The 144,179-nt window shown below is 38.4% G+C and overlaps 1 protein-coding gene and 3 pseudogenes across 2 annotated transcripts; 1 reads left to right on the top strand and 3 right to left on the bottom strand.

Moving 5' to 3' along the window:
• The first annotated feature begins 24,397 nt into the window (after positions 1 to 24,397).
• On the top strand, positions 24,398 to 25,468 carry LOC122118343 (annotated as a pseudogene).
• A 9,164-nt stretch (positions 25,469 to 34,632) lies between these two features.
• On the bottom strand, positions 34,633 to 69,419 carry LOC122118342 (annotated as a pseudogene).
• Positions 69,420 to 88,211: 18,792 nt separating this feature from the next.
• LOC122118357 (guanylate-binding protein 4-like) lies at positions 88,212 to 106,922 on the bottom strand. Of its 2 annotated transcripts, XM_042692319.1 has the most exons (12): positions 106,786 to 106,872; positions 104,585 to 104,638; positions 101,215 to 101,410; positions 100,253 to 100,380; positions 98,444 to 98,553; positions 98,047 to 98,243; positions 94,074 to 94,319; positions 92,609 to 92,889; positions 91,289 to 91,501; positions 89,278 to 89,380; positions 88,786 to 88,979; positions 88,212 to 88,485 (listed from the first exon to the last, which is right to left on the bottom strand). In XM_042692319.1, the coding sequence occupies exons 3-12, from the start codon at positions 101,402 to 101,404 to the stop codon at positions 88,264 to 88,266; spliced, it is 1,884 nt and encodes a 627-aa protein (XP_042548253.1). In that variant the 5' UTR covers positions 101,405 to 101,410; positions 104,585 to 104,638; positions 106,786 to 106,872; the 3' UTR covers positions 88,212 to 88,263. The 2 variants fall into 2 exon arrangements, with proteins under 2 accessions (XP_042548253.1, XP_042548252.1); XM_042692318.1 differs by lacking the exon at positions 104,585 to 104,638 and having other exon boundaries at positions 106,786 to 106,922.
• A 14,178-nt stretch (positions 106,923 to 121,100) lies between these two features.
• On the bottom strand, positions 121,101 to 134,089 carry LOC122118361 (annotated as a pseudogene).
• Positions 134,090 to 144,179: the final 10,090 nt, after the last annotated feature.

Raw genomic sequence — 144,179 nt, 5'->3', positions numbered from 1 at the left:
GTTAACAGTGTTAGAGGCTTGCCTGGCATATACAAAGATCAGAGTTTGAAGTCAGCATAGGGGGAAATAATTACTGTACTTTCTACTAAAGTTTTCACATTCAAATCACAAGAGAGTAAATAAAATATCAGAAAGAACGTAGAGAATTTAGGGACACATGTTTTGAAAACTAATGTGTATGAAGATTTAGTTGATTGCAGTGGCTTGAGTTTTTGTAAATCTGAAGTGATCTGAGAATGTTCTGTTTCTTTTCTTGGTGGTGGGGGGGTTAATACTAGAGAATACATACAGGTTCTCTACTTAAATGGCTAGAATTCTACCATCAGAGTTATCACTGTCCCCCAGCCTTGATAAAAGATTTTTTCAATACTTGAAAAAAAGCAGGTGACAGTGGCCCATACCTGTAATTCTAGGTACTAAAGAGGCAGAGATTGGTGGGTTATGGTTTGAAACTAGCCTGAGTAGGAAAATCCTTGAGACTTTTATCTCTAATTAAAAAACAAAAGCCAAAAATATTGGAATCAAGTAGAGCTCTAGGCTTGAGGAACAAATCCTCAAGGACAGTACCCAGGCCTAAGTTCATGCCCTGGAATTGGCACGCACACACACACACACACACACACACACACACACACACACACACACACACACACTCACACACGAAAATAAAACTTACAAATTCCACTATTATTTTATCTATCATACAGGTAAATATTCTGTTTTAAATCTGGACTATAGTTTTAGACTCTGATAAGATAATATTTTACTGTTTAAATAATCATTAAACTAGACGAGTTCCTACTGCCTTGTAGGAGGTGCTCAGTTCAAACTTGATTTTCATCTCTGAAGATATCGAGGCTGATAACTAGGTTTTACCAAGCCACTAACGGTAGAGAAAATATGAAAATTTAAAGTTTGATCAAGCTGGCACTGATGGCTCACACTTGGAATTCTAGCTACTCAAGAGCCTTAAATCTGGAAGATTAGGGTTCCAGCCAAGGCAAAAGTCTGAGACTTTAACTCCAATTAACCAGCAAAATGGTGACTAAAGGTTTGGCTCAGTGATAAAGCACCAGCTATGAGGATAAGAGTTGAGCAAACACAAGGATCTGTGCTCAAGCAAATTACTTGGAGTAGGCTTCACTTGTCCACATTACACACTGACTTGGGACAATGTATTACTTGCAGAAAGTTCACTTGGGAGGAATGACTGTCGAGAGCCCATCCCAGTGGAGGAAAAGTTACCTTCAACTCTAGCCACAATGGTCAGTGCCTTCCTCATCTCTGTCCTCCATGAGAGCCTGTCTCACAAGGCAACTGCTGTCAGACATTGAGGTACTTTACTGGGTCAGGGAAAGCTATAGGTGATCTGCTGAGCTAATCCTTTATTCCTTTACTTTACACCCCATTTTCACTGATCTACATGTTCAGCTCAAACCCATAAGTGAATTATAGCCTCAGTCTCAATCAGTTAGGCATCTTCTATGTTAAGAACTTGAGTGACTGTGAACAATCTCAAGGATGGTCAGGGCTGTAAGAGGGAAATCTGAATTTGCTTTAAAGCACATACAAGTAATAACTTAGTGGAATGAGAGGTGATGTGTAAGGCCTACCTGGGGTATCAAAGCTGTTCATGGAGAGACTACAGCATGTGGGACAAGGTGTTCTCAGTTTCCTATAGAGAGTTTCCTTCAGATTGGTATAATTGAGCCATGTCGGAACAACATTTTGACAAATATGATTTTTCTGGGTTTCTTAAAGGAACGCAAGCTTTATCCAGCAAAGTAGAATCCACCTCTCAAGATGAAGTTGGGGAATTACTACTCAATACCCACTGGGCCTTGCTTCACTTAGGAGGTAGAAATTTTTCTATCACAGAGGTTACTTGGCATAAGCACTGTTATTTTAAGGATAGCCTCCATCATACAAGAAGTTATTTTAATTTAGCCTCATTGTATTGTAAGAATTGTTTTCCTAAGGGTTGGAGGTGTGGTGCAGTTCTTACTCAGCTGACTAAGAATGGTTTTTCTGAGTTTTTCCTTGTTACAGGTATTCTGGGTTTAGTTAATTTATCAGGTAAAATTTTAAACACTTTCAAACTAGCTAATTACACAGATTGTGAAACTAAGTTCTGATCAATCAGAACACAGGGAAGTGACACCTTAGGAATAAAATGCAGATGGCTTTCTGGCTCAGGGTACTTGCTTACTTGGCTTCCTGTCTAAGTGAATTTTGTTTTCCTGAGTTTAAGGTGGTGTCCTTGTTCCTAAGTGTGTGACACTCCAATCTCTCAACATATTTCCAACAATTTTGGGACCCAACTGGGAATTTTTGGCATTGACTAAGAGGACCAAAGAAAGCTTCTGTTTAGGAGGAGACATGTTCTACTGCCCAACCTCAGCAGCCTCAAAGTCTGGCTGACATTGGACATGCAATTCAAGTTTAATCAGGAATGTGAGGAAGGGGACAGAACAGGGACCTCAATAACTCATAACCCCATGTATTAGAAGGCAGGAATAATGAGAGTACAAGAGCTGAGCTTTTCGGCGGTCAAGTGTATGTATGACTGAGCATATGTCCAAGGAAAGAAGTTAGACAAGACACTGTCTCATGATCTAATTCTCCAATTAGGGAAAACATAATCTTAGAGGTTGAGGCAACAGTCTCATACCAGATGAGAAATCTCATAGGTATGAAAGGGGCACACAAGACACTTCCAATTAGGAAAGTTGAATATGGACATGCTCAAAATGAGTAGAGGGGTAGGCAAAGAAGAAGGGGGAAGGAGAATACCTTCATAATCGTCCATGGATATCTTCTAAGCAAACAAGAATAATGGTGGCTTGGGAGGGATGGAAGAGATAGTGAAAGGAGCGATATGGATTTGGATGCTATAAAGAAGATAAATTGATTGGACCAGGTCCTGAATGATACCCACTTTCTTTCTGCCAGACTAGTTCAGTCCATGAAGGTCAATAAATCAATTGGGACATGAAGGAAAACAACTTGATTGGGTTAGGCTTGGACAGAATATGAAAGGCCCCAAAGTGCAGCAACTCAATTGGGCCAGGCTATTTTAGACTCTGAAGATCAACAATTTTATTGGGCCAGAACTTTCTAGGACCTCAAGAGCAATAACTTGGTTGTACTAGCCAGGGAAGGTCAGATAGTGAAAGACAACCCTACTGGGCCAGTTTAGGCCAGGTAAGGCCCTGAAGGATGACAACTTAATTGGGCAAGGACAGGCTCTGAAGGAAAAAACTAGATTGAAGGATGACAACTATAGGGCCTGGCCAAGTTCTGAAGGCTGACAATTAGATTGTAGAAAGTAAAATAAGGAATATGAAAGAAGTAAACATAATAATAAGGTAGGGAATGTGGATATTTCTCAATGCCTCACTAAGAAAAAGAAATTTATATGGAACCACAAAAGGTTCTAAATAGACAAGGCAAATCTGGGTAATAGCAATGCTGAAGTTATTATATTTTCTGTCCTCACATATTCCTACAGAATTATAATAACAAAACAGGTTCATGCTTAATCCCAAAAGAATAGACTAGAATATCCATAATTACACCGATACACTCACATCCATCTGATATTTAAAAAAGAAACAAAAAGTATATGTTGGAAAAAAGACAGTTCCCCCCAAATTGGTGTTGAGAAACCTGGATATCCATATGTAGAAAACAGAGATAGTGATTCAAAATGGATCAAAGACCTCAACGTAAGACCTGAGACCTTATAACTAGTATAGAAAAGAATAAGAGAAACATTAAGGTTTCTTGGCACTCAGGAACTTTGGATTTTCAGGAGCACAAATTGGAAAGGAAATAGACAAAAAGGATGGCTGCAAACTAAAAAGACTCTGCAAGGCAAAAGACTACAAAGACAGCCTGCAATGTGGTATAAGATCTTTACCAGCTTTTGGATATTAGACAAGGACTTAATATCCAGACTATGCAAGGATTTTAAGAAATTAATCCCAAATCAATAACCTAATTAATAAATGGCCAAGGAGCTAAATAGATGCTTCTTGGAAATAAGAATGGCCAAAAAAAACACTTGTGGAAATGCTTAGCATCCCTAATCAAAATGAAAACGTAAATCAAAACAGCATTGAGATTCCATCTCACCCTAAATAGATTGGCCAGAAGCAAGAATACAAACAATGCTGATGGGAAGGTTGGGAAAAGAAACACTATTATACAATTCATAGGAATGTAATGGAGTGCAACTGCTTTAGAAGGAAGCTTGGAGATTCCTTATGCACTAAACATAGAAGTACACACTATGTTTCATCAATACCACTCTTGGGTATCCATCCAGATTATTACCCAGAATACAACGGGTCAGGATATACTTGTTAGGTAAATTAAATTGGTAGCTGACTAAAGAGAGTAGCACGTGGTATTCAAGCAAGGGAAAGGTTTATTTGCAGGGTGCCTCTTGTCAAATTGGAAGCCTATGCAGCAGGAATAAAAAAGGGCGGAACCACAGCCAGGACAGACTTATCAAGGCCAGGGGTGGAAAAAGGTGTGGCCCCACCAGATACAGATGTGACCTGAGCAGGGGGAAATGGCTGCCTCCAAGTGTGTCAGTTACCTAGGTGACACAGGTACTGGGTGGAGACTTAACCAAGAAAAGCATTGAGTCTGCTCTGCCTTTCCGGGGGGAGGGGGGCCTTACATTCTAACCTTTTAATAATCATGAAATAGGGTACTGATTCTCTCTGGCTACTTCCTGCTGACAAGGGGCATCGACATTAGGGGTAAAAGGCTGAGCTATGGTCTCCTCTGGGAGAAGGCAGCAGGTAGAATCTGCCCCTTGGTGGGCATGAGTCCTTAGATGAAGTCTAGAGGAAGCAAGTGTCTTGCATGAATTCTGGAGAAGTCTCATGAGACATTGACGGACTGAAAAAAAAAACACTAGAGAGTAAATAAATGGCAAGAAGAAGGATTTGGGGCTGAAAACTGTCTCCTGCATTACAGGCTGTCCTGGAGTTGGTGGAAATGTCCGTAGTTACTTCTCACATCTGGCGATTAGGTAAGGAGAACATCAGGTAACAAAGGCAAGAATGTAAATTCCTGTCCAGTTAAAAGGTAGACTGCTAGGAACATTAGAGGGGCAAGGCTTCACACTTCTATTGACCTACCTGTTCCAGATAATTTTGAAAGGGCAGGCACAAATTACTGATGTGACATCATGTCCTCTTACTCCTCTTCATGGTCCCTTGCTCCCCAGAAAGGCTGAGTCTAGGTGCTCATTGCTGAAATGGCTTGTCCAAGTTGCTATTCACAGAGGTTTGAACTCAAGGTCTGGGCACTGTCCCTGAGTACTTCTGCTCAATGCCAGCGCTCTACCACTTTGAGATATAATACCTCTTCCAATGTTTGGCTGGATAGAGATAAGAGTCTTAGCCATGCTTCAGCCTGGCTCTTTGTAGGTTAGTTGGAAGTTGGAATCTTAATGATTTTTCAGCCTGTGTTGGCTTTGAACTGCAATCTTTGCCACAAAAACCAAATTTCCAATTAAAACAACAAGGAGATTAAGTAGAATAAGTAGAGTTTACATAGTCCTTATCAAGAATTGACCAACAAATATTCTGCCTTGACAAAACTCGTTAGATGCGATGAGAATTTTAGCAAAGATTTCTTTCAGGTAACCCTAACAGTGCTTAAGTTAACCAAAGTTACAGAAAGTGCCTTAGCTTTTGCAAATCCAAAGCAATCTTTTACCAGGAATCAGCTGCATGTGATGGAGGCAAGAAAGACTCCAGTCTACTTTTACCATGGTGGAGGTAGTCAAGATGGTCTAGGCAGGAGTGAGGCCTGTCTTCCAGGTTGGAAGAGATGGACTGGATCTGGACTGCATGTAGACTGGCTGGCACTGAACTCCAAACCTAAACTGAACAGACCTCAGAAACCTCAGACATTTTAAGACAAAAAACTTGATTACAATGACAGATAGCAAGTTTACACAGACAGACATACACACATACACATACACACTGAGTACATTAAGTATTACAGCATCCAAAATGAATGACAGTAATATTATGACATTATTTTGCCCAATATCTAGAACCATGTGGTCGGTAGCAGAATACACAACACCAAACAAAAAAGGCAAAACTCAAAACCTAAAATGTTTGAAAACAATGTTTAGACATTTGCTAACAAAGCACATCAGAAGATTGGGTCTCAGTTACCAGGGCCAGTGAAGAGGCAGCAAAAAATGGGTGGAGGAGTAGTAAGCGTGTTGGAAGGTTAAGTTTCAGATGTGACCAAACAATTAACCCACCATGTGGCCATGATGGCAAACTCAAGATGGCAAATTTCTGAAAAAGTGCAAAGAAAACCTGAACAAATGGAAACTCTGCCAATTTTCAAACCTAGAGTGGCTAGCCTTTGAGAGGGAACCTTGAGTGGGTACCCAGGTACCCAGCCAGCTTCACCCTCTTCAGGGCACAAGTCAAAATATTTTAGAAAAGAAAAAGGGAGAGCTAGGGAAAGTTGGACATGATTGACAGAGAGAGAGCTAAGAGAGCCTGAACGTCAACAGACTTCTGAGCATTTACCATTGCAGTGGCAAAACTGTTGAAATCTGAGAATGGCATGAAAGTTAGATGTTCTGGCTTTCCAGGGAGCAGAGGAGGCAGTTCAAAGGGATTTCACAGCTCAGGCATGACTCACAGCACCCCATTAAATGTGTAGGAGAGTCATTCTGGTGAGTTAAGGAGAGCCGACCAGGCAGAAGCAACATGCTGATTTCCCCCAAAGCTCTCTAGAGGGAAATAGCCAAGCCTACAAAACCAAGCGTCCTCGGCTCCAGAGGTGACCAGCCTTTCGGCTAAAGACATAGGAGCTCTCTGGCTTGGCACCAGTCTGGACAGAGCCTGAGCCACAGAACTGCAGAGAGTAGTTTAACTCACCAGAATAGAGAAGTGGTGTGGATGTGAAAGTGAAGGCCAGCAATGGTATTGTTGAAAAGTCTCACGTGGGTCTCAAGGCAATTCCATTCGCAGAAAAGGGTTGGTTAGGAAATTCTAACATTTCCAATTCAAAAACCCCATTCGAGCCATGGCACCATATGTAAGGTATATTAAATAGGTAAGTTTCATTAGGTAGCCTATGAAGAGAACACCACGTGCTATTCAGGCAGGAGAAGAAGTTTATTTGCCGAACTACAGCCCCCACCATGTATGGTGGAGAGTCATGGCTAAAAAAGGAAAAAAGAGGACCACCCACCCCTGGGCTAAGACTTACCTGGACCAGGAACAGGAAGAGGTGTGGCCAGATGGGGGAAAGATATGCCACACTGGATCTGGATGTGACCTCGGGTGGCCCAGGATGTAACCTAAGAGGAAGAGAAGATAAGGACTTCCAGGTCTGCCAGTTACCTAAGTAACAGATACTGGGCAGAAACTTAGCCAAGAGATAGGGAGGTGTCCCTGTGCAGAACTTACTAAGGCCACTTGCACTTCAATGTTCCCTGTTGCATTAATCAAGTTGCAATATTCAATAGTTGCACTATTGCCTAGTTATTGGAAATGTCCAGATGTCCTACAATGGCTGAGTTTATCAGGAAAATGTGGTTTATACATACAAGGAAAATGTATTCATCTATGTGTTTCTCTCATACGTAAAAGTTAGATTTAAAATCTGGATATGTTTGGCAACATATACAGTGCTATATGCATATATACAAACAAATTGATGAAACGATAATATACTCAGGATAACAATCTAATGGTGTAACTCTTCTAAACAATTAACAAAATGAATACCAGGAAGCTGAAATATGTTTTGTTTGGAAAGGATGGAAAGTAAAGAGAGGGCTCATGAATGAAAGGTGACCAAATACAACCTTATATTCAATGTACTTTATATAAAAGATGAACTACAAAAGTTGAGTATTTTCTTGGGATTTGAGAGACAAGGAGAATAACAGAAGGGGTGACAGTGATCATGATATACTCAGAACCACACTTGTGGAACTGAAACCCTTTGTACTTCAAATAAGAATTAAAATATACAAAAATATTTCAATATAAAGTCTATAAATAACATATATTAATTGTGCAAATATAATTCTATGTAAGTAAACTGAAATATAGGAATACAAACGTTGAAGCCAGGAGACAGTGGTTCACCCTGTAATCCTAGATACTCAGGAGGCTGAGATCTCAGGATTGTGATTCAAAGCCAGCCCGGGCAGAAAAGTCAGTGAGACTCTTATCTCCAATTACCACTGTGAGTGGCACTGTGGTTCAAGAGTTAGAGTGCTAGCCTTCAGCTGTAGAGCCCAGGGACAGTGCCCAAGCCCAGACTTTAAGCCCCACAACTAGCCAAATAATAGAAAAATAACATAAAATAAATAAATAATATTAATATAAACATTTAAAAATGTAAGTCTAAAAACATAAACATAAACATGAAAAGGAAAGGAAATTGTAAATCTTATAACCACTTAAAATCCTAATTACTAACTTATGTTTGTCTCCAGCTGGAGCTGTAATAAATTTCCATAAATTCAGTGGCTCAAAACAACAGAGCACTGTTACTTTACTATGTAAATCAAGTTTATGAAGGAGAATCTAGAAGTCTGTGAGGTGAAATCAAGTTACTGAAGGGCTTTCTTTTATCATTTATGTTCCCTGGAAAATCAGTATTCTTTATATTACATTTAAAATTTAGTCATTTCAATGCCAGGCTCTGGTGGCTCACTCCTGTAATCCTAACTACTCAGGAGGCCGAGAGCTGGCAATCATGGTTCACAGGCAACCCTCAGCAGAAACCTCCCATGACACCCTTATCTGTAATTACCCACCAGAAAAACAGAAGTGGTATTGAAGCTCAAAGTGGTAGAACACTAGATTTGAGCAAAAGAGCTCAGACCAGCACTCAAGCCCTGATTTCAAGCCCTATGACTAACAACAACAAATATGAGTTCATTTTACAATAGTTAATATCACAGTAGGTAGAAAACATAGTGTAGTTGTGATGGTCTGAAAATACTGTCCAACCTCAGTATTTGCATGGGATAGGAAGAGAAGGGGAGAAAAATAGAAATGGTGACAGTGATCATGATGTAGTGATAATCTGACTTGTGGAATTGAAACCCCTTTGTACTTAAAATTAAAATTAACATATAGAAAATATGTAAATTTAAAATACATAAATGTAAATAACATACATTAATCATGAAAATGTAGTTATCTGTAAATACCACCTTTTCCACATTTATGTCCTGAGAGAAAATTAAGGATGAGTAGGAGCCAAGGAACCTAGCAGAAAATAATTTGGTGAATAAGTAATGAATGTAGTACATACTTCTTTTCATTTCTATATCTTAGAAGCCAGGTAAAGGATCTCATTTTTGGCAGCGAACATAGACAAAGAGGAAATGTAGATAACGGTACTAATTAGTGATATGTTACAGGCTAATAGTACCAAGATGTAGAAAATATGGAAGAAAATTATGTTAGATCTCATCGATTTAAAATTATTTAAATTTCCACACTTGAAAATATTTGCATCAATTAATTGTACAAGAGGTTTCATTTTAATATATACCTATATATGTCCATATCACCATACATTCAATGTAGCTTGGATCATGCACTATCTCCATCACTGTCATCCTCTCCCCTCTTCCCATGTGAATCTCACTAAACTTTCACGTTCATACATGTACACAAGTATTTTGACCATATTCACTTTCAACCTCTCCATTTGCTCTCCTTTCGCCCGATGGCAGAGAAAATCTGTTTTACATTGCTGTCATTCTTTTAAAATGTATAATAATTGTTGAAAGGGATTTCAAAATTTTAAGATGAATAATATCTATATAAAAGAGGCATTCATTTCCATGGTTCTTAAAATGTAATGTTTCCATCATGCAATATGAAAAGTTCAAAGAGATAAAACTTTTCAAGGAATAGGAAAACACACAGACATTAACATGGATATAATTTTTATTCTGTAAGACATGAAACATCTTTTGAGAAACTTAAAATAATTAATTCTTATCACCTAAGTCTGTAGTTTCTTAGAAAAGGAAGAGAGCTTATAACAGTGACAATGGAAATCCTAATATAATGTTCCTACAATTCTTAAAAAATGTCTTGCTGAAGTTATATATTAAATAAATGGAACACAAATAAACATTTCACCCATTAAGTAGATGAGTGATGATGGTAGATAATTATGAGGTGCTTCTGAAATTTTATTTCTGTGTCTTGGATTGCTTTGAATTTTTCAGACTCTTCCTAAGGAATGATAAATTGACTTAGCAAAATTAAGATCAAGTTTCTTTCTGTCTAATCATTGATATGCCCTTACTTATATTAATCAAGACTAGTAACAGCACTCCAATATTTCTTCAATTCTTGAACATATATTCCAGTAATTTGTCAAATGATAACTAAATGCTACTGTCACTGAGCCTTGCAAGTTGTCAAAATTGCATATCCAATTTTCATATTCCACATTCTCTAGCTCCAGATACATCATATTCCAATCATATTCCAATTCTTGAAATGTTACTATCTCTAGAGTTCCATTTTTACCCTCCATTTCAATATATTAAACAATTTCCTTGGGAAATATTAGTCAAATATGAACTATAATTCTTTTTTTTGGTTGGTCGTGGGTCTTGAATTCTGGGCCTAAATGCTGTCCCTCAGCTCTTCAGCTCAAGGCTAGCACTCTACCACTTGAGTCTCACAGACTTTCCTTCCTGGGCTGGCTTTGAACCGTTATCCTCAGATCTCAACCTTCTAAGTAGCTAGGATTACCGGTGTGAGCCACCGGTGCCCGGCTAAACTTCAATTCTTAATGTATAGGATATCACTAGATTCATTTTGGAGAAGACTGTGATACAATATAGAGCATTTCAAATGACCAGGAGAGTCCAGTGTGGTATTTGTGCTTGAGGTAAAGAATGTAATGTGGGTCACCTCTCTCTGACATAGAGAGTAGAAGATTCAGAAAATAAAACACCATAGGTTTCCCACACTGCTTTTCAGGAAAGACTTGAAATCTCAAAAGTATATTGGAGTTAGTCCTGAGTAACTAGTACATGCAGGTATATTGAAAAGGCAGGGAGAAAGGTAGGACAACCTGTCTACCGGAAGTGTTTGCATAGGTATTTTACACCATATTTGTAGGAGAGGCTACATTATAGATACTACTCACTAGCAAGGGTGTCTTGACAACTTGCAAGGCTATGGGATACTGGCCTTTAGTTATCTCTTTGGATTTTTTTTGTTGGTTGCTGGGCATGAACTCTGGGCCTTGGTGCTGGCTCTGAGTTCTTCAGCTCAATATTAGTGCTCTATTACTTGAACCACAGCATCACTTCCGGTTTTCTGGTGGTTGATTGGAGATAAGAGTCTCATGGTCCTTCCTTCCCAGGCTGTCTTTGAACTGCCAACCTCAGAGCTCAGCCTCCTGAGCAGATTACAGGCTTGAGCCACTGGCGCCCAGCTCTCTATGGATCATTATAGAAACAACTACTTGGTGAGTGCTGACAAACTGAAGGAATGGATTAAAGAAACCTTTTAATCCCAAGGCCATAAAACCAGAAATGATCAGGGAAAACCAAGAGCAAAGGTACAGAAATGTCCTATTGATGTGCAATAGTGGCTTTGTTCAAGGCACAGGTTTGTTCAGAGCAATTACAAACTCACAGAGAAGACTAATTTCTGTGGGCCAGAAATGCATCCATTTTCCTTAAATATTCATTTTTCTTACTCTGAGGCAAACTTGATTCTAAACATGAACATCAATACCTTTAATTCTGAGAACAAATGTATAAAAAGGTATCACCACTGTTTACATGCTAATCAAGCAGAAAATGAGGCAGGGAACAGATAACATGCCTTACCTGTAGGTTTGGCCAAAAGTGGTATTGATTCACAATCTGCAGTATGATTCTGAATTGTTGCCCTGAGCCACCATGGTAGGCTGCCTCCTGCCTATTGCCACTGGATCAGGCTCTTGTCCTTCCGGACAAGGTCACTGAGTAAAATTCTGAGATTTCTGTTTCTTTTTCTTTTTTTCTTATTCTTTTTGTTTCTGAATTTAGGTCTTAGTTATTTTCCCTCTCTTCCTTTCCCTTCCTACATTCCTCTAATATTGTATCTCAACCTTAGCTCCTTTAATTGTAGTATTATTTCTTTTTGCATGCATAACTACTTTGTTTTTCACTTTTTAATTGTTTATTTTTCTATTTGTTTCTGAATTTAAGTCTTAGTTATCATTCCTCTCTTCCTTTCCCTCCCTACATTCCTCTAATACTACATTTTCCTCATAATTCTCCCTATATGTCTTAATTTCTGATCCCCTGGCTTCTTTGATTTTCTACATCCTTTGATCCCTAGTTGTTTGTTGTTGAGCTAGATTCTATCTGTACTCATTGTGACTGTGTCAAAAAAAAATCTGTGCAACTACAGGGCTACGGGGTGATGCTTGCCTAGCATGGAATTGTTTTTGTGTTCATACCCAAACGGGCCAACAAGTCATAGGAACACAAGAAAATGATAGTTCAAGGAATCTCAATTCTCACTCATTCTATAAAAGACAGCAGAGCAGTTAATGAATAATCCAGAGGAGAGTTGTCAAAATGCTCTACAAACACTACTAGTAAGTATGCTGAATGAGGGTCTAGGAAGGTGGCTCAAGAGGTAGAGTGCTTGCCCTGCATGCATGTAGCCCTGGGTTCAATTCCTCAAACCACATAAGCAGAAAAAGCTGGGAGTGGTGCTGTGGCTCAAGTGGTAGAGCGCTAGCCTTGAGCTGAAGAGCTGAGGGATAGTGCCCAGGCCCAGATTTCAGGCCCCAGAACCAACAAAATTTAAACAAACAAACAAAAACATGCCTAATGAAAAGACTGAAAGCCTCCATGGGCTCCGTGTGAGTGTTATAAGACAATACATGAGCATGATGAGACTCACCAAAGTGTAACAGAGAATTGCGGGAGTGCGACCAGGTTAACCAAAGATTAATAGAGGAATTCATGGATTCCACAAAAAGAAAGATGGAGGAATTCATTGAATCCAAAAATAGAAAGCTGAATATAATCCAAGAGAAAGAAAGTGAGTCTAATGAAATTATAACCACTTAACTAAGAGATCTGAGGGTGAACATTGAAAACCAAATCAAGAAAGTAAAGAAGTCCATACAAGATCTAAGAAAATTTGAAACAAAGAAATTGGAGCCATCAATTTGAAAAACAGAAGGAAAGAAAATTTAAAAAAAAGAAAGTTGAAAGTCTTCACAGTAGGTTAAACCATGCAGAAGATTGAAACTCTGGGATTGAAGGTAGCCTAGAAACTACACAGAAAGAACAGACAAGTATACAAATCAAATCCAAGAAATATAATAGATCCATTCCACAGACAGGACATGCCATCAAAGGCCTAATTTAAGGTTAATGGGCATAGAGGAGGCCCTAGAGATACAAAATAAATGTCTAGGAAATTTATTTTAAAGGAATCGTATCAGAGAATTATCCAAACATACAAAAAGATAGGACCATTCAGATACAAGAAGTTTTTAGAACCAAAATAGACCGGACCAAAACAGCACTTCCCACTGTCCCATTGTAATCTGCACAGGATCAATAGAAAACAAGGGAAGGATCCTTAAAGCTGTCAGGGAGAAAAAAAATCAATAACAACAATCAATCAAGAATAGTATACCCAGCTAAATGCTCCTTCATAATGGAGGGACAAAGAAAAACCTTCCAGAGCAAGGAAAAAGTGAAACAATATATCTCCACCAAACAAGCATTACAAAAGAAACTTAAAGATATCCTACACATAGAAAACCAACAAGAGTGTGAGAAAGGCAGAGAAAAGGCCTCAAATAGAGGATCAGATGATCATAGTAGACACAGACGCTCAGAAAGTGGATAGCATGGCGGGAACTACCAAATATCTCTCAATCCTACCTCTCAATATTAATGGGCTTAACTTTCCAATTAAGCAGCATAGATTGTCAAAAAGCAAGATCCTTCATAGCTATCAATATCAATAGAAAGCCCACGGATTGGGAGACGATCTTCACTAGCCATACAACAGACAAGGGTCTCATATCTAAAGTATAGTTGGAACTCAAAAAATAAAATCCACGAACAACAAATCATCAAAGAAACAACTGCCCAATAAATAAGTGGGCTAAAGACTTAAAGAGAAACTTCTCTGAAGAGGAAAGAAGGATGGCCAATAGACACATGAAGAAATGCTCAACTTCCCTAGCCATAAAAGAAATACAAATCAAAACAACATTGAGATACCACCTCACTCCAGTTAGAATGGCTAAAATCAAGAACTCGAATAACAACAGATGCTGGAGGGGATGTGGACAGAAGAGAACCTTACTGCATTGTTAGTGGGAATGTAAACTTGTTCAACCACTTTGGAAAGCAGTGTAGATTTTCCTCAAAAGACTCCACATAGAGCTCCCCTATTACCCAGCAATCCCACTTTTGGGCATTTATCCAAATGTTTACGAACAAGACCACCCTAAAGCTACCAGCACGACTATGTTTATTGCAGCATTATTTACTATAGCTAAGATATGGAACCAACCCAGATGCCCCTCAGTAGATGAATGGATCATGAATATGTGGTATATTTACACCATGGAATTCTATGCCTCCATCAGAAAGAATGACATTGCCCCATTTGTTAGGAAATGGAAAGACTTGGAAAAGATTATATTAAGTGAAATAAGCCAGGCCCAAAGAAAAATAGGTCCCATGGTTTCTCTTGTTTGCAATATCTAAGACATGTTTGAGTCAAGCAGTAAAGGTCAGATACATTGATATTAGGGAAATGAACCCTAAAATATATACTCAAATGTAATTTTTCATTCATGCGATTGTTTCTAACACACTTATAAGATTTTTTTTTGTTGCTTTGTATGTCCCTCTCCCACAGTATAACCCCTGCTTTCACTGTATTTGATGTGAGTATAATTTCTGGAAGGGAAGGGGAAAAACAAATCGTTTAAATAGGGATATAGGTGGACCCATTGCAACAATGAGATGTACAAGTCATTATGTCAAAAAGGAACTTTACAACTTTGGGGTGGGGTGGGGTGGGGGGCGGGCGAGGTGTGGGTGGGAGTGCGGGGAGAAGCTACAATGCTTGATAAGAAATGTACTCATTATCTTGCCCATGTAATTGTAACCCCTCTGTACAGTATTTTCACAATAAAAAAAAGCAAGATCCTTCTATCTGCTGCCTTCAAAAACAAACATTCTGAAAGTGAAAGGCTAAAACAAAATCTACCAAGCAAATAGCCCCGATAAACAGGTGGTAGTTACAATCCTAATATCACATGAAATAGGCTTAAAAATAAATTAATATATAACATTTCTAAAAATCTACTCACCAAATACAGGAGCACCCAAATTTATCCAAGAAACACTACTTTCCTTAAAATGACACATAGATCCAAAGACATGAATTGTTGGGGGCTTTACACACCACTCTCCCCACTGGATAGATCAACTCTGCAAAAATTCAACAGAGAAACCTGAGATATAAACAACTGCATACACCAACTAGACGTAACAGACAACTACAGGATGTATCACCCAGCAGCATGAGAACACACATTCTTCTCAGCAGCACATGGAACAATCTCCAAAATAGACCACATTTTGGGACACAAAGCAAATCTGTCCAAATTCAGAAACATTGAAATTATGCCCTGCATTCTCTCAGCCCTCTCTCAAATATCAAGGATGTCCAATCTCTCCACTTCTCTTCAATTTAGATTAGAATGCCTAGCTTCAGCAATAAGAAAATATGTAAACATAAAGGGGATCTAAATAGGGAAAGATGAAGTAAAACTCTCCTTCTTTGCAGATGACATGATCTTGTATTTAAAAACCCCATGGATGGCAGGGGCCGGTGGCTCCCGCCTGTAATCCTAGCTATGCAGGAGGGTGAGATCGGAGGATGGCAGTTCAAAGCCAGCCCGGGCAGGAAATTCCAGGGGATTCTTATCTCCAATAAACCATTAGAAAACCGGAAATGGCTCTGTGGCTCAAGCAGTAGAGTGCTCGCCTTGAGCTGAAGGCACAGGGAGAGTGCCCAAGCCCAGAGTTCAATCCCCATGACCAATCAAAAAAAAAAAAAAAAAACCCAAAACCATGGAATACACTCCCAAGTTACTTGAGCAGATCGGAAACTTAGGTAAAGTAGCAGGGTATAAAATTAACCCTCAAAAATCAATGGCTTTTCTATATGCCAACAATGTGAATAGTGCGGCAGAAAAAGGAAATTAAAGCAGAACTAAGGAGGTAGAAAACATCCCATCCTCCTGGATTGGGAGGATTAAGATGGTGAAAATGGCAATAGTGGAGTTCCGGGAAGATGGCGGAGGAGAAGCTGGAATCTGAACAAGCTCTTGCATAGAAAATAGTTTCAGAGTTCCAGTGAACAGTCCCAAGCCAGAGAATCACACCAAGTGTGCCATCACAGGACAGAGAGTTAGTCAAGAGAGGGGAAGCCAAGCAGACACATCTGAGCGCCTGCCAGCAGCTGCTGCTGCGGCGGCAGGGTCGCAGCGGCGACCGCAGCCGCGGCCATACCTGAGCGCTCACACAGAGAGTCCGGGACAAAGGAGCCAGACGCAGCGGGCGAGCGGATTCTACTCAACACCAGCAAGAACCGACAAGGAGCAGACAACTTCATCCTGCACTTTGCAGACCAGAGACGACCCAGGATCCAAGACTCGGCGTGAGTAGAAGCCCCACTTCCTCACTCCTTCCCAGGGAGCAGAGGAGGGAAGGCCACCCCTCCCCCCACCCAGCACCGGTGATCTCCATCTTGGATACCGACAAAGCTCGGAGGAGCGGCTAGCTCCAGGTCAGGCCTTGGAATAAAACAAGTCATTTAGCAGGTCACAAGAACTTAACGGCGAAGTGACCTCACAGACTCAGTTCCATCCAGGGAAAAGTCACCCAGCTCAGGCGCCAGCCATTAGAGTGGCTCTCCTCACCGGGTAACCAGAGCCAGAGGCTGCCCCTCCCTCTAGCAGCCACCACAATCAATTGAAAAACAGAAACCCTGAGAATGGCTCCAGGCTGGGTGCTGTGAGTTTTTTTCACAAAATAGCCCCAGGGAAAAGCTACTGTTTGTTGAAAGGCCTCAACTCTACCCAGAACCTAGCCTCATCACTGCATCCCCCTCTTTTGTGATTCTCAAAGCAGATCACCCTCCCAGTAAACTAACCTGGGAGGGGGAATCTCAAAATCTTGGGTAAAGCAGAGCATTTTTCTGCCTGTTCCAACAAACTGACTTAAGAAACCAATCAAGCCACAGGACCTCAAGCTGACCAGAGACTCCAACCACACTCTGGTTACAGACAAAAGGGAGATACAGGACTCTTCCCACCCCTCCCCCCAAAAAATCAAAGACCTTTTTTTTTCTTCTTCTTCTTCTTTTCTTTTTTTCTTTTTTTTTTTGTTTTTTTTTTTCGTTTTTTGTTACCTTATATATATATAAAAAAATTTTTTTGCTTTTCTAAAACTTTTATTAATCTTTAATTTTTGCCTCTTCTGAAAAAATAATTGTTTTCCATTAACTTTTTTTTTTCTTTTCTCCTCTTATAATTTTTATTTTAGGAATACGCAAATGTGTGTTTTCCTTTCTTTTCTTGTCTTCTTTCTCTTTTTTTCATTCTTAATTATCTTTTTGTTTTTTGTCTAGCTCTACTGAACTTCTGATCTTTTCTTCTCACTTTCCTATCCTTTCCATCTTTTCCTCTTTGTTCTTCGTTATGTGACTTAACTCTTGTCCTGCACATCCTCAGATAAACCCGTAGTTAACCAGTAGACCCTACCCCCCATTGTGTACACACTTAATCCACAAACTTATTACTCAATTCAAAACCTCTGAGACTTAAATTCATTAATAGCAGTACTACCTCTTTATACCTATATAATATTTTAAGCATTTTTTTAAAGTTTTTCACATCTCCTCTATGTCCCTCCCTTTCTCTCAACATATTCATATTAGTCTATAAATAGATGGTCTTTTAATCTCTAAAATAACATTAATTTTTACGTTTCTATTTTTCTGGTCTCTTTTCATTCCCCTTTCCCTTTCTTCTTTTTCTCTCTCTCTCTACTTGCATCCTACACAACCTATTTCCTGCATTGTGATTAGGACATAGTTAACTCTCCCTGTGCCTCCCCACACCAATCTATTCCTATTTTTTACCCACATCTCTCCCTAACCCTAATAATTTCTGGTTTTCCAAATTCTTCTCTGCGGTTCGAAGCCCTTTAACATATAGTTGTTTGATGTCGAATAGATGTATCTGTTGAACTAGATTGTATCTGTAGACTATTGACTGTACAAATGCAAACTTTGGTTGATGGTTGCCTTAAGATAGTGTTCTAGCACAAAACTGGTGCTATCTTCATCTCAAATGGGCAGAGTAAGCCAGAAAAACACAAGAAAAATGGCAAATTCGGGTATCTCAATTCCCAATCTTGATAATCAGGGGTTAGAACAGATAATGAATAACCCAGAGGAGAGTTCCCAAACAGCTCTACAAACACTGCTGGCAAACATGATAAATGAAAAGTTTGACAATGTTCAAAGGACTCTGTATGAGCGTGACAAGGAGAGAGAGGAGGCATCCCAAAAGTTTATACAGGAATATCATAAGCGTGAGGAAGCTACTCAAAAACTGATACAGGATTTGCGTGAACAACTTGAGAATACTCAAAGAGAAAGGGAGGAATGGCGTGAGCAGGCTGAGAACACTCAAAGAGATCTGCAGGAATCCCACGAACGGGAGGAAGCTAATCAAAGAGTAATACAGGAAATGAGAGACCAGGTAGAGAACACACAAAGATCACTAAAGGCATTCATGGAATCCATTAACAAAGAGCTGAAGGAAGTCAGGGAGACCACAAAGGGAATGCTGAATGGAACCCAACAGAAGGAATGGGAGCCCAAAGAAACCATAACCAATCAACTAAGTGATTTGAGGACAAACACTGACCATCAAATTAAGGAAGTAAAGAAATTCATACAAGACCTAAAACAGAGCTTCAACAAAGAACTTGAAGCCATCAAAGCTGACCAACTAGAAGGAAAAGAGATAAAAAACAAAGTAGAGAGTCTTGACAGCAGGTTAGACCATGCAGAAGATCGAAGACAGCCTAGATATTATAGAGAAAGAACATACAACCATCCAAGACAAGTCCAAGAAATATGATAGATCTATCCAACACCTGGAAGACACCATCAGAAGGCCTAATCTAAGGATAATGGGTGTAGAGGAGCACCTAGAAACAGAAGTTAATGGTCTAGGAAATTTGTTTAACAGGATCCTAGCAGAGAACTTCCCAAACATGCCAAAAGATAGGCCTGTCCAGATACAAGAAGCCTTTAGAACCCCAAATAGACCAGACCAGAATAGGACATCCCAACGACACATTATAATCCACACAGGATCAACTCAGAACAAGGAAAAGATCCTTAAAGCTGTCAGAAAGAAAAGGGTAATCACTTATAAAGGGAAACCAATTAGAATCACCTCAGATTTCTCAGCAGAGACAATCAAAGCAAGAAGAGCCTGGAATGATGTATGCCATGCCCTAAAAACAAACAACTATCAACCAAGAATACTGTACCCAGCTAAACTCTCCTTCATAACTGAAGGCCAAATAAAAACCTTCCATAGCAAAGAAAAATTGAAACAATACATCTCCACCAAACCAGCCCTACAAAAGATTCTTAAAGATGTCCTACACATAGAAAACCAACAAGACCGCAATAAAGGCCAAGAAACTGCACCCAAACTGAGAATCCAAGAACCATAGGAAGAACCCAGGTTTCGCAGCCCCCAAGAAGGTAGATAACATGGCAGGAACTCCCAAATACCTCTCAGTCCTATCTCTTAATGTTAACGGACTGGACTCTCCAATTAAGCGACATAGACTGTCTAGTTGGATTAAAAAACAAGACACTTCTATCTGCTGCCTGCAGGAGTCACATCTTGCCCGTAAAAACAAACACATTTTCAATGTTAAAGGCTGGAACAAAATCTACCAAGCAAAAGGACCGCATAAACAGGCGGGAGTTGCAATCCTAATATCAGATAAAATAGACTTCAAATTAAAATTCGTGAAAAGAGATAAAGAAGGTCACTACATACTAATTAAAGGATCTCTCCATCAGGAGGACATTACAATTCTAAATATCTATTCACCAAACAATGGAGCATCCAAATTTATCAAAGAAACACTACTTTCCCTCAAATCCCATATAGATCCAAAGACATTAATTGTTGGGGATTTTAACACACCACTCTCCCCACTAGATAGATCAACTCGGCAAAAACTCAACAGAGAAACCACAGATCTAAACAGCTGCATAGATCAACTAGACTTAACAGACATTTACCGAACATTTCACCCAGCAGCATCAGAATATACGTTTTTCTCAGCAGCACATGGAACGTTTTCTAAAATAGACCACATTTTAGGCCACAAAGCAAACTTGTCTAAATTCAGAAACATTGAAGTTATACCTTGCATCCTCTCTGACCACAAGGGAATAAAATTAGAACTCAACACCAAAAGCCACCAAAGAAAGTCCGGTATCACATGGAGGCTGAACAACACACTGCTGAATCATGAGTGGGTCATGGAAGAGATTAGAAAGGAAATTCAAATGTTCATGCTATTCAACAAAAATGAACACACAAAATACCAGCTCCTCTGGGACACAGCAAAGGCAGTACTCAGAGGCAAGTTTATAGCTCTGAGCTCCTACATCAACAAATTGGAGAGATCTGAAACTAGCAATTTAATGACGCATCTAAACATCCTTGAAAAAGAGCAGCAAGATAAACCCCAATCCAGTAGACAGAAAGAAATAATCAAAATTAAATCAGAATTAAATGAATTAGAATCCAAAAAAACTATAGAAAGAATCAACAAAACAAAGAGTTGGTTCTTCGAAAAACTTAACAAAATTGACAGACCCTTAGCAAATCTTATCAGAAAAAGAAGAGAACACACACAAATTAATAAACTCAGAGATGAGAATGGAAACATCACCACGGAACCAACCAAGATTCAGAACATTATAAGGGAATACTTCTCAAAACTGTATGCTAATAAGTTTGAGTACTTGACAGAAATGGACCTCTTCCTAGCAAATATTGATATGCCAAAACTAAACCAAGATGAGTTAAACTATCTTAACAGGCCCATATCAAGCATTGAAATAGAAACAGCAATAAGAGACCTCCCAGCTAAGAAAAGTCCAGGACCAGATGGTTTTACAGCGGAATTTTACAAGGCCTTCAAAGCAGAGCTCACACCAATTCTCCTCCAACTCTTCAATGAAATTGAAAGAGAAAGCTCACTACCGAACACATTCTATGAAGCCATCATAACCCTCATCCCAAAACCAGGCAGGGACTCATCAAAGAAAGAGAACTATAGACCCATTTCTTTGATGAACATTGATGCAAAACTTCTCAACAAAATTTTGGCCAACCGACTTCAACAATTCATCCAAAAAATCATACACCACGATCAAACAGGATTCATTTCAGGGATGCAAAGCTGGTTCAATATACGCAAATCAATTAATATTATTCATCACATCAACAGGAGCAAGAATAAGAACCACATGGTTATCTCAATAGACGCAGAAAAAGCATTCGACAAGATCCAACACCCCTTTATGATGAAGGTTTTGGAAAAATTAGGAATCCATGGAACATTCCTCAATACAATAAAGGCTGTATATGACAAACCTACAGCCAGCATTATACTCAATGGTGAAAAACTAAAGCCATTTCCTCTTAACTCAGGAACAAGACAAGGATGCCCACTCTCTCCACTTCTCTTCAATCTAGTATTAGAATGCCTAGCTACAGCAATAAGACAAGATGCAGACATAAAGGGGATCCAAATAGGGAAAGAAGAAATAAAACTCTCCCTCTTTGCAGATGACATGATTTTGTATTTAAAGAATCCCATAGACTCCACTCCCAAATTACTCAAGCTGATTCAAAACTTTGGCAAAGTAGCAGGTTATAAAATTAACCCCCAAAAATCCATGGCTTTTCTGTACGCCAACAATGAGAAAAGTGTGGCTGAATTTAGGAAACAACTCCATTTGTAATAGCCCCACAAAAAATAAAATACCTAGGAATTAACTTAAATAAAGAAGTGAAGGACCTCTATGATGAAAACTTTAAAATCTTGAAAAAGGAAATCAACACAGAACTTAAAAAATGGCAAAACCTCCCATGCCCCTGGATTGGAAAGATTAACATTGTGAAAATGGCAATACTTCCCAAGGCTATCTACAAATTCAACGCAATACCTACCAAAATTCCACCCTCATTCTTCAAGGAAATAGAAGAGGCAATCCAAAAATTCATATGGAACAATAAAAGACCCCGAATAGCAAAAATGCTCCTCAACGGAAAGAACACTGCTGGAGGAATATCAGTACCAAATTTCAAACTCTACTATAAAGCCATAGTAATCAAAACAGTTTGGTATTGGCATAAGAACAGACCTCAGGACCAATGGAATAGAATTGAAAACCCAGAAATGAACCTACAGACCTATAGCCATCTAATCTTCGATAAGGGAGCTATAACAATAGAATGGAAAAAAGACAGCCTCTTCAGTAAATGGTGCTGGCAAAACTGGTTAACTACATGTAGAAAACTAAAGCTAGGTCCTTATACATCACCCTGCACCAGAATCAACTCCAAATGGATCAAAGACCTTGAACTCAAAGCAGACACTCTGAAAACATTACAGGATGGAATAGGAGAAACCCTGGGTCTCCTCAGCTCAGGCCGAAATTTTCTGAATAGAGACCCGGAAACACAACAAATCAAAGAAAGGTTGGACAAATGGGATTGTATAAGGTTGCAGAGCTTCTGCAGGGCAAATGACATAGCTAGCAAGATCAATAGAAAGCCCACGGATTGGGAGAAGATCTTTACTAGCCATACAACGGACAAGGGTCTCATATCTAAAATATACTTGGAACTCAAAAAATTAAACCCCCCAACAACAAATCCTCAAAGAAACAACTGCCCAATAAGTAAGTGGGCGAAAGACTTAAAGAGAAGCTTCTCTGAAGAAGAAAGAAGGATGGCCAATAGACACATGAAGAAATGTTCAACATCCCTAGCCATAAAAGAAATGCAAATCAAAACAACAATGAGATATCACCTCACTCCAGTTAGAACAGCAAAAATCAAGAACTCTAACAACAACAGATGCTGGAGGGGATGTGGACAGAAAGGAACCTTACTTCATTGTTGGTGGGAATGTAAACTTGTTCAACCACTTTGGAAAGCAGTATGGAGGTTCCTCAAAAGACTCCACATAGAGCTCCCCAATGACCCAGCAATCCCACTTTTGGGCATTTACCCAAATGATCACAAACAAGGCCACCCTAAAGCTACCAGCACAACTATGTTTATTGCAGCATTATTTACCATAGCTAAGATATTGAACCAACCCAGATGCCCCTCAGTAGATGAATGGATCAAGAAGATGTGGTATATACACACAATGGAATTCTATGCCTCCATCAGAAAGAATGACATTGCCCCATTTGTTAGGAAATGGAAAGGCTTGGAAAAAATTATATTAAGTGAAGTAAGCCAGGCCCAAAGAAACATAGGTCCCATGGTTTCCCTTATTTGCAATATCTAGTATAGGTATGAGTCAAGCGGAAAAAGTCAGAGAATGTGATGTTAGGAAAACGAACCCTCAAATATGTATTTTAATGTTTTTGTTTCTTTCATGCATGTGTTTCCAACGCATTTACAATATTATTTCTTTGTTGCTTTGTATGTCCCTCCCCCACAGTGTAACCCCCGCTTTCACTATATTTGATGTCAGTATAACATATGGAGGAGACGGGGACAAACAAGTCGTTTAAGGATTCAGGTGGACCTGTTGCAACAATGAGAAGTACAAAATGTCATGTCAAAACCAGCTTTACAATGTCGGTGGGGGGGGGGCAGGGGGGGTATGATTGGGTGAGGGGGAGGGGGGAGGCTGGGAAGGGAGGTGAAAGGTAAACAAAGGAGGAGGCTGCAATGCTTGGTAAGAAATGTATGCATTTTCCTGCCCATGTAATTGTAACCCCTCTGTACAGTATGTTCTCAAATAAAATAAAATAAAATTAAAAAAAAAAAAAGAAAATGGCAATAGTGCCGAAGGCTATCTACAAATTTAATGCGATACCTATCAATATCCCAACCTCATTCTTCAATGACAGAGAAATAGCAATCCAAAAATTATTATTATTCAACATGGTTTGATAGGGTGTCACTCCTAAACGTCTGCCTTGAAGTGGCAATGTCTCAGGAACCCACCCCATCTCTGTCTGGAGATATGTCTACTGGTTCTATAGCAGAAAGCTAGTGTCACACACAGGTGAAAGCAGAAAACTTTTCCTACATGTGGACCATTAATAACTCATTTTTACAGAGAAGAAATGGGTGAAGTGTTAAGCATTTCAACATTTTTATCTGGACAAAGGGCCAAAATGAAATGTCAGCTGCCTCAAAAGTGAAGTTGGAGAAAAATTCAGTTTTCTCCTTCTGGATGGCAAGAGGGAAGAAATGAAAGCAATGGAAAGGTGAAGAGCATGTTAGTTTGTGCCAAGACAGGACTGGGGATTTAAAAAATTCACTAGAAGGAATTTCTTTCTTGATGAAGCTGGTGATCTTGTACCAGATGGCAAGCTGATAATATTTTGTGAGATGAGTGTGGTTGAAGATTTATCAAACATATCAGGACATACTAATAGAAGATTTAGCTAATCTCCAGGAAAACACAAAAATTACAGATGGCAGGCTTCATTCGTTTGGTTTTTGTCTGATGATGAGAATTTAAGTCTCATAAACCTGTGTTGAATCTGGATCACTGGTATTTAATACAATATTAAAACATGAAGAGGAAGACAGCAAAAAGAATCAAGGGGAAACAAGTGATTTGAAACTCTGAGGTTTTAAAAGAAATGATGAGATTCGTTTACATGGGAACAAAAACAACCCTTGATAAAAATGGTTGTCAACATGTTGGCAGGCACAGATCACTATGCACTGGAATGGCTGACGGTCACCATGAAGAAGACTTGTGTAACAACCTCTCAGTAGACAATGTTGCTCATACCCTTACCTTTGCAGATTTGCCATTTAGAACAGTTGAAAGCACAAGCCATAGACTTGATTCATACGTGCAGTGTATCTTGACACGATAGGTAAAAATGGGAAAAACTGCAACGCAGCTGACATAACAGAAATATCTGGGTAGAAGGCCATGATTCAGTTTCACACTTACCTAGTGGCAGAAGCCTTTCAAGCACAGGCATCTGCACAATGCTCACTGTTTGTCCTTTCATGCAAACTGCTAAAGCAGTCCTGACTCTCCCATGGACAGTAGAAATCGATACTGACTTTACTCTTCCCTATGCAGAAGAATTCTGATATAGACCACAAGCAGGAGTAGTTACTGTTTTCTTGTTCACAGAGCAGAAGGTAAACTGCCAAATTGCTTGCCCTTCAGATGGATAGTTTATGGCTTATACTTCAGCTTTATGTTAGATTCATTCATTTTAAGGCCTTAAATTTACCTTCAATGTCTTCTCTTGTACTAGAATATATTTTTCTTATTGTGCTTTGCATTTTGACCAAGGCTATGCAGGATTGCACTAGCTCCATAAAGTTTAAAGCTGTGTTCTCCTTCAAAATATTTGAAGATTATCAGAAATGTACACATTCTTATTTCTTCTTTGCAGAAGTCTCTCCTGAAGTCTTTAGCCCTTATTAATTGGGTTATTGATTCTTTGAGGATTTGTTTTTGGGAGGTTTAATATTTTGAGCTCCAAGTATAGTTTTGATATGAGGACCTTGTCTGATGCATAGATCTTCTCCCACTCTGTGGGCTTTCTATTTATCTTGCTAGCTGTGTCCTTTGCCATGCAGAAACTGCAGTTTGAAGCAGTCCCATTTTTCCAGTCTTTCTTTGATCTGTGGTGAGTATGGATCTTTACATAGGAAGTTTCCACCTGTGCTAAGTGGCCCTAGTGTTGTCCCTATCCCTTCCTGTAATATATTCAGGTTATTTGGTCTTACACTGAGGTCTCTGATCCATTTGGAGTTGATTCTAGTGCAAGGTGGAATATAAGTATCTAGTTTCCATTTTCTATACATGTATAGCTAATTCTGCCAGCACAATTGTTGTAGAGGTGTCTTTCTTCCATTCTGTGTTTTTTGCTCCCGTATTGAAGAATAGGTTGATATAGGACTGTGGGTTCATTACTTTGATTTCAGTTCTATTCCATTGGTCCTCAGGTCTGTTTTTGTGTGAATACCAAGTTGTTTTTATTACTAGAGCTGTGTAATAGAGTTTGACAATTGGTATTCATACTCTTCCAGTACTTTTCTTCCTGCTAAGGATTGTTTCTGCTGTTAGGGTTCATCTATTATTCAATATGAATTTTTGATTGCTTCTTCTATATCACTGAACAATGATGTTGGAATAATGATGAGTATTGTATTGAATTTGTAGATAGCCTTTGGAAGTATTGCCATTTTCACCATATTAATCCTTGCAATTTCGGAACATAGCAGGATTTTCCATTTCTTTAAATCTGCTTTAATTTTTTTCAGGTTTTGAAAGTTTTCATCATGGAGGCCCTTTGTAGCTTTCGTTAAGTTAATTCCTAGGTATTTTTATTTGAGGCTATTACAAATGGAATTGCTTTTCTGGTTGCAGCCTAGCTCTTCTCAATATTGGCATACAGAAAACTACTGATTTTTAAGGGTTAATTTTTTTTTTTTTTTGGTCGGTCGTGGGGCTTGAACTCTGGACCTGGGCGCTGTCCCTCAGCTCTTCAGCTCAAGGCGAGTGCTCTACCACTTGAGCTACAGCGCCACTTCCAGGGTTAATTTTTTAAAGCTTTATTATATAAACATTTATTTTTTAAGTCACAAATATCTTTTAATCTTCACAATGATAGTCATCATTATCTTAATCTACATTGCCTATGAACTCTATGACCTGTAATAAAACTTTTTTTTTACAAATAAAAAAACAAAAACAAAAAAAGTTGGTGCATAAAGATTAACATTTGTTTTTGGTTTTTTGGTGCCAGTACTGGGGCTTGACCTCAGGGCCTGGGCAAAGGCTTTTAGCTTGTTTGCTCAAAGTTGGTGCTCTACCACTTGAGCCACACCACCGGTTCTAGCATCTTGCTAGTTAATTAGACACAAGAATGTCTTGGATTTGTCTGCCCAGGAGGGCTGTGAACCATGATCCCAGATCTCAGTCTTCAAAATAGCTAGGATTACAGATGTGAGCCCAAATTACCCTAGCTAATGCTAATATTTTACAGATGATCCACTAACAACTAGTTGTTACAGTAAAAAAAAAATGCAGCTGGGTGCTGGTGGCTCACTCCTGTAATCCTAACTATTCAGGAGGCTGAGATCTGAGGATCATGGTTTGAAGCCAGCCTGGGCAGGAAATTTTAAGGGTTAATTTTATACCCTGCTAGTTTGCAAAAGTGTTGGATCAGCTCAAGTAACTTGGGAGAGGAATCTAAGGGTTTTTTAATATACAAAATCATGTCATCTTCAAAGACAGATAGGCTTACTTCTTCTTTCCCTATTTGGATCCCCTTTATGGTGGTGTTTGGCCTTACTGCTCTTGCTAGGAATTCCAGTACTATACCAAAGAAAAGTAGAGAACATTGACTCCTTCCTGATTTTGGAGGAAATGGCCATTAGACATATGAAGAAATGTTCAACTTCTCTGGCCATAAAAGAAATGCAAATCAAAACAACATTGAGCTCTACCTCATCCCATATAAAATGGCCATTATGAGGAAAACTAACAATAACAGATGAAGGTGGGGATATAGAAAAAAGGAAACACTACTACACTGTTAGTGAGATTGTAAACTTGTTTAATCGCTGTGGAAAGCATTGTGGAGTTTCCTCAAAAGACTAAACAAACAGCTTGCTTATGACCCAGCAATCCACACCTGATCATTTATCCAAATGACCCCCAAACCAAAGCCAGCAGCACAACCATATTCATTGAAGCACTGTTTATCATAGCTAAGATACATAATCAACCCAGATGACCCTCAGTGGACAAATGGATCAAGAAAATGTGGCATGTATACAAAATGAAATTGTCCTTGCCCCATTTGTAAGAAAATAAAAACACTTGCAAAAATTATATTAAGCAAAGTAAGCCACACACAAAGATACATAGACTGCATGAATTCCCTCATCTCTAATTAGAATGTGCCTATAAAACTTCAAGTAAACCCAATGGATAGTAAAAGACAAAAATTACAATTGTACATGATGAAACAGCACTTTAAACAGTCACACAGTGACAACAAAGGAGGATATTCTCAGGAGAAGTTCACAAGGGCCCAATAGCTATGTGCATATGATCATATAAAATAATACTTATCAAAGTGAACTCCAAGAAATGGAAACAGAGGTTTTCTATTACATTGTTTGTGGCTTGTTTTTTCCCCTTTGGTTGATTCCCTTTTGTCACTGTTCTTGATTTCTGTACCCTTTGTTTTGTATATAAGTATATCTGATTTAGGGAGAAGAAGGGGAAGCACAGAAATGGTGGGACAAAGGGTGAACCAATTCAGCAGTGATATTCAGTAGACACTGTTGGAAATGCACTATACAACTTGGGAAGACAGGTTTGGAAGGAGAGAAATTGGGAGAAAACGAGGAAGGAGGTGACACTGTTCAAAAAGAAATGACTTATGTAACTCTAACCCCCCTGAACATTACCTTTACAATAAAATTTTTAAAAATTGTGCATAAATATAAAGTCTTAGCAGAAGTCCTCTGCTAGGTAAAATATTAAATATATTCCTGAAAAAGGAGGTGATTGGGGAAGTGGAATTATTTAGTGTTCCTAGATTACAAAGAGAGCACCCATGAGAGTATTTTACAAAGTTTTAAAATACACACAATGTGCTCTACTTTATTTAAGTATTCATGGGATGATATAAATTTGAGGTTCATTTGAAAAAAATATTAAGTACTTACCATATGCAAAACTTCCTCTTAACTAAGAATGAAACAATTCAGTGTCTTCTTTTTGTACTATGTATGCTTTACATTTAAAAGGGAATTCTCATACTTAAATGTTTTTCTGTTATTAAAGTTTATCATTGTGTACTGTAGTCCAGTTACTTTTGTGTTTGTTCAGCTTTAATAATGAAAATATGATTGAATTGATTCACATTATGGAAATAAAGTGGATATAAAGTTCTGCTAAATTACTTAAATTTTAGTTCAAAGGGAAGATGACCTTCAAGATTCCAATGTATAAAAAAATAGTGAACTCTTCTACTATATATTTAATCAGTTTGTGTTAATGATGAGATACGTGCTACTTGTGTCTGATTGATGAAAACATCTTTTACAATTCAGCATTGTTGACTTTAAACTGAAATTGTTTCTAAAATCAGAAAAAAACAGAGGGAGTTGATGGAGGTAGTCTTTGAAAGGCCAAAAAAGATAACGGATATGGATAAGCAATGACTTTTTACTTTAATATTATGTGCAATAATAATCACGCGGCCACCTTCTTATAGTATTTACCAAGATATGCCTGATAAAACTATTTGATTGTTTTAACCATTTAGTACATATCTCAAACTTTCAAATATGTCAAGGTCTTCTAAGAACCAATTTTTGGTTATACATCGACTGCATTGAAACAGCCAACAAGTTATTACTGAAAGATAAAAGTTCTAACATGCTTTTACTGTGCTTACAACTGTCATCACCTCAATTTTGTATGTTTCTGATCTCCAATTGCTATTATGTTAATAAACATTGCCTTGCTTACACATTCTCAATTCTATTACCTACACAGTCATCATTTCATGAAAACTCTGCAAGCCTGTAGCATTTTCACTACAAATTGACTCTTACATTTTAGTTTAGAGAAGTACCCTTAACTGAAAGATTACTTATGGTTGAAATGGGATATTCATATGATTGTAGCACTTCCTTTGCCATTTAAACATAGCAATTATTTCAGCTGTGAGACAGAGATGGCCTCTCAGTGTTGGATATCTGTGACACATGAGAGAAGTTTGGAGCATACATAGTGTCTGTCCTCAAAGGGTATGGGGCAGCTCATTCAGTTGCATGTGCAAAGATGAGGGTTTTTTTTGTTTTGTTTTGTTTTTTTGTTTTGGGTCCGGTCGTTGGGCTTGATTTCTGGGCCTGGGGGCTGTCCCTCAGCTCTTCAGCTCAAGGCTAGCGCTCTACCACTTGAGCCACAGCGCCATTTCCGGCTTTTTTCTTTTTTCTTATGTGGTGCTGAGGTATCGAACCCAGGGCCTCAGGCATGCAAGGCAAGTGCTCTACCACTGAGCCACCTTCCCAGCCCCAAAGATGAGGTGTTTTAAGAACTCGAAGAAGAACTAAGACAATAAGTATAGATAAAACTATGCCCTATTACATGATAACCTAAACTTTTATTCAGTCAGTTTTCTTTTTATTAGCCTCAGTTAGTTGTGTTTTAGTAGGTCTATTTATGTATACGATATGTCTTAGTCAAAGTTATGCATTCTGTTATTCTCTCTCCTCAGAATTCTTCCTTTGCAAACGAATCTTAGGAAGATTCACTGTTCCATTTTCACACCTGAACATTAAGCATTTGATCACATTCACTATTCTTCCCTCTGTGTGTTTACCTACTCACTCCCTTGCCATCTCAGATCGAACAAATTTCAACTTCCTAATATTCCTTTTGTGAAAGAGCATGTTAGTTGTTCAAAGGAGGTTCACAACGCTGTGAGAGATATGTATAATGATTGAAAGGTATGTACGTGTATATATAATCAGAATCTGTATCTCTATCATCATTATGTGTTTATATATATGTTTATCTTTTAAGTCTAGTATCCAGATATGAAAGAAAACAAGTTTACTTTTGTCTTTCTTGACCTGGCCGCCTTTGCTTAATATGACACTTTTCCAATCTATTCATTTCCTTACAAATGTTGTAATTTTATTCTTCATTATGGCTGAATTGTGTATCACATTTTCTTAATTTATTCACAAGATAGCATCAGCCTTTCTCTACATTCATATGCCATCCAATCACACTTCCTCTACACAGTCATAGCTGGCACAGGAATCTAAGGTCCCCACTGTGTGGAGGCTTAAGAATCCTTTGGTATAGTACTATATGATCTTCAAACACACATGATATGGCATCTTCTTTCCCTATTTTGATCCCTTTTTATCTCTTTCTCCTGTCTTATTCTTATGGCTTAGAATTCTTATGATATTAATTAATGTGGAGAGATAGACACTTTTGTTTCACTCTTGATTTTTTAAGAAATAGGTTAAGTACAAGACCCATCACCAACAAAAACAAAAACAACAAAGTGAGAAATAGGTTAAATTTGTCCCTATTTACTGTAATATTGGCTATAGATTTGTCATATAAAACTTTTATTATGGTAAAGAATGCTCCTATTACTAGTTTCTTCTGAATTTAAATCATTGAAATTCTTTCAAAGGCCGTTTTTGCATCAGTTAATGATTGTGTGATTCTTGTCATTAATGAAGTTTATGTGCTGTATTATGTTTATTGATTTATATATGGTGAACCATCTTGCATAGCTGAATTGAAACAAAGTTGAGCATGGTGTATGATCTTTTGGATGTATTGTTAATTTTTTTCAGCAAGTACTTTTTTGGTCTATGGTTGTCTTTTTTTTTTTTTTTCGAGGTACCACTGCTCATTCTCCTGAGCAGACTTTATTTTTTTATGTATAGATTTTATTTTTATTGTAAAGGTATTGTACAGAGAGGTTACAGTTACATGAAAAGGGTAATGAGCACATTTCATAGCTAGCTTTGTTATCTCCTCCTTTCTTTTCCCCCTACCATCACTTCCCTCCTTGCCTACCCAACTCCTACCACTCCTCCCCATGCCGACATTGTAACGTTAGTGTCCTATACATCTCATCGTCGCAATGGGTCAGCCTGCATCCCCATTTAAGCAATCTGCAATATCCCTTCTCCTCCTCAAATAACAAAAATGCATATACAAGGTGCAGAACACCGGCATCAAAATCCAGTGATAACAGGGGTTATACCATGGGGGAAGAACATACAATAGAAACAAAAGACTCACATAGTGCATTGTAAGTACAATAAGAACACTAGCAAGCAAGAAAGAAAAACCTCTCGTGTCCCTGTCCTGGGGTACATTTTGCTTAACATAATCTCATGTGGTCCAATGTACATAACCTTTGAATTTCTCTGTTGTTGTAGACTTGTACTAATCACTGCAAACAAGGGAAACCATGGGACCTATGTTGCTTTTGGCTTCCCTCTACATGCCCTCTTGTATACCTATTAAACTCAAATTCGATTTTCTGAATGTATCCTGTATTTCCTTCAGTGATCTGTCATGTTTCTTAGTATTGTCATGAATAATTGTGTGTTCTTTCTCTATGCTATACTGTCTTCACCCCCGATATTCTTTCTTCAGCCTTCTCCATTCTACTTTGAAGGTTTTTTTACTTTGGTGTTTATCACCATTCCTTCTTGCCCGTCTATCTTAATGGTGGCCAGCTCCTTATTAAGGTTTTTTTTTAAGTCTTGAATAGATTGCTTTTCCTCCTGGAGTTAGCCCTCAGACTTTTCATTTCACTACTTAATCTGGATTCCTATCTTTTCATTAGCTTCTTTCTCACTCTGCTGGAGTTCTTTAATCTTTTTATTTGTGGAGGCAATGAAGTCATCTATTAGCTTATGGTTGGCCTCATCGCATTTTCTGATAACCCTATGCAGGGTGTCCAATTTTTCATTGAGCAGGTTTACCAGCTATGCTTTTAATCTATTTTGAGCATTATCCTCTAGGTCATTCTAAGAGTGCTCTGTAACTTGTTTATGTGGAGATGGTGTTGGGATTTGTCGATTGGCCATGTTGCTTGTGTTTTGGTGGTTAGTTCTACCCATTTGGAGAGAAGAATCACACTGGTGCAAGAGTAGTACAGTGTTTTTTTTGGGGGGCGCCAGAGCCAACCCGGTGTCATGTAGATATATAGATCTTAGGGTTTCAAAATTATGTGTAGGTATTTTCCTATTCAGCTCTCTTTTTTTTTCTTGGAGAGGGATATTGTGGCTTTGGGGTCGAGATTATGTATAGTTGCTACTTTTGAGACAACCTGGGTTTGGCTGATAAGTAGTCTTCTCCTTAGAGTTAACAAGATGGGTCCCTTGTACTCAAAATAGTCAAATGGAACCAATTTTGTGGTCAACTATAGAACCAACTGTACGTTGGGTCAGATATAAACCATTAGGGATCAATGGGCTGGAGCAGATGGAGAAATGAAGAGTTAGGATTGGAGAGATATGAATTTAAATTCAGAAGAGAACTTGGGTAAAATGATAGTAGAGGAGTAAGAACAGATTACGGGATCGGTTTATGTAGTAGGAGAATATAGACCATGTTACTGAGTATAAGTGAATTCGAAATGAATTCAAAGAAAGGTTATGTAGGGAGTAGATTAGAGATCCAGATGAAGGTAAGAAAAAGAAGTTGTATATAAATGTATTTGGGAGACTTGCTGAGATGAGAGAAAGATTATTTAGATATTATTGGAGAATAGCTGAATCTAAGTTAACTCCTGTAACTATTGTTTACACACATAGAAGGAGACCTTACTTTGGGTATAGAACTAGGCAGGGTAGCTCTGATGGTGTATAGTATAATGTGGAGAGAAAGGAGAAGTGGAGAGTGAGAAGAAAAGAAAGAAGGGGGAAAATCTTACAAATTAAGAGATTGGAAAGTAGAAGAAAAAAACAAATAATAATGACAAATAGAAGCTTTAAGTGGAATAGCAAATCCTAAATCACAATACACCTTAACACATAGAAATAAAAACAAATAAACAGGGCTGGGAAGGTGGCTCAGTGGTAGAGTGTTTGCCTCACATGGATGAGGCCCTGAGTTTGATTCCTCAGCACCACATAAGCAGTAAAAAGCTAGAAATGCTGCTGTGGCTCAAGTGGTAGGGCACAACCTTGAGATGAAGAGCTGAGGGACCATGTCCAGGCCAAGTATTCAGCCCCCCATGACAGACAAAAAAACCCATCAAAACTAAACACAAACAAGAATAAAAAATTAAAGATTGTATTTTTTGGTTCTTTGAGGGAGTTTCAGTCTCCCCGTAGTCCTCAGAGCAGATTTCTGATGGAACCTTGTATGCCTTGCTGTAGTCCACCTCCCTTGTGGCTTGGTTGGGAGCAGATGGGGGAGGCTTCCCTGCTATATACAGTCCCACTCTCAAGCCTGGTGGGAGAGAGTTTTGGGGTTTCAGGTTTGTAGGCTGCTATCATAGACCTGGAGCTGTATTCTCAGGCTTTCCCTGGTAGCCACAGGAACATTAGGAACAGAAGTTATGTTCTGTTCTGGTATGATCCCTGCCTTTTGGAAGGGGGCTTGGGTCAGAGGGCTTTGGAATCCCACAGGGAATTGCCTTCCAGGGAGTGGACCCAGTTGTGTTACTCACAAGGTCTGTTGCTGCTGGTGTGCTTGACCCAGAGCCTGTGCTTTGGTGGGTTGGATGGAGTTCGCAGGTTCTCATTCAGAGGATCTGGGTGTTGGCAGGTGCAGGTGGGTGGGGGGTTCTGCTGATGCTGAAGGGTTTCCTCTGTGGCGGCATGGGGAGTCCTGGCACTGGGAAGAGCAGGCGGAGGTTCATGCAGCTCACTGGTGTGGACTGCGGGGGTAGGGGAGGCGGAGGCATGCTGGTCTGCAGCAGTGGCAGCTGGAGGTGGCAGGTGGCAGACAGCCTTGGTTGTGGCTGCCTGGGGTTGCTAGGCGCATTTGCAGAGATGACTGTAGCAGTTTTGAGGTACCTCAGCTGTGAGTGCCTGGGGTCTCTCTACGGTTGTCTTTTATGTCAAGGTCCTTTCTGGCTTTTCAGTGAGTACTTGCCTCAAAAAGTTATCTAGAATAACTAGTGTATTTGTTCTGAATAGTATCTAGTCATTAAAAATAAATGGTAATCAAGACCAAATACATGAGATGAGGAGATAGCAGGAGAGATAGCAAGACATGTGTAGTATCATTTTTATAGTTCCAAGAAAGGATTAGTGATACCATAGTTCAAGTGTTACACATGCAGTTCAAGGTTTGAAGTAGGAGAACATAAAAAGGAACATACTCTGGAAAAGATACAATTTAAATATGAAAACTGGGCTATTTATAGAAGTCGATAGACTGTGTGAAAAATCCTAGAATCCAAAAATAACATATATAACTGACACAAGTTTAGTTCATCAAAGTCCCCAGCAAAACAGCTGAGAGGGATCCAAAATCTCTGAGTTGGACCTGAAGAGAATGTTTTCTTCCAATTCACTAACTTTATACAAATGAGGTTGGAATTTCAAAACCATTTGCAGTCATCATCCCAGGCTTTATAGAGAATACGTATGGAAAGAAAGATGAGGATGCAGAAGTGTGCTTCTTCGGTTGTTGTGATAGCCACATTCTTCCTGTCGAACTGACTGGTGCCATTTTCCACAGCATTAATAGTCCATCCTGTAGGGGGATTATTTCTAGCCTGCAAATGTTTGCTACATTTTGTTTTCTGTTCTATTCCTTATTTCTTTTTGACTAAGTAGTAAGGTCAAATCAAAACCAAATCTGATATTCCTGACTGATCTATAGTGGGCACTGGCATCTCAGAAATTTGTTTTGCACAAATTTGCAATGAAGCTTCAATTCCTTTTTACATATTTGCTCCATTATTTCAAGGTGGATGTTGTTTTTAGAACTGATTTTTAAAGTTAATAACCTTATTTTATTATCTAGTGACATAGCTGTCTAGATTTCTTTTTTGAAGGCGCTCCATAGTGTGGTTATTTGTACACACACACATATAAAGAGAGAGAGAGATTTTTATATTTGTTTTGGACAAACAAAATTTGAAATTCATTGCATGAATGATTCTACAATACCTACACTCCTAGATTTTTTTTTACTCCTATGAAAATATTCAGAGGCTGGTGCCACTATGCTATTTATGGGTTGGACTCTAGAACATGGTTGGAGATTTTGCTCTCTAATTGATCCATCTTTTCATTTTCTAGAATTTCCTTGGTTGCTTTGTTCATACTTTTTCTTTTATTATGTTTAAGTAGTTGTACAAAGAAGCAGTTTCTGAACAAAATATATCTTGATAAATGTCACCCTCCTTTTTCTTATTCTTTTCTCATCCTCCTTTTTTTTATCCCCCCTTCTCTTATTCTCTTTTAATTTTGTGGTTATACATTACATTCTTGACTGCATTCTCCCTCTCTTCTCCTGTTCATTAATCTACCCCACCTCCTATTCATCTCACCTGTTTTGAATACACAATTCTTGGTGTTTTATTTTGCTGAACTTTGGCTTTTGCCTCTTGAGGGAATTTTAATATTGTAATCTGACATATAAATATTAAAATATACTTCCTGAAAATTTGTGTTACATATTTCTTTGAATCACAGTATATCGACATATTGACTTAGGAATCATCCACACTTTGATCCTATCAATCTAAAGTTAATAGTTTAGCAATAATTTAAAGAGTTTTCTGGTTTTTATTCTACAGTACTTTATGGACCTTTTTAGGAACAACTTTTTGCTTAAAAATTTTTATTATCATTCATTAATTTTGATATCTTACACAGATTCGTATTTTCTTTCAGTATGTTTTCTAATCAGCTTATTAATTACACTAATATGACTGATATTAAGTTCAGGTTTTGTACAGCAGGCCCTGATATATTCAAGTTACTTTTTTTTCATTTCCACTGAGAAAATTAATAGCCTATATCTTTTTGTTTTTAATATTTATAAACTGAATTTTTATTGTTCTTAGTAAGGAACTGCCCAAATGTGTCAGAGTTCCATAACTCAGGTTATGAGTACATGGGTTCTTGGGTAATGTTCCCCCTTCCTTCACTTTCCCCATATTTTTTCCCCTGGTCCCTACCCACCATTACATTGTTCACTTTTAATATAATGTATGTTAAATATAATGACGGCATTTTCTCATCATCCCTCCATTCCTGCTTCCCCTGGTTCTTTTAACCTTTTTAAAACATAGCATGACATCAATTTGAAAGTTAAGATTCCGTCAAAAGAATGGCTTTCCTTATTAATTCTTAAAAGAAATCTGAAGTCTATTTCATTGTGTAGGGTACCCCATTCATAAAGGCACCAACTAACTTAGCATGAGGATGTGGCACTGATAAAAGAAGCACCTCACCCAGCCCAACCAATAATTTTCCACCCCATAGCTTCTCTGTCTTGCTTGTTTCAATCTCCTTCTTCAATTGATGTATTTCTGTACAAATATCTTCACATTTATTTTTAAATCCTTCTTTAATCATTTTTCTTGAATCTACAAAATGAAAAAGTAAACCTTGAAAATAAAACTTACTGAATATCAAGAGTTTTCCCTTAACAACCCTAGGAGCTAAGGATGTCCCTGTCTCTCTCTCTCTGTCTCTGTCTCTCTTCCCCACAATTCAGGACCACAGTGTTCTTTGACACATTTATCTAATGTTTCCTCCTGATTCATGGGTAGTAAGAACATATGTGCTCCTAGCTCCCTGCGATTCTCTCAGGAAGGTGGGAGGAGCTGGCAAAGGCAGGCTCACAAGTGTCCTTGTGATATATCCCAAGCCCCATCCAGACTCACCTTCAGCTTGTGTTCCAGCTTCTTTTCCTGATCTCTGATCAGATTCTCTCTTTCCCTTTCCATCTTCTCCTGTAGGTGAGATATATTTTCCTTGTAGCTTTTCTCTTGGGCCTCCATCTTTTGCTGCTGCTCCTTCTGTTCCTGTCTTAGCACCTCCTGCCCCTTCTCAGCTGCTTCCTTTGCAGCCCCCTCAGCTATTCCACATTGGTTTTAGAGAAGAAAAACAATAAGAATCAAGCCTTAACGCTACCCACTGGGATCAGAACCCAAACTGTCTCTGAATTTTTCCAGCGATCAAACCCAGGCACATGTGAGAATGACATGGAAATGTGCTGCCACACTGGCCATGATTAGACCTGACCTCTTGTTTTTCAGATTTAGTATCTTGTACATTCCAGTGTAGAACAGGAAGCTCCTTTCATAAAGATCTTCATGTCCGTCAGTCAAGGTTTTCAGGAACCAACCCCCTCTTCTGAAAGTGTTACCTTCCCCAGTACCTGCTCTGGCCTTCTCTCCATCAGTGAGAGCTTTGTCTGACTGTAGGATCGATTTTTCTATAGCATCCTGGGACTGCAGGAATGTTTGGAGAACCTCATTTGCCTACAAAAACAATAAACAAGTGGAATATGTCAAACAACAAAAGTCTATTCTCTTGTTGCAGAAATTATTTCCCTCTAAATCTTGTAAAATTTCAATTGTCTTCAAGATTTCTGTGTGTCTGTTCCTTCTTGAACCATAACAGCAAAGCCAATCTCTCTTGTAATGCTTAGAAATACTTTTAGCAGTCTCTGCCCTACTCTCCTACTTGGACTAATGGCCTGGCTGTTCTTCCTGATCTTTGTGCTCAAGAATAGCACTCTACCATTTTTAACTACAATGCCAATTCTGGCTTCTGGTGGTTAATTGGAAATAACAGTACCACATATTTTCCTGGTGGCTATGAACTGCAATCCTCAGATCTCAGCCTGCTGAGATTATATACATACATACATATATATGTGTGTATATATGTATGTATGTATGTGTGTATACTTGCTAGCATTATACGCATGAGACACCAGCAACCAGATTCAACCCTTTTTTTTTCTTTTGCAACAGAGAAATCTATTGCTATTCCAGGATATCAATGAGATTTACATGTACCTAAAGTGTATACTCTCTAGTGTATACTCTCTATCTGGGCACTGGTGGCTCATGCCTACAAATCATAACTAGTGAGATATTGATATACAGGAGATCCTCATTTGAAACAAGCCTACACAGAAAAATCCATGAGTCACTTTCTCCAAAATAACCAGCAGAGAGCCTAACAATAAGCGTGGGTCCAATGACAGCACACTACCTGAGCAAGTAGGAATCCCTAGGTTCAAAACCCAGTACCACAAAAATAAACAATATATCCCTACATTCTATTCTTCTACCAAGATACCTGTATCCTTTTATTTAAAATACAAGGAATCCTCTGATAATTCATCTTGACCTTCATTCTGCTCTTAGAGAAATCTTTCCTGAGCTAACTCCAGAGTTCTGTATGGCTATCCTATGAACTGTCTACCAGGTTTCCCGAGTACAGGCTCTAGGAATTTACAACTTATTAGCTTCCTTATGCCTCATATTTCTAAACTACAAAACTTGGATAACATTAGTAGTAATTTATAGGATATTTCTGAAATTTAAATTATAGGTGTTCAAGTAGCCTGAAAGTACAGGTTACTGAGTATTTATGATACAAATTAGGGGGTCAAAATTGATACAGTGGTGCATACTTCTAATCATAGAATTTTTAAGGCTGAAGTGGAAATGATGTGAGTTGGAACCAGCCTTAACTTCATGAAAAACCTTGACTTAAATCAAACAAAAAGAAAAAAACACAAAATGAAACATAAAATATGATTTTGAATATGTATGAGCATTATTAACACTAATATTGTTACCATATTAATCCCACCATTATTTTTTACTTGGTGTTCATGCCAGCATGACATACCTTATCTTGTTAAATTCAATTTACCATTTGTATCTCAGGCAAGACTATCAGTTTCTTGTGAATAAAACAAAGGGTATCTTTAATTTCCCTATCTCATTAACTTAATTAAGAAACGATTGCACAGTTTGATCTAAGAAAAACATCCTACTCTACTTGGAAGTTTCTGGTTTAAGAATAATTAATTGTGGATTCGGGAGGAAAAAGTGCAGATTTTCTTCTCACAAATGATTCTATGTTCTTTATTATTGGCACCCATGCAGGTGCCAATGGCTCACGCCTGTAATCCTAGGTACTCAGGAGGCTGAAATCTGAGGATCACAGTTCAAAGCCTGCCAGGACAGGAAAGTCCAGGAGACTCTTACCTCTATTCGTCAACTAGAAAACTAGAAGTGGCACTGTGTCTCAAGCAGTAGAGCACTTGCCTTGAGCTGAAGAGTGCAGGGACAGAGACCAAACCCAGGGTTCAAACCACACAACTGACAATATATGAATATATAAATAAACAACTAAATACATAAATGAGATTCTCTGACTAACTGCAATTCATCCCCTTATTCCTCACCTTTACCCTTTTCCTGGGAACTAGTTTGTAGTCCTGCTCAACCTTCTTCTTGCCTTCCAAGTAGAGATTATGCCCTACAGATATAGAAAAAGTGCCATTGGAAATGCTTTCCATAAAAGACTAGGAAATTTTCTTCAGCTCCATCTGGCAGTATTTGCGAGATGCATCTTCATTCTGCAGGATGAAATCTTCCTTCTTTCTCTCTATGGTGTTCTGTTAAGATGATAGGAAGACAGTACAATAAAGGCATTAGAAAGAAATTCCATGGTGATCTTCATGGAAAAAGTAAGGTGAAGGCCTCAGAGCACATGGGCACAGGGGAAGGAGCCATTACCACTTCTGAAAACAGTCTGAGTAATATTGGTAAGTCCCTGAACATTCTGAGAGCCAGGCTCATTCTCTGTAAAATGATGGGATTTAATTACAGGCCCCACACAGTTCTTTCAACAGCCCAGTGATGAACAACAATATAGCCATAAAAGAAGCTATAGCAAGTGAATGTGGCTAAAAGGAGAGTAAGCTCAGGATGTGTTTTGCAAGGATGAAAAGGAATGCATTGAAAAACGTTTGCAATATTTCTGAAGTTTCTCATATGTTCATGGTTTGGGAACCATTTCTTAATTCTTGCAGTGTGCACATAAGAGTGTGAAGTGCTTTTATCCTGACAGCAACTTGATTGCAATGATTGAAGTTCTGACCTCATTTGGGTGCTCTGAGCAGAGCACTCGTTGGCTTATCCAACATCCACACACTATACTTATGAGAAACAGGACTGTATTTCATACAGATATATCAACTCTATGTTATAAGTATATGATTGCATATGACATACAGAACCATAAGTCATATGTATACAATGGTATGTTAAATTTATAAATGCACATGTGGTTTTTTAAATGCTGTTCCTGAGGCTGGAACTCAGGGCCTGAGCTATTCCTGAGCTTTTTTATAAAGGCTAGCACCATTTGATACACACCTCCACTTCTGGACTTTGGCTGTTTAATTGAAGACAAGAGTATCATGGGCTTTCCTACCCAGATTGGCTTTGAACCATGATCTCAGATCTCAGTCTTCTGAGTAGGTAGGATTAGTGTATGAGCCATTGGTGCCTGGGTTTCTTACTTGCCAACCATGTTGTAATTTATTGTGCAACAATAAAAGATAAATGTCTGGTACATATAAGCCTGTAGGAATCCTCACACTCAAAATTCCAGGCTCCTAAAAGTACAGATAGCAAATGATCCATAGGATTAAAATGATGAGCATAAGCATTGTCTCAAAAGGGGAAGACTTCAGGGAAGAAAGACCAGGAGCAGACATCGTACCGTTAGATCTTTTTGAAACTCCCACTTGTCATCCTTGAATGATAACTCCATCCAACAGCTCCTGGAGGTCCTCAGTGGGGAGCCTCAATTGCTGAGCCATGTGCTGGCTGTAGAGTTCGGCTGCCTTCTGCACAGCTGCTGAGTTCTCACCCTGGGCCAGGGTAGTCACAGCGTTCTCCAAACATGGCAGTGCTCCACTGTTGATAGCACTGACATAAGTCTCCACCAGAGTCCCCAGTCCTGGATGAGCCCAATAATTTAAGGATAAACGTCAAGCTACACTTCTATTTTATTCTAAAATTAGCTTTCTGAAAAACATTAAGACTTTAAACAACTTTCACACTTTTTTTTGGTGATATCATGGCTCGAACACAGGGCCTCACGCTTACTAAGCAAATGCTTTATGAATAGAACCATACCACTAACACTTTTTGCTTTTTTTCCAGTCCTGTGTCTTGAACTCAGGGCCTGGGTACTGTCCCTGAGCTTCTTTTGCTCAAGGCTAGCACTCTGTCTCTTGAGCCACAGAGCTACTTCTGCCTTTTTCCGTTTATGTTTTACTGAAGAATCAAATCCAGGGCTTCATGCATGCTAGGCAAGCACTCTGCCACTACACCACATTCCGAGCCTCACTTTTGCTTCTGATATTATTTTAAGGATAGCATCCTTTGTATATACCTGTGCTATCATGAATTGTGAGCCTCCTTTTTATGCTTTCTGCATATCTGTGATAACAGGCACAAGTGACCATGCCTACTTACTGATTGAGGTAGCTTCTTGCTAATTTTTTGCCCAAGATAACCTTAATTTATTATCTTCCCAATCACTGACTCCTGAGTAGTGGATATGAAATTCCTTTATCCTATCTGACAAAGTCTACTTCTTCTGGCACCACTGCTTTTTCCTATTCATTTCTTTTCTTTCAGGCTCTTAATTCACACATTATAATTTAAATCACTAATAACTATCAATATGATCAATGAATTCTGTCTAGAGGATTCCATATAAAGTTAAGAAAATAGCAGATTACACAGGCAAAATGAATGAAGTTTACAAATGAAATAAATTGTCTAACTATTGGGACCCAATTCTAAATAGGAATGAAAATCTGCATGTTAATTTAAGAAGAACATCATGGGCTGGGAAGGTGGCACAGTGGTAGAGTGCTTGCCTTGCATGCATGAGGCCCTGGGTTCGATTCCCCAGAACCACATAAGCAAAAAAAAAAGCAGGAAGTGGCACTGTGGCTCAAGTGGTAGAGCGCTAGCCTTGAGCTGAAGAGCTGAGGGACAGCACCCAGGCCCAGAGTTCAGGCCCCATGACTGGACCCAAAAAAAAAAAAAAAGAAGAACATCCTGACAGAACTTAACATTATGTGTGCATGTTGTGCACATCCTGAAGCCACTTCTGTAATTAGAAATTAACTGAATTTCGATTTTAAACTCTTAATGATCCTATAGGACTTGGCATATTATATGGTTCATAACTAGTTTAAATTCACAATATATTTTTCTATCCATACAGAACACTTTCCCAAGTGACTTAATCTAAAACACAGGAATTAATCTTTAGCATCAGTGGGCTCTTATATGATCTGTGGAATAGTTTCTTAAGGTATATTCTATCTCAATAAAGCTCCATGTAGACAGACAATAATTAGAAAAGGTGAAATTATATGAAGCGTGAACTACTATTTTTCTATAACCTTAGCAATTGCAAAAATGTAATCAAAGCATTACTTAAGGGAAATAAGAAGAGAGGTAAATCCAGGAGCAGAGAAGACTCACGTTTCCCAGTGACAATAATTCCCTCTCTCAAGTTCTTGGGTTTTGCATTGGCAAAGATGTAGGAGCAAAAGATTTTGGATTGCACTTGGAAATTGCAATCCAGCTGGCCTTCTGACAAGTCTTCAATACGAATTAAGAGTTCCTTTTCTTTTGTAGGTCGATCAAAGACAAAACATTTGCGTTTTGGAAAGAAATGCGAATGCACTCCCTAGGGAAGTTGGCATTTCGAATTTTCTGATTCTTGCCTATAAAAAATAAAAGGAATACAGTGAAAGCATAAATTATACCATGGGGGAGGGACATACAAAGCAACAAAGAAATCATCTTATAAGTATGTTAGAAACAAACGCAAGACGAAAAAACATTGAATCCTTATCTTGGGGTTCATTTCACCTAACATCAACTTGTCTAATAGTTTCTGCTTGCCTCAGACATATACTAGTTATTAGGGGGGAATGTGGGGGCGGGTGAGAAGAGGGGAAGGTTTGGAAGGTGGTAACAAAGGAGGAGACAACAATGCTTGAAAAGAAATTTACTCATTATTTGCTCATGTAATTGTAACCCCTCTGTTGGTATTTTCAGAACAAAAAAATAAAATAAAATGTAAAACAGAGATAATGGATATAACAAACTGTCAGTCAAAAATGCAGTCATATATGAATAATACAGAGTAGCGAGCCCTAATTGTAACAGTTATAAATGAAAGTTGATTTCTAAGAAAAACTAAGATACTTGTCTATAGAAAACACACAAATTCAATAACACATTTTAAACATTTACAATAAAAAAATAAAAGTGAAAAATTAATCATTGGAAGTCAGCCATCAGACAAGGGGCTGAGTATTTTCATTCCAGAGATTTTACATCACTGTCTCACAATCCTTAAAATGATACTTCATTGCAAACCAACGTTGTGCACAGAGGCAAAACGCAACCAGTAATTGAAGGCTAGGAATCTATCTGTCCACAAAAGGAAAAAATTGATTAGTGTCCCTAGTTCTGGCAAAACTCTCCTGAGTTAAGAATTTAACTCAGTGAAGCAAAATGGTTAGAAGCAGTTTTCTGATTCTAGTGTATCTTTGTCAGAAATGAAATCTAAGACATAAAATAAAATTATATCTGCAAAGGGTAAGATGGTACTGGAAAAATGCTAGAAAGAAGATAGATAATATTCAAGTCAGAACAGAAAACCTGTTAGAAATATACATATATATATATATATGTATACACACTCACAAATATAAGTACATACCACAAATTGCTTAAAGACTACTTTCACTGAAAATTTTAAACAGTAAAATTAACTTAGATGTATTATGGATATTTCTTCATTCTCTAAATTGCTCTATGAGGTTTTACAGAGTCAATGTGAACAATGTGAACTAGAGCATTGGTCAAGAAGCATTTTGTTTTTTCCCATCCCCTCTCCAAATTAGAGAAGTGTACATACATACAAGATGCAGAGCACGGACATCAAATACAGTGAGAACAGCGGTTGTACTGTGGGGCAGAAACATGCAAAAAAAAACAAAAAATCACATGGTACATTATAAATACGTTAGAAACAACAGCAAGAAAATAAAAACCACTTTGTACAAGACACTATGTTGAAAAACACACTTTACAATTTAGACGGGGTGGGGAAGTGGGGAGGTAGAGGAGTGTAGTTGTGGTGGTGGGAGGGAAGTGATGGTAGAGGAAAAACAAAGGAGGAGGCAACAATGCTTGATAAGAAATGTACTCGTTATCTTGCCCATGTAATTGTAACTCCTCTGTACAGTATTCTCACAATAAAAGAATAAAAAATAAATTAAAAAAAAACTTAATAGGAAGTAGAGCTGTGGCTTAAGTGGTAGAGCACTCTGCTTGAGCTGAAGAGCTCAGGAACAGTGTCCAGGCCCAGAGTTCAAGCCCTATGACCAACAAAAAACAAACAAAAAACCAAAACTTAATAAATGGACCTTTCAACATTATAGGATGGATTATAATAGGGATAATTTTTATGGTGTTAATGGGCCTTAAATAATTTGATCCATTTTAATGATTTTATATTCCACTTGAAGACTTTCGAATGATAACACTAGAACAAGCGTAGAAATCTTTGTGAGTTTACTAATTGTTCAGATGAAAAACCAAAACATTTTCTAAAACATATTTGGTGAATAGTTTATTTGTATATGGTTCTGTTGATGAATTATTTCAGTAGAATATGTTATTTTAAATGTTCAGGTGCAGCATATTAGAAAGAATTGTTGGTTTTTATTTTGAAACTTCAAGTTTGATGACATATCTATGAGAACTCATAGAATTCTATAAATCATTGGCTTACATATATTGAAGTATATTTAACTTTTTTAGATATGAGAATTGTTGTCATAAATGATACTAGAGGACTGAAAGTAGAGAAAGACACTACATTTTTAAAAATGTACATTTTAATAGAATAAAAATGTAATTTTTTTAATGGAGTGATATTTTTTAATAAAGGCAATTGATCAGTTGCCTTACAATAATTAGTATCATACTGTAGCATAATCCCATCTCAAATAAGCATGTACATCCAATGCGCATTAAAAGGGCTTAGTATATACTATAGCCCTACTGAATCCTTCCCCTTCCTGGCCTCCCTCTGGTACATGGAATAAGCTTTAAGTCATTCTCTAGATATTCATCCTCTGTGATGGGCTGGTCATCTAACTTCAGCTCCAGAGTGAAATCCCAAACAACCCAAACAAAGTCTGGAAAGTAACTCACAAATTCATCAGAGTCATCCATTTCATCAGACTTCTTAGCGGACTTTGCCCTGATTAGCTCTGTTAGTTCAGTTACATACCTGGGATCTTAGCTAAGGAATGAAAAGCACCATACATCATAAACAAGTTTCAGATCTCACCTACAAACCCATTGATAACATTCCATTTTGTGTAATGTACCCTTCTTCAACCAGGAAAACTGAGTCACTTAAAGAAACAGGGTGAGTTGCCATTTTCCTAAACTCAATACAGCATGACTATTCTTTTCCAGGAAGGACACTGCAGCTGATCCAGGGCTTGCTGGTTGATGGTTCCCATGCTGTTGTAGACAAAGGTGCTGCTGAGTAGAATGGACAAGGCAAAGATCCACGAGTCATTCTTAGGATCACACTAGAAAGCACATGAGAGCAAGGAACAGAGAAGTCTACTTGTTTCATTTTTCATTTATTTTTCATTTAGGACTTCAATTTTAATAGAGAACACAAAGATCAATGTTTATGAAATTATCCTGTTTATACTTGCTTTTCATTAACAGTGACTTTCCTCAGGCCTTGGTTTCTTAGAATGATATTGTCAATGTGCATAAATATTCTCTACAGCAACTGTATGCAGTAGGATGCCACAATATTTAAGAAAACATATGTAGTATATAAATAAATGCAACATATATGCATCTATATGCATATATGCATCCATGATGATCATCTCTGGTAATAATACACTAAAATTTTATTGTGTGAGAGAAAATTGACCATTTTAGTAAATAGGAAAAATGCTTTGCAGCTTCACACATGTGAATGTCTCACTGGAATAATAGCTGTTGTTTCAATATGCTTCATTTATTTAAAAGCTGATAGAATGTGTAAGAAGAGATTAAAAGATCACACATTTTGTAAAACCAATAGTAGACAAATGAGAAATATTATAAAGTGCAAGTCATACATATGTATCACATAGTCCTATCATTTGACTGAAGCAGTGAGCATGTGTAAAGGGCTTTAAGATAAAGCCAGAAACAAGATTAAGGTGAGATGGATCATGAAGTATAGAAAAATACAATTGTGTATTATTCAACTCCCACGAAATTACAGAGGAAGTGAGTAATTCTAGACAAAAGCAATTTGTATTATGGTAATAGATTTAAAGTTCTCTTGGCCTCATAAGTTAGTGCTTAGATGTCCATACCCCTAGGAAATAGTCTCTGACCCATATACCTAAATTGTATGGCCAGTTCTGGACATCTATAGCACCTGTACTGGTTATACAAAATGTGTATTGGCTCCTGAACTGGGTCCTTACCTTCTACTGATGGATCTATAGAATATAGGATAGGGACTTAGAATTGGTATCCTTATAGAATATTTACTACATTACTCTCAGCTGCAGAGAAAATTTCACCATAACATGACAACAAACTGAAAGAACTCTAAATATCCAAAGATGGAACAAAGCAAATCAAGGTATAGGGACCAGAGTCCAGCTCAGTGGTAAGCATATAATTAGAATGTATGCAAGGCTCTTCTTTGGTCATTCCCCAATACCTTCCAGAAAAGCATAAATCAAAGCATAAATAGACTTTCTGATTGATATGATAGGATATGAATGATTGAATAAATGAGCACCAGCAGAGTAGAGGAAAATTCTTCCTTATGGAAGATCTCTGATAGCACATGTACATGCTCCCTGTGTCTGAGGTAGAATTTAATGTCACTACCATCCCACATTAAGATGTCTAGACTAGATTAAGGTTGTAGCACATTAGTAGAACACTGTCTAGTATATACAAAAGCCTGATTTTGACTAATAAAAGAACAAAGAATGGGTAGATCTAGTGACCCACTTCCAAAAATCAAAGTCAGAAAAAGGAGGAGAGTTTTTCTAAAAGAATAATAATTCATCAAAATATTAGGGTTTATCAGAGTAATGAAAATAGACAATTAAGCCTTAATTCATAACTGGCTTTGTACTTGTAGGAATTGAATTAAGCAGTGGAAATTTAATTAAGGTGACAACTGCTAAGTTAAGAAATACAACCAAACGAATTCTCCATGATTTTGATTTACCTTCTCCACCATCACCCAGACCCTCAGTGTCCAGAAGGACCAAGGTGAAATTTGGTTTCCTTGGGTGAGTCACACACCACATCCAGATGCCTTTTGTTTGAGGCATCACTGTACTGCCCAGATGGAAACGTGAAACCAAAGAGAAAAAGATTAATATAGGTGTGTTTTAAGTTCTGAGAATATCATACTGTGAGAGTCTGTCCTTTAAAATAAATTAACTAGAAGAGAAGATATAAAATATACTGAAGGGAAACTTCATAGGCAAAGGATTGACAGAACTAGTGACAGATTTTCTGGAAACCAAGAAGGAGCAAATAAAATGACCTTATTTAAGGAAATCACCCACACTGATCAAGATGCACTGCAATCATGAACTGCTCTGTTGAATGCTAATGTCTTTGTGCAATGACTTGAAGATAATAAAATTTAAAAATAAATAAAAAAAATCACAAAAATCACCCTGCATTTAACAAAATAAGAAATACATATGACAGTATTGGAAACAATTTTTCTACATTATTTATATGGTTTATAGGCCTTATAAAATTAGTAAAAATTATAAAGCATAATTTTTTTAGAAATGAAATTCTTTCTGCTTTCCTTATATCTCATAATCTTCATTTATTTCACTTTTATAAACAAAGCATACTGGGTGACATCTGCATTGATTCTACAGTCTTACCGAAATTATGTCAGTGGAAGGATGGAAATAATCAAAGGAACTGAGTAGGTAAGATTGGATTGCACCAGAATACTCTTCTTGTAGGTCACTAAACAGAATAAGGAAAATTCCTGTTTTTTTAATGGAGTAGGGTGAGATCTTATGAGTATGGATTTAAAATGAAAAGCTTTCATGTCAATCTTAAAAAAGATTGAAAGATTTTCCCTTAGCAGGAATCAGATTCTTCTTGATGGTATAACAAGCATGATTACCATGCATTATCAATGATCCCAGGAAATGGCTCCTGTCCTAAGAAAGCACTCACTTTGGTTGTGTCCTGCCAGGCGGTTCATCAGGTAGGATTTTCCTGTACGATACATTCCTACAATGGCCACCACCACCACAGGCTTTGTAATCGCTTCAAGAACCTTGACTGCTTCGGGGTTCACCATCAACTGCTCTTTCTCATTTTCCACTAGACAAATGGGGCCATCATATTGGATTCTGATGCCATGGTAACCTACACCCCCCCCAAAAAAAAAAGAAGTGGAAGAGAGAGTAAAATATTAATAGAATACAGATCTAGTGGCAACCCCAGGAGCAAATACAATCTCACTTGTAGAATGTTAAGTTCTTTTTACAAAATTTATTTATTTTAGTACATTTTTATCTTTCAGTTGCTCTACAGTGGAGTTTCAATTCAACGTGTCAGTTTGTGAGGACAATGCATCTTGATCAACATCACCCTTCCTTCATTCTTCTGCATGTCTCCCAGCCCCACTCATCCCCTCAATTTTCAACATAACAACTCCTGGCCAGAACAGTTCATTGTCAAAGGTACCATCCTATCAGTAAGTGTCAGGTAGGCTACCACTTTTTCAAGGACATCTCTTAGATGATTCATCATTGCATAATAAATCTGCTCACATTCTGATTGATAAATTTGAAACTCCAATCACAAATAAGGCTATAACATTTAGTCTTTCTAGTAGCCTGTTAATTATCTAGATGAATGCAAGTGTTTTATTACAGTGGGAAGAAAAGAAGAACAGAAATTGGAAGATGAAACGTGTTTGCAGAGTAACCCTGAGGACCTCAAAATTTTACAGTATGCTGGTATAATTACACTATATACCACTATGGCAGCATAAGAATGGAAATACCATGATGGTTACATGAACAAATTACTAGTAGAATAATACAAGGATGAACTAAGATAGAGTATAACATGACCAATGGAATAGAATTGAAAACCCAGAAATGAACATACAGACGTATGCCCATCTAATCTTTGATAAGGAAGCTAGAAAAAAATAGAATGGAAGAACACCAGCCTCTTCAGTAAATGGAGCTGGCAGACTTGGTTAATCACTTGTAGAAAACTAAAGCTAGATCCTATATATCACCCTGTACCAGAATCTACTCCAAATGGATCAAAGACCTCAGAGTCAAACAGACACTCTGAAAACTTTACAGGATGGAATAGAGAAACCATAGGTCTCCTTGACACAGGCCAAAATTTTCTTTAAAGAGACCCAGAAACACAACAAATCAAAGAAACGTTGGACAAATGGGATTTCATTAAATTGTAGAGCCTCTGCATGGCAAAGGATATAGGTAGCAAGATCAATAGAAAGCCCACAGATTGGGAGAAGATCTTCACTAGCCATACAACAGACAAGGGTCTCACTATATAAAATATACCTGGAACTCAAAAACTTAAATCTCCCAAAAACAAATCATCAAAGAAACAACTTTCCTATAAATAACTGGGCTAAAGACTTAAGAAGAAACTACTCTGAAGAGGAAAGAAGGATGGCCAATAGACACATGAATAAATGCTCAACTTCCCTACCCATAAAAAAAATGCAAATCAAAACAACATTGAGATTCCACCTCATCCCAGTTAGAATGGCTTGAATCAAGAATTCTAATAACAACAGATGCTGGAAGAGATGTGGACAGATGGGAACCTTACTGTATATTTGGTGGGAATGTAAACTTGTTCAATCACTTTGGAAAGTAGTATGGAGGTTCCTCAAAAGACTTCACATAGAGCTCCCCTATGACCCAGCAATCCCACTTTTGGTCATTTACCCAAATGATCACAACAAGAACATACTAAATCTTCCAGCACAACTATGTGCATTGCAGCATTATTTACCATAGCTAAGATATGGAACCAACCCAGATGCCCCTCAGTAGATGAATGGATCAAGAAAATGTGGTATATATACACAATGGAATTCTATGCCTCCATCAGAAAGAATGACATTGCCCCATTTGTTAGGTATTGGAAAGACTTGGAAAAACCATATGAAGTGAAGTAAGCCAGGCCCAAAGAAACATAGGTCCCATGGTTTCCCTTATTTGCAATAACTAGTATATGTCTGGGACAAGCAGAAATGGTCAGATAAGTTGATGTTAGGTGAAATGAACCCCAAGATTAGGAATCAATTTTTTTTCTTTCTTGTGATTGTTTCTAACACATAAATAAGATAATTTCTTTGTTTCTTTGTATGTCCCTCCTCCACGATATAACCCCTGTTTTCATGGTATTTGATGATGGTATAATTTGTGGAGGGAAAGGGAAAAAACAAATTGTTTAAATGGAGATACGGGTGGACCCATTGAAACAATGAGATATAGAAGAACTTATGTCAAAACACGAACTTTACAACTTTGGCCAGGGAGGTTGCGGGGGAAGGAGGGAGCCGGTCGGGAGATGGGAAGGAATGGGAAGGGGAAATAAAGGAGGAGGCAAAAATGCTTGATAAGAAATGTACTCATTATCTTACCTATGTAATTGAAAACAATCTGTATAGTATTTTCACAATAAAAAAGAATATTACATGAGTCAAAATAATTCTAATAAAATGATGACCATTCAAATAAAATGATACAAATTGAGTACCAGTATTTCGGACGGTAAAGGATTTTATGCAGCATATCACACTCATTACTCTCTCTTGTCATTTGAAATTCTACAGTTGGTTGTGAAGCTTTTAAATACTGCATAATATTTGTGGGATATGTCAACTCATGCCTATTATATAAAATTCAGTATGTACCAGGGTGAAAAGAGTGAAATTCTAAATGAGTAAGGTACTGGCTTTGTGTAGAATCAGTTCCATGGCTCCCAGCCAAGAGTCAGTTTGAATATGAAGGAGACAAGGATGCTTGGGAATAAGGAAAGAGGCTTCCTGTGAGGAGGAAGAGTAGGCAGGAGAGAAGCAGTGGAAAGATGCTGCAAGCAGGACCCATGGGGGATGAATGGGGAAACAGGAATCCAGAGCCAATGGAGTTACAGAAGACAGTCTTCCAGGGGTCAAACCCCAGGGTTCCCATCATTTACTCACTACCAGACCTGGAAAGAGAACTTGCCTCTGTCCGCCTTCATTATCTTGTCAACAGTATAAATAAAACTAGTGCTGCCTGATTCACTATGGTACAGGTTAAGGAAATCAATATTTTAAAAAAATTTGCAGTGGTATGGCCCTGTTCCCTCCAGAGAACAAATAAGACAGTGAGTTAATAAGTGTCACTATATCCTGAAAATTATAAAATACCAAGGAAACTAGGCTAAAGAAGAGAATTTCTGTCAGAAAAAAGAAACCAAAAACCTGCCTTCCAAATGGCTTCTTCATACAGTTATTCTGTAAAACGTTGTTTCTTCTGTAGCTGTTAGAGATCACAAAAAATTGGGTCAACCATGACCTTTCAACTACTGTGTTAGACACAAGAGAAACTCAAGATTGCTTTTCTTTAGATTTGACTTTTAAGAAAGCACTGGGAAGCTGCGTGCAGGTGCTGGCTAATACCTATAATTCTAGCTACTCAGGAGGCTGAGATCTGAGGATCCTGGTTCAAGCCTGGGCAGGAAATTCTGTGAGACTCTTTCCTCCAATTACCCCCCAGAAATCTGGATGTGGTTCTATGTCTCAGAATGGGAATTAGCCTTAAGTGAAAGAGCTCAGAGACAGGCCCTGAGTTCAATCCCCATGAGAAAAAATAAAAATAAAAATAAAAAGCAGTGGGCAAAGGAAGATAAAATTGTAAATTTTGTTTCCTTCCTGGTCTTCACTTTTTTCATGCCATTCTTCCCTTATTCTTTATTGTTCTTTCTCTCTTTCCTTCTTTCCTTTCTTCCTTACTGCTTTTTTTTTCGTTTTTCTTTCTTTCCTTCTTTCTGCTTTCTTTTTCTTTTGTTCTTTCTTCTCTTCTTCCCTTACATTTTCTCTCCCCTCCTTCCCCTTTTCATTTTCTTTCTCTTTACTCTCCTTCCCTTCCTATCTTTTTTCTACTTCCTTCTCTCTCTTCTCTCCTCTTGTTTTTCTCCCCATGCTCCTCTTTTTCCTCTGTCTTTTTCCTATCTTTTCCTGACTACCTCTCTCTCCCTTGTCCCTTTTTCATTGATCTCTTTCTCTCTATGCCACTTCCCTTTTCTCCCTATCTCTGCCAGTCCTTCCCCTTCTCACCTCCCCTTTTTCTCCCACTCTCATCTCTTTTTTTTAAATTTAATTTTATTTTATTTGTGAACATACTGTACAGAGGGGTTACAATTACATGGGCAGGACAATGCGTACATTTCTTACCAAGCATTGCAGCCTCCTCCATTGGTTTACCCTTCGCATCCCTTCCCAGCCTCCCTCCTCCCCCCAATCCCAATCCTTCTCCTTCCCCCCCTTCCCACCCCCCCCCCACCCGCACCGACGTTGTAAAGCTCGTTTTGGACATGACCACTTGTACTTCTCATTGTTGCAACAGGTCCACCTGTATCCTTAAACAACTGGTTTTTCCCCATCTCCTCCACAAGTTATACTGACATCAAATATAGTGAAAGCAAGGGTTATACTGTGGGGGAGGGACATACAAAGCAACAAAGAGATAATCTTATAAATGCGTTAGAAACACATACATGAAAGAAAAAAACATTAAAATACATATCTAAGGGTTCATTTTCCTGACATCACATTATCTGACGTTTTCCGCTTGACTCATAAATATACTAGATATTGCAAATTAGGGAAACCATGGGACCTATGTTTCTTTGGGCCTGGCTTACTTCACTTAATATAATTTTTTCCAAGTTTTTCCATTTCCTAACAAATGGGGCAATGTCATTCTTTCTGATGGAGGCATAGAATTCCATTGTGTGTATATACCACATTTTTTTGATCCATTCATCTACTGAGGGGCATCTGGGTTGGTTCCAGATCGTAGCTATGATAAATAATGCTCCAATAAACATTGTTGTGCTGGTAGCTTTAGTGTGGTCTTGTTTGTAAACATTTGGGTAAATGCCCAAAAGTGGAATTGCTGGGTCATAGGGGAGTTCTATGTGAAGTCTTTTGAGGAACGTTCATACTGCTTTCCAAAGTGGTTGAACAAGTTTACATTCCCACCAACAATGAAGTAAGGTTCCTTTCTGTCCACATCCCCTCCAGCATCTGTTGTTGTTAGAGTTCTTGATTTTTGCCGTTCTAACTGGAGTGAGGTGATATCTCAATGTTGTTTTGATTTGCATTTCTTTTATGGCTAGGGATGTTGAACATTTCTTCATGTGTTTATTGGCCATCCTTCTTTCTTCTTCAGAGAAGTTTCTCTTTAAGTCTTTAGCCCACTTATTTATTGGGCAGTTGTTTCTTTGAGGATTTGTTGTTGGGGGGTTTAATTTTTTGAGCTCCAAGTATATTTTAGATATGAGACCCTTGTCTGTTGTATGACTAGTAAAGATCTTCTCCCAATCCATGGGCTTTCTATTGATGTTGCTAGCTATGTCCTTTGCCATGCAGAAGCTCTGCAACTTCATGCAATCCCATTTGTCCAACCTTCCTTTGATTTGTTGTGTTTCCGGGTCTCTATTCAAAAAATGTCGGCCTGAGCCAAGGAGACCTAGGGTTTCTCCTATTCCATCCTGTAATATTTTCAGAGTGTCTGCTTTGAGTTCAAGGTCTTTGATCCATTTTGAGTTGATTCTAATGCAGGGTGATATATAAGGATCTATCTTTAGTTTTCTACATGTAGTTAACCAGTTTTGCCAGCACCATTTACTGAAGAGGCTGTCTTTCTTCCATTCTATTGTTTTAGCTCCCTTATCGAAGATTAGATGGCTATAGGTCTGTAGATTCATTTCTGGGTTTTCAATTCTATTCCATTGGTCCTGAGGTCTGTTCTTATGTCAATACCAAGCTGTTTTGATTACGATGGCTTTATAGTAGAGTTTGAAATTTGGTATTGATAATCCTCCAGCAGTGTTCTTTCCCTTGAGGAGCGTTTTTGCTATTCAGGGTCTTCTATTGTTCCATATGAATTTTTGGATTGCCTCTTCTATTTCCGTGAAGAATGAGGTTGGAATTTTGATAGGTATCGCGTTGAATTTGTAGATAGCCTTGGGAAGTATTGCCATTTTCACGATGTTAATCTTTCCAATCCAGGAGCATGGGAGGCTTTGCCATTTTTTTAGTTCTGTGTTGATTTCCTTTTTCAAGATTTTAAAGTTTTCATCATAGAAGTCCTTCACTTCTTTAGTTAAGTTAATTCCTAGGTATTTTATTTTTTGTGGGGCTATTACAAATGGAGTTGCTTTCCTAATTTCAGCCACACTTTTCTCATTGTTGGCATACAGAAAAGCCATTGGTTTTGGTGGGTTAATTTTATACCCTGCTACTTTGCCAAAGTTTTGAATCAGCTTGAGTAATTTGGGAGTGGAGTCTATGGGATTCTTTAAATACAAGATCATGTCATCTGCAAAGAGGGAGAGTTTTATTTCTTCTTTCCCTATTTGGATCCCCTTTATTTCTGCATCTTGTCTTATTGCTGTCGCTAGGCATTCTAATACTAGATTGAAGAGAATTGGAGACAGTGGGCATCCTTGTCTTGTTCCTGAGTTGAGAGGAAATGGCTTTAGTTTTTCACCATTGAGTATAATGCTGGCTGTAGGTAAGTCATATACAGCATTTATTGTATTGAGGAATGTTCCATGGATTCCTAATTTTTCCAAAACCTTCATCATAAAGGGGTGTTGGATCTTCTCGAATGCTTTTTTCTGCGTCTATTGAGATAATCATGTGGTTCTTATTCTTGCTCCTGTTGATGTGAGGAATAATATTAATTGATTTCCGTATATTGAACCAGCTTTGCATCCCTGAAATGAATCCTGTTTGATCGTGGTGTATGGTTTTTTGGATGAATTGTTGAAGTCGATTGGCCAAAATTTTGTTGAGAAGTTTTGCGTCAATATTCATCAAAGAAATGCGTCTATAGTTCTCTTTCTTTGATGGGTCCCTGCCTGGTTTTGGGATGAGGGTTATGATGGCTTCATAGAATGTGTTTGATAGTGAGGTTTCTCTTTCAATTTCATTGAAGAGTTGGAGGAGTATTGCTGTGAGCTCTGCTTTGAAGGCCTTGTAAAATTCCACTGTAAAACCATCTGGTCCTGGACTTTTCTTGGCTGGGAGGTCTCTTATTGCTGTTTCTATTTCAGTGCTTGATATGGGCCTGTTAAGATTGTTTAACTCATCTTGGTTTAGTTTTGGCATGTCAATATTTGCTAGGAAAAGGTCCATTTCTGTCAAGTTCTCAAACTTATTAGCATAAAGTTTTGAGAAGTATTCCCTTATAATGTTCTGAATCTTGGTTGTTTCCATGGTGATGTTTCCATTCTCATCTCTGAGTTTATTAATTTGGGTGTGTTCTCTTCCTTTTCTGATAAGATTTGCTAAGGGTCTGTCAATTTTGTTAAGTTTTTCGAAGAACCAATTCTTTGTTTTGTTGATTCTTTCTATAGTTTTTTTGGATTCTAATTCATTTAATTCTGATTTAATTTTGATTATTTCTGTCTGTCTACTGGATTGGGGTTTATCTTCCTGCTCTTTTTCAAGGAGGTTTAGATGTGTCATTAAATTGTTAGTTTCAGATCTCTCCAATTTGTTGATGTAGGAGCTCAGAGCTATAAACTTTCCTCTGAGTACTGCCTTTGCTGTGTCCCAGAGGAGCTGGTAATTTGTGTGTTCATTTTTGTTGAATAGCATGAACATTTTAATTTCCTTTCTAATCTCTTCCATGACCCCCTCATGATTCAGCAGTGTGTTGTTCAGCCTCCATGTGATGCCGGACTTTCTTTGGTGGCTTTTGGTGTTGAGTTCTAATTTTATTCCCTTGTGGTCAGAGAGGATGCAAGGTATAACTTCAATGTTTCTGAATTTAGACAAGTTTGCTTTGTGGCCTAAAATGTGGTCTATTTTAGAAAACGTTCCATGTGCTGCTGAGAAAAACGTGTATTCTGATGCTGCTGGGTGAAATGTTCAGTAGATGTCTGTTAAGTCTAGTTGATCTATGCAGCTGTTTAGATCTGCGGTTTCTCTGTTGAGTTTTTGCCGATTTGATCTATCTAGTGGGGAGAGTCCTGTGTTAAAATCCCCAACAATTAATGTCTTTGGATCTATATGGGATTTGAGGGAAAGTAGTGTTTCTTTGATAAATTTGGGTGCTCCATTGTTTGGCGAGTAGATATTTAGAATTGTAATATCCTCCTGAAGGAGAGATCCTTTAATTAGTATGTAGCGACCTTCTTTATCTCTTCTCAAGAATTTTAATTTGAAGTCTATTCTATCTGATATTAGGATTGCAACTCCCACCTATTTATGGGGGCCGTTTACTTGGTAGATTTTGTTCCAGCCTTTAACATTGAAAATGTGTTTGTTTTTATGGGCAAAATGTGACTCCTGCAGGCAGCAGATAGAAGGGTCTTGTTTTTTAATCCAACCAGACAGTCTATGTCGCTTAATTGGAGAGTTCAGTCCGTTAACATTAAGAGATAGCACTGAGAGGTATTTGGGAGTTCCTGCCATGTTATCCACCTTCTTGGGGGCTGCAAAAACTGGGTTCTTCCTATGGTTCTTGGATTCTCAGTTTGGGTGCAGTTTCTTGGCCTTTATTGCGGTCTTGTTGGTTTTCTATGTGTAGGACATCTTTAAGAATCTTTTGTAGGGCTGGTTTGGTGGAGATGTATTGTTTCAATTTTTCTTTGCTATGGAAGGTTTTTATTTGGCCTTCAGTTATGAAGGAGAGTTTAGCTGGGTACAGTATTCTTGATTGATAGTTGTTTGTTTTTAGGGCATGGCATACATCATTCCAGGCTCTTCTTGCTTTGATTGTCTCTGCTGAGAAATCTGAGGTGATTCTAATTGGTTTTCCTTTATAGGTGATTACCCTTTTCTCCTTGACAGCTTTATGGATCTTTTCCTTGGTCTGAGTTGATCCTGTGTGGATTATAATGCTTCGGTGGGATGTCTTATTCTGGTCTGGTCTATTTGGGGTTCTAAAAGCTTCTTGTATCTGAATAGGCCTATCTTTTTGTATGTTTGGGAAGTTCTCTGCTAGGATCCTGTTAAACAAATTTCCTAGACCATTAGCTTCTGTTTCTAGGTGCTCCTCTACACCCATTATCCTTAGATTAGGCCTTCTGTTGGTGTCTTCCAGGTGTTGGATAGATCTATCATATTTCTTGGACTTGTCTTGTATGGTTGTGTGTTCTTTCTGTATAATATCTAGGCTGTCTTCAATCCCTGAGATTCGATCTTCTGCATGGTCTAACCTGCTGTCAAGACTCTCTACTTTGTTTTTTATCTCTTTTCCTTCTAATTGGTCAGCTTTGATGGCTTCAAGTTCTTTGTTGAAGCTCTGTTTTAGGTCTTGTATGAATTTCTTTACTTCCTTAATTTGGTGTTCAGTGTTTGTTCTCAAATCACTTAATTGATTGGTTATGGTTTCTTTTTACTCCCATTCCTTCTGTTGGGTTCCATTCAGCATTCCCTTTGTGGTCTCCCTGACTTCCTTCAGCTCTTTGTTAATGGATTCCATGAATGCCTTTAGTGATCTTTGTGTGTTCTATACCTGGTCTCTCAATTCCTGTATTACTCTTTGATTAGTTTCCTCCTGTTCGTGGGATTCCTGCAGTTCTCTTTCCTCCCATTCGTGGGATTCCTGCAGTTCTCTTTGAGTGTTCTAAGCCTGCTCACGTCATTCCTCCCTTTCTCTTTGAGTATTCTCAAGTTGTTCATGCAAATCCTGTATCAGTTTTTGAGTAGCTTCCTCACGCTTCTGATATTCCTGTATAAGTTTTTGGGATGCCTCCTCTCTCTCCCTATCACGCTTATACAGAGTCCTGTGTAAGTTTTCAAACTTCTCATTTATCATGTTTGCCAGCAGTGTTTGTAGAGCTATTTGGGAACTCTCCTCTGGATTATTCATTATCTGTTCTGTCCTCTGATTATCAACATTGGGAATTGAGATATCCGGATTTGCCATTTTTCTTGTGTTTTTCCGGCTTACTCTGCCCATTTGAGATGAAAATAGCACCAGTTTTGTGCTAGAACACTATCTTATGGCAACCATCAATCAAAGTTTGCATTTGGACAGTCAATAGTCTACAGATACAATCTAGTTCAATGGATACATCTATTCAACATCAAACAACTATATATTAATGGGCTTCGAACCTCAGAGAAGAATTTGGAAAACCAGAAATTCTTAGGGTTAGGGAGAGATGTGGGTAAAAAATAGGAATAGATTGGTGTGGGGAGGCACAGGGAGAGTTAACTATGTCCTAATCCCAATGCAGGAAATAGGTTGGGTAGGATGCAAGTAGAGAGAGAGAGAAAAAGAAGAAATGGAAAGGGAAATGAAAAGAGACCAGAAAAAAATAGAAATGTAAAAATTAATATTATTATGGAGATTAAAAGACCATCTATTTAGAGAGGAATGTGAGTATATTAAGAGAAGGGAAGGGACATAGAGGAGAAGTGAAAAATTTAAAAAAATTCTTAAAATATTATCTAGATATAAAGAGGTAGTACTGCTATTAAGGAATTTAAGTCTCAGAGGTTTTGAATTGAGTAATAAATTTGTGGATTAAGTGTGTACACAATGGGGGATAGGGTCTACTAGTTAACTACGGGTTTATCTGAGGATGTGCAGGACAAGAGTTAAGTCACATAAAGAAAATCACAAGAGAAGAAAAGGTGAAAAGGTTAAGAAAGGGAGAAAAAAAGATCAGAAGTTCAGTAGACCTAGACAAAAAACAAAAAGATAGTTAAGAAAGAAAGAAAAAGAGAAAGAAGACAAGAAAAGAAAGGAAAACACACATTCACGTATTCCTAAAATAAAAATTATAAGAGGAATTATATAACCAGCTTCTTGTTGGAGTCTCTGGTCAGCTTGAGGTCCTGTGGCTTGATTGGTTTCTTAAGTCAGTTTGTTGGAACAGGCAGAAAAATGCTCTGCTTCACCCAAGATTTTGAGATCCCCCTCCCAGGTTAGTTTAATGGGAGGGTGATCTGCTTTGAGAATCACAAAAGAGGGGGATGCAGTGATGAGGCTAGGTTCTGGGTAGAGTTGAGGCCTTTCAACAAACAGTAGCTTTTCCCTGGGGCTATTTTGTGAAAAAAACTCACAGAGCCCAGCCTGGAGCCATTCTCAGGGTTTCTGTTTTTCAATTGATTGTGGAGGCTGCTAGAGGGAGGGGCAGCCTCTGACTCCGGTTACCCAGTGAGGAAAGCCACTCCAATGGCTGGTGCCTGAGCTGGGTGACTTTTCCCTGGATGGAGCTTAGTCTGGCAGGTCACTTTGCCGTTAAGTTCTTGTGACCTGCTAAATGACTCGTTTTATTCCAAGGCCTGAGTTGGAGCTGGCAGCTGCTGGGGGGAGGAGGGGTGGCCTTCCCTCCTCTGTTCCCTGAGAAGGAGTGAGGATGTCGGGCTTCTACTCATGCTGAGTCTTGGATCCTGGGTCGTCTCTGGTTAGCAAACTGCAGGATGAAGATGTGCGCTCCTTGTTGGTTCTTGCTGGTGTTGAGTAGAATCCACTAGCCTGCTGCTTCTGGCTCCTTCGTCCCGGACTCTCTGTGTGAGCGCTCAGGTATGGCCCGGCTGTGGTCTTAGCCGTGACCCTGCCGCCGCCGCTGCGGCGGCTGCTGGCAAGCGCTCAGATGTGTCTTCTTGCCTTGGATTTCCCTCTCTTGTCTAAATCTCTGTCTTGTGATGGCACACTTGGTGTGATTCTCTGGCTTAGGACTGTTCACTGGAACTCTAAAAGTGCTCTCTATGCGAGAGCTTGTTCAGATTCCAGCTTCTCCTCCACCATCTTCCCGGAACCCCTCTCATCTCTTTTTCTCTCCTTCTCCCCCATGTCTGATTGCAGTGCAGGACTAAGATGGTGAGCATAACTGCTTTCAAATCCAAATTAAACAGGAGAAGAAGGTCATATACTGGATTAGTGGTTTCCAAAAGCTGTTGCCTGAGTAAGACCAAGATACAATTAAATTAAAACTATCCCAAACTGATTTTCTCTAAATAACACAAGCACACTGGGGTCTTAATATGGACCTCACACATTTAAAAAATTATCTTTAAGAAGTTGCACAAAGGAGTTTCAATTTCACTTGCCAATTAGTGAGTACAATCATCTTGATGGAAGACACCCCTTTCATGCTTCTCCTCATCCCTCCCATCTCCTTAGTTTACATGGTTTCATTTTCACATATAAATATCGAATATTATGACTGCATTTGCCCACCCTCCTCTCTCCGCCCTCCCCGACCCCAACATCTTGACCTCATGTTCACATGTTCAGCTTCAACACAGTAAATTGTTTAAGGGAGTTAAACAGTTCAGAATACATCCCAGGCTGAGATCTTACTGTTCTTTGTAACATTTGACCTTTCTTTGTGTGTAACATTCAAGAAATCTTGAAATAAAGAAATGAGAAAAGAAAGTAGTCCAAGCGGCTCAGCTGCAGGGAATCCAGGAACAACATGAAGATGGGCAAGCCATGCACTGAGGTTTCAAATGAACTAGTGAAGACTGCTTTTGCTCTCAGCTTTTCCAATTCCAGGCAGCTACCCTCGGGGAAACATCTGAGAACTGAGGGTAGTGGTGAAGTTGGGGCAAGAGAGAGCTGGAAGGAGCAACTCTCCAGCAGTGACTCTGCTGGGGTTTGGGGCTAGGATTTGGTCCCTCAGTGCCAGGTGGGAATTAAGGTCCCTTGAGGCAGAGGAGGGTAGGTGTCCCATGCAGAGCTCTCTTCTGCAGCCCCTGCTGGACACTTGAGGGAGAGGAGCTCTTCCTGTATATGCTTTGGTAAGGTTCACCACCCCATGGCTGCCTGGGGACTGAAGGAGCCTTAGGAGCTGAATTACCAGAGGCAGTCTGGATGGTTACACACCATGGGGTTTCGCATGTCGCCCACTCCACTGCTACTTAACCTCTGTCCCCTCCCCGAACACCCTATCCCACACCACCCCAGCTAGTAAAATTGCTATGGACCTAGCTCCCTGTTGCTGATCCTCAAGGAAATAGCATACCAAAGACCATGTTTCTCCACAGAACTCACCTCTGTGTGGGCTCTGTAGTCAGGAGACAAGTTCTCAGCTGCCTTAGCTTTGAGTTCTTCTGTCTGGCTAGTGAGGAAAGCACTGCTTTTAAAACTGAGCATCATATCGCATAAGGCAGCCTGCCAAGTAAGTGTTGTACAAGAGGAACAGTGAAAATGAAACTGCATTCATGTGTTGCTGAGGTAATCAGAGAGCTTTAGCACAGTCCTGAGTTAGTCCGAGATCAATATTGTGAGCAAAGGGAGGAAAGTTCCAGTGTTCTGGATCAGCTTCACAAGCTGAAAACTAAGCAAAGAATAAAAACAAAACAGAATAGTCAAAGGTCACTGGTATTTACTCAGAAATAGCAGAGTATCATAGTAGAAATATGCCTGCTAGTCAAAGAACTGGAGGAACACTGAGATTTGGTTTTAAGCCAACAAACAAAAATTTTTACTTTTACCCAAATAAAATGGCATAAAATTTGCTGTATAAGTTGAGTAACATATAAAGTTTGTTACAGGTTTAGACTCCAGTTGAAATTGAAAGGCAATTATGGTATATACTAGAAAGTGGCATTCATTACTAAGATCATCTACCAAGCTGAATAATGCTCTTTGAGGGATCCACTAATTCCTACCAGATGGGAACATGGTCATGTGCATGAAAACATGTAGAGAATAACCCTAGAAAGAATATTTGTTGAAATTCTCTATGCTAAAAATATTCAAGTGTTAACAGCAAATAAAATGGGGCATTTTGGAAATTCCTTCAGCAGTAAAAATTAGTAACAACATCTTACACTAAGCAACATGATCAACATCACGATCACAATGTAGAGTAGTATGAACTGGACATAGTAGGATATATATTGTACACTGTTTGTATAAGGCAATATAATATCGAATATTAGAAGCCAGAACTGTTGGACATCTAGGCCTGAGGCCAACATCGATAGAACTATAAGCCTAAAAACAAGACTCTAACTCAGGTTCTCACAACAGATGCTCAGATCCTGAAATTACTTGTCGTTGTGTCCAACAGGGGTTTGAACTCAGCTTCACCCTAAATAGAAAACTAGAAAGGATTCGTCCATTTTGCATCTCTTCTCTAGTGCTCTACCCTTCTCAGCCTGCCAGGTGATGTTTTGATAAATGATAATGATTAGATTTATCCCATGAGTTTTAATAAAAAGTGTATTTCAGGGCTTATTTCTCAACACAGATTGAGTCTCCGCTTGCCTCTAATAAAAGCAACTGAAAGTTAAAGCAGAACAGAGTTCCCTGGAAATAGGAGTAATATCCAGAAGTCAGCTGCTTTCCTTCTCACGAAGAATAGCCACTGTGTACATCAAGAAACAAAACACTATTCCAAGGACAGTTGAAATCTTTTGTGAATTTTACTTACACAAGAATGGGATTCTACCTACTCAAGAAGCTTTCCCAAGTCAATTTATTTATTGTCTAAAGGTAAATATGGAGATATTCACTAAGAATGAATTAATTTTTAGTGTGATTTCAGTGATGAAAAATGTTTATAAATCCACAATGATTAAATCATAGATATATACTTTAAATTTTACAATATTGCTAGCTCATTGAAGGAATTAATGATTGTTTTTATTTCACTAATTTTGCATATTGTAACTATTTTCAATGAAGTGGTTTATAGTCATAGAAATCAACCTTCATTTTCCAAGGGCAATGATTAGCTGTGTGGTGATATCTTTTGATGAATATACCCTAAGTATTCAGGAGGCTGAGATCTAAGGATCATCGTTCAAAGCTGGCCCAGGCAGAAAAGTCCCTAGGAGACTCTTATCTCCAATTAACCACTCAAAAACTAGAAGTGGCACTGTGGCTCAATTGGTATACTGCTAACCCTCAGTTCAAACAGGCTCAGGGACAGTGCCCAGCCCTGTGTTCAAGACACACAAATGACAAAAACAAGAGTGATGATTGATTTCAAGAATCAATTTCTTGGTAACTTCTACATATTGAAAAATACTGTGTTTGAATGTGTGTGTGTATATTTTGAGTGTCAAACTGGGTGTCCAGGAAGGCATGTATATCACAAAAGCCATGCCTCCAGCCTGATTTCTTTCTTCTTCTTTTTAACTATTTTGATTATCTTTGCATAGTTGTATAAAGGTGCTGCCCTTCACTGAAGCGGTTGATGAATGCAGGGCATCTTCATCAATGTCACCCCTTTCAAGACTCTCACCCATGCCTTTCACCTCACCCCTTCCCTCACTCATCTTCAGTTTAGGTCATGTGTTGAATTTGTTGCCATGTAATACAAATATATGTGTACAATGTATCTTGATCTGGGTCATCACTTCAACATCTTCATCTCACCCCTTCTCTTACATTTCTCAATTCTATGGAGTCTCTAGCCTCCAGAGCCAGACTGAATAGCATTCCTACTGTTGGGTCCACTTATCGGACCTCTAAAGACCACCAGAGACCTTAATCCTTGCAAAAGCAAAAGAGTCTTTTATTGCAAGCTGGAGCTAGACCTCCCTGCACACAATCCCAGCTGGTTAAGCAGGAAGGCCCTGGCCTCTGTTTTCCCATAGCTTGTATAATACAAAGTGAGCAAGCAAGGGGTCTTTGTTCTGCTTATCTTAGGTTCTTTGCAGCTACTCCTGTTTCCCTGTGGATTGGCTGACTCATACTGTGGTTCTCAGCAAGCTCCAGGCTTTTGGAAGACTCAAGGACTACCTTAAGATTAGAGTCACTCTGTCTGGCTCTTCAATACCTAACTAAGCACCTACCAGGGACACGGGGGCACAGCATATGTCACCATGCCCAGTTAATTGTTGGAGATTGAGTTTAATCAGAAATCTTTGCTCAGGTTGAAGGAGCTAGAATCTTTTCTATTAAAGTAGTTGCTTGACATAAACACTGCTTCTATCTTGCAAGAAAGTACAGTCCAAGATTTGAACCTACTGTCAGAGGATTTTTTTAAATATACATTTATTGTTATTATTAATGTGTTGTACAGAGGGGTTACCATTTCATAGGTCAGGTAATGAGTACATTTTTTTCTTTCTTTTATTCTTTGGACAATGTATTCTTCCTCGTATAAAATGAGAACCACCAAGTTAGGCACAGGTCAATTCATGTCTGTAATACTAGCTACTCAGAAGGCTGAAATCTGAGGATCACAGTTTAAGGCCCACGCAGACAGGAGAGTCTATGAGACTTACCTCCTCTTAACTATAAAAACTGAGAAGCAGGGAACCTTACTTCATTGTTGGTGGGAATGTAAACTTGTTCAACCACTTTGGAAAGTAGTGTGGAGGTTCCTCAAAAGACTCCTCATAGAGCTCCCCTATGACCCAGCAGTCCCACTTTTGGGCATGTACCCAAATGTCTACAATCAAGACCACACTAAAGCTACCAGCACAACTATGTTTATTGCAGCATTATTTACCATAGCTAAGATCTGGAACCAACCCAGATGCCCCTCAGTAGATGAATGGATCAAGAAAATGTGGTATATATACACAATGGAATTCTATGCCTCCATCAGAAAGAATGACATTGCTCCATTTGTTAGGAAATGGAAAGACTTGGAAAAAATTATATTAAGTGAAGTAAGCCAAGCCCAAAGAAACATAGGTCCCATGGTTTCCCTTATTTGCAATATCTAGTATATGTATGAGTCAAGCAGAAAAGTGCAGATAAGGTGATGTTATTAAAATGAACCCTAAGATATGTATTTTAAATGTTTTTTTTCTTTCATGCATTTGTTTCTAATGCATTTATAAGATAATTTCTTTGTTGCTTTGTATGTCTCTCCTCCACAGTATAACCCATGCTTTCACTGTATTTGTTGTAGGTATAATTTGTGGAGGGGAAGGGGAAAAACAAGTCGTTTAAATAAGAAAACAAGTGGACCTGTTGTAACAATGAGAAGTACAAGTTGTCATGTCAAAAATGAACTTTACAACTTGGCGGGGGCAGTATGGAGGAGGGAGGGAGGATGGGAAGAGATGGGAAGGGTAAACAAAGGAGGAGGCTACAATGCTTGATAAGAAATGTGCTCACTATCTTGCCCATGTAATTGTAACCCCTCTGTACAGTATTTTCACAATAAAAAAAGAACTGAGAAGCAAAGGTATGTCCTCAGTGGTAGAGTGCCAATCTTGAGTGAAAAAGCTATGGGATATTAACCAGTCCCTCGGTCCAAGCACACACACACACACACACACACACACACACACACACACAAATATTCTAAGCTAGGGAGGTTATCCATGGTAGAGGCTTTAGTGCCAAAGATCAGAGTTTGAACTCAGCACAGGGTGAAATAATTACTGTATTTTCTACTAAAGTTTTTGTATTCAAATCATAAGACAGTAAATAAAATATCAGAAAGAACATAGAGTTTAGGGACACAAGTTTTGAAAACTAATGTGTATGAAGATTTAGTTGATTGCAATGGCTTGACCTTTTGTAAATCTGAAGTGTTCTGAAAATGTTTTCTTTCTTTTTGTGGTGGTAGGGGGGTTAATACTAGAGATTGAATACAGGTTCTCTACTTGAATGGCTAGAATTCTATCATCTGAGTTATCACTGACCCCCAGCCTTGATAAAAGATGTTTTCAATACTTGAAAAAAGCAGGTAACAGTGGCTCATACCTGTAATCCTAGGTACTAAAGAGGCAGAGATTGGTGGGTTATGGTTTGAAGCTAGCCTGGGTAGGAAAGTCCTTGAGAATTTTATCTGTAATTAACTAAGCAAAAGCCAAAAAAAGTGGAGATTTTCATCAAGTAGAGCTCTAGGCTTGAGGAACAAATCCTCAAGGACAGTACCCAGGCTTGAGTTCATGCCCTGGAATTGCCACAGACTCACACACACACACAGACACACACACACACACACACTCACACACGAAAATAAAACTTACAAATTCCACTATTTTTTATCTGGAATATAGTTCTAGACTCTGATAAGATATTATCTTACTGTTTATATCATCTTTAAACTAGACGAGTCCTACTGCCTTGTAGGAGGTGCTCAGTTCAAGCATGATTTTCATCTCTGAAGATTTGGATGCTGATAACTGGCTTTTACCAAGCCAGTAACATAGAGAAAATATGAAAATTTAAGTTTTGAACAAGCTGGCACTGAGGGTTCACACTTGCAATCCTATCTACTCAAAAGGGTGAAACCTGGAAGATTAGGGTTCCAGCCCAGGCAGAAAGTCTGTGAGACTTTACCTCCAATTCATCAGCAAAATGGTGACTACAGGCTTGGCTCAGTGACAAAGCACCAGCTGTGAAGATAAGAGCTGAGCAAACACAAGGATCTGTGTTCAAGCAACATTACCTTGGTGTTGGGGCATGTAAAAATGTTTAACATCTTTTATTGATGAGAAACAAGACACTATGAGAGGCTCAGATAAATATTGATGGTTTTCACAATTGGAGATAAGAATGATGATTTCAAGATGCCACTAGATCTTTGTTCTCAACCCCTTCAGGAATAGTTTTATCAGAATGCCAACTCTAAGGTGAGCTTTGAATCAACTTTATCACAACTTTATCAAATTTATCACAAACACAACACAAGTCACAATGTACTCACACTGTTTCATGACAATTCTTTCTAGTTTCTAACCTGGATTCAGAGGTTCTGCCAGGCTAATTAATGGAAGCAAAGTAGCTCATGGGCAGGTAATTTTAATCTGAACTGGGGGTTAACTGCAGGTCCTGTCACACTTCAGCAAAACAGGCCCAGAGATATCGGAGCTCTTGTCTTCGCTTGTCAAGCAGGAACTGTCTCCTGTTCCCTTCTTTCTAATTTCCCCTGCAAAGAGTTTATTGAACAAGTAAAAGCCACTCAGGAGAGTGAGCAGGGGGACCAACAAACTGGTTGTCCCTAAATGTATTCTTTTTCCCCCCTGTGAACCCAGAAACCTACAAGAAGGAAAACTGGGACAGGGGAACAGGGCATTTGTTGCATCTTTTATGTTTCTGTGTTATATATTATAAATTATATTTAAAGAAAAGATAAATAAGCAAAAAAGAATACTCCTACCACTGTAAGAAGTTCAGAAAAAAACACATTCCCCAAGCAAGAACATTTCCAAGTATTTGCAGATCTCAGAGACAAATCCACTAATTAGGCAATGGTCAGTTCTCAGGGCCATGCAAAGTGGATACTGTGAATTTCCACCTGATACTAGGAAAGCAGAACACAAGGGACGACATTTTGTTGCTCATGACAACATTGAAGCAGCTCAACACCTCCACACTCCCACAGATTTCTGTTGCACCTTTTCTGTCCTTAAAGGAAATAAAAGTGTGTGTGTGCACATGCCCAGCCTGTGATCACCTGCCCAAGCTCTTTGGGAATAGGCAGGAAGCATTTCACTTTGGTGGGAATTTGCCAAGATATTTTTAATTTTAATGCTTGTTGACTTTTTTTAAACCAGTACTGGGGCTTCAACTCAGAGGACCTTGTAGTCTGTTTGCCTTTTTCCCTCAAGGATGGTTCTATCACTTGAACCATTCCTCCACTTTTAGCGTTGTGCTCGTTGAGATAAGAATCTTTACTGACTTTTCTACCTGTGCTGACTTCAAACCTCATTTCTTGAATTTTAGCCTTCTGAGTAGCTAGGATCACAGGTATGAGCTACCAGTGCCAAGTCATTATTTTGGAATATTTAAATTCTTGCTATGTATTTCAGGTTTGCTTGGAATTCATAATTCTACCTGCTAAGATTGCAGGCATGTACCACCACAGGTAGCTCCCTTATGTTTTACCTTGCTATATTCATAAACAAATGAAATTACCGCACCTATCTGGCAACATCCCATCCCCACTTATCCCTATCTACAGGCACCAGGGCCAAAGCCTCCTTCCTGCAACAGGTGGTTCCTTCCACTTGCAGCTCACACACCTCAAGCTACTTATCCAGTCAAAGGGTGGCTTCACTTGTCCATATTACAAACTGACTTGGGACAATGTATTACCTGCAGAAAGTTCACTTGGGAGGAATGACTGTTGAGAGCCCATGCCAGTGGAGGAAAAGTTACCTTCAACTGTAGCCACAATGGTCAGTGGCTTCCTCATCTCTGTCCTCCATGAGAGCCTGTCTCACAAGGACAGGGCAACTGCTGTCAGACATTGAGGTACTTTACTGGGTCAGGGAAAGCTATAGGTGACCTGCTGAGCTAATCCTCTATTCCTTTTCTTTACACCCCATTTTCACAGATCTTCATGTTCAGCTCAAATCCATAAGTGAATTATAGCCTCAGCCTCAATCAGGTAGGCACCTTCTATGTTAAAACCTTGAGAAACTGTGACTAATCTCAGGGATGGTCAGGGTTGTAAGAGGGAAGTCTGAAGTTGCTTGAAAGCACATACAAGCGATAACTTAGTGGAATGAGGGGGGATGTGGAAGGCCTTCCTGGGGTATTAAAGCTGTTCATGGAGAGACTAGACCATGTGGGATAAGGTGTTCTCAGTTTCTTATAGGGAATTTCCTTCAGATTGATATCATTGAGCCATGTCAGAACAACATTGTGACATATATAAGACTTTTCTCCGTTTCTTGAGGGAACATAAGCTTTTTCCACCAGAGATAGAATCCAGCTCTCAAGAGGAAGCTGGAGAATTACTACCCAGTACCCATGGGGCCTTGCTTGATTTACGAATTAGAATGTTTTCTATCACAGAGGTTTCTTCCCATAAGCACTGTTATTTTAAGGATAGCCTCCATCTTACAAGAAGGTATTTTAATTTAGCCACATTGTATCATAAGAATTGTTTTCTTAAGGGTTGGTGGTGTGGTGCAATTCTTACTCAGCTGACTAAGAATGGTTTGTCTGAGTTTTTCCTTGTTACAGGTATCCTGGGTTTAGTTACTTTATCCGGTAAAATTTCAAACACTTTCAAACTAGCTAATTACACAGATTGTAAAACTACGTTCTGACCAATCAGAACACAGGGAAGTGACACCTTAGGAGGAAAATGCACATGGCCTTCTGGTTCAGGACACTTGCTTACTTGGTTTCCTGTCTAAGTGAATTTTGTCTTGCTGAGTTCATGTTAGTGTCTTTATTCCTATGTGTGTGACACCCCAATCTCTCAACATATTTCCAACAATTTTGGGACCCATCTGGGATTTTTTGGCATTGACTAAGAGGACCAAAGAAAGCTTCTGTTTAGGAGGAGACATGTTCGACTGCCCAACCTCAGCAGCCTCCAGGTCTGGCTGACATTCGACCTGCAATTCAAGGTTAATCAGGAATGTGAGGAAGGGGACAGGACAGGGACCTCAATAACTCATGACTGCATGTATGCCAAGGCAGGTAAAATGAGACTACAAGAGCTGAGCTTTTCAGTGGTCAAGTGTATGTATGACTGAGCATATGTCCAAGGACAGAAGCTAGACAATACACTGTCTCATGATCTGATTCTCCAATTAGGGCAAACAAAATGTTGGAGGTTGAGGTAGCAGTCTAGTACCAGATAAGAAATCTCAGTAGCAGAGGGTCTATATGAAAGGCGCACACAAGAAAGTTCCAATTAGGGAAGTTGAATGTGGACCTGCTCAAAATGAGTAGAGGGATAGAGAAAGAAGAATGGGGAAGGAGAATACCTTCATAATCGTCCATGGATATCTTCTAAGCAAACAAGGATAAGGGTGGCTTGGGAGGGATGGAGGAGATAGTGAAAGGAGTGATATGGATTTGGATGCTCTAAGGAACATAAATAGATTGGACGATGTCCTGAATGATATCCACTTTTTTTCTGCCAGTCTAGTTCAGTCCCTGAAGGCCAATAAATCAATTAGGACATGAAGGAAAACAACTTGATTGGGTTAAGCTAGGACAGAATAGGATGGGTTCCAAAGGGCAGCAACTTAATTGGCCAATCTATTTTAGACTCTGAAGATCAATAATTCTATTGGGCCAGAACATTCCAGGTACTCAAGATCAATAACTTGGTTGTACTGGCCAGAGAAGGTCAGATACTGAAAGACAACTCTATTTGCTAGTTTAGGTCATGTCAGGCCCTGAACGATGACAACTTAATTGGGCAAGGACAGGCTATGAAGGACAAAAACTAGATTGGAGGATGACAACTATTGAGCTTGGACAATTTCTGAAGGCTGACAAAAAATTGTAAAAAGTCAAATAAGGAATAAGAAAGAAGCAAGCACCACAAAATAATAATAAAGTATGGAATGTGGATATTTCTCAATGCCTCACTTAGAAAAAGAAATTCATATGGAACCACAAAAGGTACTGAATAGACAAAGCAAATCTGGGTAATAACAGTGCTGAAGTTATTATAAATTCTGTCCTCACAATAACAAAACAGCTTTGTGCTTCCAATGGAATAGACTAGAATATCCAGAACTACACCCATACACTCACATCCATCTGATATTTAACAAAGAAGCTAAAAACGTATGTTCGGAAAAAGACAGTTCCCCCAAATTGGTGTTGAGAAACCTGGATATCCATACATAGAAAACAGAGATAGTGATTCAAAATGGATCAAAGAAGTAAGAAGACTGCCCATCTAATGTCCATACCTGTATACCTTTTAATTAGACAGGAATTTGCATTCTTGCCTTTGTAACCTGATGTTCTCCCTATCTGCTTGCCAGATGTGAGAAGTAGCTAGGGACATTTCCACCAACTCCAGGACATCCTGGAATCCAGGAGATAATTTTCAGCTCCAAGTCCTTCCTCTTGCCATTTATTTGCTCTTTAGTATTTTTTTCAGTCAATCAATGCCTCATGAGACTTCTTCAGACTTCATCCAAGAGACTTGCCTCTTCCAGACTTCATCTAAGGACTCATGCTCACCAAGGGACAGCTGCTGCCTGCTGCCTTTTCCCAGAGGGGACCACATCTCAACCTTTTGCCCCTAATGTCGATGCCCCTTGTCAGCAGGAAGTTGCCAGATAAAATCTGCACTCTATTTCATGATTATTAAAAGGCTAGAATGTAAGTTTCCCCCTGGGAAGGCAGAGCAGATTCATGCCTCTTCTTGTCTAATTAAAAGGTATACAGGTATGGACATTAGATGGGCAGTCTTCTTACTTCTATTGACCTCCCAGCTCTGGTTAATTTTGAAAGGGCAGGCACAAAGTGGCTGATGAGATATCATGTCCTCTTATTCTCTCCATGGTCCCTTGTTCTCCAGACAGGCTGAGTCTAGGTGCTTGTTGCTGAAATGGCTTGTCCCAGTTGCTATTCACAGAGGTTTGAACTCAAGGCCTGGGCACTGTCCCTCAGTACTTCTGCTCATGGTTAGCGCTCTACCACTTTGAGTTATAGTACCACTTCCAGTGTTTGGCTGGTTAGAGATAAGAGTCTTATGCCAGCTTCAGCCTGGCTCTTTGCAGGTTAGTTGGGAGATGGATTCTTAAGGATTTTTCAGCCCGGGTTGGCTTTGAACTGCAATCTTTGCCATAAAAACCTTTATTATTTCCAATTAAAGCAACAAGGAGATCAAGTAGAATAAGTAGAGCTTACCTCGTCCTTATCAAAAATTGACGAACACATATTCTGCAATGACAAAACTTGTTACATGTGGTCAGAATTTTAGCAAAGATATACTATTGATTTCTTTCTGGTAACACTAACAGTGCTTAAGTTAACCAAAGTTACAGAAAGAGTCTTAGCTTTTGCAAATCCAAAGCAATCTTTTACCAGGAATCAGCTGCATGTGATGGAGGCAAGAAAGACTCCAGTCTACTTTTACCATGGTGGAGGTAGTCAAGATGGTCTAGGCAGGAGTGAGGCCTGGCCTGTCTTCCAGAGATGGACTGGATCTGGACTGCATGTAGACTGGCTGGCACTGAACTCCAAATCTAAACTGAACAAACATCAGAAATCTAAGGCCATTTAAGCTAAATAACTTCATTGCAATGCCAGATAACATGTTTACACAGACAGACATACAAACATACACATACACACTGTGTACATTAAGTATTACAGCATCCAAAAATGAATGATGGTTGTACCGAGACAGTAGTACTATGACATTTTTTTGCCCAATATCTAGAACCACATGGTCAGTAGTAGAATACACAACACCAAACAAAAAGGTAAAACTCAAAACCTAAAATTTTTGACAACAATATTTAGACATCTTTGCTAACAAAGCACATCTGATTGTTGGGGCTCAGTTACCAGGGCAAAGAAGAAGCAGCAAAATATGTGTGGAGGCGTACTAAGCTTTTTGGAAGGTTAAGGGTCAGATGAGACCTAACCCTTAACCCACCATGTGGCCAAGATGGTTAACTCAAGATGGCAAATTTCTGAAAAAGTGCAAAGAAAACCTGAACAAATGGAAACTCTGACAGTTTTCAAACCTACAGAGCCTTTGAGAAGGAAACTTGAGCGGGGAACCCGGGACCAAAACGTCTTCGCCCTCTTCAGGGCACAACCCAAAATATTGTAGAAAAGAGAAAGGGAGAGCTAGGGAAAGTTGGACATGATTGACAGAGAGAGAGCAAAGAGCCTGAAAGTCTACAGAGTTCTGAGCATTTACCATTGCAGTGCCAAAAACTGTTGAAATCTGAGAATGCATAAAAGTTAGATGCTTTGACTCTCCAGGGAGCACAGGAAGCAGTTCAAAGGGATTTCACAGCTCAGGTGTGACTCGCAGCACCCCATTAAATGTGTAGGAGAGTCAGTCTGGTGAGTGAAGGAGAGCTGACCAGGCAGAAGCAGCATGCTGACTTCCCCCAGAGCTCTCTAGAGAGAAATGGCCAAGCATCCAAAACCAAGCATCTTCGGCTCCTGAGGTGACTGGCCTTTTGGCTAATGGCCATAGGAACTCTCTGTCACGGCACCATTCCGAACAGAGACTGAGCAACAGAGAACTGTAGAGAGTACTTTCACTCACCAGAATAGAGAAGTGGTATGGACTCGGATGTGAAGGCCATCAATGGTATTGGTGAAAAGTCTCACATGGTGTCTCAAGGCAGTTCCATTCACAGAAAAGGGGTGGTTAGGAAATTCTAACATTTCCAATTCAAATGCCCCATCCGAGTCATGGCACCATATGTAAGGTATATTAAATAGGTAGGTTACATTAGGTAGCCAATGAAGAGAATACCATATGCTATTAAGGCAGGAGAAGAAGTTCATTTACCAAACTGCTGCCCCCACCATGCATGGTGGAGAGGTATGGCTGAAAAAGGAAAAAAGGGGACCACCCACCCCTGGGCCAAGACTTATCTAGGCCAGGATCAGGAAGACGTGTGGCCAGATGGGGAAAAGATATGGCCACACTGGATCTGGATGTCTCAGATGGCCCAGGATGTGAACTAAGAAGAGGGCAAGGTGACAGCTTCCAGGTCTGCCAGTTACCTTGGCAACAGATACTGGGCAGAAACTTAGCCAAGAGGTAGGGAGGTGTCCCCGAGCAGAACCTGCTAAGGCCACTTACACTTGAATGTTCCCTGTTGCACTAATCAATTTGCAATATTCAATAGTTGCACTATTGCCAAGTTATTGGAAATGCCCAGATGTCCTACAATGGCTGAATTTATCAGGAAAATGTGGTTTATACATACAAGGAAAATGTATTCATCTATGTGTTTCTCTCATACGTAAAAGTTAGATTTAAAATCTGGATATGTTTGGCAACATATACAGTGCTATATGCATATATACAAACAAATTGATGAAACGATGATATACTCAGGATAAGAATCTAATGGTGTAACTCTTCTAAATAATTAAGAAAAAGTTAGAATGAACTTGTGACTTTGAAATTATGTAATCATTTAATCACAATCAAAAAAAAAAAGAACCTCGGGGAAGGGAGGGAGGGAGGGGATGGTAGGGGGAAAACAATGAAGGGGGTAAAAAAAAAAAGTGAAAAAAAAAAAAAGAAAGAAAATGAATACTAGGAAGCTGAAATATGTTTTGTTTGGAAAGGATGGAAAGTAACGAGAGGGCTTATGAACCAAAGGTGAGCAAATACAACCATATATTCAATGTACTGTATATAAAAGATAACTACAAAAGTTGAGTATTTGCTTGGGATTGGAAGAGACAAGGAGAAAAACAGAAGGGGTGACAGTGGTCATGATATACTGAGAATCTGACTTGTGGAACTGAAACCCTTTGTACTTCAAATAAGAATTAAAATATACAAAAATATGTCAATATAAAGTATATAAATAACATATACTAATTGTGCGAATGTAGTTCTATGTAAGTAAATTAAAATATAAGAATACAAACATTGAAGTCAGGAGCCAGTGGCTCACCTTGTAATCCTAGATACTCAGGAGGCTGAGATCTGAGGATTGCAGTTCAAAGCCAAACCGGTCAGAAAAGTCAGTGAGACTCATCTCCAATTACCACCAAGAGTGGCACTGTAGTTCAATCTTTAGAGTGCTAGCATTAGGCTGTAGAGCCCAGGGACAGTGCCCAAGCCCAGGCTTTAAGCCCCACAACTAACCAAAAAATAAATAAATAACATAAAATAAATAAATAATAATAATATAAAGATTTTAAAATGTAAATATAAAAACATAAATATAAACCTGAAAATTGAAAGGAAAAATATAAGCTTTATAACTACTTAAAATCCTAATTACTAACTTATGTTTGTCTCCAGCTGGAGTTGTAACAAATTTCCACAAATTCAGTGGCTCAAAACCACAGAGCACTGTCCCTTTGCTATGTAAATCAAGTTTATGAAGGAGAAACTAGAAGTCTGTGAGGTGAAATTAAGTTACTGAAAGGCTTTCTTTCATCATTTAGGTTTCCTGGAAAAATCAGTATTCTTTATATTACATTTAAAATTTAGTCATTTAAATGCTAGGCTCTGGTGGCTCACTCCTGTAATCCTGACTACTCCGGAGGCTGAGAGCTGGGAATCATGGTTCACAGGCAATGCCCAGCAGAAACCTGTCATGAGACCCTTATCTCCGATTACTCACCAGAAAAACAGAAGTGGCAATGAAGCTCAAAGCAGTAGAACACTAGATTTGAGCAAAAGAGCTCAGGCCAGCACTCAAGCCCTGAGTTCAAGCCCCATGACTAACAACAACAAAAATGAGTTCATTTTACAATAGTTAATACCACAGTAGGTAGAAAACATAGTGTAGTTGTGAAGGTCTGAAAATACTGTCCAACCTCAGTATTTGCATGGGATAGGAAGAGATGGGGAGAAAAATAGAAATGATGGCAGTGATCATGATGTAGTGATAATCTGACTTGTGGAACTGAAACCCCTTTGTACTTAAAATAAAAATTAAAAAATAGAAAATATGTAAATATAAAATACATAAATGTAAATAACATACATTAATCATGAAAATATAGTTATATTTAAATACCACCTTTGCCATATTAATGTCCTGTGAGAAAATTAGGGAATGAGTAGGAGCCAAGGAACCGAGCAGAAAAAAATTTGGTGAATAACTAATGAATGTAGCACACACTTCTATTCATTTTTATATCTTAGAAACTAGGGAAAGGATCTTATTTTTGGCAGGGAACATAGACAAAGAAGAAATGTAGATAACCGTATTAATTAGTAATATGTTCCAGGCTAATAGTACCAAGGTGTAGAAATTTTGGAAGAAAATTATGCTGGATCTCAAGGATTTAAAATTGTTTATGTTTCCACACTTGAAAATACTTGCATCAATTAATTGTACAAGAGGGTTCATTTTAATATATACCTACATATGTCCATATCACCATACATTCAATATACCTTGGATCATGCACGACCTCCATCACTGTTATCCTCTCCCTTCTTCCCATGTGAATCTCACTAAACTTTCAGGTTCGTACATGTACGCAAGTATTTTGACCATATTCACTTCAACCTCTCCATTTGCTTTCCTTCCTCCCCATGGCATTGAAAATCAGTTTTACATTGCTGTCATTTTTTTAAAAATGTATAATAATTGTTGGAAGGTTTTCATAATTTTAAGATGAATAACATCTTTCTTTTTAATTTTTTATTGTAAAGATACTATACAGAGGGTTACAGTTACATGAGCAATGTAATGAGTACACTTCCTATTGAGCATTGTTACCCCCTCCATTGTTTTCCCCCTACCATCCCTTCCCTCCCTACCTTCCCTGAGGTTCTTTTTTTTAAAATTGTGATTAAGTGATTACATAATTTCCCAAATTTCACAGTATTGTGGAATAATGATGCTCATTTAAAGTCACAAGTTCATTCTAACTTTCCTGGAACAAACTGTCTATCACAGTCTGTAACATATAACTAACGGTGTACACATATACACCATACATGTGATCAGCAGGATGGGGATATTTAGTAGTGGTTCAACCAGATGAGTGGAAGTTCTTTGTTTCTTAAGTCCTGTTAATTTTGTCGTATCACCTAACATTTTGGATTTAACATCCACTTATCAGAGAGACCATGTACGGTTTGTCTCTTTGCTCTTGGCTTACCTCGCTCAACAAGATTCCTTCTAGCTCCATCCATTTCCCTGCAAATGCCATTATTTTGTCATTTCTAATGGCTGCATAATATTCCATTGTGTATAGATAACATAATTTTTGGATCCATTCATCTGTGGTGGGGCATCTGGGTTGTTTCCATATTCTATATTGTGAACAGTGCTGCAATAAACATGGAGGTGCACGTGTCCTTGTATATTGGTTCCTGTTATTCAGGGTAGATGCCTAGAAGTAGTATGACTGGGTCATAAGGGAGGTCAATCTTTAGCTTTCTAAGGACCCTCCAGACTGCTTTCCAAAGTGGTTGTATAAGTGCACATTCCCACCAGCAGTGTAATAGTGTTCCTCTTTCTCCACATCCCCTCCAGCATTTGTCTTGCCTGACTTGTGGATGTGGGACATTCTGACTGGGGTAAGGGGGTATCTCAGGGTTGTCTTTATCTCAGGGTTGCATTTCCTTCACCACCAGGGATGATGAACATTTCCTCATGTGTTTCTTTGCCATTTTTATTTCTTCATCTGAGAAGTCCCTCTTTAGTTCCCTTGCCCATTTAGTAATTGGTTTGTTAGGTTTGGGAGGGATTAGTTTCTTGAGTTCCCTGTATATACTGGATGTTAACCCCTTGTGTGATATATTGCTAGTAAATATTTTTTCCAAATTATTTGCTTGTCTTTCTAGCTTGGTTGCGATAGCTTTAGCTGTGCAGATGCTTTTTATTTTAAGGTAGTCCCATTTGTCGAGTCTCTCTCCAACTTGTTGTGACCCTGGGACTCTGTTCAGGAAGTTCCTTCCTGTGCCTATTAGTTCAAGTGTCTCTCCTACTCTGTCCTGTAGTAGTTTCAGAGATTCAGGTTTAATGTTAAGGTCTTTAATCCATTTTGAGTTGATGTTGGTACATGGTGATAGGCTGGGGTCCACTTTTAGTCTTCTGCATGTGGCCGTCCAGTTTTCCCAGCACCAGTGGTTGAATAAGCTGTGTTTCTTCCATTTTATGTCTTTGGCTCCTTTGTCGAATATCAGCTGGCTGTAGGCCTATGGATTTATTTCTGGATCTTCTATTCTGTTCCATTGGTCTGTTTTTGTGCTAGTACTATGCAGTCGTTGTTATTATAGCTCTGTAGCAGAGTTTTAAGTTCGGCATGGATATTCCTCCCATGTTGTCTTTATTCCCTAGAATTGTTTTGGATATTCTAGGTCTTTTGTTGTTCCATATGAATTTTTGGACTGTTTTCTGTATTTCAGTGATGTACATCATTGGGATTTTAATAGGAATTGCATTGAAGTTGTATATTAATTTTGACTGTATTACCATCTTGACTATATTAAGTCTGCCTATCCAAGAGCATGGGAGGTCTTTCCATTTCCTAGTGTCTTCTGCAATTTCTTTCTTTAACTTTTTATAGTTTTCATTAAACAGTTCTTTTACATCTTTGGTTAGGTTAATTCCTAAATATTTTATTTTCGGGGAGGTTATTGTGAATGGGGTTGCTCCCTTTATTTCCCTTTCTTCCTGTACATTGTCAGTGTACAGGAAAGCAACTGATTTTTGTGGGTTTATTTTGTATCCTGCTACTTTGCCAAAGTGATTTATGATTTCTAAGAGTTTGGGGATGGAGTGTTTGGGATTGTGAAGGTATAGTATCATGTCGTCTGAAAAAAGGGATAGTTTAACTTCTTCTTTCTCTATGCGGTTCCCTTTAATGTCTTTTTCTTGCTTTATTGCCCGGTCTAAGGGTTCCAGGACTATATTGAAGAGAAGTGGAGACAGTGGGCATCCTTGCCTTGTTCCTGATTTTAGGAGAATTGGTTGTAGCTTTTCCCCATTAAGTATAATATTGGCTATTGGTCTGTCATACATGGCTTTTAATGTTTTAAGAAATGTTCCTTCTATTCCTATTTTCTCCAGAGCTTTTAGCATGAATGAATGTTGAATTTTATCAAAGGCCTTTTCTGCATCTGTGGAGATAATCATGTGATTCTTGACCTTGGCTCTGTTGATGTGTTGGATTACATTTATTGACTTACATATGTTAAACCATCCCTGCATATCTGGGATGAAGCCTGCCTGGTCGTAGTGTATGATTTTTTTTATGTGTTTCTGGATTCTGTTAGCTAGCATCTTGTTAAGGATCTTTGCATGTGTGTTCATCAAGGAAATTGGCCTGTAATTCTCTTTTTTGGTTGGGTCTTTGCCTGATTTGGGGATGAGTGTGATATTGGCTTCATAGAATGAGTTTAGGATAGCTCCCTTCTTCTCTGTTTCTCTGAAGAGCTTGAGTAGTACCAGTATTAGTTCTTCTTTAAAGGTCTTATAAAATTCTGCTGTGAATCCATCTGGTCCTGGGATTTTTTTTGTTGGAAGAATTTTGATAGCTTCCTGTATCTCCTTGTAGGATATTGGCTTATTTAATTGGTTTACTTCTTTGCTCAGTTTGGGCAACTTGTATTTCTTTAAAAATGCATCCATTCCTGCCAGGTTTGCTTCCTTTAGAGAGTATATCTTTTGAAAGTACTCTGTTAGGATTGTTTTGATATCTTGGGCACATGTTGTGATTTTTTCCAGTGGCATACCTAATCCTGTTAATATGGGTTTCCTCTCTTCTTTTTTTAATTAATCTTGCCAATGGTCCATCAATTGTGTTTATTTTTTTAAAAGATCCAGCTTTTTGTTTGGTTAATTTTGGCTATAATTTTCTTATTTTCTAATTGGTTAATCTCTGCTCTTAATTTGGTTATTTGGCTCCATCTAGTAACTTTAGGTTCCATTTTTTTCTTGTTTCTCTAGCTGTTTTAAATGCAACATCAGATTATTTACTTGGTCTGTCTCCATTCACTTGATGTGGGCACTAAGGGCAATAAATTTGTCCCTCAGGACTGCTTTTGCTGTGCCCCACAAGTTTCTTTGCAACGTGTTTTCATTTTCATTGAGTTGTAGGAAATATTTTATTTCTTTTCTGATCTCTTCCGCTACCCTGGCATTTCTAAGGAGTGTGCTGTTCAATTTCCATGTATTAGAGAAATTTCTGCGGTATGCTTTCTTATTGAGCACTAGCTTGATTCCACTGTGGTCTGATAGGATACAGGGGATTATGTCCATCCCTTTGTATTTGCTTAAGTTCCTTGCATGAACTATGATGTGGTCTATTTTGGAGAAAGTTCCATGAGCTGCTGAGAAGAATGTGTACTGTGTTGTTTTAGGGTGAAATACTCGGTAGATGTCAGTTAATTCCGCTTGAAGTATGGCCTCACTTAATTCGGTAGCTTCTTTGCCAATCCTCTGGTTGGTAGACCTGTCCTTTGGTGAGAGTGGTGTGTTAAAGTCTCCTAGTATTATCATATTGGGATCTTTTATTCTGTAAGTTTGAGAGTATTTGTTAACATATCTGGGTGCACCAATATTTGGGGCATATAAGTTGATGGTGGTAATATTCTCCTCTTGGATTGTTCCCTTTATTAATATGTAGTGTTGGTCCTTGTCTTTCTGTACTGATTTTAATGAAAAGTTTATTTTGTCAGATATCAGGATAGCTACACCTGCTTTCTTACTGGGGGCATTTGATTGGTAGATCATTTTCCAACCTTTTACTCTGAATTTGTTTGTATGTTTGGCTGAGAGGTGGGTCTCCTAAAGGCAACAGATGGATGGGTCATTTTTTCTGATCCAGTCTGCAGTTCTTTTTCTTTTGATTGGCGAATTAAGCCCATTAATATTAAGAGAAAGTAGAGAGAGATGCATTGTTGTCCCTGTCATTCCCTGTTTTCCTCAGTTTTTCTTCTTTCCTTTCCTCCTGTGCTTGCTCAGTTAGACTTTTATTAATGTCTGTCTGGGTGCAGGTCCCAGTTCCTGGTTGCTTTCTTCAGGTTGTGTCCCCCCTCTTAGTATTCTTTGTAATGCTGGCTTAATGTGTATGTATTCATTTACTTTTTCTTTTCTATTAAAATTTTTCAGTTCTCCATCAAATGTGAATGCTAGCTTTGCTGGGTATATCAGTCTGGGTTGGCAGTTATTGGCTCTCAGGGCTTGTATGGTACTTTCCCAGGCCTTTCTTGCATTTAGTGTTTGTTGGGAGAGATATATAGTGTTTCTAATTTTTTCCCATTGTAGTAGAGCTCCTTCTTCATTTTTGCTGCATGCAAGATTGTTTCCTTATTATTCATATCTATCATTTTTACTATAATGTGTCTAGAAGTGTTTCTCCTGGGATCTTGCTTGTTGGGTGTTCTATATGCTTCTGTTATGTAGGTAAGATGTTCTTTTTTGAGGTGAGGAAAATTTTCACAGATTATCTTGTTGAATACGTGTTGCATTCCCTTGCTATGAAATTCCTCACCTTTGTCCACTCCAATTATATGAAGGTTAAATTTCTTGGCATTACCTGCTTGCTCTTGAATTTCCCTTTGGCTTAATTTGAGTGATTTTTCCCTATCTGTCTCTTTTTGGTCCAGTTGGTGTATTCTGTCTTCTGCCCAATTCTGCCCAATTCACAGCCTAGAGTATATGGGTCGGGTTTTGGTGGGGTTTGACACAACAACAACAACAGCAACAACAAAAAACCCAAAACCATGGACTACACTCCCAAGTTACTTGAGCAGATCAGAAACTTAGGGAAAATATCAGGGTATAATATTAACCCTCAAAAATCAATGGCTTTCATCTAATCTTAGATAAGGGAGATGAAAATTAGAATGGAAGAAAGACAGCCTCCTCAGTAAATGGTGCTGGCAAAATTAGTTAACTACTTGTAGAAAACTAAAGCTAGATCCTATTATACCACCCTGCACCAGAATCAACTCCAAATGGATCAAAGACCTCGGAATCAAAGCAGACACTCTGGAAACATTACAGGATGGAATAGGAGAAACCCTAGGTCTCCTTGGCACAGGCCGAAATTTTCTGAATAGAGACTCGGAAACACAACAAATCAAAGAAAGGTTGGACAAATAGGATTGCGTAAAGTTGCAGAGCTTCTGCATGGCAAAGGACATAGCTAGCAAGATCAATAGAAAGCCCATAGATTGGGAGAAGATCTTTACTAGTCATACGACAGACAAGGGTCTCATATCTAAAGTATGCTTGGAACTCAAAAAATTAAATCCCCCAACGACAAGTCCTCAAAGAAACAACTGCCCAATAAATAAGTGGGCTAAAGACTTAAAGACAAACTTCTGTGAAGAAGAAAGAAGGATGGCCAATAGACACATGAAGAAATGTTCAACATCCCTAGCCATCAAAAAAACATTAAGATACCACCTCACTCCAGTTAGAATGGCAAAAAGCAAGAACTCTAATAAAAACAGATGCCGGAAGGGATGTGGACAGAAGGGAACCTTACTTCATTGTTGGTGGGAGTGTAAACTTGTTGAACCACTTTGGAAAGTAGTATGGAGGTTCCTCAAAAGACTCCACATAGAGCTCCCCTATGATCCAGCAATCCCACTTTTGGGCATTTACCCAAATGTTTACAAACAAGACCACACTAAAGCTACCAGCACGACTATGTTTACTGCAGAATTATTTACTATAGGTAAGATATGGAACCAACCCAGATTCCCCTCAGTAGATGAGTGGATCAAGAAAATGTGGTATATATACCCAATGGAATTCTATGCCTCCATCAGAAAGAATGACATTGCCCCAATTGTTAGGAAATGGAAAGGCTTGGAAAAAATTCTATTAAGTGAAATAAGCCAGGCCCAAGGAAACATAGGTCCCATGGTTTCTCTTGTTTGCAATATCTAATATATGTCTGAGTCAAGAAGAAAAGTTCAGATAAGGTGATGTTAGGGAAATGAACCCTAAGATATGTATTCAAATGATTTTTTTCTTTCATGCGATTGTTTCTAACACGTTTATAAGATTTTTTGTTGCTTTGTATGTCGCTCCCCCACATTATAACCCCTGCTTTCACTGTATTTGATGTCGGTATAATTTGTGGAACGGAAGAGGAAAAACAAATCATTTAAATAGGGATACAGGTGGACCCATTCCAAAAATGAGATGTACAAGTCATTATGACGAAAATGAACACTACTTTGGTGCGGGAAGGGGGGGGTTGAGGGGGTTGACGGGGTGGGGCCGCGGGTAGGATTGAATGGGGGGCGGAGTGAAGATGGGAATGGATGGGAAAGGGAAACAAATGAGGAGGCTACAAGGCTTGATAAGAAATGTACTCATTATCTTGCCCATGTAATTGTAACCCCTTTGTACAGTATTTTCACAATAAAAAAAAAAAACCTTAACTGAAAGATCACTTATAGTAGAAATGGGATGTTCACATGATTACAGCACTTCCTTTGCCATTTAAACATAACAATTGTTCCAGCTGTAAGACAGAGATGGCCTCTCAGTGTTGGATATCTGTGACAGGTGAGAGAAGTTTGGAGCATACATAGTGTCTGTCCCCAAAGGGCATGGGACAGCTCATTCAGTTGCATGCGCAAAGATTAGTTTTTAGTCAGTCAGTTTTCCTTTTAGTAGCCTGTTAGGTGTACAAAGGGATTCTATTTTAATAGGTCTATTTATGTGTACAATATGTCTTGGTCAAAGTCATGCCTTCTGTTCTTCTCTCTCCTCAGCATTCTTCCTTTGCAAACCAATCTCAGGAAGATTCACTGTTCCATTTTCACACCTGAACATTAAGCATTTGACTACATTTACTATTCTTCCCTCTCTGTGTGCAACTACTCACTCTCCCTGCCATCTCAGACAAAACAAATTTCAACTTACTAATATTCCTTTTGTGAAATAGCATGTTAATTTTTCAAAGGAGCTTCACAAATTCTGTGAGAGATATTCATAGTGATTAAAGGGTATGTATGTGTATATATAATCAGAATTTATATTTTTATCATCTTTATGTGTTTACATGTATATTTATCTTTTAAGCCTAGCATCCTCATATAAAAGAAAACATGCCCACTTTTTCCTACTTTGCTTAATATGACATTTTTCCAATCTATTCACTTCTTTACAAATTATGTAATTTTATTCTTCATTATAGCTGAATTGTGTATCACATTTTCTTAATTCATTCACACAATAGCATCAGCCTTTCTCTACATCCACATACCATCCAATCACACTTCTTATACCCAGTCATAGCTGACACAGCGTTCTAAGTTTCCCACCGTGTGGAAGCTTTAGAATCCTTTGGTATAGTAGTATATGATCTTCAAACATGCATGATATGGCAACTTCTTTCCCTATTTTGATCCCTTTTTTTCTCTTTCTCTTGTTTTATTCTTCTGGCTTAGAATTCTTATTAGATTAGTTAATGTGGAGAGATGGACATTTTTGTTTCCTCTTGATTTTTAAGAAATAGATTATGTTCAAGCCCCATTACCAACCAAAAAAGAAAGTGAGAAATAGGTTAATTTGTCCCTATTTACTATAACATTGGCTGTTGGTTGTCACATAAAACCTTTATTATGGTAAAGAATACTACTATTACTAGTTTCTTCTGAATTTAAGTCATTAAAGGATTTCAAATTCTTTCAAAGGCCTTGTTTGATCAGTTAATGATTGTGATTCTTGTCATTAATCAGGTTTATGTTCTGTATTACGTTTATTGATTTATATACGTTGAAGCAATCTTGCATAGCTGGAACCAAGTTGAGCATGGTGTATGATGTTTTGGATGTATTGGTGAATTTTTTTAGCAAGTACTTTATTGGTCTATGGTTGTCTTTTATTGTCAAGTTCTTTTCTGGCTTTTCAGTGAGTACTTGCCTCAAAAGGTTTTCTGGAATATCTGGAATATGTTCTGAATAGTATCTAGGCATTTAAAATAAATAGTGATTAAGACCAAATACTTGGGATGAAGAGATAGCAGGGGAGATAGCAATGGATGTGCAGTATCATTTTTACAATTCCAAAATGAATTTGTGATACCATACTTTAAGGTTCACACAAGGAGGACACACCATCCAGTAAAGAAGGTTTGAAATAGGAGAACATAAAGAGGCACAGACTCTGGAAAAGACACAATTTAGATATGAAATCTGGGTTATTTAAAGAAGTCGATAGACTGAGTGAAAATTCTACAATCCAAAAATAACATATATAACTGACACAAGTGATATTCTTTCAGTTTAGTTTGTCAGAGTCCTTGGTAAAATAGCTGAGAGGGATCCAAAATCTCTGAGTTGGACCTGAAGAGAATGATTTCTTCATTTGTGGGGGTGGGGGCGGGGTCTGGTCGTGGGACCTGAACTCTGGGTCTGGGCACTGTCCCTCAGCTCAAGGGAAGCACTCTACCACTTGAGCCACAGCGCTACTTCAGAGTTTTTTCTTTTTGCTTATGTGGTGCTGAGGAATCAAACCCAGGGCCTCACACATGCAAGGCAAGCGCTCTACCACTGAGCCACCTTGCCAGCCCCAAGAGAGTGATTTCTTCTAATTCATTAACTTTATACATTGGGGTTGGAATTTGAAAACCATTTGTAGTCATCATCCCAGGCTTTATAGAGAATACATATGGAAAGAAAGATCAGGATACAGAACTGTGCTTCTTCGGATGTTGTGATAGCCACACTCTTCCTGTTGAACTGACTGGCGCCATTTTCCACAACATTAATAGTCCATCCTGTAGCGGGATTATTTCAATCCCGAAAATGTTTGCTAATTTTTGTTTTCTGTTCTCATCTTATTTCTTTTTGACTAAGTAGTAAGTGAGTATCATACTAAACATATACATGACAGGAGAACCGTACTAATCCAGACAGACAGCTATATCCAATTGTCTGCTAGAAAACATATGCCTTTGTATATATTTTGGCACAGGGGCAATCTACCATATAATTCTGAAATGGAGCACAGGCTTCTGCATTTAACCCTTTGATATAGAATTGTACATCACATTACCACTTTTACCAGCAATGCGAAAGTAATTCCTATTGCCCCAAATCTTTGCCAACCCAGGGTCAAATCAAAACCAAAATTTGATATTCCTGCCTGATCTATACTGGGCACTGGCATCTCAGAAATTTGTTTTGCACAACTCATTTGCAATGAAGCTTCAATTCCTTCTTACATATTTGCTCCATTATTTGAAGGAGGATGTTCTTTATAGCACTGATTTTTAAAATTACTATCTATATTTTATTATCTTATGACGTAACTCTTAGATTTCTTTTTTGAAGTCTCTCCATTAGTGTGGTTATTTACACACACACACACACACACACACACACAGAGAGAGAGAGACATATACCAATATAGAGAGATTTTTAAATTTGTTTTGGCCAAATAGAATTTGAAATTCATCGCATGCATGATTTTACAATACCTATACTCCTAGATTTTTTTTTTTTACTCTTATGGAAATGTTCAGAGGCTGGTGCCACTATGCTATTTATGGGTTGGACTCTAGAACATGGTTGGAGCTTTTGTTCTCTAATTGATCCATCTTTTCATTTTCTATAATTTCCTTGATTGTTTTGTTCTTATTTTTTTTTATTATTATGTTTAAGTAGCTGTACAAAGGAGCAGTTTCTGAACCAAATTTATGTTGATCAAAGTCACCCTCCTTTTTCTTATCCTTTTCTCACCCTCCTTTTTTTGCCCCCTCTTCTCTTATTCTTTTTAATTTTGTGGTTATACATTACATTCTTGACTGAATCCTCCCTCTCTTCTCCTGTTCATTAATCTACCCCACGTCCCCTTCACCTCACCACTTTTGAGTACACAATTCTTGGGGTTTATTTTGAATTTTGGTTTTTGCCTCTCCAGGGAATTTTAGTATTTGTAATCTGACATATAAATATTAAAATATAGTTCCAGAAAATTTGTGTTACATATTTCTTTGAATCACAGTATTGACATATTGACTTAGGAATCATCTACATTTTGATCCTATCAATCTAAAATTAATAGTTTAGGAATAATTTAAAGTTTTTCTGATTTTTATTCTACAGTACTTCATGTACCTTTTTAGGAAGAACTTTATACTTAAAAATTTTTATTATCATTAATTTTGATATATTACATAGGCTAGTATTTTCTTTCAGTATGTCTTCTAATCAGCTTATTAGTTACACTAATATGACTGATATTAAGTTCAGGTTTTGTACAGCATGCCCTGATTTATTCAACTTACTTTTTTCATTTCCATTTAGATAATTAATAGGCTATTTATATTAGTTTGCAATATTTATAAACTCAATATTTATTGTTGTTATTAAGGAGCAGAACAAATATGTCAGAGTTCCATAACTCAGGTTATGAGTACAATGGTTCTTGGGTAATGTTTCCCCTTCCTTCACTTTCCCTCTATTTTTTCCTCTGGTCCCTACCCAACATTACATTGTTCATTTTTAATATAATGTATGTTAAATATAATGACTGCATTAGCTCATTATCCCTCCATTGCTGTGTCCCCTTGTTAATTTGACCTTTCTAAAAATAGCATGATATGAACTTGAAAATTAAGATTCAGGCGAAAGTATGGCTTTCTTTATTAATTCTTAAAAAGAAATAAGGAGTCTATTTCTTTGTGTAGTTTACCCCTTTCAAAAAGGCACCAACTAACTTAAGATAAAGATGTGGCGCTGCTAGGAGAAGCATATCACCCAGCCCATCCAATAATTTTCCATCCAATAGCGTCTTTATCTTGCTTGTTTCAATCTCCTTTTTCAGTTGATGTATTTCTGTACCAATAGCTTCACATTTATTTTTAAATCCTTCTTTAAGCATTTCTTCTTGAATCTACAAATGAAAAAGTAAATGCTGAAAGTAAAACTTACTGAATATCAAGAGTTTTCCCTTAACAACCATGGGAGCTAAGGATGTCCCTGTCTCTCTCTCTTTGTCACTGTCTCTCTTTCCCCACAATCCAGGACCACAGTGTTCTTTGACACTTTTGTCTAATGTTTCCTCCTGATTCATGGGTAGTAAGAACATTTGTGGTCCTAGCTCCCTGCGATTCTCTCAGGAAGGTGGGAGGAGCTGGCAAAGGCAGGCTCACAAGTATCCTTGTGATATATCCCAGGCCACATCCAGACTCACCTTCAGCTTGTGTTCCAGCATCTTTTCCCGATCTTTTATCAGATTCTCTCTTTCCCTTTCCATCTTCTCCTGTAGTTGGGCCATATTTTCCTTGTAGCTTTTCTCTTGGGCCTCCATCTTTTGCTGCTGTTCCTTCTGTTCCTGTCTTAGCAACTCCTGCTCCTTCTCAGCTGCTTCCTTTGCAGCCCGTTCAGCTATTCCACATTGGTTTTAGAGAAAAAAACAAGAATCAAACCGTAACCCTAACCCACTGGGATCAGAACCCAAACTGTCTCTGAACTTTTCCAGCAATCAAACCCAGGCACATGTGAGAATGACATGGAAATGTGCTGCCACACTAGCTATGACTAGACCTGACCTCTTATTTTTCAGATTTAGCATGTTACATTCCAGTGTAGAACAGGAAGCTCCTTTCATAAAGATCTTCATGTCCGTCAGTTGAGGTTTTCAGGAACCAACCCCCTCTTCAGAAAGTGCTACCTTCCCCTGTACCTGCTCTGGCCTTCTCTCCATCAGTGAGAGCTTTGTCTGACTGTAGGATCGATTTCTCTATAGCATCCTGGGACTGCAGGAAGATCTGGAGAACCTCATTTGCCTAGAAAACCAATAAACAAGTGGAATATGTCAAACAACAAAAGTCTATTCTCTTGTTGCAGAAATTATTTCCTTGTAAATCCTGTAAAATTTCAATTGTCTTCAAGATTCTTCTGTGTCTGTTCTTTTTTAAACCATAATAGCAAAGCCAATCTCTCTTGTAGTGCTTAGAAACATTTTAAAGCAGCCCTAGCTCGCCAACCTTTGTTTTCATTCATTGTGGGGCTTGAACTAACGGCCTGGCTGTTGTTCCTGATCTTTGTGCTCAAGACTAGCACTCTACCATTTGAATTACAGTGCCACTTCTGGTTTTCTGGTGGTTAATTGGAGATAACAAAATGACATATTTTCTTGGTGGCTATGAACTGCGATCCTCAGAGCTCAGCCTGCTGAAATCATATATATATTGGCTGGGATTATAGTCATGAGACACCAGCACCCAGATTCTATCCTTTTTTTTCTTTTGCATCAAGAAATCTATTGTTATTCCAGGATACTAATGAGATTTACATGTATCTAAAGTGTATACACTCTCTGGGCACTGGTGTCTCATGCCTACAAATCATAACTAGTCAGATACTGAGATACAGGAGATCTTCATTTGAAGCAAGCCCAGCAGAAAAATCCATGAGTCGCTACCTCCAAAATAACCAGCAGAGAACCAAGCTAAAAGTGTGGGTCCAATGACAGCACACGATCTGAGTAAGTAGGAATTCCTAGGTTCAAAACCCAGTACCACAAAAATAAACGATGTATCCCTACATTCAATTCTTCTACCGAGATACTTGTATTCTTTTATTTAAAATACAAAGAATCTTCTGATAATTCATCTTGACCTTCATTCTACTCTTGGAGAAATCTTTCCTAAGCTAGCTCCAGAGTTCTCTAATGCTATCCTATGAACTGCCTACAAGGTTTCCCGAGTACTGGCTCCAGGAATTTACAACTTATTAGTTTCCCTATGCCTCATATTTCTCAGCTACAAAACTTGGATAACATTAGTAGTAATTTATAGGATATTTCTGAAATTTAAATTATAGATGTCCAAGTAGCCTGAAATTACAGGTAATTGAGTATGATACAACATAGGGTGTCGAAATTGAGACATAGTGGTGCATACTTCTAATCATAGCATTGTTAAGGCTGAAGTGGAAATGATATGAGTTGGAACCAGCTTAAGCTACATGAAACACCTTGAGTTAAATCAAACAAAAAGAAAAAACCCAAAATGAAACATAAAATATGATTTTGAATATGTGTGAGCATTATTAACACTAATATTGTTACCATATTAATTCCACCATTATTTTTTACTTGGTGTTCATGCCAGCATGACATACCTCATCTTGTTAAATTCAATTTACTATTTGTATCTGAGACAAGACTATGTTTTTTTGTGAATAGAACAAAGGGTATCATTAATTTTTAAATCTCATCAACTTAACTAAGAAACAATTGCACAGTTTGATCTATGAAAAAAATACTACTCTACCTGGAAGTTTATCGTTTAATAATAATTAATTGTGGATACAGAAGGAAAAAATGCAGATTTCCTTCTCACAAATGATTCTGTGTTCTTTAATAATGAGATTCCCATGCAGGTGCCAATGGCTCACACTTGTAATCCTAGGTACTCAGGAGGCTGAAATCTGAGGATCACGGTTCAAACCTCCCAGAGCAGGAATGTCCATGAGACTCTTACTTCCAAACCTCCACTAGAAAACTAGAAGTGGCACTGTGGTTCAAGTGGTACAGCATTTGCTTTGAGCTGAAGAGCACAGGGACAGAGATAAACCCAGAGTTCACACCCCACAACTGACAAAATATAAATAAATAAACAAATAAATAAACAAATAAATACATAAATGAGATTCTCTTACTAAGTGCAAATCATCCCATTATTTCTCACCTTTACCCCTTTCCTGGGAACTAGCTTGTAGTCCTGTTCAACCTTCTTTTTGCCTTCCAAGTAGAGATTATGCCCTCCAGGTATAGAGAAAGTGCCATTGGAAATGCTTTCCATTAAAGACTGGGAAATTTTCTTCAGCTCCATCTGGCAGTATTTGCCAGATGCATCTTCATTCTGCAGGATGAAGTCTTCCTTCTTTCTCGCCATGGTATTCTGTTAAGATGATAGGAAGGCAGCACAACGAAGGAGTTAGAAAGAAATTCTATGGTGATCTTCATGGAAGAAGTATAGTGAAGACCTCGGAGCACATGGGGACAGGGGAAGGAGCCATTACCACTTCTGAAAACTGTCTGAGTAATATTGGTAAGTCCCTGAACATTCTGAGAGCCAGGCTCATTCTCTGTAAAATGATGGGATTCAGTAACAGGCCCCACACAATTCTTTCAACAGCCCAGTGATGAACAACAATATAGCCATGAAAGAAGCTATAGCAAGTGAATGTGTTTAAAAGGAGAGTAAGCTCAGGATGTGTGTTGCAAGGATGAAAAGGAATGCATTAAAAAAGTATGCAATATTTCTGAAGTTTCTCATATTTTCAAGGTTTTGGAACCATTTGTTAATTCTTGCTGTGAGCACATAAGAGTGTGAAGTACTTTTATCCTGACAACAACTTGATTGCAGATTCTGAAGTTTTGACATCATTTGGGTGCCCTGAGCAGAGCACTTGTTGGCTTATCCAACATCCGCACACTATATTTAGGATAAAAAGAACTGTATGTCACATAGATCTATCAACTGTATAAGTATATCATTGCATATTGCATACAGAACCATATGTCATATCTGTACAATGGTATGGAATAAATATATAAATGCACATTTGGTTTTTCAAAGCTGTTCCTGAGGCTAGAACTCAGGGCCTAGGCTCTGTTCCTGAGCTTTTGCTCAAGGCTAGCACCATTTGAGTCACAGCTCCACTTTTGGACTTTGGTTGTTTAATTGAAGACAAGAGTATCATGGGCTTTCCTACCCAGATTGGCTTTGAACCATGATCTCAGATGTCAGTCTTCTGAGTAAGTAGGATTACAGTATGAGCCACTGGTGCCTGGGTTTTTTAATTGCCAACCATATTGTAATTTATTATACAACAATAAAAGTAAGTGTCTGGTACCCATCAGCCTGTAGAAATCCTCCCACTCATAAATTCTGGGATCCTAAAAGTACAGATAGGAAATGATCCATAGGATTAAAATGATGAGCATAGCATTGTCTCAAAAGGGAAAGACGTCATAAAAGACAGACCAGGAGCAGACATCGTACCATTAGATCTTTTTGAAACTCCCACTTGTCATCCTTGAATGATAACTCCATGAAGACTGCGATGGCTTCTCTCTCACAGGCCTCATGCACATCCAACAGCTCCTGGAGGTCCTCAGTGGGGAGCCTCAATTGCTGAGCCATGTGCTGGCTGTAGTGGTTGGCTGCCTTCTGCACAGCTGCTGAGTTCTCACGCTGGGCCAGGGTAGTCACAGCGTTCTCCAAACATGGCACTGCTCCACTGTTGATAGCACTGACATAAGTCTCCACCAGAGTTCCCAGTCCTGGATGAGCCCAATGATTTAAGGATAAATGTCAAGCTACACTTCTGTTTTATTCTAAAATTAGCATTCCGAAAAACATTACGACTTTAAACAACTTGCACACTTTTTGGTGATATCATGGCTTGAACTCAGGGCCTTGAGTTTACTAAGCGACTGCTATATGAATAGAACCACACTAACAACACTTTTTTTATTTTTATCAAGTCCTATGGCTAGGTAAGCACTCTATCACTACACCACATTCCTAGCCCCACTTTTGCTTCTGATATTATTTTAAGGATAGAATCCTTTGTATCTACATGTGCTATCATGAATTGTGAGCCTCATTTTTATGCTTTCTGCAAATCTGTGTTAACAGGCACAAGCCACCATGCCTACTTACTGATTGAAGTAGCTTCTTGCTAATTTTTGCCTAAGATAACCTTAATTTATTATCTTCCCAATCACTGACTCCTGAGTAGCTGATATGAAATTCCTTTGTCCTATTTGAGAAATTCTATTTCTTCTGGCAGCACTGTTTTTCCTATTCATTTTTTCGTTCAGGTTCTTAATTCACACATTATAATTTAAATCACTAATAACCACCAATATGATCAATGTATTCTGTCTAGAGAATTCCATATAAGTTAAAAAAAGAGCAGATTACACAGGCAAAATGACTGAAGTTTACAATGAAATAAATTGTCTAACTTTTGGGACCTAATTCTAAATAGGAATGAAAATCTGGTGCATGTTAATTTAAGAAGAATGTTATGACAGAACTTAATTTATGTGTGCGTGTTGTCCACATCCTGAAGCCACTTCTGTAGCTAGAAATTAACTGAATTTTGATTTTAAACTCCCAATGAACCTTTAGGAACTTGGCATCTTATATGCTTCATAACTAGTTTAAATTCACAAAATATTTTTCTATCCATACAGAACACTTTCCCAAGTGACTTAATATAAAACACAAGGATTAATCTTTAGTATCAGTCGACTCTTGTATGATCAGTGGAATAGTTTCTTAAGGTATATTCTATCTCAATAAACATCAATGTAGACAAACAATAATTAGAAAAGATGAAATTATATGAAGCATGAACTACTATTTTTCTATTCCCTTAACAAATGCAAAAATGTAATCAAAGCATTACTTAAGGTAATAAAGAAGAGAGGTAAATCCAGGAGCAAAGAAGACTCACGTTTCCCAGTGACAATAATTCCCTCTCTCAAGTTCTTGGGTTTTGCATTGGCAAAGATGTAGGAGCAAAAGCTTTTAGATTGCTCTTGGAAATTGCAATCCAGCTGGTCTTCTGGCAAGTCTTCAATATGAATTAAGAGTTCTTTTACTTTTGTAGGTCGATGAAAGACAAAACATTTGCGTTTTGGAAAGAAATGCCTAATGCACTCCCTAGGCAAGTTGGCATTTCGAATTTTCTGATTCTTGCCTATAAAAAATAAAAAGAATACAGTGAAAGCAGGCGTTATACCATGGGGAAGGGACATAAAAGCAAGAAAGAAATCATCTTATAAATATGTTAGAAACAATCACATGAAAAAAAAATTGAATCCTTATCTTGGGGTTCATTTCACCTAACATCAACTTGTCTGACAGTTTCTGCTTGTCTCAGTCATAAACTAGTTATTGGAGGGTGGTGTGGGGATGTGGGGATGGAGGAAAGGGGAACGGATGGGAAGGGAAAACAAAGGAGGAGGCAACAATGCTTGATAAGGAACGTACTCATTTCCTTCCTCGTGTAATTGTAACCTCTCTGTACTTTCTCAATAAATTTTTACAATAAAAAATAAAATAAAAGGAAAGGAAAAAAAAGAGATAATGGATATAACAAACTGTCAGTGAAAATGCAGTCATATATGAATAATATGGAGTAGTGAGCCCTAATTGTAACAGTTATAAATGAAAGTTGATCTCTAAGAAAAATTAAGATATTTGTCTATAGACAACACCCAAATTCAATAGCACATTTTGAACATTTACAATAAAAAAAGTAAAAGAGAAAGATTGATCATTAGAAGGGCAGTCATCAGGCAAGGGGCTGAATATTTTCTGCCAGAGATTTTTACATCACTGTCTTAAAATCTCCTTAAAATGATACTTCATTGCAAACCAACCTTGTGCACAGAGGCAAAAGGCAACAAGTAATTGAAGATTAGGCATCTATCTGTCCACAAAAGGAGGAAATTGATTAGTACCCTAGTTCTGGCAAAACTCTCCTGAGTTAAGCATTTAACTCAGTGAAGCAAAATGGTTAGAAGCAGTTTTCTGATTCTACTGTATATTTGTCAGAAATGAAATCTAAGACATAAAATACTACTGACATAAAATAAAATTATACCAGCAAAGGGTAAGATGCTACTGGAAAAAATGCTACAAAGAAGACACACATAATATTCAAGTCAGAACAGAAAAGCTCTTATAAATATACAAATACATATATTTGTACATATGTATACACACTCACAAGTATAAGTATATACCACAAATTGCTTAAAGACTACTTTCACTGAAAATTTTGAAGAGTAAAATTAACTTAGATGTATTATGGATTTCTCTTCATTCTCTAAATTACTCTATGAAGCTTTACAGAGACAATGTGAACAAAGAGTGCATTGATCAATAAGCATTTTGTTTTTTCCCATCCCCTCCCCAAATTAGAGAAATGTGTATACACGATGCAGAGCATGGACATCAAATACAGTGAGAACAGCGGCTATACTGTGGGGCAAGAACATGAAAAAAAAAAACAAGAAATCACATGGTACATTACAAATATGATAGAAACAATAGCAAGAAAATAAAAACCACTTTGTACAAGACACTATGTTGAAAAACAAACTTTACTATTTAGGTGGGGTGAGGGGAGTAGGGAGGTAGAGGAGTGTAGTTGTGGTGGTGGGAGGGAAGGGATTGTAGGGGAAAAACAAAAGAGAAGGCAGCAATGCTTGATAGGAAATGTACTCATTACCTTACTCATGTAACTGTAACTGCTCTGTACAGTATTTGTACAATTAACAAAACATATAAAAATAAAAAGAATTGATCAATAAATGTTGAAAGACTGAATTAAATAATATCTAAAAATATTGGTAGCCTTTTCAAGTGCCCCAAACACTCTACTTTGATAATATGTACATTTAACAACTGTGAAATATGTAATTCATTAAGTATAAGGGTGACAAATGAACAGAGTGATATTATAGGGAATGTAACTAAAAGATTGACAGCCTTATTCAAAAGAAATATCAGGGCTTTCTCTTAAGTATTCACTGTACAATATTCTTCCATTGAGGAATGTCAATGAGCCAGATACTAGTAAATCATAATGTAGAAAAAAATTATGATTTAAAAATTGACCCATTTTATTACATGTAATACTTTTGGGGGGGGTGGTTTCCGGTCATGGGGCCTGAACTCTGGGCCTGGGCGCTGTCCCTCAGCTCTTCAGCTCAAAGCCAGCACTCTACCACTTGAGCCACAGTGCCAATTCCGGCTTTTTTTCTTTTTGCTTATGTGGTGCTGAGGAATCGAACCCAGGGCCTCAGGCATGCAAGGCAAGCGCTCTACCACTTTGCCACCTTCCCAGTCCTACATGTAATTCTATACAAACCAAATTTAAATTTTTTCACATGAAGCACTTACTTTAAAACTTAATAGGTTAGGGAAATGAACCCCAAGATAATTATTCAAATGTTCTTTTTTCTTTCATGCAATTGTTACTAACATACTTATATGATGATTTCTATGTTGCACTGTATGTCCCTCCCACACGGTATAACCCCTAGTTTCACTGTACTTGATGTTGGTCTACTTTGTGGAGGAGAAGGGCAAAAACATATAGTTTAACTAGGGATACAGGTGGACCCATTGCAACAATGAGATGTACAAATCGTTATGTTGAAAACTGAGCTTTACAATTTTGGTGGGGGGGAGGATGGGTAGGGGAAGTATGGGAAGGGATGGGAAGGGGAAACAAAGAGGAGGCAACAATGCTTGATAAGAAATGTACTTGTGGGGCTGGGAAGGTGGCTCAGTGGTTAGAGCGCTTGCCTTGCATGCCTGAGGCCCTGGGTTCGATTCCTCAGCACCACATAAGCAAAAAGAAAAAAGCCGGAAGTGGAGCTATGGCTCAAGTGGTAGAGCACTAGCCTTGAGCTGATGAGCTGAGGGACAGTGCCCAGGCCCAGAGTTCAGGCCTCACGACCGGACCCAAAAAAAAAAAAAAGAAATGTACTCGTTATCTCACCCACATAATTGTAACTCCTTTGTACAGTATTTTCACAATAAAAAATATAAATAAATAAACTTAATAGGAAGTAGAGCTGTGGCTTAAGTGGTAGAGCACTCCACTTAATCTGAAGAGCTCAGCGACAATGTCCAGGCCCAGAGTTCAAGTCCCATGACCAACAAAAAACAAACAAACAGAAATCCAAAATGTAATAAATGGACCTTTCAACATTATAGGAGGGATTATAATAGCCATAATTTTTCATGGTGTTAATGAGCCTTAAATAATTTGATCCAGTATTTGTGTCCATTAGTGATTTTATATTCCACTTGAAGACTTTCAAGCGATAAGGCTAGAACAAGCATAGAAGTCTCTGTGGGTTTACTAATTGTTCAGATGAAAAAACAAAACATTTTCTAAAATATATTTCATGAATATTTTATTTGTATATTGTTCTGTTGATGAACTCTTTCACTACAACCTGTTATTTTAAATGTTCAGGCACAACATATTAGAAAGATTTGGGTTTTATTTTAAAACTACAAATTTTATGACATATCATCTATGAGAACTCATAGAATTCTGTAAAACATTGGATTACATGTAGTGTTTCATAAAATGGTCTATTGAAGTATATTTAACTTTTTTAGATATGAGAATTGTTGTCATATATGACACTAGAGGACTATACAGTAGATATAGACATTACATTTTTTAAAATGTAATTTTTAATAGAGTAAAAATGTAATTTTTTAAATAGAGTGATATTTTTAAAGGCAACTGATCAGTCACCTTTCAATAATTACTGTATCATATTGTAGCACAATCCAATCTCAAATAAGCATGCACATCCAATGCTGATTGAAAGGGCATAGTATATAACATAACACTACTGAACCCTTCCCCTTCCCTGGCCTCCCTCTGATACCTGGAATAAGCTTTAAGGTATTCTCTAGATATTCATCCTCTGTGATGGGCTGGTCATCTAACTTCAGCTCCAGAATGAAATCCCGAACAGCCCAAACAAAGTCTGGGAAGAAACTCACAAATTCGTCAGAGTCATCCATTTCATCAGACTTCTTAGCAGACTTTGCCCTGATTAGCTCTGTTAGTTCAGTTACATACCTGGGATCTTAGCTAAGGAATGAAAAGCACCATACATCATAAACAAGTTTCAAATCTCACCTACAAACCCATTGATAACATTCCATTTTGTAGAATGTACCCTTTCTCAACCAGGAAAACTGAGTCACTTGTAGAAACAGGGTGAGTTGCCATTTTCCTAAACTCAATACAGCATGACTATTCTTTTCCAGGAAGGATACTGCAACTGATCCAGGGCTTGCTGGTTGATGGTTCCCATGCTGTTGTAGACAAAGGTGCTGCTAAGTAGAATGGACAAGGCAAAGATCCATGAGTCATTCTTAGGATCATCCTAGAAAGCAAGGAACAGAGAAGTCTACTTGTTTCATTCTTTCATTTATTGTTCATTTAGGATTACAGTTGAAAAAGAGAATACAAAGAAGACAAAGTTTATGAAAATATCCTAAGTTTATACTTGCTTTTCATTAACAGTGACCTTCCTCAGGACTTGGTTTCTTAGAGTGAATGATATTGTCAATGTGCATAAAATATTTTCTACAGCAACTACATACAGTAGGAGACCACAATATTAAAAAAATCATATATATTGTAAATAAATATATGCAACATATATGCATATATATGCATATATGCATCCAAGATGATCATCTCTGCTAATAATACACTAAAATTTTATTGTGTGAGAGAAAATTGACCATTTTATAGGAAATAGGAAAAAGTAGGGAAAATGCCTTGCAGCTTCACATATGTGAGGTTTCACTGGAATAATAGCTGGTGTTTCAATCTTCCTCATTTATTGTAAAAGCTGATAGAATGTATAAGAAGAGATTAAAAGATCACACATATTGTAAAAGCAATAGTAGACAAATGAGAAATATTATAAAGTGTAAGTCATATATATGTATCACATACTCATATCATTTGGCTGAAGCAGTGAGCATGTGTAAAGGACTGAAAGATAAAGCCAGAAACAAGATTAAGGATGAGATGGACCATAAAGTATAGAAAAGTAGAATTATGTACTACTAAACTCCCACCAAATTACAGAGGAAATGAGTAATTCTAGACAAAAGCAATTTATACTATTGTATTAGATTTAAAGTCCTCTTGGCCTCATAAGTGAGCGCTGAGATGTCCTTATCTCTAGGAAATAGCCTCTGACCCATATACCTAAATTGTATGGCCACTTCTGGACATCTATAACACCTGCACTGGTTATACAAAATGTGTACTGGCTCCTGAAGTAGGTCTTTACCTTAACTGATGGATCTTTAGAATAAAGGATAGTGATTGAGAATTGATATCCTTAGTGAATATTTACTACTTGTATAATACTCTCAGCTGCAGAGAAAATTTCACCATAACATGACAACAAACTGAAAGAACTCTCAATATGTAAAGATGTAACAAAGCAAAAACAAGGTATAAGGGACCAGAGTCCAGCTCAGTGGTAAGCATATAACTAGTAAGTATGCAAGGCTCTTTTTTGGTCATTCCCCAATACCTTCCAGAAAAGCATAAATCAAAGCATAAATAGACTTTCCTTTATACTGATATGAATAATTGAACAAAAGAGCATCAGCAGAGTAGAGGAAAATTCTTCCTTACGGAAGATCTCCAATAGCACATGTACATGCTCCCTGTGTCTGAGGTAGAATTTAATGTCACTACCATCTCACATTAAGATGTCTATACTAGATTAAGGTTGTAGCACCTTGGTAGAACACTGTCTAGGATGTACAAAAGCTTGATTTTGATGCCCAGGACTAATAAAAGAACAAAGAGTTTGTAGACCTAGTGACCCACTTCCAATAAACAGAGTCAGGAAAAGGAGAAAGTTTTTTTAAAAGAATAATAATTCATCAAAATAGTAGGGTTTATCAGAGTAACACAAAGAGACAATTTAGCCTTAATTCATAACTGGATTTGTAGTTATAGGAATTGAATTAAGCAGTGGAAATTTAATTAAGGTGACATATGGTAAGTTAAGAAATACAACTAAAGGAGAATTCTCCATGATTTTGATTTACCTTCTCCACATCACCCAGACCCTCAGTGTCCAGAAGGACCAAGGTGAAATTTGGTTTTGTTGGGTGAGTCACACACCACATCCAGATACCTTTTGTTTGAGACCTTACTGTACTGCCCAGATGGAAACCTGCAACCAAAGAGAAAAATATTAATATAGGTATGTTTTAAGTTCTGAGAATATCATACTGTGAGGGTCTGTCCTTTAAAATAATGAACTAAAAGAGAAGATATAAAATATAATGAAGGGAGCCTTCGAGGGCAAAGGATTGATAGAACTAGCGACAGATTTTTTCTGGAAATCAAGAAGGAGCAAATAAAATGACCTCATTTAAGGAAATCATCCACACTGATCAAGATGCACTGCAATCATGACTTCTCTGTTGAATGATAACACCTTTGTGCAATGACTTGAAGATAGTAAAATTATAATATATATAAAATATCACAAACTTCACCCGGCATTTAACAAAATAAGATATACACATGACAGTATGAGTAACAATTTTTCTACATTATTTATATGGTTTATAGACCTTATAAAATTAGTAAAAATGTTAAGCATCTTTTTTTAGGAAATGCAATTCTTAATGCTTTCCTTATATCTCATAATCTTCCTTTATTTCACATTTATTCACCAATCATACTGGGTGGCATCTGCACTGATTCTACAGTCTTAACGAAATTATGTAAGTGTGAGGAAGGAAGTAATAAAAGGAACTGAGTAGGTAAGATTGGATTGCATCAGAATACTATTCTTGAAGGAAAATTCCTGTTTTTTATTGGAGTAGGGTGAGATCTTATGAGTGTGGATTTAAAATGATAAGCTTTCATGTCAATCTTAATAAAGATTGAAAGTTTTCCCTTAGCAGGAGTCAGATTCTTCTTGATGGTAAAATAAGCATGATTACCATGCATTATCAATGATCCCAGAAAATGGTTCCTGTCCTAAGAAAACACTCACCTTGGTTGTGTCCTGCCAGGCGGTTCATCAGGTAGGATTTTCCTGTACGATACATTCCTACAATGGCCACCACCACCACAGGCTGTGTAATCGCTTCAAGAATCTTGACTGCTTCGGGGTTCACCATCAGCTGCTCTTTCTCATTTTCCACTAGACAAATGGGGGCCATCATATTGGATTCTGATGCCATATTAACCTGCATCCCCCCCCAAAAAAAGAAGTAGGAGAAAGAATAAAAGATTAATAGAATACAGACCTAGTGGCAACCCCAGGGGCAAGTACAATCTTATTGGTAGATTGTGAGTTAAGCTCTTTTTAAAAAATTAATTTATTTTTAATACATTTTTATCTTTCAGTTGCTATACAAAGGGGTTTCAATTCAACATGTCAGTTTGTGAGGACAATGCATCTTGATCAACATCACCATCTTTCATTGTTCTCCATGTCTCCCAACCCCACTCATCCCCTCAATTTTGAAAATAACAACTCCTGGTCAAAATAGCTCATTGTCATTGGTACCATCCTTTCAGTAAAGGAAAGGCTAGGCCACCTTTTTTTCAAGGACATCTCTTAGATGATTCATCATTGCATTATAACTCTGCTCAAATCTGTTTGATAAAAATTGAATCTCCAATCTCAAAAAGGCTAAAAACATTTAGCCTTTCTAGTAGCCTGTTAATTATCTAGATGAATGAAAGTGTTTTATTACAGTGGAAAAAAAGAAGAACAGAAATTGGAAGTTGGAAGGTGCTCTCAGAGTAACCTTGAGAATCTCAAAATATTATAGTGTGCTGGTAAAAATACACGACATACCACTATGGCAGCATAAGAATGGAAATACCATGATGATTACATGAACATGGTACTAGTAGAATAAAACAAGGATGAACTAAGATAGAGTATAACATGACCAACGGAATAGAATTGAAAACCCGGAAATGAACCCACAGACCTATAGTCATCTAATATTAGATAAGGAAGCTAAAAAATTGAATGGAAGAAAGACAGCCTCTTCAGTAAATGGTGCTGGAAAAATTGGTTAATCACTTGTAGAAAACTAAAGATAGATCCTTATGTAACACCCTGTACCAGAATCAACTCCAAATGGATCCAAAACCTCAGAGTCAAAGCAGACACTCTGAAAACATTACAGGATGGTATAGGAGAAACCCTAGGTCTCCTTGGTGCAGGCTGAAATTTTCTTAAAAGAGACCCAGAAACACAACAAATCAAAGAAAGGTTGGAGAAATGGGATTTCATGAAATTTCAGAGTTTCTGCATGGCAAAGGACATAGGTAGCAAGATCAATAGAAAGCCCACGGATTGGGAGAATATCTTCACTAGCCATAAAACAGACAAGGGTCTCATATCTAAAATATACCTGGAACTTAAAAAATTAAATCCTCCAACACCATATCATCAAAGAAACAACTGCCCTATAAATAAATGGGTTAAGGACTTAAGAAGAAACTTCTCTGAAGAGGAAAGAAGGATGACCAATAGACACAAGAAGAAATGCTCAACCTCCCTAGCAATAAAAGAAATGCAAATCAAAACAATATTGAGATACCACGTCACCACAGTTAGAATGGCTAGAATCAAGAACTCTAATAACAACAGATGCTGGAGGGGATGTGGACAGAACGGAACCTTTCTATTTTGTTGGTGGGAGTGTAAACTTGTTCAACCACTTTGGAAAGCAGTATGGAGGTTCCTCAAAAGACACCACATAGAGCTCCCCTATGAACCAGCAATCCCACTTTTGGGCATTTACCCAAATGATCATAAAGAAGACCATACTAAATCTTCCAGCACAACTATGTTTATTGCATCATTATTTACCATAGCTAAGATATGGAACCAACCCAGATGCCCCTCAGTAGATGAATGGATCAAGAAAATGTGGCATATATACACAATGGAATTCTATGCGTCCATCAGAAAGAATGATATTGCCCGATTAGTTAGGAAATGGAAAGACTTGGAAAAAATTATATGAAGTGAAGTAAGCCAGGCCCAAAGAAACATAGGTTCCATGGTTTCCCTTATTTGCAATATTTAGTATATGCCTGAGTCAAGCAGAAAAGGTCAGATAAGTTGATGTTGGGGAATGAAACTCAAGATAAGTATTCAAATTTTTTTTTGTTTTTTCCATTTATGCAATTGTTTCTAACATATTTATAAGATGATTTCTTTGTTACTTTGTATGTCCGTAATTGTTTCTAACATATTTATAAGATGATTTCTTTGTTGCTTTGTATGTCCGTTCTCCACAGTGTTACCCCTATTCTCAGTGTATTTGATGTTGGTATAATTTGTGGAGAGAAAGGGCAAAAATTGTTTAAATAGGGATATAGGTGGACTGATTGCAACAATGAGATATAGAAGATGTTATGTCGAAAAACGAACTTTATAACTTTGGCCAATAGTTGGGGGAGGAGGGAGGAGGGTGTGAGGACATGGGAAGGGATGGGAAAGGGAAACAAAGAGGGTGCAACAATGCTTGATAAGAAATGTACTTTTTATCTTGCCCATGTAATTGTAACCCCTCTGTACAGTATTTTCACAATAAAAAAGAATATCATATGAGTCAAAATAATTCTAATAAAATGATGCAAATTTGAGTACCAGTATTTCAGAGCTGTTTTTTCAGTAAGGATTTTATGCAGTGTACCACACACATTACTACCGGTTGCCATTAGAAATTCTACGGTTGGTTGTAAAGGACTTAAATACTACATAATATTTGTGGGATATGTCAAATCATGCCTATTATAAACTATATAAACTTCAGTATGTACCAGGGCGAGAAGAGTAAAATTCTAAATGAGTAAGGTACTGGCTTTGGGTAGAATCAGTACCATGGCTCCCAGCCAAGAGTCAGTTTGATTATGAAGGAGACAAGGATCTGTGGGAATAAAGAAAGGGGTTTCCTGTGAGGAGGAAGAGTAGGCAGGAGAGAAGCAGTGGAAAGATGCTGCAAGCAGGACCCATGGAGGATGAATGGGGAAAAAGGAATCCAGAGCCAATGGAGATGCCACAGCAAAGATTCAGAACAGTTTTCCAGGGGTCAAACCCCAGGGTTCCCATCATTTACTCACTATCAGATCTGGAAAGAGACCCTCCCTCTGTACACCTTCATTATCTTGTCAACAGTGTAAATAAAACTAGTCCTGCCTGATTGACTATGGTACAGGTTAAGGAAATCAATAATATTTTAAAAACTTTGCAGTAGGATTGTCCTTTTCTTCCAGTGAACAAATGAGACAGTGAGTTAATAACTGTCACTGTGTCCTGAAAATTGTAAACTACCAAGGAAACTAGGCTAAAGAAGAGAATTTCTGTCAGAAAAAAGAAATAAAAAACCTGCCTTCCAACTGGCTTCTTCTTAGAGTTACTCTGTAAAACTTCCTTTCTTCTGTAGCTGTTAGAGAATACAAAAAAATTGGGTCAACCATGACCTTTGAACTACTGTGCTAGACACAAGAGAAACTCAAGATTGCTGGGCGCTGGTGGCTGGCTAATGCCTATAATTCTAGCTACTCAGGAGGCTGAGATCTGAGGATCGTGGTTCAAAGCCAGCTAGGGCAGGAAAGTCTGTGAGACTCTTACCTCCAATTAACCCCCAGAAAACTAGGAGTGGTTCTGTGGCTCAAAATGGTAGAGCATTAGCCTTGAGTGATAGAGCACAGAGACAAGCCCTGAGTTCAACCCCATAACAAACAAACAAACAAAAAGCACTGGGAAAAGGATGATAAAAATCATTCCTGGTCTTTGCTTTTTTTCTGTTTCTTTATTCTTTCTCTTCCTTCCTTCCTTCCTTTTTCTTTTTTTTGTCAGTCGTGGGGTTTGAACTCGGGGCCTGAGCACTGTCCCTCATCTCTTCAGCTCAAGGCTAGTGCTCTACTACTTGAGCAATAGTGCCACTTCCGGTTTTCTGGTGGTTTATTGAAGATAAGAGTTTCACATACTTTCCTGGCCAGGCTGGCTTTGAACCATGATCTTCAGATCTCATCCTCCTGAGTAGCTAAGATTGCAGGGGTGAGCCACCGCTCCTTCCATTTTCTCTCCTCTCCTTCCCCTCTCTCATTTTCTTTCTTTCTTCTCTCCTTCCCTTTATGTCTTTTTTTTCTACTCCCTTCTCTCTCTTCTCTCCTCTTGTTTTTCTCCCATGCTCCTCTTCTTCCTCTGTCTTTTCCCTATCTTTCCCCTGACTTCCACTCTCTCCTTCGTCCCTTTTTCTTCAATCTCTCTCTGCCATTTCCCTTTTCTCCCTATCTCTGCCAGTCCTTCCCATTCTCACTTCCTCTACTCTTTCTCCCCTTCTCCCCCATGTCTGATTGCAGTGCAGGACTAAGATGGTGAGCATAGACGCTTTCAAATCCAAATTAAACAGGAGAAGAAGGTCATATACTGGATTAGTGGTTTCCAAAAGCTATTGCCTGAGTTAGACGAAGATACAATTAAATTAAAACTACCCCAAATTGATTTTCTCTAAATAACACAAGCACACTGGGGTCCTTCTTGGAACGCTTACACATTAAAAAAATTATCTTTAACCGACAAAAAAAAATTATCTTTAAGAACTTGCACAAAGGAGTTTTCAATTTCACATGCCAGTTTGTGAGTACAATCATCTTGATCAAAGACACCCCTTTCATGCTTCCCTCAACCCGCCCATCTCCTTAGTTTACATGGTTTCATTTTCACATATAAATATCGAATATTATGACTGCATTTGCCCACCCTCCTCTCTCCGCCCACCCCGACCCCAACATCTTGACCTCATGTTCACATGTTCAGCTTCAACACAGTAAATTAAGGGAATTAAACATTTCAGAATAGATACCAGGCTGAGACCTTACTGTACTTTGTTACATTTGACCTTTCTTTGTTTGTAACATTCAAGAATTATTGAAATAAAGAAATGAGAAAAGAAGGTAGTCCAAGCGGCTCAGTTGCAGGGAATCCATGAACTAGTGCACATGGACAGCATGAAGATAGGCAAGCCGTGCACTGAGGTTTCAAATGGACTAGTGAAGACTACTTTTGCTCTCAGCTTTTCCAATTCCAGGGAGCTACCCTTGGGGAAACATCTGAGAACTGAGAGTAATGGGGAAGTTGGGGCAAGAGAGAGCTGGAAGGAGCGACCCTCGAGCAGTGACTCTGCTGGGGTTTGGGGCTAGGGTTTGGTCCCTCAGTGCCAGGAGGGAATTAAGGTCCCTTGAGGCAGAGGAGGGTAGGTGTCCCATGCAGGGCTCTCTTCTGCAGCCCCTGCTGGAAACCTGAGGAAGAGCAGCTCCTCCTGTGTATGCTTTGGTACGGTTCACCACCCCGTGGCTGCCTGGGGACTGAAGGAGCCTTAGGAGCTGAACTGCCAAAAGCAGTCTGGAAGGTTACACACCATGGAGCTTCCCATGTCCTCCCACTCCACTGCTGCCTTAACCTCTGACCTCTTCTCAAACCCCCTCCCCAACCCCCAGCTAGCAAAATTGCTATGGACCTAGTTCCCTGTTGCTGGTCCTTAAGGAAATAGCAAACTAAAGACCATATTTCCCCCACAGAACTCACCTGTATGTGGGCACTGTAGTCAGAGGACAAGTTCTCAGCTGCCTTGGCTCTGAGTTCTTCTGTCTGGCTAGTCAGGAAAGCACTGCTCTTAAAGCTGAGCATCAAATCGCATAAGGCAGCCTCCCAAGTAAGTGTTGTGCAAGAGGAAAGTGAAAATGAAACTGTATTCATGTGTTGCTGAGGTAATCAGAGACCTTTAGCACAGTTCCTAGTTAGTCAGAGGATCAACTTTATGAGCAAAGGGAGGAAAAGTCCAATGTTCTGCATCAGCTTCTCAAACTGAAAACCAAGCAAAGAATAAAAACAAAACAGAATAGTCAAAGATCACCGGTATTTATTCAGGAAGAGCAGGGTATAATAATGGATATATACCTGATATGTGAAGCACAGGAATAGTAAAAGAACTTGAGATATTATGAGGTTTGGTTTTCAACCAACAAAAAAAAAATGCTTTCTTTTACTCACATAAAATGGCATAAACGTTGCCAGATAATTTGGATAACATGTAATGTTTGTTTCTGGTTTAGACTCTATTTGAAATTGAAAGGCTATTATGGTATACACTACAAAGTAGCATTAATTATTAAGATCATCTACCAAGCTGAATAATGCTCTTGGGGTCCACTAAATGCTGCCAGTTGGGAACATGGTCATGTGCATAAAAACATGTAGAGAATAACCCTAGAAAGAATATTTATTGAAATTCTCTATGCCAAAAATATGCAAGTGTTAACAGCAAATATAATGGGGCATTTATGAAATTCCTTCACCAGTAAAAATTAGCAACAACATCTTACTCTAAGCAACATGATCAACATCATGATCACAATGTAGAGTAGTATGAACTGGACATAGTAGGATACATACTGTACACTGTTTGTATATGGCAATCTAATATCTAATATTGGAAGTCAGAACTGTTGGACATCTAGGCCTCAGACCAACATCATTAGAACTATAAGCCTAAAAACAAGACTCTTACTCAGGTTCTCACAACAGGTGCTCAGATCCTAAAATTACTTGTCATTGTGTCCTTCAGGGGTTTGAACTCAGTTTCACCCTAAATAGAAAAACAAGAAAGGATTCATCCATTTTGCATCTCTTCTATAGCACTCTACCTTTCTCAGCCTGCCAGCTGATGTTTTGATAAATGATAATGATTACATTTACCCCATGAGTTTTCATAAAAAGTGTATTTCAGGGCTTATTTCTCGAGACAGATTGACTCTCTGCTTGCCTCTAATAAAAGCAACTGAAAGTAAAAGTAGAACAGTGTTTCCTGTATATAGGAGCAATATCCAGAACATAGTTTCTTTCCTTATCACTAACAATAGCCACTGTTTACATCAAGAAACAAAACATTTTTCCAAGGACAGTTGAAATCTTTTGTGAATTTTACTGACACAAAAATGAGATTTCTATGTACTCAAGAAGCTTTCCCAAGTCAATTTATTTATTGTCTAAAGATAAATATGGAGATATTCACTGAGAATGAATTAATTTTAGAGTGATTTCATTGATGAAAAATATGTATAAATCCACAATGATTAAATCATAGAGATATATACTATAAAATTTTGCAATATTGCTAGCTCATTGAAGGAATTAATGATTGTTTTTATTTCACTGGTTTTGCATATTATAACTATTTTCTATGAAGTGGTTTATAGTCATAAAATAAACCTTCCTTCATTTTCAAAAGGCAATGATTAGCTGGGTGGTGATGTCTCATGATGAATATATCCTAAGTACTCAGGAGGCTGAGATCTGAAGATCATGGTTCAAAGCTGGCCCAGGCAGAAAAGTCCCTATGAGACTCTTATCTCCAATTAACGACTCAAAAACAGGAAGTGGCCCTGTGGCTCAATTGGTAGAGTGCTAGCTTTCCGTACAAACAGGCTCTGGGACAGTGCCCAGCCCTGAGTTGAAGACCCACAAATGACCCAAACAATAGTGATGATTGATTTCAAGAAGCAATTTCTTGGTAACTTCTATGTATTGAAAAATACTGTGTATGAATGTGTGTATATATATTTTGAGTGTGAGAACTGGGAATCTTCTCTTTCCAGGAAGGCATGTATATCACAGGAAGGAATACTGGGACAGGGGAATAGGGTACTTGTTGCATCTCTTAAGTTTCTGTTATATATTATAAATCATATTTAAAGAAAAGATAAATAATCAAAAAAGAATACTCCTACCACTTTAAGAAGTTCAGAAAAAACACATTCCCCAAGCAAGAACATTTCCAAGTATTTGCAGATCTCAGAGACAAATCCACTAATTAGGCAATGGTCAGTTCTCAGGGCCACGCAAAGTGGATGCTGTGAATTTCCACCTGATACTAGGAAAGCAGAACACAAGGGAGGATATTTTGTTGCTCATGACAACATTGAAGCAGCTCAACACCTCCACACTCCCACAGATTTTTGTGCTCCTTTTCTGTCCTTAAAGGAAAGAAAAGTGTGTGTGTGCACATGCCCAGCCTGTGATCCTCTGCCCAAACTGTTGGAATAGGCAGGAAGTAAGCAGCCTGCAGAAAGGATGACCATGTAGGGGATTAGACAGAGGTATCAATAAATAATTCTAGCCTGATCAATGGCTAAAGCAAGGATTGGAGCAACCAAGTGAACTTTCCAGAACACCTTCCTTGCCTTTCTGAGGGTCCTCTTTATTGGGCTTCCAGCTTCCCACAAGCAAGTATGCATATTGTTGCCGTGCTTTTGGCTGAAGCTTGAAGCTTGCACAACTTCTGGGGTGAGTGGTGCTCAATAAATGAAGAATGTCTGGCAGTGATTTAATCTGAGTTAAACCCAACAATATGTCAGTTGTTTAGCACAGCACCAGGGCCTTGTTGAACAGAAATAATGTTGCCTTTTGCTATAACCAGCATTTCACTTTGGTAGGAATTTGCCAAGATATTTTTAAGTTTAATTTTGCTAACTTTTTTTTCTTAAACCAGTACTAGGGCTTGAACTCAGAGGACCTTGTAGTCTGTTTGCCTTTTACCCTCAAGGCTGGTTCTATCACTTGAACCATTCTTCCACTTTAATCATAGTGCTGGTTGAGGTAACAATCTCACTGACTCTTCTACCTCGGCTGACTTTAAACTGAAATTCTTGAATTTTCTTCTTCTGAGTAGCTAGGATCACAGGTATGAGCCACCAGTGCCAAGTCATTTATTTGGAATATTTAAGATAAACTCTTACTATGAGTTCCAGGTTTGCTTGGAACTCATAATTTTACCTGCTGAGATGACAGGCACGTACCACCACATGTAGCTCCCTTATCTTTTTTAACTTGCTGCATTCATAAAGAAAAAAAATTACTGCAGCTTTCTGGTCCCACCCTATCCCACTTATCCCTATCTACAGGCACTGGGGACAAAGCCTCCCTCCTGCTACAGGTGGTTCCTGCCACTGGCAGCTCCCACACTTCAAGCTACTTATGCAGTTAAAGGGTGGCTTCACTGGTCCACATTACAAACTGACGGGTCAATGTATTACCTGCAGAAAGTTCACTTGGGAGGAATGACTGTCAAGAGCCCATCCCAGTGGAGGAAAAGTTACCTTCAACTCTAGCCACAATGGTCTGTGGCTTCCTCATCTCTGTCCTCTGTGAGAGCCTGTCTCACAAGGGCAGGGCAACTGCTGTCAGACATTGAGGTACTTTACTGGGTCAGGGAAAGCTATAGGTGATCTGCTGAGCTAATCCTTTATTCCTTTACTTTACACCCCATTTTCACTGATCTACATGTTCAGCTCAAAGCCATAAGTGAATTATAGCCTCAGCCTCAATCAGGTAGGCATCTTCTATTTTAAGACCTTGAGAGACTGTGAATAATCTCAGGGATGGTCAGGGCTGTAAGAGGGAAGTCTGAAGTTGCTTGAAAACACATACAGGTGATAACTTAATGGAATGAAGGGGGATGGGGAAGGCCTGCCTGGGGTATCAAAGCTGTTCGTGGAGAGACTAGAGCATGTGGGACAAAGTGTTCTCACTTTTCTATAGGGAGTTTCCTTCAGACAGGTATCATTGAGCCTTGTCAGAACAACATTGTGACAAATACAAGATTTTTCTGGTTTTCTTGAAGGAACACACGATTTGCCCCGCGAAGAGTAGAATCCAGCTCTCAAGAGGAAGCAGGGAAATTACTACCCAGTAACCACTGGGCCTTGTTTGATTTAGGAGTTCGAATTTTTTCTATCATAGAGGTTGCTTGGCATAAGCACTGTTATTTTAAGGATAGCCTCCATCTTACAAGAAGGTATTTTATCTTAGACACCTTGTGTTTTAAGAACTGTTTTCCTAGGGGTTGAATGTGTGGTTCAATTCTTACTCAGGTGAGTACAAATGGTTTTTCTGGGTTTTTCCTTTTTACATGTATCTTGGTTTTAGTTATTGCTCAGGTAAATTTTTAAACACTTTCAAACTAGCTACTTGCACAGATTGTGAAACTAAGTTCTGACTAATCAGAACAAAGGGCAGTGACATATTAGGCATAAAACACGGATGGCCTTCTGGCTCAGGGTACTTGTTTCCTTGGCTTCCTGTCTAAGAGAACTTTATCTTGCTGAGTTCAAGTTGGTGTCTTTATTCTTACATGTGTGACACCCCAATCTCTCAACATATTTCCAACACTTTTAGGATCCATCTGGGAATTTTTGGCATTGACTAAGAGAATCAAAGGAAGTTTTTGTTTAGGAGGAGATATGTTCTACTGCCCAACCTCAGCAGCCTCCAGGTCTGGTTGACATTGGACCTGCAATTCAAGGTTACTAGGGAATGTGAGGAAGAAACCACAACAGGGACCTCAATAACTCATAAACCCCATGTATGCCAAGACAGGAATAATGAGACTACAAGAACTGAGCTGTTCAGTGGTTCAGTGTATGTATGACTGAGCATATGTCCAAGGAAAGAAGCTAGACAAGACACTGTCTCATTATTTGATTCTCCAATTAGGGAAAACAAAATGTTGGAGGTTGAGGCAGCAGTCTCATTCCAGATGAGAAATCTCAGTAGCAGAGGTCTGTATGAAAGGGGCACACAAGAAACTTCCAATTAGGGAAGTTGAATATGAACCAGCTCAAAATGAGTAGAGGGGTAGAGAAAGATGAATGGGGAAGGAGAGTACCTTAATAATCATCCATGGATATCTTCTAAGCAAACAAGGTTAAGGGTGGCTTGGGAGGGATGGAGGAGATAGTGAAAGGAGTGATATGGATTTGGAATGCTGTAAAGAACATAAATTGATTGGACCAGGTCCTGAATGATAGCCACTTTTTTTCTGCCAGTCCAGTTTAGTCCCTGAAGGTCAATAAATTTGTTTGGATAGGTCAAGCTGGGACATGAAGGAAAACAACTTGATTAGGGTAGGCTAGGACAGAGTAGGAAGGCCCCAAAGGACAGCAATTCAATTGGGCCAGGCTATTTTAGACTCTGAAGACCAACAATATATTGGGCCAGAACATTCTAGGTCCTCAAGAGCAATAACTTCATTGTACTAGCCAGGGAAGGTCAGACCAAAAGACAACCCTATTGGGCCAGTTTAGGCCAGGTCAGGCCCTGAAGGGTGACACCTTAATTGGGCAAACACAGGCTCTGAAGGACAAAAACTAGATTGGAGGATGACAACTATTGAGCCTGGCCAAGTCCTAAAGGCTGACAAGTAGATTGTAGAAAGTAAAATAAGGTATAGGAAAGAAGCAAGCACCACAAAATAATAATAAGGTAGGGAATGTGGATAATTTTTAATGTTTCATTAAGAAGAAGAAATTTATATGGAAACACAAAAGGTTCTGAATAGACAAAGCAAATCTGGGTAACAACAGTGCTGAAGTTATAATTTCAGTCTTCAAACATTCCTAGAGAACTATAATAACAAAACAGCTTTATGCTGAAGCCCCATGGAATAGACTAGAATGTCCACAATTAAACCCATACACTCACATCCATCTGATATTTGACAAAGAAACCAAAATATGTGTTGGAAAAAAAAAGTCATTTCACCCCAAATTGGTGTTGAGAAACCTGGATATCCATATGTATAAAACAGAGATAGTGGGCTGGGAAGGAGGCTCAGTGGTAGAGCGCTTGCCTTGCATGCCTGAGGCCCTGGGTTCGATTCCTCAGCACCACATAAGCAAAAAGAAAACAGAGATATTGATTCAAAATGGATCAAAGACCTCAACATAAGAACTGTGACCTTAAAACTATTATAGAAAAGACTAAGAGAAACATTAGGATTTCTTGACAGTCAGGGACTTTGGATTTTCAGGAGCACCAATTAGAAAGGAAATAGACAAATAGGATGGCATCAAACTAAAAAGACTCTGCAAGGCAAAGGAAAAAAAGACAGCCTGCAATATGGTATTAAGATGTTTACCAGCTTTGCTTTACTGGATATTAGACAAGGGCTTAATATGTAGAATATGCAAGGAGTTTAAGAAATTAATCCCAAATCAATAATTTAATTAATAAATGTCAAGGAGCTAGAGGCTTCTTGGAAATAAGAATGGCCAAAAAAAAACAAAACAAAAAACACTTGAGGAAATTCTCAGCATCCCTGGTGAAAAAGAAAATGCAAATCAAAACAGCATTGAGCTTCCATCTCACCCTAATAAGATTGGCCATCAGCAAGAATGCTGGTGGGAATGTGGGGAAAAGAAACACTATTATATTGTTGGTAGAAATGTAACATAGTGCAACTGCTTTAGAAGGAAGTTTGGAGATTTCTTAAGCACTAAACATAGATGTACACACTATGTTTCCTCAATACCACTCTTGGGTATCTATCCAGAATATTACCCAGAATACAACGGGTCAGAATATGCTTGTTAGGTAAATTCAATTGGTAGCTGAGTAAAGAGAGTAGCAAGTGGTATTCAGTCAAGGGAAAGGTTTATTTGAAGGCCGCCTCTTGTCAAATTGGAAGCCTATGCAGCAGGAATAAAAAAGGGTGGAACCACAGTCAGGCCAGACTTACCAAGGCCAGGGGTGGAAGAAGGTGTGGCCACACCAGATACAGATGTGACCTAAGCAGGGGGAAATGCTTAAGTTAACCAAATTTACAGAAAGTGCCTTAGCTTTTGCAAATCCAAAGCAATCTTTTACCAGGAATCACCTATGTGATGGAGGCAAGCAAGACTCCAGTCTACTTTTACCATGGTGGAGGTAGTCAACATGGTCTAGGCAGGAGTGAGGCCTGTCTTCCAGGTTGGAAGAGATGTACTGGATCTGGACTGCATGTAGACTGGCTGGCACTGAACTACAAAACTAAACTGAACAGACCTCAGAAACCTCAGACAATTTAAGACAAATAACTTGATTACAATGACAGATAACATGTTTACACAGACAGACATACACACATACACATACACACTGAGTACATTAAGTATTACAGCATCCAAAAATGAATGACAGTAATACTATGATATTATTTTGCCCAATATCTAGAACTATGTGGTTGGTAGTAGAATACACAACACCTAACAAAAAGGCAAAACTTAAAAACTAAAATTTTTGACAACAATGTTTAGACCCTTTGCTAACAAAGCACATCAGATGGTTGGGCCTCAGTTACCAAGGCCAGTGAAGAGGCAGCAAAAAAATGGGTGGAGGAGTACTAAGCTTTTTGGAAGGTTAAGGGTCAGATAAGACCAAACCCTTAACCCACCATGTGGCCAAGATGGTGACCTCAAGATGGCAAATTTCTGAAAAAGTGCAAAGAAAACCTGAACAAAAAGAAACTCTGACAATTTTCAAACCTAGAGTGGCTAGCCTTTGAGAGGGAAACTTGACGGGGGACCCCGGGAACCAGCCTGCTTCGCCCTCTTCAGGGCACAAGCCAAAATATTGTAGAAAAGAGAAAGGGAGAGCTAGGGAAAGTTGGACATGATTGACAAAGAGAAAGCAAAGGGAGCCTGAAAGTCAACAGACTTCTGAGCATTTACCATTGCAGGGGCAAAAACTGTTGAAATCTGAGAATGCCATAAAAATTAGGTGTTCTGGCTTTCCAGGGAGTGCAGGAGGCATTTCAACAGGGTTTCACGGCTCAGGCGTCACTCGGAGCACCTCATTAAATGTGTAAGGAGAGTCAGTCTGGTGAGTGAAGGAGAGCCGACCAGGCAGAAGCAGCATGCTGCCTTCCCCCAGAGCTCTCTAGAGAGAAATGGCCAAGCCCACAAACCCAAGCGTCCTTGGCTCCAGAGGTGGCCAGCCTTTTGACTAAAGGCCATAGGAGCTCTCTGGCGTTGCACTAGTCTGGACAGAGACTGAGCAACAGAACCGTAGAGAGAAGTTTCACTCATCAGAATAGAGAAGTGGTGTGGATGTGGATGAGAAGGCCAGCAATGGTATTGGTGAAAAGTCTCACGTGGTGTCTCAAGGCAGTTCCATTCGCAAAAAAGGGGTGATTAGGAAATTCTAACATTTCTAATTCAAAAACCCCATTTGAGTCATGCTACCATATGTAAGGTATATTAAATAGATAGGTTTCATTAGGTAGCCAATGAAGAGAAAACCACGTGCTATTCAGGCAGGAGAAGAAGTTTATTTACCGAATTCCTGCCCCCACCATTCATGGTGGAGAGGCATGGCTGAAAAAGGAAAAATGGGGACCACCCACCCCTGGGCCAAGATTTATTTGGACCAGGAACAGGAAGAGATGTGGCCAGATGGGGCAAAGATATGGCCACACTGGATTTGAATGTGACCTCAGATTGCCCAGGATGTGACCTAAGAGGAGGGGAAGGTGACAGCTTCCAGGCCTGCCTAGGTAACAGGTACTGAGCAGAAACTTAGCCAAGAGGTAGGGAGGTGTCCACCTGCAGAACTTGCTAAGGCCACTTGCACTTCAATGTTCCCTGTTGCATTAATCAAGTTGCAATATTCAATAGTTGCACTATTGACAAGTTTTCAGAAATTCCCAGATGTCCTACAATGACTGAGTTTATCAGGAAAATGTGGTTTATACATACAACGAAAATGTATTCATCTATGTGTTTCTCTCATATGTGAAAGTTAGATTTAAAATCTGGATATGTTTGGCAACATATACAGTGCTATATGCATGTATACAAACAAATTGATGAAACAATGATATACTCAGGATAAGAATCTAATGGTGTAACTCTTCTAAACAATTAACAACATGAATGCCAGGATGCTGAAATATGTTTTGTTTGGAAAGGATGGAAAGTAAAGAGAGTGCTCATGAATGAAAGTTGAGAAAATTCAACCATATATTCAATATACTTTATGTAAAAGAGGAACTACAAAAGTTGAGTGTTTGCTTGGGATTGGAAGAGACAAGGAGAAAACTCGAAGGGGTGACAGTGATCATGATATACTCAGAATCTGACTTGTGGAACTGAAACCCTTTGTACTTCAAATAAGAATTAAAATATATAAAAATATTTCAATACAAAGTATATAAATAACATATACTAATTGTGCAAATGTAGTTCTATGTAAGTAAATTAAAATATAAGAATACAAACATTGAAGCCAGGAGCCAGTGGCTCACCTTGTAATCCTAGATACTCAGGAGGCTGAGATCTGAGGATTGCAATTCAAAGCCGGCCTGGGCAGAAATGTCATTGAGACTCTTATGTCCAATTACCATTGAGAGTGGCACTATGGTTCAAGCATTAGAGTGCTAGCCTTCAGCTGTAGAGCCCAGGGATAGTGCCCCAGCCCAGACTTTAAGCCCCACAACTAACCAAAAAATAAATAAATAACATAAAATAAATAAATAATAATATAAAGATTTAACAATGTAAGTATAAAAATATAAATATAAACATGAAAAAGAAAGGAAAAATATAAATTTTATAACTAGTTAAAATCCTAATTACTAACTTATGTTTGTCTCCAGCTGGAGTTGTAACAAATTTCCACTAATTCAGTGGCTCAAAACAACAGAGCACTGTCCCTTTGCTATGTAAATCAAGTTTATGAAGGAGAAACTAGAAGTCTGTGAGGTGAAATTAAGTTACTGAAAGGCTTTCTTTCATCATTTAGGTTTCCTGGAAAATCAGTATTCTTTATATTACATTTAAAATTTAGTCATTTAAATGCTAGGCTCTGGGTGGCTCACTTCTGTAATCCTGACTACTCAGGAGGCTGAGAGCTGGGAATCATGGTTCACAGGCAATGCCCAGCAGAAACCTGTCATGAGACCCTTATCTCCGATTACCCACCAGAAAAACAGAAGTGGCAATGAAGCTCAAAGTAGTAGAACACTAGATTTGAGCAAAAAAGCTCAGGCCAGCACTCAAGCCCTGAGTTCAAGCCCCATGACTAACAACAACAAAAATGAGTTAATACCACTGTAGGTAGAAAACATAGTGTAGTTGTGAAGGTCTGAAAATACTGTCCAACCTCAGTATTTGCATGGGATAGGAAGAGATGGGGAGAAAAATAGAAATGGTGGCAGTGATCATGATGTAGTGATAACCTGACTTGTGGAACTGAAACCCCTTTGTACTTAAAAATTAAAAAATAGAAAATATGTAAATATAAAATACATAAATGTAAATAACATGCATTAATCATGAAAATGTAGTTATATTATATATAAGTACCAGCTTTGCCACACCAATGTCCTGTGAGACAATTAGGGGATGAGTAGGAGCCAAGGAACCGAGCAGAAAAAAGTTTAGTGAATAAGTAATGAATGTAGCATACACTTCTATTGATTTCCATATCTTAGAAACCAGGGAAAGGATCTTATTTTTGGCAGGGAACATAGACAAAGAAGAAATGTGGATACCAGTATTAATTAGTAATATGTTCCAGGCTAATAGTACCAAGGTGTAGAAATTTTGGAAGCAAATTATGCTGGATCTCAAGGATTTAAAATTGTTTATGTTTCCACACTTGAAAATATTTGCATCAATTAATTGTATAAGAGGGTTCATTTTAATATATACCTATATATGTCCATATCACCATACATTCAATGTAGCTTGGATCATGCACTACCTCCATCGCTGTCATCCTCTCCCTTCTTCCCATGTGAATCTCACTAAACTTTCACGTTCATACATGTACGCAAGTATTTTGACCATATTCACTTCAACCTCTCCATTTGCTTTCCTTTCTCCCGATGGCAGAGAAAATCTGTTTTACATTGCTGTCATTTTTTAAAAACTGTATACTAATTGTTGGAAGGGATTTCAAAATTTTAAGATGAATAACATTTTAAAAGAGGCATTCATTTCCATGGTTCTTAAAATGTAATGATTCCTTCATGTAATATGAAAACTTCAAAGAGATAAAACTTTTCAAGGAATAGGAAAACACACAGACATTAACATAGATATAATTTTTATTCTGTAAGAAATGAAACATCTTTTGAGAAACTTAAAAAAATTAACTCTTATCAACTAAGTTTGCAGTTTCTTAGACAAGTAAGAGAGCTTATAACAGTGACAATGGAAAGCCTAATATAATGTATTTGATATTGGTATAATTTGTGGAGGGGAAAAGGAAAAACAAATCATTTAAATAGGGATACAGGTGGACCCATTGCAACAATGAGATGTACAAGTCATTATGTCGAAAACGAACTTCACAACTTTGATGCGGGGGGGGGGGGGGGTTGGGGGTCCCCCACCCCCGCGGGGCGGAGGGAAGATGGGAAGGGATGGGATGGGGAAACAAAGGAGGAGGCTACAATGCTTGATAAGAAATGTACTCATTATCTTGCCCATGTAATTGTAACCCCTCAGTACATTATTTTCACAATTAAAAAAAAAAAAGAAGTACCCTTAACTGCAAGATCACTTATAGTAGAAATGGGATGTTCACATGATTATTGCACTTCCTTTGCCATTTAAACATAACAATTGTTTCAGCTGCGAGACAGAGATGACCTCTCAGTGTTGGATATCTGTGACAGGTGAGAGAAGTTTGGAGCATACATAGTGTCAGTCCCCAAAGGGCATGGGACAGCTCATTCAGTTGCATGCGCAAAGTTCAGGTGTTTTAAGAACACAAAGAGCAACTAAGACAATAAGGATAGATAAAACTAGGCCCTATTACATAATAAAGTAAGGTTTTATTCAGCCAGTTTTCCTTTTAGTCGCCTGTTAGTTGTACAAAGGGATTCTATTTTATTAGGTCTATTTATGTGTACAATATGTCTTGGTCAAAGTCATGCCTTCTCTTATTCTTTCTCCTCAGCATTCTTCCTTTGCAAACCAATCTTGGTGGCTATGAACTGCAATCCTCAGATCTCAGCCTGCTGAGATTATATACATACATACATACACACATACATACATACATACATGTATGTATACATATATATACATATGTATGTATACATACACATACATATGTATATATACATAGACATATATATGTATATATGTGTGTGTATATATATACGTATATATATGTGTGTGTATATGTATGTATGTGTGTGTGTATACTTGCTAGGATTATAGGCATGAGACACCAGCAACCAGATTCAAGCCTTTTTTTTTCTTTTGCAAAAGAGAAATCTATTGCTATTCCAGGATATCAATGAGATTTACATGAACCTAAAGTGTATACTCTCTAGTGTATACTCTCTATCTGGGCACTGGTGGCTCATGCCTACAAATCATAACTAGTCAGATACTGAGATACAGGAGATCCTCATTTGAAACAAGTCCAGGCAGAAAAATCCATGAGTCACTATCTCCAAAATAACCAGCAGAGAGCCAAACTAAAAGCGTGGGTCCAATGACAGCACACTACCTGAGCAAGTAGGAATCCCTAGGTTCAAAACCCAGTACCACACAAATAAACAATATATCCCTACATTCTATTCTTCTACCAAGATACCTGTATTCTTTTATTTAAACTACAAGTAATCTTCTGATAATTCATCTTGACCTTCATTCTACTCTTGGAGAAATCTTTCCTGAGCTAACTCCAGAGTTCTGTTTGGCTATCCTATGAACTGCATACCAGTTTTCCCGAGTACAGGCTCTAGGAATTTACAACTTATTAGCTTCCCTATGCCTCATATTTCTCAACTACAACACCTGGATAATATTAGTAGTAATTTATAGGATATTTCTGAAATTTAAATTATAGATGTCCAAGTAGCCTGAAATTACAGGTTATTGACTATTTATGATACAACATAGGGTGTCAAAATTGAGACATAGTGGTGCATACTTCTAATCATAGTATTATGGAGCCTGAAGTGGAAATGATATGAGTTCAAACTAGCCTTAGCTACATGAAACACCTTGAGCTAATCAAACAAAATGAAAAAACTCAAAATGAAACAAAATATGATTTTAAATATGTGTGAGCATTATTAACACTAATATTGTTACCATATTAATCCCATCATTATTTTTTACTTGGTGTTCATGTCAGCATGCATTACTTATCTTGTTAAATTCAATTTACTCTTTGTATGTGAGGCAAGACTATCAGTATCTTGTGAATTGAACAAAAGATATCTTTTTTTTAATTTAATTTTATTTTATTTGAGAACATACTGTACAGAGGGGTTACAATTACATGGGCAGGATAATGCATACATTTCTTACCAAGCATTGCAGCCTCCTCCTTTGTTTACCCTTCACCTCCCTTCCCAGCCTCTCCCCTCCCCCCCACCGAATCCTCCCCCCCCCACACACCTACATTGTAAAGCTCGTTTTTGACATGACATTTTGTACTTCTCATTGTTGTAACAGGTCTACCTGAATCCTTAAATGACTTGTTTCAAACAAACAAACAAAAGATATCTTTAACTTTCAAATCTCATCAACTTAATTAAGAAATGATTGCACAGTTTGATCTATGAAAAAAATCCTACTCTACCTGGAAATTTCTGGTTTAAGAATAATTAATTGTGGATACAGAAGGAAAAAATGCAGATTTTCTTCTCACATAAGATTCTGTGTTCTTTAATAATGAGATTCCCATGCAGGTGCCAATAGCTTATGCCTGTAATCCTAGGTACTCAGGAGGCTGAAATCTGAGGATTACAGTTCAAAGCCAGCCAGGGCAGGAAAGTCTATGAGACTCTTACTTCCAAACGTCCACTAGAAACCTAGAAGTAGCACTGTTGCTCAAGCAGTAGAGCACTTGCCTTGAGCTGAAGAGCGTAGGGACGGAGACCAAACCCAGAATTCAAACCCCACAACTGACAATATATAAATATATAAATAAACAAATAAATACATAAATGAGATTCTCTGACTAACTGCAATTCATCCCCTTATTCCTCACTTTTATGCCTTTCCTGGGAACTAGTTTGTAGTCCTGCTCAACCTTGTTCTTGCCTTCCAAGTAGAGATTATGTCCTCCAGGTATAGAGAAAGTGCCATTGGAAATGCTTTCGATGAAAGACTGGGAAATTTTCTTCAGCACCTCTGGCAGTATTTTCCAGATGCATCTTCATTCTGCAGGATGAAATCTTCCTTCTTTCTCTCTATGGTGTTCTGTTAAGATGATAGGAAGACAGTACAATGAAGGCACTAGAAAGAAATTCCATGGTGATCTTCATGGAAGAATTATGGTGAAAGCCTCGGAGAACATGGGGACAGGGGAAGGAGCCATTACCACTTGTGAAAACAGTCTGAGTAATATTGGTAAGTCCCTGAACATTCTAAGAGCCAGGCTCATTCTCTGTAAAATGATGGGATTCAGTAACACCCCCCAAACAATTCTTTCAACAGCCCAGTGATGAACAACAATAAAGCCATAAAAGAAGCTATAGCAAGTGAATGTGTCTAAAAGGAGAGTAAGCTCAGGATATGTGTTGCAAGGATGGAAAGGAATGCATTAAAAAAGTTTGCAATATTTCTGAAGTTTCTCATATGTTCATGGTCTGGGAACCATTTGTTAATTGTTGCAGTGTTCACATAAGAGTGTGAAGTGCTTTTACCTGACAGAAAATTGATTGCAGAGTCAGAAGTTCTGACCTCATTTGGGTGCCCTGAGCAGAGCACTTGTTGGCTTATCCAACATCCACACACTATACTTATGATAAACAGGACTGTATTTCATATAGATATATCAACTGTATGTTATAAGTATATGATTGCATATTACATACAGAACGATAGGTTAAATGTATACAATGGTATGGAAAAATTTATAAATGCATATATATTATTTTTAATGCTGTTCCTGGAGTTTGAACCCAGGGCCTGAGCTATTCCTGAGGCTTCTGATCAAGGCTAGCATCATTTGAGTCACACCTCCACTTCTGGACTTTGGCAGTTTAATTGAAGATAAGAGTATCATGGGCTTTCCTACCCAGATTTCCTTTGAACCATGATCTCAGATCTCAGTCTTCTGAGTAGGAAGGATTAGTGTATGAGCCATTGGGGCCTGGGTTTTTTTACTTGCTAACCATATTGTAATTTATTATACAACAATAAAAGATCAATGTCTGGTACCCATCAGGCTGTATGAATCCTCACACTCATAAAATTCCAGGCTCCTAATGTACAGATAGGAAATGATTCCATAGTATAAAAATGATGAGCATAAGCATTGTCTCAAAAAGGGAAGACGTCAGGAAAGACCGACCAGGAGCAGACATTGTACCATTAGATCCTTTTGAAACTCCCACTTGTCATCCTTGAATGATAACTCCATGAAGACTGTGATGGCTTCTCTCTCACAGGCCGCATGCACATCCAACAGCTCCTGGAGGTCCTCAGTGGGGAGCTTCAATTGCTGAGCCATGTGCTGGCTGTAGTGGGTGGCTGCCTTCTGCACAGCTGCTGAGTTCTCACGCTGGGCCAGGGTAGTCACAGCGTTTTCCAAACATGGCACTGCTTCACTGTTGATAGCACTGACATAAGTCTCCACCAGAGTTCCCGGTCCTGGATGAGCCCAATAATTTAAGGATAAATGTCAAGCTACACTTCTATTTTATTCTAAAATTAGCATTCTGAAAAACATTAAGACTTTAAACAACTTTCACACTTCTTTTTGGTGATATCATGGCTCGAACACAGGGCCACACGCTTTCTAAGCAAGTGCTATATGAATAGAACCACACCACCAACACTTTTTGCTTTTTTCCAGTCCTGTAGCTTGAACTCGGGGTCTGGGCACTGTCCCTGAACTTCTTTTGCTCAAGGCTAGCACTCTGCCTCTTGAGCCACAGCGCTACTTCTGCCTTTTTCTGTTTATGTTGTACTGAGGAATCAAACCCAGGGCTTCATGCATGCTAGGCAAGCACTCTACCACTACACCACATTCCTAGCCCCACTTTTGCTTCTGATATTATTTTAAGGATAGCATCCTTTGTATATACCTGTGCTATCATGAAATATGAGCCTCCTTTTTATGCTTTCTGTATATCTGTGTTAACAGAAACAAGCCACCATGCCTACTTACTGATTGAGATAGCTTCTTACTAATTTTTTGCCCTAGATAACCTTAATTTATTATCTTACCAATCACTGACTTCCGAGTTTCTGATATGAAATTCCTTTATCCCATTTGACAAAGTCTACTTCTTCTGGCAGCACTGCTTTTTCTTATTCATTTTTTTCTTTCTGACTCTTAATTCACACATTATAATTTAAATCACAAATAACCACCAATATGATCAATATACTCTGTCTAGAGAATTCCATATAAAGTTAAAAAAAGAGCAGGTTACACAGGCAAAATGAATGAAGTTTACAAATGAAATAACTTGTCTAAATTTTGGGACCCTTCTAAATAGGAATGAAAATCTGCGTGTTAATTTAAGAAGAACATCATGACAGAACTTAACATTATATGTGCATGTTGTCCACATCCTGAAGCCACTTCCGTAGCTAAAATTTAACTGAATTTTCCACTCCTAATGATCCTTTAGGTACTTGGCATCTTATATGCTTCATAACTAGTTTATAATCACAAAATATTTTTCTATCCATACAGAATACTTTCCAAAGTGACTTAATCAAAAACACAGGAATTATTCTTTAGCATTAGTCTGCTCTTGTATGATCTGTGGAATAGTTTCTTAAGATATATTCTATCTCAATAAAGATCAATGTAGACAGACAATAACTAGGAAAGATGAAAATATATGAAGAATGAACTGCTATTTTTCTATAGCCTTAACAAATGCAAAAATGTAATCAAAGCATTACTTAAGGGAATTAAGAAGAGAGGTAAATCCAGGAGCAAAGAAGACTCACGTTTCCCAGTGACAATAATTCCCTCTCTCAAGTTCTTGGGTTTTGCATTGGCAAAGATGTAGGAGCAAAAGTTTTTGGATTGCACTTGGTAATCGCAATCCAGCTGGTCTTCTGGCAAGTCTTCAATATGAATTAAGAGTTCCTTTTCTTTTGTAGGTCGATCAAAGACAAAACATTTGCGTTTTGGAAAGAAATGCCTAATGCACTCCCTAGCCAAGTTGGCATTTCGAATTTTCTGATTCTTACCTATAAAAAATAAAAGGAATACAGTGAAAGCAGGCGTTATACCATGGGGGAGGGACATACAAAGCAACAAAGAAATCATCTTATAAATATGGTAGAAACAATCACAAGAAAGAAAAAAAATTGAATCCTTATCTTGGGGTTCATTTCACCCAACATCAACTTGTCTAACAGTTACTGCTTGCCTCAGACATATACTAGTTATTAGGGTGGAATGTGGGTGTGGGTGGGGAGAGGGGAAGTGATGGAAAGGGGAAAAAAAGGAGGAGGCAACAATGCTTGATAAGAAATGTACTCATTACCTTGCTCATGTTATTGTAATCCCTCTGTATGGTATTTTCACAACAAAAATAGAATAAAATAAAAGGAAAAAAAGAGATAATGGATATAACAAACTCTCAGTGAAAAATGCAATCATATATGAATAATACAGAGTAGTGAGACATAATTGTAACAGTTACAAATGAAAGTTGATCTCTAAGAAAAATTAAGATACTTGTCTATAGACAACACACAAATTCAACAACACATTTTGAGCATTTACAATAAAAAAATAAAAGGAAAAAATTGATCATTGGAAGGGCAGCCATCAGACAAGGGGCTGAGTATTTTCATTCCAGAGATTTTACATCACTGTCTCACAATCTTTAAACTGATACTTCATTGTAAAACAACCTTGTGCACAGAGGCAAAAGGCAACAAGTAATTGAAGATTAGGCATTAATCTGTCCACAAAAGGACAAAATTGATTAGTATCCCTAGTTCTGGCAAAACTCTCCTGAGTTAAGAATTTAACTCAGCGAAGCAAAATGGTTTTCTGATTCTAGTGTATCTTTGTCAGAAATGAAATCTAAGACATAAAATAAAATTATATCTGCAAAGGGCAAGATACTACTGGAAAATATGCTAGAAAGAAGATACATAATATTCAAGTCAGAACAGAAAAGCTGTTAGAAATATACATACGTGTATGTATACACACACAAGAATAATTACATACCACAAATCCTTAAAGACTACTCTCACTGAAAATTTTGAAGAGTAAAATTAACTTAGATGTATTATGGATATCTCTTCATTCTCTGAATTACTCTATGAGGTTTTACAGAGTCAATGTGAACAACTAGAGCATTGATCAATAAGCATTTTGTTTTTTCCCATCCCCTCCCCAACTTAGAGAAGTGTACATACATACAAGATGCAGAGCATGGACATCAAATACAGTGAGAACAGCAGTTATACTGTGGGGCAGGAACATGCAAAAAAACAAAAAATCACATGGTACATTATAAATATGTTAGAAACAATAGCAAGAAAATAAAAAACACTTTGTACAAAACACTATGTTGAAAAACAAACTTTACAATTTAGACGAAGTGGGGGAGTGGGGAGGTAGAGGAGTGTAGTTGTGGTAGTGGGAGGGAAGGGATGGTAGGGGAAAAACAAAGGAGGATAAGAAATGTACTCGTTATTTTGCTCATGTAATGTAACTCCTCTGTGCGGTATTTTCACAATAAAAAAATAAAAAATAAATTAAAAAAAACTTAATAGGAAATAGCACTGTGGTTTAAGTGGTAGAGCACTCCGCTTGAGCTGAAGAGCTCATGGACAGTGTCCAGGCCCAGAGTTCAAGCCCCATGACCAAGAAAAAACAAACAAACAAAAAACCAAAACGTAATAAATGGACCTTTCAACATTATAGGGTGGATAATAATAGGGATGATTTTTCATGGTGTTAATGGACCTTAAATAATTTGATCCAATATTTGTGCCCATTTTAGTGATTTTATATTCCACTTGAAGACTTTCGAATGATAACACTAGAACAAGCATAGAAGTTCTGTGGGTTTACTAATTGTTCAGATGAAAAAACAAAACATCTTCTAAAATATATTTTGTGAATATTGTATTTGTATATGGTTCTGTTGATGAACTATTTCAGTAGAACATGTTATTTTAAATGTTCAGGTACAACATATTAGAAAGAATTGTTGGATTTTATTTTGAAACTTCAGGTTTTATGACATATCATCTATGAGAACTGATAGAATTATATAGAACATTGGCTTACATGTAGTGTTTCGTATAATGGTCTATTGAAGTATATTTAACTTTTTTAGATATGAGAATTGTTGTCATAAATGATACTAGAGGACTTTAAAGTGGAAATAGACACTACATTTAAAAAATGTACTTTTAATAGAATAAAAAATAATTTTTTACATGGAGTCATATGTTTTTTTAAAAAAGGCAACTGATTAGTTGCCTTTCAATAATTAGTGTATAATATTGTAGCACAATCCAATCTCAAATAAGCACACACATCCAATTCGGATTAAAAGGGCTTAGTACATGCCATAACCCTACTGAATCCTTCCCCTTTCCGGGCCTCCCTCTGGTACCTGGAATAAGCTTTAAGGCATTCTCTAGATATTCATCCTCTGTGATGGGCTGGTCATCTAACTACAGCTCCAGAATGAAATCCCGAACAACCCAAACAAAGTCTGGAAAGAAACTCACAAATTCGTCAGAGTCATCCTTTTCATCAGACTTCTTAGCGGACTTTGCCTTGATTAGCTCTGTTAGTTCAGTTACATAGCTGGGATCTTAGCTAAGGAATGAAAAGCACCATACATCATAAACAAGTTTCAAATCTCACCTACAAACCGATTGATAACATTCCATTTTCTCAACCAGGAAAACTGAGTCACTGAAAGAAACAGGGTGAGTTGCCCTTTTCCTAAACTCAATACAAGATGACTATTCTTTTCCAGGAAGGATACTGCAGCTGACCTAGGGCCTGCTGCTTGATGGTTCCCATGCTGTTGTAGACAAAGGTGCTACTAAGTACAATGGACAAGGCAAAGATCCATGAGTCATTCTTAGGATCGCACTAGAAAGCAAGGAAAAGAGAAGTCTACTTGTTTCATTCTTTCATTTATTGTTCATTTTGGACTTCAGTTCTAATAGAGAATACAAAGATCAAAGTTTATGAAAATATCCTAAGTTTATACTGGCTTTCCTCAGGCCTTGGTTTCTTAGAGTGAATGATATTGTCAATGTGCATAAAATATTCTCTACAGCAACTATATGCAGTAGGATGCCACAATATTAAAAAATCATATATAGTATACAAATAAATGCAACATATATACATCTATATGCATATATGCATCCAAGATGATCATCTCTGCTAATAATACACTAAAATTTTATTGTGTGAGAGAAAATTGACCATTTTAGTAAATAGGAAATAATGCTTTGCAACTTCACACATGTGAATGTCTCACTGGATTAATAGCTGTTGTTTCAGTGTGCTTCATTTATTTAAAAAGCTGATAGAATGTGTAAGAAGAGATTAAAAGACCACACACATTGTAAAACCAATAGTAGACAAATGAGAAATATTATAAAGTATAAGTCATACATATGTATCACATAGTCATATCATTTGGCTGAAGCAGTGATCATGTGTAAAGGGCTGAAAGATAAAGCCAGAAACAAGATTAAGGATGAGATGCACCATGAAGTATAGAAAAATGCAATTGTGTACTACTCAACTCCCACCAAATTACAGAGGAAGTGAGTAATTCTAGACAAAAGCAATTTATACTATGGTAATAGATTTAAAGTCCTCTTGGCCTCATAAGATAGTGCTGAGATGTCCATATCCCTAGGAAATAGTCTCTGACCCATATACTAAATTGTATTGCCAGTTCTGAACATCTATAACACCTGTACTGGTTATACAAAATGTGTATTGGCTCCTGAACTAGGTCCTTACCTTTTACTGATGGATCTATAGAATATAGGATAGGAACTTAGAATTGATATCATTAGGGAATGACAACAAACTGAAAGAACTCTCAATATCCAAAGATGGAACAAAGCAAAAACAAGGTATAGTAACCATAGTCCAGCTCAGTGGTAAGCATATAACTAGAATGTATGCAAGGCTCTTCTTCGGTCATTCCCCAATACCTTCCATGAAAGCATAAATCAAAGCATAAATAGACATTCTTTTATGCAGATATGAATAATTGAGTAAATAAGCAGCTGACAGAGTAGAGGAAAATTCTTCCTTACTGAAGATCTCCCATAGCACATGTACAAGCTCCCTGTGTCTGAGGTAGAATTTAATGTCACTACCATCTCACATTAAGATGTCTAGACTAGATTAAGGTTGTAGCACCTTGGTAGAACACTGTCTAGGATGTACAAAAGCTTGATTTTGATGCCCAAAACTAATAAAGAACAAAGAATGGGTAGATCTAGTGACCCACTTCCAAAAAATCAAAGTCAGAAAAAGGAGGAAAGTTTTTTTAAAATGATAATAATTCATCAAAATATTAGGGTTTATCAGAGTAATGCAAAGAGACAATTTAGCCTTAATTCATAACTGGATTTGTATTTATAGGAATTCAATTTAGCAGTGTAAATTTAATTAAGGTGACATATGGTAAGTTAAGAAATACAACCAAAGGAGAATTCTCCATTATTTTGATTTACCTTCTCCACATCACCCAGACCCTCAGTGTCCAGAAGCACCAAAGTGAAATTTGTTTTTGTTGGGTGAGTCACACACCACATCCAGATACCTTTTGTTTGAGACCTCACTGTACTGCCCAGATGGAAACCCGCAACCAAAGAGAAAAATATTAATATAGGTATGTTTTAAGTTCTGAGATATCATACTGTGAGAGTCTGTTCTTCAAAATAATGAGCTAGAAGAGAAGATATAAAAGATAATGAAGGGAAACTTCATAGGCAAAGGATTAATAGAACTAGAACTAGCGACAGATATTCTGGAAACCAAGAAGGAGCAAATAAAATGACGTTATTTAAGGAAATCACCCACACTGATCAAGGTGCACTGCAATCATGAACTGTTCTGTTGAATGATAATACCTTTGTGCAATGACTTGCAGATAATAAAATCAAAAAACAAATAAAAAATAACAAAAATCACCCTGCATTTTAAAAAACAAGAAATACACATGACAGTATTTGAAACAATTTTCTACATTATTTATATAGTATATAGGCCTTATAAAATTAGTAAAAATTATGAAGCACAATTTTTTTAGAAAATGCAATGCTTTCTGTTTCTTTATATCTCACAATCTTCCTTTATTTCACTTTTATAAACAAAGGATACTGAGTGACATAGTCATTGATTCTACAGTCTTAACGAAATTATGTCAGTGGGAGGAAGGAAATAATCAAAGGAACTAAGTAGGTAAGATTGGATTGCACCAGAATACTATTCTTGTAGGTCATTAAACGGAATAAGGAAAATTCTTGTTTTTTATAGGAGTAGGGTGATTTCTTATGAGTATGGATTTAAAATGATAAGCTTTCAGGTCAATCTTAATAAAGATTGAATGTTTTTTCTCTTAGCAGGAGTCAGATTCTTCTTGATAGTATAACAAGCATGATTACCTTGCATTATCAATGATCACAGCATATGGCTCCTGTCCTAAGAAAGCACTCACTTTGGTTGTGTCCTGCCAGGCGGTTCATCAGGTAGGATTTTCCTGTATGATACATTCCTACAATGGCCACCACCACCACAGGCTGTGTAATCGCTTCAAGAACCTTGACTGCTTCGGGATTCACCATCAGCTGCTCTTTCTCATTTTCCGCTAGACAAATGGGGGCCATCACAGTGGATCCTGATGCCATGTTAACCTGTACCCTCCCCCCAAAAAAAGAAGTCAAAAAAAGAATAAAAGACTAATATAATTCAGATCTAGTGGCAACCCCAGGAGCAAGTACAATCTCACTTGTAGAATGTGTGTTAAGCTCTTTTTACAAAATTAATTTATTTTTAATACATTTTTATTATCTTTCAATTGCTATACAGAGGGGTTTCAATTCAACATGTCAGTTTGTGAGGACAATGCATCTTGATCAACATCACCCTTCCTTCATTCTTCTCCATGTCTCCCAACCCCACCCGTCCCCTCAATTTTGAACATAGCAACTCCTGGTCAAAATAGCTCATTGTCATAGGTACCATCCTATCAGTAAGGGAAAGGCTAGGCTACCTCTTTTTCAAGGACATTTCTTAGATGATTCATCATTGCATAATAACTCTGCTCACACTCTGTTTGATAAAATTGGATCTCCAGTCACAAAGAAGGCTAAAAACATTTAGTCTTTCTAGTAGCCCGTTAATTATCTAGATGAATGCAAGTGTTTTATTACAGTGGAAAAAAGAACAGAAATTGGAAGATGAAAGGTGTTGGGTAGGGGGGTGGGGGGGAGGAGGATGGGAAGGGATGGGAAGGGGAAACAAAGGAGGAGGCTACAATGCTTAATAATAAATGTACTCATTATTATCTTGCCAATGTAATCATAAACCCTCTGTACAGTATTTTCAGAACAAAAAAAAAACCAAAAGGAAAAACAAACTTCACAACTTTTGCCAGGGGGGTTGCGGGGGGAGGGGGAAGTGGGGTGGGTGATGGGAAGGGATGGGGAGGGGAAACAAAGGAGGAGGCAACAATGCTTGATAAGAAATGTACTCATTATCTTGCCCATGTAATTGTATCCCCTCTGTACAGTATTTTCACAATAAAAAAGAATATAACATGAGTCAAAATAATTCTAATAAAATGATGACCATTCTAATAAGATGATGCAAATTTGAGTACCAGTATTTCAGACAGTAAAGGGTTTTATGCAGTGTATCACACTCATTACTCCCCTCTTCATTTGAAATTCTACAGTTGATTGTGAAGGAATTAAATAATACATAGTATTTGTGGGATATGTCAAATCATGCCTATTATATAAACTTCAGAACATACCAGGGCGAGAAGAGTGAAATTGTAAATGAGTAAGGTACTGGCTTTGGGTAGAATCAGTTCCATCTCTCCCAGCCAAGAGTCAGTTTGAATATGAAGAGACACGGATCCATGGGAATAAGGAAAGAGGCTTCCTGTGAGGAGGAAGAGTAGGCAGGAGAGAAGCAGTGGAAAAATGCTGCAAGCAGGATCCATGGAGGATGAATGGGGAAACAAAAATCCAGAGCCAACGGAGATGTCACAGCAAAGATTCAGAACAGTCTTCCAGGGGTCAAACCCCAGGGTTCCCATCATTTACTCACTACCAGACCTGGAAAGAGAACCTGCCTCTGTACACCTTCATTATCTTGTCAACAGTATAAATAAAACTAGTCCTGCCTGATTCACTATGGTACAGGTTAAGGAAATCAATATTTTAAAAAAATTGCAGTAGGATTGTCCTGTTACCTCCAGAGAACAAATGAGACAGTGAGTTAATAAGTGTCACTGTGCCCTGAAAATTATAAACTACCAAGGAAACTAGGCTAAAGAAGAACATTTCTGTCAGAAAAAAAAAAACAAAATCAAAAACCTGCCTTCCAACTGGCTTCTTCATAGAGTTACTCTGTAAAACTTCCTTTCTTCTGTAGCTGTTAGAGAACACAAAAAAATTGGGTCAACCATGACCTTTCAACTACTGTGCTAGACACAAGAGAAACTCAAGATTGCTTTCCTTCAGATTTGACTTTTAAGAAAGCAATGGGAAGCTGGGCGCTGGTGGCTGGCTAATGCCTATAATTCTAGCTACTCAGGAGGCTGACATCTGATGATCGTGGTTCAAAGCCAGCTAGGGCAGGAAATTCTGTGAGACTCTTACCTCCAATTAACCCCCAGAAAACTGGAAGTGGTTTTGTGGCTCAAAATGGTAGAGCATTAGTCTTGAGTGAAAGAGCTCAAAGATAGGCCCTGAGTTCAATCCCCACAACAAACAAACAAACAAAAAGCACTACGAAAAGGATGATAAAATTGTAAATACTCGTTTCTTTCCTGGTCTTTGCTTTTTTTCTCTTTCTTTATTCTTTCTCTTTCTTCCTTCCTTCTTTCCTTCCATTTTCTTTTTATCGTCAGCCATGGGACTTGAACTCTGGGACTGAGCACTGTCCCTCAGCACTTCAGCTCAAGGCTAGTGCTCTACCACTTGAGCTACAGCACCACTTCTGGTTTTCTGGGGGTTTTTTGGAAATAAGTTTTAGGGACTTTCCTGCCTAGGCTGGCTTTGAACCATGATCCTCAGATCTCATCCTCCTCCTCTCCTTCTTTTCTCTCATTTCTTTCTTTCTTCTCTCCTTCCCTTCCTATCCTTTTTTTCTATTTCCTTTTTCTATCTTCTCTCCTCTTATTTTTCTTCCCATGTTCCTCCTCCTCCTCTATCTTTTCCCAATAATTCCCCTGACTTCCTCTCTCTCCCTCGTCCCTTTTCATCATTCTCTCTCTGCCACTTCCCTTTTCTCCCTATGTCTGCCTGTCCTTCCCTTCTCACCTCCCCTACTCTTTCTCCCCCTCTCTTCTCTCTTTCTCTCCTTCTTTCTCCTTCTCCCCCATGTCCGATTGGAGTGCAGGACTAAGATGGTGAGCATAGATGCTTTCAAATCCAAATTAAACAAGAGAAGAAGGTCATATACTGGATTAGTGGTTTCCAAAAGCTATTGCCTGAATTAGACCAAGATACAATTAAAACTATCCCAAAGCGATTTTCTCTAAATAACACAAGCACACTGGGGTCCTTCTTAGAAGGCTTACACATTTTTAAAAAATTATCTTTAAGAAGTTACACAGGGGTGGGAAGGTGGCTCAGTGGTACAGTGCTTGCCTTGCATGCATGAGGTCCGGAGTTACATTCCTCAGCACCACATAAGCAAAAAGGAAAAAGCCAGAAGTGACGCTGTGCCTCAAGTGGTAGAGTGCTAGCCTTGAGCTGCAGAGCTGAGGGAACAGGCCCAGGCCCAGAGTTCAGGCCTCACGAACGGACCCGCCCCCCAAAAAAAGAAGTTTCACAAAGGAGTTTCAATTTCACATGTCAATTTGTGAGTACAATCATCTTGATCGAAGACACCCCTTTCATGCTTCTCCTCAACCTGCCCATCTCTTTAGTTTACATGGTTTCATTTCCACATAAAAATATCGAATATTATGACTGCATTGCCCACCCTCCTCTCTCCGCCCACCCCGCCCCCAACATCTTGACCTCATGTTCAGATGTTCAGCTTCAACACAGTAAATTGTTTATGGGAATTAAACAGTTCAGAATACATCCCAGGCTGAGACCTTACTATTCTTTGTAACATTTGACCTTTCTTTGTAACATTCAAGAAATCTTGAAATAAAGAAATGAGAAAAGAAAGTAGTCCAAGCGGCTCAGCTGCAGGGAATCCATGAACTAGTGCACATGGACGGCATGAAGATGGGCAAGCCATGCACTGAGGTTTCAAATGGACTAGTGAAGACTACTTTTGCTCTCAGCTTTTCCAATCCCAGGAGACTACCCTCGGGGAAACATCTGAGAACTGAAGGTAATGGTGAAGTTGGGGCAAGAGAGAGCTGGAAGGAGCGACCCTCCAGCAGTGACTCTGCTGGGGTTTGGGGCTATGGTTTGGTCCCTCAGTGCCAGGAGGGAATTAAGATGCATCGAGGCAGAGGAGGGTAGGTGTCCCATGCAGGGCTCTCTGCTGCAGCCCCTGCTGGACACCTGAGGAAAAGCAGCTCTTCCTGTGTATGCTTTGGTAAGGTTCACCACCCCATGGCTGCCTGGGGACTGAAGGAGCCTTAGGAGCTGAGCTGCCAGAAGCTGTCTGGAGGGTTACACACCATGGAGCTTCCCATGTCTTCCCACTCCACTGCTGCCTTAACCTCTGACCTCTCCCCAACCCCCTTCCCTACCCCATCCCCAGCTAGCAAAATTGCTATGGACCTAGCTCCCTGTTGCTGATCCTCAAGGAAATAGCACACCAAAGACCATGTTTCTACACAGAACTCACCTCTATGTAGGCTCTGTAGTCAGGAGTCAAGTTCTCAATTGCCTTGGCTCTGAGTTCTTCTGTCTGGCTTGTCAGGAAAGCACTGCTCTTAGAAGCTGAGCATCAAATCACACAAGGCAGCCTGCCAAGTAAGTGTTGGACAAGAAGAACAGTGAAAATGAAACTGCATTCATGTGTTGCTGAGGTAATCAGAGAGCTTTAGCACAGTTCCTAGTTAGCCAGAGGATCAACTTTGTGAGCAAAGGGAGGAAAGTTCCAGTGTTCTGCAATAGCTTCTCAAACTGAAAACCAAACAAACAATGAAAACAAAACAGAATAGTCAAAGATCACTGGTATTTATTCAGAAATAGCAGGGTATCATAATAGAAATATGCCTGCTATGTAAAGCACAGGAGTAGTAAAAGAACTCCAGGGACAATGAGATTTGATTTTAAGCCAACAAACAAAAAGCTTTCTTTTACCCACATAAAATGGCATAAAAGTTGCTGTATAATTTGAGTAACATGTAATGTTTGTTTCTGGTTTAAACTCCAATTGAAATTGAAAGGCTATTATAGTATACACTACAAAGTGGCATTCATTACTAAGATCATCTACCAAGCTGAATAATGCTCTTTGAGGGGTCCACTAATTCCTACCAGATGGGAACCTGGTCATGTGCATGAAAACATGTAGAGAATAGCCCTAGAAAGAATATTTATTGAAATTCTCTATGCTAAAAATATTCAAGTGTTAACAGCAAATATAAAGGGGCATTTTGGAAATTCCTTCAGCACTAAAAATTAGCAACAACATCTTACTCTAAGCAACATGAACAGCATCAGGATCACAATGTAGAGTAGTATGAACTGGACATACTAGGATACATACTGTACATGGTTTGTATATGGCAATCTAATATCTAATATTAGAAGTCAGAACAGTTGGACATCTAGGCCTCAGGCCAACATCGATAGAACTATAAGCCTAAAAACAAGACTCTTACTCATGTTCTCACAACAGATGCTCAGATCCTGAAATTACTTGTCATTGTGTCCAACAGGGGTTTGAATTCAGCTTCACCCTAAATAGAAAAACTAGAAAAGATTCATCCATTTTGCATCTCTTCTCTAGCGCTCTACCCTTCTCAGCCTGCCAGCTGATGTTTTGATAAATGAAAATGATTAGATTTATCCCATGAGTTTTAATAAAAAGTGTATTTCAGGCTTATTTCTCAACACAGATTGAGTCTCCACTTGCCTCCAATAAAAGCAACTGAAAGTAAAAGCAGAACAGAGTTTCCTGGAAATAGGAGTAATATCCAGAAGTCAGCTGCATTCCTTCTCATGAAGAATAGCCACTGTTTACATCAAGAAGCAACACATTATTCCAAGGACAGTTGAAATCTTTTGTGAATTTTACTGACACAAGAATGGGATTTCTACCTACCCAAGAAGCTGTCCCAAGTCAATTTATTTATTGTCTAAAGGTAAATATGGAGATATTCACTGAGAATGAATTAATTTTTAGTGTGCTTTCATTGATGAAAAGTGTTTATATATCCACAATGATTAAATCATAGAGATATATATTATAAAATTTTTCAGTATTGCCAGCTCTTTGAAGGAATTAGTGCTTGTTTTTATTTCACTGGTTTTGCATATTATAACTATTTTCTATGAAGTGGTTTATAGTCATAGAAATAAACCTTCCTTCATTTTCAAAAGGCAATGATTAGCCGGGTGGTGATGTCTCATGATGAATACTTCCTAAGTACTCAAGAGCCTGAAATCTAAGGATCATGGTTCAAAGCTGGCCCATGCAAAAAGTTCCTATGAGACTCTTATCTCCAATTAACCACTCAAAAATTGGAAGTGGCCCTGTGGTTCAATTGGTAGAGTGCTAGCCTTCAGTACAAACAGGCTCAGGGACAGGGCCCAGCCCTAAGTTGAAATCCCACAAATGACCAAAAACTGAGTAATGATTGATTTCAAGAAGCAATTTCTTGGTAACTTCTATGAATTGAAAAATACTTTGTATGAATGTGTGTGTATATATTTTCAGTGTCAGAACTGGGAATCTTCTCTTTCCAGGAAGGCATGAATATAACAAAAGCCATGCCTCCAGCCTGATTTCTTTCTTCTTCTTTTTGACTATTTTGATTATCTTTGCACAGTTGTATAAAGGTGCTGCCCTTCACTGAAGCGGTTGATGAATACAGGGAATCTTCATCAATGTCACCCCTTTCAAAACTCTCACCCATGCCTTTCACCTCACCCCTTCCCTCACTCATCTTCAGTTTAGGTCATGTGCTGAATTTGTTGCCATGTAATACAAATGTATGTGTACAATGTATCTTGATCTGGATCATCACTTCAATATCTTCATCCTCCTTCAACCCACACCTTCTCTTACATTTCTCAATTCTATGGAGGCTCTGGCCCCCAGAGCCAGCCTGAATAGCAATCCTACTCTTGGGTCCACTTTCAGGACCCCCAAAGACCACCAGAGACCTTAATCCTTGCAAAAGCAGAAGAGTCCTTTATTGCAAGCTGGAGCTGGACCTCCCTGCACACAGTCCCAGCTGGTTAAGCAGGAAGGCCCTGAACTCTGTTTTCTCATAGCTTTTATAATACAAAGTGAGCAAGCAAGGGGTCTTTGTTCTGCTTATCTTAGGTTCTTTGCAACTATTCCTGTTTCCCTTGGGACTGGCTGACTCACACTGTGGTTCTCAGCAAGCTCCAGGCTTTTCAAAGACTCAAGGACTACCTTAAGACTAGAGTCACTCTGTCTGGGAGTCACTCTGTCTGGCTCTTCACCGCCTAACTGAACACCTACCAGGGACACAGGGACACATCATATGTCACCCTTCCCAGTTTATTGTTGGAGATGGAGTTTAATCATGAACTCTTTTCTCAGGTTTAAGGAGCTAGAATCTTCCTATCAAAGTAGTTGCTTGATATAAACACTGCCTCCATCTTACAAGAAAATACAGTCCAAGATTTGAACCTCTTGTCAGAGGATTTTTTTCTTTTGAATATAATTTTATTGTTATTATTAAGGCTGTACAGAGCAGTTACCACTTAATAGGTCAGGTAATGAGTACATTTCTTTCTTTCTTGTATACATTGGACAATGTATTCTTCCTCTTAGAAAATGAGAGCTACCAAGTTAGGCACAGGTCATTCATGTCTGTAATACAAGCTACTCAGAAAGCTGAAATCTGAGGATCACAGTTTAAAGCCAGCCAAGGCAGGAGAGTCTATGAGACTTATCTCCAATTAACTATAAAAATTGGGAAGCAAAGGTCTGGTTTCAGTGGTGGAATGCCATTCTTGAGTGAAGAAGCTAAGCGATAGTAACCAGTCCCTATGTCCAAGCACACACACACACACACACACACACACACACACGCACACACACACACACACATATTTTAAGCTAGGGAGGTTAGCAGTGGTAGAGGCTTGCCTGGCATATGCAAAGATCAGAGTTTGAACTCAGCACAGGGTGAAATAATTACTGTACTTTCTACTAGTTTTCATAGTCAAATCATAAGACAGTAAATAAAATGTCAGAAAGTGAAAACCCCAGTCCCACTGGGATGCTTTCTTCAACGGGAGGGCACCCCAAGAACCAAGACTCCAAACCAGCAGATGCAACAAGCAAGAGGATTTTATTAGGCGTTTGCAGCAAACGGGCTCCCTGTCCAAGGCAGACTGGAAGCCGCGAGCTTTGGTTACAGGCACTTTTAAAGACAAAAACCACAGGATTAGCATAAGATCCCAGGCTCCCCAGGATTGGCTCAGCTCTGCGTGGGAAGTTTTGTAACAAGTGTCCACATAGTTACAGGCTCCCTAGTTTGCTTGGCTCGCCAGATGGTCTTTATTTTGAGCCCCTTGCTGAGAGCTTCTAAACAGGAATTTAGAAGAACATACTCTTTTGTTCTTTATCTATGTTTGCAGACCTTGTCCCTGGGCCTGTATCTGGACTTTGTAACTTTTTACTTATTTCCGGGAGGGGAAGGGTCAGTGTTAGCTTAAGCAGGTTTACAGAAGCAGAATTAGCAGTTAGCATATTGTAAAATAGACATAGCCTCAATTTTAATCTTTCAAAAGGACAAAGAGAGTTTAGGGACAAAAGTTTTGAAAACTAATGTGTATGAAAATTTAGTTGATTGCAGTGGCTTGAGCTCTTGTAAATCTGCATTGTTCTGAGAATGTTTTCTTTCTTTTTTGGTGGTGGGGGGGGCTGTTAATACTATGGATTAAGTACAGGTTCTCTACTTGAATGGCTAGAATTCTACCATCTGAGTTATCACTATCCCTCAGCCTTGATAAAAGATGTTTTCAGTACTTGAAAAAAGCAGGTAACTGTGGCTCATACCTGTAATCCTAGGTACTAAAGAGGCAGAGATTGGTAGGTTATGGATTGAAGCTAGCATAGGTAGGAAAGTCCTTGAGAATTTTATCTCTAAATAAGCAAAACTGAAAAAAAATTGGAGATGTTCATCAAGTAGAGCTCTAGGCTTGAGAAACAAAACCTCAAGGACAGTACCCAGGCCTGAGTTCATGGCCTGGAATTGGCACAGACACACAGACACACAGACACACACACACACACACACACACACACACACACACACACACACACACACGAAAATAAAACTAACCAATTCAAATATTATTTTATCTATCATACAGACAAATATTCTGGTTTTGATCTGGACTATAGTTTTAAACTCTGATAAGATATTATCTTACTATTTATATCATCTTTAAAGTAGATGAGTTCCTACTGCCTTGTAGGAGGTGCTCAGTTTAAGCATGATATCCATCTCTGAAGACTTGGAGGCTGATAACTGGCTTTTACCAAGCCAGTAACAGTAGGGGAAATATGAAAATTTACGGCTTGAAAAGCTGGCACTGATGGCTCACACTTGCAATTCTAACTACTCAAGAGCCTGAAATCTGGAAGAGTAGGGTTCCAGCCCAGACAAAGAGCCTGTGAGACTTTACCTCCAGTTAACCAGCAAAATTGTGACCACAGACTTGGCTCAGTGATAAAGCACCAGCTGTAAGGATAAGAGCTGAGCAAACAAAAGGATCTGTGTTCAAGCAACATTATCTTGGGGTTGGGACATGTGAAAATGTTTAACATCATTTGTTGATGAGAAACAAGACACTACGAGAGGCTCAGAGAAATATTGATGGTTTTCGCAAATGGAGATAAGAATGATGATGTCAAGATGCCACTTGATCTTTGTTTTCAACCACTTCAGGAATAGTTTTATCAGAGTGCCAACTCTAAGATGAGCTTTGAATCAACTTTATCACGAACCCACAACACAACACAAAACACAGTGTACTCACAATGTTCTATGACAATTCTTTCTAGTTTCTAACCTGGATTCAGAGGTTCTGCCAGGCAAATTAATGGAAGCAAAGTAGCTCATGGGCAGGTAATTTTAATGTGAACTGGGGGTTAACTTCAGGTCCTGTCACACTTCAGCAGCACAGGCCCAGAGATATTGGAGCCCTTGTCTTTGCTTGTCAAGCAGGAACCGTCTCCTGTTCCCTTCTTTCTAATTTCCCCTGCAAAGAGTTTATTTAAGAAGTAAAAGCCACTCAGGAGATTGAGTAGGGGGACCAAAAAACTGATTGTTCCTAAATGTTTTATTTATTCCCCCTGTGACGCCAGAGACCTACAGGAAGGAAAACTGGGACAGGGGAACAAGGCATTTGTTGCATCTTTTAAGTTTCTGGGTTATATATTATAAATAGTATTTAAAGAAAAGATAAACAATCAAAAAAGAATACTCCTACCATTGTAAGAAGTTCAGAAAAAAACACATTCCCCAAGCAAGAACATTTCCAAGTATTTGCAGAGACAAATCCACTAATTAAGCAATGGTTAGTTTTCAGGACAATGCAAAGTGGATGCTGTGAATTTCCACTTGATACTAGGAAAGCAGAACACAAGGGAGGACATTTTGTTGCTCATGACAACATTGAAGCAGCTCAACACCTCCACACTCCCACAGATATCTGGTGCACCTTTTGTGTCCTTAAAGGAAAGACAAGTGTGTGTGTGCACATGCCCAGACTGTGATCCTCTGCCCAAGCTCTTTGGGAATAGGCAGGAAGGAAGCAGCCTACAGAGGGGATGGTCATGTAGGGGATGATACAGAGGTATCAACAAATAAAACTAGCCTGATCAATGGCTAAAGCAAGGATTGGAGCAACCAAATGAATTTTCCAGAACACCTTTCTTTGCCTTTCTGAGAGTCCTCTTTATTGGGCTTCAAGCTTCCCACATACCCTCAAGCAAGTATGCATCCTGTTGCCATGCTTTTGGCTGAAGCTTGAAGCTCGCAAAACTACTGGGTTGGGTGATGCTCAATAAATGAAGAATGTCTCCCAGGGATTTAATCTGAGTTAAACCCAACAATATGTCAGTTGTTTAGCACAGCACCTGGGCCTTATTGAACAGAAACAATGTTGCCTTTTGCTGTAACCAGCACTTCACCTTGGTAGGAATTTGCCAAGATATTTTTAAGTTTAATTTTGTTGACTTTATTTTCTTAAACCAGTACTAGGGCTTGAACTCAGAGGACCATGTAGTCTGTTTGCCTTTTTCCCTAGAGGCTGGTTCTATCACGTGAACCATTCCTCCACATTATGCATTGTGCTGGTTGAGATAACAATCTCACTGACTCTTCTACCTAGGCTGTCTTCAAACCGATTCTTGAATTTTAGTTTTCTGAGTAACTAGGATCACAGGTATGAGCCACCAGTGCCAAGTCATTTATTTGGAATTTTTAAGATAAACTCTTGCTATGAGTTCCAGATTTGCTTGGATCTCATAATTTTACCTGCTGAGATTACAGGCACGTACCACCACATGTAGCTCCCTTATCTTTTTGTTTTTTAGTTTTTATTTCTTTTCATTTTTGGTGAACACACTGTACAAAGGGGTTACAATTAAATGGGCCGGTTAATGCGTACATTTCTTATCAAGCATTGCAGCCTCCTCCTTTGTTTACCCTTCACATCCCTTCCCATCCTCCCCTCCACCCGCTCACCCAATCCTCCCCACCTTCGCCTCCTGCCCTGCACCAACATTGTAAAGCTTGTTTTCGACATGACAACTTGTACTTCTCATTGTTGCAACAGGTCCACCTGTATCCTTAAACGACTTGTTTTTCCCCATCTGCTCTACAGGTTATACTGACATCAAATATAGTGAAAGCAGGGGTTATACTATGGGGGAGGGATATACAAAGCTACAAAGAGATAATCTTATAAATGTGTTAGAAACACATGCATGAAAGGAAAAAAACATTAAAATACGTATCTAAGGGTTCATTTTCCTAACATCGCATTATCTGACCTTTTCTGCTTGAATCATACATATACTAGATATCGCAAATAAAGGAAACCATGGGACCTATGTTTCTTTGGGCCTGGCTTACTTCACTTAATATAATTTTTTCCAAGTTTTTCCATTTCCTAACAAATGGGGCAATGTCATTCTTTCTGATGGAGGCATAGAATTCCATTGTGTATATATACCACATTTTCTTGATCCATTCACCTACTGAGGGGCATATGGGTTGGTTCCATATCTTAGCTATGGTATATAATGCTGCAGTAAACATAGTTGTGCTGGTAGCTTTAGTGTGGTCTTGTTTGTAAACATTTGGGTAAATGCCCAAAAGTGGGATTGCTGGGTCATAGGGGAGCTCTATGTGAAGTCTTTTGAGGAACCTCCATACTGCTTTCCAAAGTGGTTGAACAAGTTTACATTCCCACCAACAATGAAGTAAGGTTCCCTTCTGTCCACATCCCCTCCAGCATCTGTTGTTGTTAGAGTTCTTGATTTTTGCCATTCTAACTGGAGTGAGTTGGTATCTTAACGTTGTTTTGATTTGCATTTCTTTTATGGCTAGGCATGTTGAGCATTTCTTCATGTGTCTATTGGCCATCCTTCTTTCTTCTTCAGATAAGTTTCTCTTTAAGTCTTTAGAACACTTATTTATTGGGCAGTTGTTTCTTTGAGGATTTGTTGTTGGGGGATTTAATTTTTTGAGTTCCAAGTATATTTTAGATATGAGACCCTTGTCCATTGTATGGCGAGTGAAGATCTTTTCCCCATCTGTGGGCTTTCTATTGATCTTGCTTGCTAGCTATGTCCTTTGCCATGCAGAAGCTCTGCAACTTCATGCAATCCCATTTGTCCAACCTTTCTTTGATTTGCTATGTTTCTGGGACTCTATTCAGAAAATTTCAGCCTGAGCCAAGGACATCTAGGGTTTCTCCTACTCCATCCTGTAATGTTTTCAGAGTGTCTGCTTTGACCTCGAGGTCTTTGATCCATTTGGAGTTGATTCTGGTGCAGGGTGATATATAAGGATCTATCTTTAGTTTTCTACATGTAGTTAACCAATTTTGCCAGCACCATTTACTGAAGAGGCTGTCTTTCTTCCATTCTATTGTTTTAGCTCCCTTATCGAAGATTAGATGGCTATAGGTCTGTAGGTTCATTTCTGGATTTTCAATTCTATTCCATTGGTCCTGAGGTCTGTTCTTATGCCAATACCAAGCTGTTTTGATTACGATGGCTTTATAGTAGAGTTTGAAATTTGGTATTGACATTCCTCCAGCAGTGTTCATTCCCTTGAGGAGCATTTTTGCTATTCGGGGTCTTTTATTTTTCCATATGAATTTTTGGATTGACTCTTCTATTTCCTGGAAGAATGAGCTTGGAATTTTGATAGGTATCGCGATGAATTTGTAGATAGCCTTGGGAAGTATTGCCATTTTCACGATGTTAATCTTTCCAACCCAGGAGCATGGGAGGTTTTGCCATTTTCTAAGTTCTCTTTTGATTTCCTTTTTGAAGATTTTAAAGTTTTCATCATAGATGTCCTTTACTTCTTTGGTTAAGTTAATTCCTAGGTATTTTATTTTTTGTGGGGCTATTACAAATGGAGTTGCTTTCCTAATTTCAGCCACACTTTTCTCATTGTTGTCATACAGAAAAGCCATTGATTTTTGAGGGTTAATTTTATACCCTGCTACTTTGCGAAAGTTTTGAATCAGCTGAGTAATTAGGGAGTGGAGTCTATGGGATTCTTTAAATACAAGATCATGTCATCTGCAAAGAGGGAGAGTTTTATTTCTTCTTTTCCTATTTGGATCCCCTTTATGTCTGCATCTTGTCTTATTGCTGTAGCTAGGCATTCTAATACGAGATTGAAGAGAAGTGGAGAGTGGACATCCTTGTCTTGTTCCTGAGTTAAGAGGAAATGGCTTTAGTTTTTTACCATTAAGTATAATGCTTTCTGTAGGTTTGTCATATACAGCCTTTATTGTATTGAGGAATGTTCCATGGATTCCTAATTTTTCCAAAACCTTCATCATAAAGGGGTGTTGTATCTTGTCGAATTCTTTTTCTGTATCTATTGAGATAACCATGTGGTTCTTATTCTTGCTCCTGTTGATGTGATGAATAATATTAATTGATTTGCATATATTGAACCAGCTTTGCATCCCTGAAATGAATCCTGTTTGATCGTTGTGTGTGATTTTTTGGATGAATTGTTGAAGTCGATTGGCCAAAATTTTGTTGAGAAGTTTTGCATCAATGTTCATCAGAGAAATGGGTCTATAGTTCCCTTTATTTGATGAGTCCCTGCCTGGTTTTGTGATGAGGGTTATGATGGCTTCATAGAATGTGTTCGGTAGTGAACTTTCTCTTTCAATTTCATTGAAGAGTTGGAGGAGTATTGGTGTGATCTCTGCTTTGAAGACCTTGTAGAATTCCGCTGTAAAACCATCTGGTCCTGGACTTTTCTGAGCTGGGAGGTCTCTTATTGCTGTTTCTATTTCAATGCTTGATATGGGCCTGTTAAGCTGGTTTAACTCATCTTGGTTTAGTTTTGGCATGTCAATATTTGCTAGGAAAAGGTCCATTTCTGTCAAGTTCTCAAACTTATTAGCATAAAATTTTGAGAAGTATTCCCATATAATGTTCTGAATGTTGGTTGTTTCTGTGGTGATGTTTCCATTCTCATCTCTGAGTTTATTTATTTGTGTGTGTTCTCTTCTTTTTCTGATAAGATTTGCTATGGGTCTGTCAATTTTGTTAATTTTTTCGAAGAACCAACT

This window comes from Dipodomys spectabilis, unplaced genomic scaffold, assembly GCF_019054845.1.
Source record: "Dipodomys spectabilis isolate Male_0828 unplaced genomic scaffold, ASM1905484v1 ptg000148l, whole genome shotgun sequence".
In the NCBI taxonomy this organism is placed as follows: Eukaryota; Metazoa; Chordata; class Mammalia; order Rodentia; family Heteromyidae; genus Dipodomys; species Dipodomys spectabilis.
Note: the sequence above shows the minus strand (reverse complement) of the source record. Positions and strands in the feature narration are given on the sequence as shown.

What these genes read in the sequence shown, in the direction of transcription:
- LOC122118357 (XM_042692318.1), bottom strand. Translation starts at nt 106,887, where the DNA reads ATGCTCAGCTTTAAGAGCAGTGCTTTCCTGACTAGCCAGACAGAAGAA. An exon ending in CCTGGCAGGACACAACCAAG is followed by an intron (nt 100,381 to 101,214) that starts GTGAGTGTTTTC and finishes CTTTGGTTGCAG; the next exon opens with GTTTCCATCTGGGCAGTACA. An exon ending in AGTTTCAAAAAGATCTAATG is followed by an intron (nt 91,502 to 92,608) that starts GTACGATGTCTG and finishes TCATCTTAACAG; the next exon opens with AATACCATGGCGAGAAAGAA.